Source organism: Mesoplodon densirostris, chromosome 19 (assembly GCF_025265405.1).
Source record: "Mesoplodon densirostris isolate mMesDen1 chromosome 19, mMesDen1 primary haplotype, whole genome shotgun sequence".
Taxonomy (NCBI): domain Eukaryota; kingdom Metazoa; phylum Chordata; class Mammalia; order Artiodactyla; family Ziphiidae; genus Mesoplodon; species Mesoplodon densirostris.
Genome location: NC_082679.1, coordinates 4,269,974 through 4,410,501, shown reverse-complemented (window position 1 = coordinate 4,410,501; position 140,528 = coordinate 4,269,974). Strand labels below are relative to the sequence as shown.

General features: G+C 49.2%; 5 protein-coding genes, 1 non-coding gene and 1 pseudogene across 11 annotated transcripts; 6 read left to right on the top strand and 1 right to left on the bottom strand.

Annotated features, from left to right (window-relative positions):
- Positions 1-4,305: 4,305 nt before the first annotated feature.
- LOC132480856 (large ribosomal subunit protein uL18-like) lies at positions 4,306-5,214 on the bottom strand (annotated as a pseudogene).
- Positions 5,215-19,633: 14,419 nt separating this feature from the next.
- Positions 19,634-19,705, top strand: TRNAE-UUC (transfer RNA glutamic acid (anticodon UUC)). Its single transcript has one exon. It is a non-coding gene; the product is annotated as a tRNA-Glu (tRNA).
- Positions 19,706-36,143: 16,438 nt separating this feature from the next.
- On the top strand, positions 36,144-43,375 carry MYADM (myeloid associated differentiation marker). 3 transcript variants are annotated; one of them, XM_060085326.1, is made up of 3 exons: positions 36,144-36,250; positions 39,295-39,370; positions 41,042-43,375. In XM_060085326.1, the coding sequence occupies exon 3, from the start codon at positions 41,044-41,046 to the stop codon at positions 42,007-42,009; it is 966 nt and encodes a 321-aa protein (XP_059941309.1). In that variant the 5' UTR covers positions 36,144-36,250; positions 39,295-39,370; positions 41,042-41,043; the 3' UTR covers positions 42,010-43,375. The 3 variants fall into 3 exon arrangements, with proteins under 3 accessions (XP_059941309.1, XP_059941307.1, XP_059941308.1); XM_060085324.1 differs by lacking the exon at positions 36,144-36,250 and adding an exon at positions 37,483-37,590; XM_060085325.1 differs by lacking the exon at positions 36,144-36,250 and having other exon boundaries at positions 39,071-39,370.
- A 3,422-nt stretch (positions 43,376-46,797) lies between these two features.
- Positions 46,798-65,710, top strand: PRKCG (protein kinase C gamma). The gene is made up of 18 exons (XM_060085373.1): positions 46,798-46,967; positions 47,379-47,410; positions 48,453-48,535; positions 52,953-53,064; positions 53,214-53,345; positions 53,932-54,088; positions 54,751-54,885; positions 55,174-55,261; positions 55,534-55,563; positions 57,531-57,683; positions 58,018-58,206; positions 59,537-59,628; positions 59,720-59,782; positions 59,887-60,025; positions 61,716-61,796; positions 63,180-63,287; positions 64,571-64,711; positions 64,811-65,710. Exons 1-18 carry the CDS (start codon positions 46,798-46,800, stop codon positions 64,997-64,999), a joined length of 2,094 nt encoding a protein of 697 aa, XP_059941356.1. The 3' UTR covers positions 65,000-65,710.
- Positions 65,711-69,860: 4,150 nt separating this feature from the next.
- On the top strand, positions 69,861-85,526 carry CACNG7 (calcium voltage-gated channel auxiliary subunit gamma 7). The gene is made up of 5 exons (XM_060085339.1): positions 69,861-70,056; positions 70,746-70,832; positions 71,221-71,361; positions 84,766-84,911; positions 85,269-85,526. The coding sequence occupies exons 1-5, from the start codon at positions 69,861-69,863 to the stop codon at positions 85,524-85,526; spliced, it is 828 nt and encodes a 275-aa protein (XP_059941322.1).
- A 14,314-nt stretch (positions 85,527-99,840) lies between these two features.
- On the top strand, positions 99,841-115,258 carry CACNG8 (calcium voltage-gated channel auxiliary subunit gamma 8). Of its 2 annotated transcripts, XM_060085286.1 has the most exons (6): positions 101,935-102,202; positions 111,679-111,762; positions 112,886-113,026; positions 114,507-114,970; positions 115,049-115,131; positions 115,231-115,258. In XM_060085286.1, exons 1-6 carry the CDS (start codon positions 102,025-102,027, stop codon positions 115,256-115,258), a joined length of 978 nt encoding a protein of 325 aa, XP_059941269.1. In that variant the 5' UTR covers positions 101,935-102,024. The 2 variants fall into 2 exon arrangements, with proteins under 2 accessions (XP_059941267.1, XP_059941269.1); XM_060085284.1 differs by adding an exon at positions 99,841-99,890 and having other exon boundaries at positions 101,739-102,202; positions 114,507-115,258.
- Positions 115,259-120,412: 5,154 nt separating this feature from the next.
- CACNG6 (calcium voltage-gated channel auxiliary subunit gamma 6) lies at positions 120,413-137,407 on the top strand. Of its 3 annotated transcripts, XM_060085340.1 has the most exons (5): positions 120,413-120,435; positions 122,434-122,801; positions 127,447-127,521; positions 129,259-129,396; positions 137,169-137,407. In XM_060085340.1, the coding sequence occupies exons 1-5, from the start codon at positions 120,413-120,415 to the stop codon at positions 137,405-137,407; spliced, it is 843 nt and encodes a 280-aa protein (XP_059941323.1). The 3 variants fall into 3 exon arrangements, with proteins under 3 accessions (XP_059941323.1, XP_059941324.1, XP_059941325.1); XM_060085341.1 differs by lacking the exons at positions 120,413-120,435; positions 129,259-129,396 and having other exon boundaries at positions 122,492-122,801; XM_060085342.1 differs by lacking the exons at positions 120,413-120,435; positions 127,447-127,521; positions 129,259-129,396 and having other exon boundaries at positions 122,492-122,801.
- Positions 137,408-140,528: the final 3,121 nt, after the last annotated feature.

Genomic DNA, 140,528 nt, shown 5'->3' with positions numbered 1-140,528 from the left:
AATGTAATATCTGAAAACAAAAAGTTCATGTACAAGAACTTCCCATGCAGTTAGTTTTAGAAGAAATTGTACTCTTTAGAGTGAGTGCTTAGGACCCTTCGGACCAGTGCCAGCCCTCCTGGTAACGCTCTAATTCCCCACATGTGAATGTAGTCAAGAGAGTTGATGAAAACGCGAGGGAATGTAGGAGTCAGCTTTTCCATAGGAGCAGATGGAGGCTGAAGTTGCCTAGTTAATAGAACCTGCAAATCAGAAAGAATTTTACATAATTGCCCAGCAATCGATTAGGGCAAGAGAAATTTTTTTTAGTTTGGAGCTTCCTCGGATGGTGGTAATCCAATTTTGAATTATTTTCCAAGGGGACTGTGAAAAGTGGCCCTAGTTTGAGCTTTATAGACGGACCTCTGACCTCTGTGTCAGAGCTCCAGCCCAGGACTGGCCCCAGGCAGCAGGGGATTACTGTTACCACGAGAGGGCGCTCCAACACCACAGGAGCTGACACAGTCAGCTTTGCACCATGAGGAAGGGAAACTAACCAAGTGTTTCCCGTAATATTTGTTTTTTAATTGAAGTGTAGTTGATTTACAACATTATATTAGTTTCTGGTATACAGCAAAGTGATTCAACTATGTACATTCTTTTCTATTACAGGGTGTTACAAGATAGTAAACATTTCCCTGGGCTGTACAGTAAATCCTTGCTCTTTATCTATTTTATATATGAGTGGTTATCTACCAATCCCAAATTACTCATTTATCCCTCCCTCCTTCCCCTTTGTACCATAAATTTATGTTTTATGTGTGGGAGGCTGATTCTCTTTTGTATATACATTCGTTTGTACTGTTTTTTTTAGCTTCCACAAGCAGGTGATATCATATATTATTTGTCTTTTTCTGTCTGTCTTTATGTAGTATGATAATGTCTTGGTCCATCCATGTTGCTGCAAATGGCAATGTTTCATTCTTTTTTATGACTGAGGAATATTCCATTGTACATATATACCACACCTCCTTTATCCATTCATTCATCTACGCAGACATTTCAGTTGCTTCCCTGCCTTTATGGCCACTCCTTCTTCAACCCCAGTACTAATATACCTTCAGTAACAAGATGCATCCCAATTTTAGAAATGCTGACGTGTGAGGAAAATGTGCGTGTAGAATAACTCTCCCATCCAGTTAGTTTTAGGAGAAATTCTGCTGGGCAAAGTTCGTACTTACTCTTGGGGCCAGTGCTAGCTGTCCTGATAACTCTAATGACCCACACGTGAATGTAGTCGAGAGAGTTGATGAAAACGCGAGGGAATCTAGGCATCAGCTTTTCCATGTGAGCAGATGGAGGCTGAAGTTGCCTAGATAACAGATCAGAAATTTTGGAAATGATAAAGTTGAAAAAAATTTGTGCATGTAGAAAAGTTTTCCATCCAGTTAATTTTAGGAGAAACTCTGCTGGTCAAAGTGAGTACTTAAGATTCTTCGGACCAGTGCCAGCCCTCCTGGTAACTCTCTAATTCCCCACACGTGAATGTAGTCAAGAGAGTTGATGAAAACGCGAGGGAATGTAGGAGTCAGCTTTTCCATGTGAGCAGATGGAGGCTGAAGTTGCCTAGTTAAAAGAACCTGCAAATCAGAAAGAATTTTATCTTAATTGCCCAGCAGTCGATTAGGGCAAGAGAAATTTTTTTTTTTTAATTTGGAGCTTCCTCGGATGGTGGTAATCCAATTTTGAATCATTTTCCAAGGGGACTGTGAAAAGTGGCCCTATTTTGAGCTTTACCGAGGGACCTCTGACCTCGTCTCAGGGCACCAAACCAGGACTGACCCGAGACTGCAGGGGATTCGTATCACCACGAGAGGGCGCTCCAACACCACAGGAGCAGGCACAACCAGCCTTGCAGCAGGAGGAGGGGAACCTAACCAAGGGTTGCCCCATGTTCTTTCTTTGTTAAATGAAGTGTAGTTGCTATACAATATGGTGATAGTTACAGGTGTCAGCAGATTACTTCACTTTTACATGCGTATATATACGCCTCTATATTATTTCATTTTTGATTCCTTTTCATTATAAGGTTATCACAAGATATTGAAGCACAGGCACCTGTGCTCTACAGTAAATCCTTCTTGTTTATCTATTTTATATATGATAATAACGTGCATCTGTGAAACCCAAACTCCTAATTTGTCCCTCCCTCCCTTTCCCCTTTGGTAACCATATGTTGCATGTTTGTGACTGTTTTGGTTTTCTGCATAGATTCATTTGCATTTGTTTTAGACCACACCTTTATGTGATATCATATAATATTTGACTTTCCCTGTCTGCTTACTTCACATACTATAAAAAAATCTAGGTCCATCCATGTTGCTGCAAATGGCAATATTTTATTCTTTCTTATGACTGAGGAATATCCCATTGTACATATGTACCACACCTGTACCTATTCATCTATGAAGGACGTTTTAGTTGCTTCCATGCCTTTATGGCCACCCCTTCTTGAACCCCAGTAGTAATAAGCCTTCACTGACAACATGCATCCTAATTTTGGAAATGCTAAATTTGAAAAAAATTGTGCATGTAGAAAAGTTTTTCATCCAGTTAGTTTTAGGAGAAATTCTGCTGGTCAAAGTGAGTACTTAAGACTGCAGTGCCGGCCCTCCTGGTAACTCTCTAAATCCTCACATGTGAATGTAGTCAAGAGAGTTGATGAAAACGCGAGGGAATGTAGGAGTCAGCTTTTCCATAGGAGCAGATGGAGGCTGAAGTTGCCTAGTTAATAGAACGTGCAAATCAGAAAGTATTTTACATAATTGCCCAGCAATCGATTAGGGAAAGAGAAAATTTTTTTTTAATTTGGAGGTTCTTCGGATGGTGGTAATCCAATTGTGAATTATTTTCAAGGGGACTGTGAAAAGTGGCCTTACTCTGAGCTTTATCGAGGGACCTCTGACCTCTGTGTCAGAGCTCCAGGCCAGGACTGGCCCCAGCCTGCAGGGGATTAGTGATACCACGAGAGGGCGCTCCGACACCACAGGAGCTGACACAGTCAGCTTTGCACCATGAGGAAGGGAAATTAACCAAGTGTTTCCCGTAATATTTGTTTTTTAATTGAAGTGTAGTTGATTTACAACATTATGTTAGTTTCTGGTATACAGCAAAGTGATTCAACTATCTACATTCTTTTCTATTACAGGGTGTTACAAGATAGTAAACATTTCCCTGGGCTGTACAGTAAATCCTTGCTCTTTATTTTATATATGAGTGGTTATCTACCAATCCCAAATTACTCATTTATCCCTCCCTCCTTCCGCTTTTGTACCATAAATTTATGTTCTATGTGTAGGAGGCTGATTCTCTTTTGTACATACATTCGTTTGTACTGTTTTTTTAGCTTCCACAAGCAGGTGATATCATATATTATTTGTCTTTTTCTGTCTGTCTGTCTTTATGTAGTATGATAATGTCTTGGTCCATCCATGTTGCTGCAAATGGCAATGTTTCATTCTTTTTTATGACTGAGGAATATTCCATTGTACATATATACCACACCTCCTTTATCCATTCATTCATCTATGCAGACATTTCAGTTGCTTCCCTGCCTTTATGGCCACTCCTTCTTCAACCCCAGTACTAATATACCTTCAGTAACAAGATGCATCCCAATTTTAGAAATGCTGACGTGTGAGGAAAATGTGCATGTAGAATAACTCTCCCATCCAGTTAGTTTTAGGAGAAATTCTGCTGGGCAAAGTTCATACTTACTCTTGGGGCCAGTGCTAGCTGTCCTGATAACTCTGTAATGACCCACACGTGAATGCACTCAAGAGAGTTGATGAAAACATGAGGAATCTAGGCATCAGCTTTTCCATGTGAGCAGATGGAGGCTGAGGTTACCTAGTTAACAGAACCTGCAAATCAGAAATAATTTTATCTTAATTGCCCAGCAGTGGATTAAGGCAAGAGAATTTTCTTTTATTTTGGAGCTTCCTTGGATGGTGGTAATCCAATTTTGAATTATTTTCCAAGGGCACTGTGAAAAGTGGCCCTATTTTGAGTTTTAGAGAGGGACCTGTGACCTCGTTTCAGGGCGCCAAACCAGGACTGGCCCGAGACTGCAGGCGATTATTGTCACCACGAGAGGGCGCTCCAATACCACAGGAGCGACATAGCCAGTCGTGCTCCAGGTTGAAGGGAAACTGATTTAGTGTTGCCTGTAATGTTTTATTCATTTATTTATTTTTTCCTACTTGGTCAACAAGTTTATTATTGTCTTTATCTGAAAAATCTTCACAGAAGTTGTGGTTTGGTTTATTAACTCTCAGCAGCCCTTTCCTGAACTCTAAGGAAGCCTGCCGCCTTCTGAGCCACCCTATCTTTCTTCTGGGCAAGTGACATTTCTGGACGGTTCCACCTCTTCTCTTTAACTTCTTTCTCAGGCTTCTTCTCATTCACTGGATTCTCTCGTCTTGCAGCATGAGCTTTCTTATCCATCTCCTCCATCATGTCTGGAGTTATGCTGTTCTTTATGTATTGAGAGAATTGTTTTTTGCAAGCGTCTTCATCTCCTTCCATCAGTTAACACGTATCATCTGCAACTTTCTGCCCCACGATGTGCTCTTGGTGTACCTCAGCAGTGAATTCTTTGCTTTCTGAATCATAACCAGGGAACCCTTTGGTACTGTGAGGGTTAGACCAGCCTCCATTTACAGCTCCCTTCAGGGCCGCCAAAACTTTATCCCCAATAGTAGTCCTGGGAAGCCCTGCATCCAAGTCACAGGTGAAGACACCAGGTTGACCATCAATGCTTTCCACATTGTACTCATCTCCAGCCACCTCGACTTGGCCTTCATAAAGTTTGTCCATACCAAACCTATTAAGAAGGCTGCGGGCCAACAGCAGGCCAGTACAACATGGTGCAGCATAAGTTGTCCGGCCAACCTTCACGCCATACTTTGGGAGCTCGCGAGCATAAGCTGCACAGACTATCAGATCTCCTTCTATACGGGCACAAGCAATCTGACAACTGATATCTCTATTGGCTACACGTACTATCGTTCTGTATTTGGGTGTGTTGTACTTATTTTTATCTTGGATTACCAATCGTTTCCAAGCATAGTAGTCAGTTTTGCCCTCTCGCCGTCTTCTAAATTCCACTTGCTATCTCTTGAAGTAGGCCTTGTTCTTGACAACTTTAACAGACCCCATCCTGTGGAACAGAGGCCCTAGGCGCCACGGAGCCGCAGAAGCAGCACGGCCTGGGTTGGGGGAGGGGAGAGCGCCTGTCATCTTTTAAATGACTCACCCCTGAGTAAAGCTGAGTAATTGAGAGCCAATCGAAATAATCTCAACAAACCATGGCATTACTCGCCACCCAGCAGAGTAGAAAAGTTCGGATATCTTAGTAAAGCTCTGAGAAATACAAGCTTTAAGGGCTGCAATGTTCCGTTAGAGGGCAAACAAACAAACAAACAAACAAAAACCCTTCTTAATTGTTAAAACCCAGTGATTACCAGCAGAGCAAAGCAAGTTCACAGGGTCAGGTGGCAGTTTGGAAATCAAGGTGGTCACATGTTTAAGATCTTCAGCAGGGCTTCAATACCTCTTCAGCCAGCTTTTTGTGTACTTGATTCTGGTAAGTGGTTCAGCGCTTTACTAAGGGGACAGATGGTTTCAATGCTACTGGATAGAATGTATCTTTAAAGGCAGGGCGAGCATTTAACGTCTTAGTTTGGAAGGAGGCAGGGGGAGGAAGAAAACCCCAGCTAAGGAAGTGTCCTCTCTTCCCTCCCCTGGTTCATAGCTGTATCACATTGTGCATTGTGGTACCTTGAGAGTAACCCCACAGGTCTGCGTCTGGGGCAGAGAAAGGAATAGGTTTATGCTCCCTGCATGGTTTTCCTCAGACAATCCCAACTGGAGTCAGGAAGAAAGTCACAGGAAACAAAGTGGAATGTGGGGTACAACTGTCAACCTGAGCACAGGACCATCTTCTATTCCGGCTCACTGTGTTATCGCTTGTACCTAAAAGAATGCCTGAAAACTGTAGGCATGCAAAGAATATTTGGCAAATGAATGTGCTGAGTCACTTAAAACTGAATTCCTTTCACCTGTTGGCTGTGTGATACCCAGAACAATCTCAGGGCAGGTGAGTGAGATCTCATTAGATTTTCACACAGTGGAAAACATGTTCTTTGTGGTAAACAGCAGTGAAAATAGTGGGCCTTCTTGTCCCTGATTGAAATTTAGACACTAGTGTCTTTTGTATTACAGCCTCTAATATTTGCTCATTGAGATCCTGAATTTTGGGCTATCTATCAATGTTTTAAAGAACTATCACTTCATATTTAATTGCATGTTAAAGTGAATAGTTATTCAATTTTGTCAAATGTCCTTTTAGCATATTGGGGATGATCATGTGATTTTTTTCTTCTTAGCTCTGTTAAGATGATAAATTTTATTAATGATTTCCTAATTTTGACCATCTTTGCATTGCTAGAATAAACCCCACTTGATCAAGTTTTTTTTTTTTTGAATATGCTGCTAAGTATCATACAATTGTTAAACCACTCTCTCCTAGAACATCAAAAAATCTGTTGCTAATCTGCTTTTCTTTCCCTTCTAAGTTAATGTGATCTATTGCTCAGATGTGCAAATAATTATTTTCCCCTTAAAAAAAACCCAATAAACTAGCAGTTCTCCTAGAGTGTGTCTTACGGATGACTCTTTTTGGCCAATTTCCTAGTTATATTCTTGGCCCTTCAATTTCAAATTCTTTCTTTCAGGAAAGTTTATTAGATTATGATTTTTATGACTTGTTTTGTTCCATTGTTTTTGTTTTCTTCTTCAGCTATTTCTTTTTTTTTTTGGCTGTGTCTTCATCGCTCTGTGTGGGCTTTCTCTAGTTGTGGAAAGCAGGGGCTACTCTTTGCTGCGGTGTGAAGGTTTCTCATAGCAGTGGTTTCTCTTGCTGCAGAGCACAGGCTCTAGGCGTGCCGCTTCAGTAGTTGTGGCATGTGGGCTCAGTAGTTGTGACTCACAGGCTGTAGAGTGCAGGCTCAGTAGTTGTGGCACATGGGCTTAGTTGCTCGGTGGCATGTGGGATCTTCCTGGACCAGGGCTCGAACCTGTGTCCCGTGCACTGGCAGGCGGATTCTTAACCACTGTACCACCAGGGAAGTCCCTTCAGCTATTTCTATTACGGTATTTTGGGATATTCTTTGTCTCTCCCTTATTTCTATCACTTTCCCTTGAATAGTTTTAATCTCTTCATTCATATTGGATTGTTCTTTCTGACATCAGTTTCACTTACCCTATTTTCTGTGCGTCTGTTCATTCTCGTGCTTCCTATAATTTACCTGGCATTTTGTAAAATGTCTTTTTTAAAGTTTCTAGTCCTTTTCTGACCCTTGTCATCTCCTGTTTATGTCATTCCCCCCCCCACCCATCTCCTTTCTGAGATTTCTTAATTTTACGTATTTGTTTGCTCATAACTGCTATTATTTTATTTGTGATTTAGAATAAGAAATATGTATTTGGTTGAGCCCATCTGCTTGTATTCTAGGGTTCACTGGGGTTCACCTAGTTTTACCAAAAATGTTGTCTGTAGGTCTTTTTACTTGCTGTGTTTGCTGGGTTTTTTTTTTTAAGGGGGGTGGTGGTTTGTTTTTTTTTTAATTTTTTAACATCTTTATTGGAGTATAATTGCTTTACAATGGTGTGTTAGTTTCTGCTTTATAACAAAGTGAATCAACTATACATATACATATGTCCCCATATCTCTTCCCACTTGCATCTCCCTCCCTTGGTGTTTGGTTTTTAATGAAAGAATTAGGAAGATTCAAAAACAAGTCACCCTTATTTTTCAAAATATTTTTAATTGTTAAAATGTATTTTATTGAAGTATAGTTGATTTACAATGTTGTATTAATTTATGCTGTATAGCAAAGTGATTGAGTTATACATTCTTTTTCATATTCTTTTCCATTATGGTTTCTCACAGGATATTGAATATAGTTCCCTGTGCTATCCAGTAGGACCCTGTGGTTTCTCCATCCTATGTATGATAATTTGCATCTGCTAATCCCAACCTCCAAGTCCATCCTTCCCCAACCCCTCCTGCCTTGGCAACCACAAGTCTTTTCTCTGTGTCTGTGAGTCTGTTTCTGTTTCGTAGATAAGTTCACTTGTGTCATATTTTAGATTCCACATATACATGATATCATATGCTATTTGTCTTTCTCTGTCTGACTTACTTCACTTAGTATGATCATCTCTAGGTCCATCCATGTTGCTGCAAATGGCATTAAAAAACAAGTCACTCTTACCTCTCTTTAAATGTATTCATAATTCCTCGAAAATATATTCATGATTTCCATTCATTCATTCAATTGTTTATTCATCAAATACTCATGCACCTACCAGATGCACAGTCATTCATACAGGCATATATGATTTGATCGACAAATGTGTATGGAATGCTCACAAGATCTGGGCAGGGGCTTGGAACATATAGCAGATGCCGCCTATGTGTTGCAGAGCAAAACAATTACTCATGTTTTCTCATCAAATCAAAGACCCAGGAAGAGGAATATAAACAGTTGGCATCTGGAACCCTCACTCCATTCCGCTCTTTCTAGAGCTTTTCTCACAGTGCATTTTGAACATCTGGGTCTTGAGTCAGCCAGTTATATCAGACCAAATGGCCCCCCCCATCCATCCAGTTTGCATCTGCCCCCGTGTTCCGTTGCAAGGTCTGGAACAAGAAAAGTCTACTGAATCAGGAAACTATTTAATTAATCAACTGTTAATTGGGGAAATAAGGCTTTGCATTTTGCTCTGAACCAGGATTTCTCAACCTCAGCACAATTGACGTTTGGGGCTCGCTCATCCGCAGATGGGGGAGGGAGGCTGTCCTGGGCATTGTGGGATGTTGACCAACATCCCGGGTTTCCACCCACTAGACACCAATAGCACCCCTCGCCCCTACTCTAAATGTCTCATGACATTGAACTTGCCTCCTGGTCGGGGGAGGATGTGTATTAATTCTCTCTGTTTTTTCTGTGATTTTGATGCTTTGACATGTTGGGGACTTGCTGACCCTGGAGGGACTGCCCATGTCAGGACTAGCTAATTCCTAGAGATAGCAAACAACCTGCCTTTGTGCATGTCTTTTGTATGCAAACCATCCAATCCAGAGCCCAAACCCTCAACCACCTCCTTTATTAGGCTATTATACCCTGGGCCACTATTTCCCTGTCCTAGTCACCCCAGGGCCAGGTACCAGACAGCTAAGGGCTGTCCCTATGCCATAGAGTCTGCTGCAGTTATTCAAACTAGACAATCCTAAATCTATTTACCCTGACTCACCTGTTCCTTCCCATGGAAACCACAGTAAGGGCACTTGCCCTGTCTTCCCCTTGCTCTCCTCTGCCTCCTGGCTGCCCCTGGGGCTGCCCCAGGGCATGGCGGGCCCCCTCCTCTTGGGATCTGTGACTATAACCCTACATTTTTTTTTTTATAAATTTATTTATTTATCTTGCTTGCATTGGGTTTTCGTCGCTGTGCACAGGCTCTCTCTAGTTGTGGCAAGATGGGCATACTCTTCCTTGTGGTGAGCGGGCTTCTCGTTGTGGTGGCTTCTCTTGTTGCAGAGCATGCGCTCTAGGTGTGTGGGCTTCAGTAGTTGTGGCTCGCAGGCTCAGTAGTTGTGGCACACGAGCTCAGTAGTTGTGGCGCACGGGCTTAGTTGCTCCACAGCATGTGGGAATCTTCCTGGACCAGGGTTTGAACCCCTGTCCCCTGCATTGCTAGGCGGATTCTTAAGCACTGCACCACCAGGGAAGTCCCCAAAAAGGCATTCTTATGACTCTGGAGGGTCCAGGGTTTTATGAGCTGTCTTGGACAAAGACCAAATATTAAAACAAATGATGCACCTCTCACCCCCATCACTCAGGAAATTACAAGGGTTTCAGAAGCTATGTGTCAGGAACTGGGGACAAACATCAAATACATATTTCTTACTGTATCACCATAACAAACTGTGTTTTCAGTGGCAGTGGTACCTGATCTGTTGGCCTCACCATACCTGGATAATAACAAAGCCTATATTTTTAAAACAGGGAGCAAAATTATCCCCAGTTGAGAACCATTGTTCTAAACTTACCTGTCAGTCATTTATTTATTCTACGCACAGAATAACTTTGCAAGGAAGAATGACTTTATATTTGTTCCAAATTCTAAGATAATCTATGCAGTCTTTTTTTTTTTTTGCGATACGTGGGCCTCTCACTGTTGTGGCCTCTCCCGTTGCGGAGCACAGGCTCCGGACGCACAGGCTCAGCAGCCATGGCTCACGGGCCCAGCCGCTCCGTGGCATGTGGGATCCTCCCGGGCCGGGGCACGAACCCGTGTCCTCTGCATCGGCAGGCGGACTCTCAACCACTGCGCCACCAGGGAAGCCCTATGCAGTCTTTTATACCAGTTAAGATACTTAAAACTACATCAGCAATGTTCTAGAATGACAGCAGGCAGTGGTGCGTTGTCACAAGTTTGTTTAGCAAACTTACCTTCGTTTCACAGGCATGGTTCACAGCCTTTCATCAGCAGAATATTTCACAACAAACATCTTAACATATTTCATTACTAAAAGTCATAGTTTCAAGGTTTCAAGTTTATAATCCTTGGGACTGTTAAAAAATCTATGCATGTTGTAAAAGTATTATCTTTTGTGATGGCAGCTATGGAAGAAATGTGTTTTGGACTCTAATTTTAAGACATTGGGTATATAAATATCTGCGAACATTTTTCTTTGCTATCTACATAAAGACGAATGACTAACCCAGTGTTCACTTGGCTCAGTGGTTTCTGTACTTAGAGATTGTCTGCTAGATGGGAAAAGAATCGGAAAAAGAATGGATGTATGTGTATGTATAACTGAATCACTTTGCTGTACACCTGAAACTAACACAACATTGTAAATCAACTATAATCCAATATAGGGCTTCCCTGGTGGCGCAGTGGTTGAGAGTCTGCCTGCCGATGCAGGGGACACGGGTTCATGCCCTGGTCCGGGAATATCCCACATGCTGCGGACCGGCTGGGCCCGTGAGCCATGGCCGCTGAGCTTGCGTGTCCGGAGCCTGTGCTCCGCAATGGGAGAGGCCACAACAGTGAGAGGCCCGCGTACCGCAAAAAATAAATAAATAAATAAATAAATAAAAACTATAATCCAATATAAAATAAAAATTAAATTTAAAAAAAGATTGAAGATTTTCTTACTAACTGCAAGTTGAAACCTTTGGCATCTGGTTTCAATGATTATTTTGATAAATGATAGGGCTGATCATCCTTACTTCTTTTTTTTTTTACTTTATTTATTTTTGGCTGCATTGGGTCTTTGTTGCTGTGCACAGGCTTTCTCTAGTTGCGGAGAGCAGGGGCTACTCTTCGTTGAGGTGTGCAGGCTTCTCATTGGCTCTACTCAAAATATTGGCTCTACTGAGCCTGTGCTCTAGAGCCCACAAGCCACAACTACTGAGCTCATGTGCCACAACTACAGAGCCTGCATGCCACAACTACTGAAGCCGGCACACCTAGAGCCCGTGCTCTGCAACAGGAGAAGCCACTGCAATGAAAAGCCCATGCCCCGCAACAAAGAGTTGCCTCCACTCGCCGCAACTTAGAGAAAGCCCATGTGCAGCAAGGAAGACCCAATGCAACCAAAAATAAAATTAATTAATTAGTTAATTAATTTTAAAAAAAAGAAAACAGAAGTCACAAAGCTTCTCAAGGCTGGGAAGTCACACAGTGTCACTCCACCATATTCTACTGGCCCAAACAAGTCATTCAAGGGGAGGTGAACAAACTCCATTACTTTTCTTTTTATTTATTTATTTTATTTATTTATTTTTTTTTTTGCGGTATGTGGACCTCTCACTGCCGCGGCCCCTCCCGCTGTGGAGCACAGGCTCCGGACGTGCAAGCTCAGCGGCCATTGCCCACGGGCCCAGCCACCCCGCGGCATGCGGGATCCTCCCGGACTGGGGCACGAACCCGTGTCCCCCGCATCAGCAGGCGGACCCTCAACCACTGTGCCACCAGGGAAGCCCAACTTTTCTTTTTAAATTATAGTATAGTTGATTTACAGTATTGTGTTAGGGACTTCCCTGGTGGTCCAGTGGTTAAGACTAGGCACTTTCACTGCTGTGGGCTCAGGTTTGATCCCTGGTTGGGGAACTAAGATCTCACAAGCCGCACGGCCAAAAAAAAAAAAAAGACAAAAACACAATATTGTGTTAGTTTCAGCTGTACAGCAAGGTGATTCAGATATATAGATATAGATAGATATAGATATATCAGATTATTTTCCATTATAGGTTATTACAAGATATTGAATATAGTTCCCTGTGCTGTACAGTAGATCCTTATTGCTTATCTATTTTATGTCGAGTACAAACTCCACTTCTTGATGGAAGAAGCAACAGGATTACCCAGATCTGGGAGGAGCTGTCTGCAGCCATCTTTGCAGAAAACATATAACAGGCATTTCACTGGTAAGTGGTGGAGACAGGGTTTGAACCTAGGCTGTCTCCACTGGTGCCCTTGCTCCTAACCATGAGGCTATTCAGCCTGTCCCTGCACACTTCCAAAGACATGTATCAAGGGAAGTTCAGAAGCAGAGCTCGGTCCTCTGAAGCTCAGAATAAAGGTTGAGTGTGATGGTTAATCCAATGTGTCAACTTGGCTAGACCACGAGGTGCCCAGACATTACTCTGGATGTGTCTGTGAAGGTGTTTCTGGGGGAGATTAACATTTGAATCAGTAGACTGACTAAAGCAGATTGCCCTCTGTAATAGGGGTGGGCCTCGTCCAGTCAGGTGAAGGACTGAATAGAAGAAGCCTGAGTGAGAAAGAACTCCTTCTGCCTGACTGCCTTTTTTTTTTTAATTTTTATTTATTTATTTATTTATTTATGGCTGTGTTGGGTCTTCATGTCTGTGCGAGGGCTTTCTCTGTTTGCAGCAAGCGGGGGCCACTCTTCATCACGGTGCGCGGGCCTCTCACTATCGCGGCCTCTCTTGTTGTGGAGCACAGGCTCCAGACGCGCAGGCTCAGTAGTTATGGCTCACGGGCCTAGTTGCTCTGCGGCGTGTGGGATCATCCCAGACCAGGGCTTGAACCCGTGTCCCCTGCACTGGCAGGCAGATTCTCAACAACTGTGCCACCAGGGAAGGCCTGCCTGACTGCCTTTGAGCTGGGATACTGTTTTTTGTTTTTTTTTTCCTGCCTTTGGACTCAGACTAAAATATGGGCTCTTCCTGGGTCTTGAGCCTGCCAACCTTTGAACTAGAACTACACCATCAGCTCTCCTGGGTCTCCAGCTTGCTAAAGGCAGACCTTGGGACTTGTCAGTCTCCATAATTGCACGAGCCAATTCCTTAAAATAAAATCAATCTCTATTTAGATATAGATATAAACACAAATAACCATGCTTACCATCATCCTATTAGCTATGACCACTGGACGAGCAACTTTTCTGAGTGTAAGAGGACAAACTCCCAAGTGAATTCATCTGCTTCCCAGACTACCTTGGCCCAAATCCCTGGCTATGTTCATTTACTTCCCAGAAGATCCTCAGATGAGCCCTTCGTCCTTTTAATGTATGCATCTGCACGCCTTAATAACAATGCTAAGGAGAACAGTGCCTTTCTTTTAACCTTTTTACTATGTTCCAGGCATTCTTCCAAATCTTTCAGGGACTGATCTTTTAACTCTGAATGGGAGCTATGACTCTGTCACTCACAGTCTGGAATGTAGAGTGTCTGAGCACACACCCACTGGGGAACCTCTCAGAGATCTTAGCAATCCATTTCTCAAGGGCCTATTTACAGGGTCCAGGATTTTACAGTGGTACAAACAAATAAGTTATCTTGTTCCTGTTTCATGGATGCCAGCGGAAGACACGAGACTCCTGGGTCAGAGACAAAAGATGTATTGCTCACGGCACAGCAGGCAGCATGAGCACCATGTTTATGTCAGTTCTTCTAGTCCTCAAATCCCACCCGGGCAACACAGAGGGGCCCAGCTGGCTTCCACACTTGCAATCCTTTGTGTCGTAGCTGAAGGACACTAAGCTTGGGAGAATCCGCCTCTTTGCTAGGAGCACTGTTCTTTGTTCCAAAAGGAGACATTCCCTCATCCATCAAGGTCACTTGTGGCAAATGCCACCCTAAGAAATGGCCAGGTAAAGAGTGGCAAGTCCGGGCTCCCCTGGTGGCGCAGTGGTTAAGAATCCACCTGCCAATGCAGGGGACACAGGTTCGAGCCTTGGTCCAGGAAGATCCCACATGCCGCGGAACAACTAAGCCTGTGCACCACAACTACTGAGCCTGCGTGCCACAACTACTGAAGCCCGTGCGCCTAGAGCCCAAGCTCTGCAACAAGAGAAGCCACCGCAATAAGCCCGCGCACCTCAACGAAGAGTAGCCCCCCGCTCGCTGCAACTAGAGGAAGCCCACAACCAGCAACAAAGACCCAACACAGCCAAAAATTAAAAAACAAAAAAAGAGTGGCGAGTCCTTGTGTTCCTGACATACTGAAAAACAACATGCAGGGATGTTCAGGTCCATAGAAGATTTCTCTCCTGACAATATTGCCTTCCTTATACACCTGACTGAGTAACTATGCAATCTTATTTTGAATAGATGTCTCTAAACTATCAGAAGACTGAGTCAGCATTACCTGGGACTATGGGCTTCTCAGATGATCTCAGCCCATAATCCCTGGATGGATTTATTCTTGACAAAATGAGTCTATAACCCCCCTAAAGTTAGTCTCCTCTAATAAGACTATCTGTCCATGTGTGCACACACGCACATATATGTATTTAAGCTCATATTCCTCCAAAACGCCTTATGAACTAGGATTGCCAGAGAGAGGGGACTTCACTCCTGACAACGTGAGTGACCGCTGTCAACTAACTTGAGTTGTTCACGGGGTAGCTCCGTTGGGACCCAGAGCTGAGTCCTCTCGTATCTATTGGATTGGCCAAAAAATTCGTTCGGGTTTTGCTATATAACATCTTACAGGTTACGGAAAAACCCGAACGAACTTTTTGGCCAACCCAATGTTTTGCAAATGTATCTCCCTTATTTTGCACATGTATCTCCCTCTAAATCTGGCAAGGACTACCTTAGCCAGGTGATTAAAGTCAGCATCATCAGTAGTAAGTCATGTTGATAGCACGCATCCTGGACATGATCTGATGAGAATGGCACTTCAGCTGTGATCTGCCTTCCAGAAACCCATAACCACAATCTAATCATGAGAAAAACATCAGATAAACCCCAGTCAAGGGGTAGTCTACAAAATTTTTGACCAGTACTCCTCAAAACATTCAAGGTCATCAAAAACAAGGAAAGTCCGAGAAACTGTCACAGCTAAGAGGGACCTATGGAAATATGAGAACTAAATGTAATGTAGTTTCCTGGAAGGAACCTGGCACAGAAAAAGGACGTTGAGGAAATCTGAAAAAGTATAGATTTTAGTGAATAATAATGTACAAATATTGGTTCATTAATTGTGACAAATATGCCACACAAATGCAAGATGTGAATAGTGGAAATTGGGTGTGAGGTATATGGGAATTATGTACTATGTCACATTTTTTCTGTAACTCTAAAACAATTCTAAAATAAAATATGTATTTAAAAATGAAAATAAAAATGTATCTCCCTCCAACTGTGCCAGCTCTCAGACCTCATTTTTTTTTAATATATTATTATTTTTATTAGTATAGTATTTTTAATAAATTTATTTATTAAATTTATTTATTTAATTAATTTATTTTTGCCTGCGTTGGGTCTTCATTGCTGCGCAAGGGCTTTTCCTAGTTGCAGCGAGCAGGGGCTATTCTTTGATGCAGTGCGTGGGCTTCTCTTTGTGGTGGTTTCTCTTGTTGTGGAGCATGGGCTCTAGGCACACGGGCTTCAGTAGATGTGGTCTGTGGGCTCAGTAGTTGTGGCACGTGGGCTCAGTAGTTGTGGCACGTGGGCTTCAGCAGTTGTGGCTTGGGAGCTCTAGAGCGCAGGCTCAGCAGTTGTGGCACACAGGCTTAGTTGCTCTGCAGCATGTGGGATCTTCCCAGACCAGTGCTTGAACCCGTGTCCCCTGCATTGGCAGGCGGATTCTTAACCACTGTGCCACCTGGGAAGCCCCAGACCTCATTTTTTTTATTCCTTTTGCCCTTTTTTACTTTCCTCCAACCACACTGTCCATTTCACTCTTTTTAGAACAAGCCAATCCCACTCCCACCTCTACACATCTGAACTTCCTAGTCCCTCTCCCAGGAATTCTCTTCCTCAAGTCATTCAGGCCCCAGGTCAAGCATCATGTCTAAAAAGGCCTTTTCTGATCACCTGGCCTACAACTGCTGGTGACTTGGAATCCTAAGCCCCTCCTACTCTCCTAGGCTGCTTTATCTTTCTTCATTGCCTGTGTCACTGTCTGATGTCATGGGCTATGCCTACGTGCTTGTGTGGTTAATTATCAGCCTCCCCAGGACTTCCCTGGTGGTCCAGTGGTTAAGACTCTGCGCTCCCAACGCCAGGGGCCCAGGTTCGATCCCTGGTCAGGGAACTAGATCCCACATGCCGCAACTAAGACCCAGCACAGCTAGCTAGCTACCTAAATGAATGAATGAATGAATAAAAAATATATATATATCAGCCTCCCCTTGTAGAAGAGGAACCCCCAGGAGGACAGGGACTTTGTTCCCTTCATGGCTTTATCTGCAGTGCCCTTAACAGGGCACAATGGACTCTATAAATATTGGCCGAGTGAAAGAATCTTCCGTTACCTCTCTGTCCCCTGCAATCACCCACTGTAGATCACCGACATCTTTCCCTTAAGACCCCAAAGACATTCCCAAGGTCTGCTCTGGCCTCCTCACCTGGCTTTCTGGCTTCACTGTCACCACTTTGCTGTCTTTTCTCCACCCAGCAAGACTTTCTCAAGCACAGAAATCAGATTATGTCATTTCCAGTTTAAAAAGCATCTAATCGCTTCCCCTTCCTCTCTGAACAAAAGCCAGAGTCTTTATCATGTTCTAAAAACTCCTTCGGTAATCTGGCTCCTGCTAACTGGGGCTGCTTCATTTCCTACATCCTGGCCCATTGTCTCTCTCCAGTGGCCCCGCTACAATAGCCTTGGGGCTGTTTTTCATCCACTTAGGTCGAATCCTTTTTATGTAAGGTCTTTATGCTAATTCTTCCCTGTGTCCAGACTCCCTTAGGATCTTTAGGGGACTGGTTCCTTCTTATCCTTCAGTTCTCAGCTCAGATTTACCTTCTCAGATGTGGCCAGTGCCTGCCAGGTCAGTCTAAAGTAGGATCCCCTCCCTTCCAGGACCCCCAAACATACTTACATTTATTGCACTTTTCACATTTGAAAGCATTTTATTCCTGTCTTTGTATTGTCTGTCTCCTTAGAATGTGGCCTTTGATGGACCGTATGGACTTTGTTTGTTTTTTGTTTTGGGGGGGGTTTGTTTGTTTTTTGTTTGGGGTTTTTTGGGGGTTTGGGGTTTTGTTTGTTTGCTTGGCCATGCTGCGGGTTTGTGGGACCTTAGTTCCCTGACCAGGGATTGAACCCGTGTCCTCAGCGGTGAAAGTGTGGAGTCCTAACCACTGGATCACTGGGGGATTCCCCTGTGTCTGTCTTTTTAAAAAATTTCCTTCTAGTTTTATTGAGATATAATTACCACATGGCACAGTATAAGTTTAAGGTGTGCAGCCTCATGATTTGGTTTACAAACATCATGAAGAGATGATTACAATAAATTTAGTGAACATCTATCATCTCCTATAGATAGAAAATTAAGGAAATAGAAAAAAAAACTTTTTCTTGTGATGAAAACTCTTAGGATTTACCTAACAATTTTCATATATAATGTACAGCAGGGTTAATTATATTTACCATGTTGTACATGACACCCTAGTACTTATTTATCTTATAAATGGAAGTTTGTACCTTTTGACCCCCTTCATCCGGTTCCCCCCACTCCCCCCCCACTCCCCCACTAATAACCTCAAACCTGATCTCTTTTTCTATGAGTCTGTTTATTTGTTTGTTTCTGAAGTATAATTGACCCACAACACAATGTTAGTTCCTGTTACTCAACATAGTGATTCGATATTTCTATACATTTCAAAATGATCAGAAGTCTCGTCACAATATGTCACCATACAAAGATATTATATAGTTACTAACTATATTCCCCACATTTCACATTTCATACCCGTGACTCTTTTATTTGCAACTGGAAGGTATTTTGTACTTTTTTTTTTTTTACAGTATTTGTCTTTCTCTTAGGACAGTACCCTCTAGGTCTATCCATGTTGTCACAACTGACAAGATTTCATTCTTTTTTATGGCTGAGTAATATTCCATTGTATATAGGACTGTGTCTGTCTGATCCCCTGCCATATCCCCGTGCCTATGACCATTATACACAGTCAACAAATAATTGATGGAGGAAAGAATTATTACATCTTTATCAATGTCTGGGATAAATGCATTTTTCCATCACAGCCCCCTAGAGGGAGATCTCAGCATACAAGAGCCCTCACGGGACGCAGATTTGTATGTAAAACTTTGCCTTTCGGGATTTCCCTGGTGGCGCAGTGGTTGAGACTTCACGCTCCCAATGCAGGGGGCCCTGGTCAGGGAACTAGATCCCACATGCCGCAACTAAGAGTTTGCATGCCACAACTAAGGAGCCCAAGAGCTACAACTAAGGAGCCCACCTGCAGCAACTAAGACCCAGCGCAACCAAATAAATAAATAAATATTTAAAAAACAAACAACAACAACAAAAAACCTTGCCTTTCTTTCCTGTAAGTTTCTTTCCTGAAAGAGCCTGCCCCAGACTCCTGCCCAGGAATATACAGAGAGTGACCACAGAGGTGAGAGACCCCAGGGCCAGCCGTGTCTCTCACTCTCCAGGCCTAAGTTTATCTGGGAAATGACACATCATTCTGGAAACCTCCTAGGATCGCCATTCCAGGAGAGGAACTGGGTGTGGTGCCAGCCCTGAAGCAGCTCCCAGTCTGCTGGGGTGGACGCAGTCTGGCCCACAGAAACCAGTTCCCAGTGATAGGTGCTAGGAGAGAGCCCAGATCTGGAGATGTGGACCCTTGGGTTCAAACTCTGGCCTTCCTTCCAGCTCTTCCTTTGCCACGTCAGCAATCACTTTGCTATCACTATTTCTATCTTTGCAGTGAAGCTCGTGTTTTCTCCCCAGGGGTAAGCTCGCTAGGTCTCCTTCCAGACTCTGGGTGACAGAGAGGCATCTGCCTTCACTCCCAATCTCAAGGCTCCCTGCTGGCCAGATGAAATTATGTACCCAGCTTCTGACTTGGTAATAATTTACATGGTAAAGGACAAAGGACAAGACGGTGGACAAATAAGAAAAAAGGTTACAAATTGGTACAAACTTCCAGTTATAAGTTAAATAAGTCCTGGGGGTGTAATATACAGCATGGTAACAATAGTTAATGATACTGTAGTGTATATTTGAAAGTTGCTAAGAGAGCAGATCTTAAAAGTTCTCATTACAGGAAAGAAAAAAATTATAGGGAATTCCCTGGTGGTCCAGTGGTTAGGACTCAGCACTTTCACTGCTGTGGCCCAGGTTCAATCCCTGGTCAGAGAAACTAAGATGCTGCAAGCCGCCTGGTGGGGCCAAAAAAAAAAAAAAAAATTTTAAAATAATAAATTTAGGGGTTTCCCTAGTGGCGCAGTGGTTAAGAATCCGCCTGCTAATGCAGGAGACATGGGTTCAAGCCCTGGTCGGGGAAGATCCCACATGCTGCGGGGCAACTAAGCCTGTGCACCACAACTACTGAGCTTGTGCTCTAGAGCCTTCGAGCCATAGCTACTGAAGCCTGCGTGCCTAGAGCCCATGCTCTGCAACAAGAGAAGCCACTGCAATGAGAAGCCCATGGACAGCAACGAAGACCCAACGCAGCCAAAAATAAATAAATAAATAAATAAATAATTTTAAATAATAATAATAAATTTAAAAACATTGTAACCATGCAGTGATGGATGTTAACTAGATGTTGTAGTGATCATTTTGCAATATATACAAATATCAAATCATTACATTGTAACCTGAAACTAACATAATGTAAGAGGTCAGTGATTCCTCAATAAAAAAAAAGAAAAAGAAAAAAGATTGTGACAACAGAGAGCGACCTTGTGGGTATTATGCTAAGTAAGATAAATCAGACAGAGAAAGACAAATACTATAGGATATCACTTATATATGGAATCTAAAAAAGCTGGAAGTGATAAAAACAGAGTAGAATGGTGGTTACCAGGGCAGAGGGGTGGGGGAATTGGGGAGATGATGTTTAAGGGTACAAACTGGGTACCAGTAGATAAATAAGTGCTGGAGATCTAATGCACAGCACAGTGATTATAGTCAACAATACTGTACTGTAAACTTCAAAGTTGCTAAGAGACTAGATCTTAATTTTTCCCACCAGGAAGAAGAAATGGTAATTATGCGACCTGAGAGAGGTGTTTGCTAACACTGCAGTGCAATGTAATGATTTTGCAATAGATAAATGTATCAAATCAATACATATGCTATGGTGGCAATTTTATGGCAATATATCAATGTATCAATCAACACATTGTATACATTCAACTTACACAATGTTATATGCCAATTACATCTCAAAAAAAGTTTTAAGTCAAATAAGTCCACCCCCCACCATCCCAGTTTTCCAGTTTCTCAATCCCCATCCCTTTTTACCACCTTCCTCTATCTTTTTTCCAGAAATTCACTACATATACAAAAAATGGATTTAATAGTTAACAGGTAGCAAGATGTCACAATTTTGAGGCACTGTTCTAAATGCTTTACTTGATCTGAGTCTCCTAATTAATATAGAACTGCTAAATGGGTAACACATCTAGGGGTTTAAGAAATCCCAAGAATATGAAAAGGTATACTTTTTAAAAGATCTCATCCCTGCTGCTACACCTAAATACTTGGTCTCCCTTTCTTCCTCAGATGCCACCATTTAATGGGTTTCTTATGCATTCTTCCAGTGTTTACACAAAACCCAGGAAATAGGAAAATGTATTCCTATTTTTCAACTCTTCCTCACACACATGATGGCACAATCCTAAGCCACTCTGCATCTCGTTGATTTTACTGGACAACAGATCCTGGATATTTTCCTACACTCTGGTCACACCTTTGTAAGTAAAGTTAAACTCTCCTCCAGTTACCCATTCAAGTCTGCTCTGTTTCCTGACTCAAAGGGTCCTGGGACGTTGAGACATCTGAAAACCACACAACCTGTGTGGGATATACATAACCTGGAAGCCAGACCCATGTAGCCAAAACATATGTTCCCCCGGGAATGATAAGGCCAAGAAAATCTGTGGAGAGGATTTGGACATGAGAGGTCACTTTTTTTTTTTTTTTTTTTTTTTTTTTGGTTGCGTTGGGTCTTCACTGCACAGGCTTTCTCTAGTTGCGGTGAGCGGGCTTCTCATTGTGGTGGCTTCTCTTGTTGCAGAGCATGGGCTCTAGGCATGCGGGCTTCAGTAGTTGTGGCTCACGGGCTTAGTTACTCTGGGGCATGTGGGATCTTCCCGGACCAGGGCTTGAATCCAAGTCCCCTGCTTTGGCAGGTGGATTCTTAACAACTGCGTCACCAGGGAAGCCCAAGAGGTGATTTTTAACTCACAGTTGCCTCTCCCACATTCCTCTCAACAATACCCTCAATCTCTACATTTCTCTGAAGCCTTCCAGATGCCCAGTGTCACTGTAACAGACTCTCCGCATCTTCTCCTATTGGGAGAGACTCAGTTTCCTCACTGTCACAGCACTCGGGGGTAAATCCCAATTCATGAGGAGGGTCCAGAGACAAAGTGGCTTCTTCTCTCCTTTTATAGCTTCTCACTTCTTCAGCAGTTCCTTTGTGCCACAGTGATCTCCTGGCCCTCATCAAAAGTGACTTTTGGGGCTTCCGTGGTGGCGCAGTGGTTGAGAGTCCGCCTGCCGATGCAGGGGACGCAGGTTCGTGCCCAGGTCCGGGAAGATCCCACATGCCGCGGAGTGGCTGGGCCCGTGAGCCATGGCTGCTGAGCCTGCACGTCTGGAGCCCGAGCTCTGCAACGGGAGAGACCACAACAGTGAGAGGCCCACGTACCGCAAAAAAAAAAAAAGTGACTTTTGGTGAAGAGATATCTCAGTCCATTCCGGCTGCTATAATAGAATACCACAGACCAGGCAACTTATAAACAAGACATTTATTTCTCACGGTTCTGGAGGCTGGAAGTCCAAGATCAAGGCACCAGCAGATTTGCTGACTGGTGAGGGCCTGCTTCCTGGTTCATAGACGGTTTTTTTTCCCTGTGTCCTCACATAGCATAGGGTCCAGGGGGCGCTCTGAGGGGGTCCTTTTTTTATTTTCAATTTTTATTGGCGTATAGTTGCTTTACAATGTTGTGTTAGTTTCTGCTGTACAGCAAAGTGAATCAGTTATACATATACATATATCCACTCTTTTTTAGATTCTTTTCCCTTATAGGCCATTACAGAGTATTGAGTAGTTCCCTGGCCCTTATCTATTTTATACATAGTAGTGTGAGGGAGTCTTTTATTTTTTATTATTATTTTTTAAATAGATTTATTTATTTGTTTATTTCTTTATCTATCTATTTATTTATTTATTTTTGGCTGTGTCGGGTCTTCGTTGCTCCCTGCTGGCTTTCCCTAGTCGCAGTGAGCAGGGGCTGTCTTTCATCTGTGGTGCGCGGGCTTCTCATTGCAGTGGCCTCTCTTGTTGCGGAGCACGGGCTCTAGGCGCACGGGCTTCAGTAGTTGTGGTGCGTGGGCTCAGTAGTTGTGGCGCATGGGCTCTAGAGCACAGGCTCAGTAGTTGCGGCGCATGGGCTTAGTTGCTCCGTGGGATCTTCCCGGACCAGGGCTCGAACCCGTGTGCCCTGCATTGGCAGGCGGATTCTTAACTGTGCCACCAGGGAAGCCCAGAGGGAGTCTTTTATAATGGCATCCATTCCATTCATAAGGGCTCCACCTTCATGATCTAATCACCTCCCAAAGCCCCCCACCTCTAAATACCATCATACTGGGGGTTAGGATTTCAACATATGAATGGGTTGGGGGAGACATAAACATTCAATCTATAGCAATAGAAGTTCTAGTTCAATTTACCACTTTTCATTTGTCCATGATGCTTCCACGTCCTAGTTAAGAAATCGTTGCCAATCTCAATATCCCAAAAATGTCTGATTCTTGAATATGCGCTGTTTTATCTTTCTCAGTTAGATCTAAAAACCATCTGGAAATGTATTTGGGGATATGGTGTGGGGTAGGCGTCACTGGCTCAGCAGAACCCCCCCCCAAAAAAAAACCAGAAAAAACAAGTTCATCCTTTCTCCACTGCAATGCTGCATGCGTTTGTCCATAGATCAGGTGGCTTTCTATGTGCGTATGTGTTTCTGAAATCTGTATTCTGTTTCATTAGTTGGTGTATCTGTCTTTGTGACAATACCGCCTCATCTGCCGCATCTCCCACCACAGTTCTGCTGTTACTCTGGATTCATCCACATTGGCCTTCCTGCTGTTTCATAAACACACGGGTGGTGGTGGTGGGAGGGGTCCATCTCCCTCAAGGCATTTGCTCTTTCCTTTTGTCTGGAATGTTCAGCCTTCCTTGGACTCTGGTTTCTCCTCATCCTTGAGCTCTCAGCTCAAATGTCACACCCTCCGAAGGCACTTCCACTCAGCCTGAAAGAGACCCCTCCATATCCTCCATATCCTTTTATTTCCCTACGCAAAAAAAAAAAAAAAAATTGTGTGGGTGTTTGCTTACTCAGTGTCTCCTTGAATGTGTGCGCAGAGCAGCGAGCATCTTGTAGGTCTTGTCCACTTGCTCTACCACTGCGTGGAAAGGAAGACAAACGCCCCTGTTCCACTTCCAGGCTGAATTGCTTTATCCTCACCGTCCGCTAGAGGGAGACCTAACACGGATGCGCTCCGCACCCCCCACCCCCACCCCACCCCCGCCCCTCAACCCCGGCAGGGCCCAGCTCTGCAGACCGTCTTGAGTTGTTTATGTGTGTTTGGCTGGCCAACGCCTTTTAACTACAGATTTAGAAAGAGAGACCGTAAGTGGTGAAAACTTGGGTTCAGCCCTAGATGACCTGAAACGACGTATTTTTATGGAAGCCTCCTGTGTTCTGAGGTCCCACAGGGCCTGCAGAGGTTACCTGGGCCAGGTGGCCGTCCTGGAGGTGACCCCAGGAACTCTGTGGTTCACAGAACTCTGACACCCCACGATAGGTATGGGATAAATCCCATGCCTGAGGGTCATGGACACGGGGTTAAATCAATCTTGGCCTTCAAGCCTTTAAACTGTGGATGTTTGAGCCCCACTATTTTTATCTATGAAAGCGAACTGTGACATTTGTGGTGGGCTTCCTCCAGTCTCCTCGAAGCTCAGTAGAAAAAGGCATCTGTATTCATTTGTCATCATAAGGCTCCTTGCCTGACAGATTATAAATAGCTCGTTAAAATGCATTCATCGTTATGTGGTTTGACTTGGTAATACATTTACCATGGTAGAGGATTCAGAAAATACACTGAAAAGGGTAGACAGTGTTCCAGGTGCCCAGCCCTCCGTTCCCTCTGGTCTGAACCCATTTCTTTTGTATCTTTCCAGAACCTCCCATGGCATGTTTTATATCATATTAATATGTATTATATATTTATAATAATTACCATGTACTGACATGGAGCCATTGTTCTAAGTATTTTCCATGCCTCATATAATCTATATATAGATATAATTTTAAGTAAGTAATATGTTAATGTGTTTAAAATCTATACACATACCGGAAAAAGTTTCAGTTCCACACCTACACCCTACATCTCGGGTGGTTTTGTTTGTGCAAACACAATAAAATAGGAATACCTATTCTTATTTTTATATTTTCTCACACAGAAGGTTAAATCCTCATACATGGTTCTGTATCTTTGCCTTTTTCACTTAAGACTGTATCCTGGGAAATTCTCCATTTAAGTAACTAGAGCTTCCTAATTCTTTTTTTTTTTTTTTTTTTTTTTTTTTAGATACTCATATTGTCACATTATCTGGAGGTACGTAGTTTATTTATCCAGTCCTTTATAGATGGAGACTTGATTTATCTCCATCTGATAAGTACATTTAGCAGGGGAGTTTTACAAATCAGATAGATTTCCTTCCTTCCTCATCCCCCCTCCCTCCCACCAAATGCAGCCCACGTCTTCAAAACAGAAGACTTCAGTCTATTTTGCTTAAGATATCACGATGAAAGTCACCATCTGTTAATCCAATCTGCATCAGGAGGAGAAAGAAAATCGTCTCATGGGCGTGAAACCTCCTCTCAGGCCGCAGGGAGGGGAATTCCTGAGGGTCTCCTGCAGTGGTTCTGGTTTGCAAATGACAGGCCTTGCTTCCGGATCTAAGAAGCCAAGGAGGAATTGAACGGAAGGCCACTGAACTAAGAAAATCACAGAGTGCCTGGGAAGGCTGGAAATTTTAAGTTGGCAGGAAGCCAGGAATAGACAGCAGAGAGAATGTTCTTAAGTCCCACCCAGCCCACTGGTCACCCCTCCACTCAACACTGAACCAGTGATTCCTGCGCCCCTTCAGTTGTGTTCGTAATTTCCAGCGTCCTTGCCTCTTTCCTCCCTAATTCAAAGCCCCAGGAGGAAGCATTTGGTTGCCTACTCCATACCTTCCAGAGAGTGGGAAGTGCTCCCTTAGTTTTCCTAATAAATCAGACCATAGTGGGACTTCCCTGGAGGTCCAGTGGTTAGGACTCCGCTCTTCTGAGGCAGGGGGTGCAGGATCGATCCCTGGTCTTGGAACTAAGATCCCACATGCCCCGCAGCCAAAAAAAAAAAAAAAAATCAGACAATAACCCCCACCAGTGTGCTTACAGTGGGGAATTACCCCCTGCAAATAAGCTGAGGGTTTAAATGCTGGAAAGTCCCCAAAACACCAGACCTGGACTATAGTGTTTACATATACTGTAGTCTGCAGAGGGCACATTCTGACAAGTAGCAGCTATCAACAGCCACCCTGAGTCCAAAGACCAGAGAAATCCCTTCACAGAGCAGGAGTCCTGGAGAGCCACAGATGTCTAACAGTTTTAGGAACTCTAACTTCCTGTTTATTCCAAAAAAAAATTTTTTTTTTTCGGTATGTGGGCCTCTCACTGTTGTGGCCTCTCCCGTTGCGGAGCACAGGCTCTGGACACACAGGCTCAGCAGCCATGGCTCACGGGCCCAGCCGCTCTGCAGCATGTGGGATCTTCCCGGACCGGGGCATGAACCCGTGTCCCCTGCATCGGCAGGCGGACTCTCAACCACTGCGCCACCAGGGAAGTCCCAAAAATTTTTTTTAAATTAAATTTTGTCAAATACTCTTCTAGCACATATGGGATAGTCACATGATTTTTTTTTCTACTTGGCTCTGTTCATAGCATAAATCTCATTAAAGGTGTCCGAATATTAGCCATCCTCCCATTCCTAAAATAAACCCCACTTAGTCACAAAGTATTATTTTTTAAAATACTGCTGGAATCTGTATGCTAGTACAGGCTGGCACACTCTGAAAAACTGAGAGTTCCATTCTGAGCAAAAGGAATTAACACATTTTAATCCAATATGATGGCCTCCTTGAGTGCTTGAAATGTGGCCAGTGGGACTAAGGAACTGAATTTTATTTATTTATTTTTAAAATAAATTTATTTATTTTTATTTATTTATTTTTGGCTGCGTTGGGTCTCCGTTGCTGCGCGCAGGCTTTTTCTAGTTGCAGCGAGCGGGGGCTACTGTTTGTTGTGGTGCGCAGGCTTCTCAGTGCAGTGGCTTCCCTTGTTGCGGAGCACGGGCTCTAGGTGCGCGGGTTTCAGTAGTTGCGGCACGTGGGCTCAATAGTTGTGGCTCGTGGGTTCTAGAGCGCAGGCTCAGTAGTTGTGGCGCACAGGCTTGGCTGTTCGCAGGATGTGGGATCTTCCCGGACAAGGGCGCGAACCCATGTCCCCTGAATTGGCAGGTGGATTCTTACCACTGTGCCACCAGGGACATCCTGGAACTGAATTTTAAATTTTATTTAAGTTTAACTAATTTGTCTAAAAGCGGATACTCGGTTTAGTTAGTACCTTTTAAGTATGTTTGGACAACTTGGCCATGTGAATTAACCTTTTCAACTGTCCATTTTATGAATTTTACCAACAGATGCCGCATTTCCCTTGAAACCTTAGCATCCGAATTGGGATGTACTCTAAGTACAAAATACCAGGACTTCCCTGGTGGTCCAGTGGTTGAGATTCCGAGCTTCCACTGCAGGGTCACAGGAAACTAATATCTCACATGCTACTTGGTGCGGCCAAAAAAAAAGCGCAAAATACCCACTGAATTTTAAAGAGAGTACAGGCTACCGCCATCATCATGGCCAACAAGTAGGTCTCATCGAGAAATTTTTTCCAAAAAAATCATGTAACACATATCAATAATTTGGGTTAAATATAATATGTGATTAAAGTTTACTTCGCCTGTCTCTTTATATTTTTAAATGTGGCTACTAGAAATGTGGACAGCGCTGCCCTAAGGGACACAGAAATCCATTCATCCTTTTGGTGCTTGGTGGTCTAAGAACCAGAGACGCCCAATCAGAGGAAGAGGGTTGCTTAGATACGGAAGATTCTAGAGATGTGCTTCTGAGGATGGGTTTTTTGAGGCACAGAGAACATAAGGAACTGAATCACTCTGAGGATTCCTTTTGTTCAGTCCAGCAAGTGTGGACCTGGCAAAAGTCCATCCCAGTGATATTTGGATAATTCCATTTACCATTCTCAAACATTCTAAAAAAAAATTTAAAAAGAGGTTCAGGCTATTAACAATCTTCTGTTTTCCTCTCTCCTTCCATTCTGATCTTTCCAGTCTGTTCCAAGGCTCTATCTGTCTAGCGTTGTGCCAATACCAAGTCATTCAATTACTTGGCTTCATAAATAAGTCTTTTGGGGGGGGGGCTGCATTGGGTCTTCATTGCTGCTCGCGGGCTTTCTCTAGTTGCAGCGAGTGGGTCCTATTCTTCCTTGTGGTGCGTGGGCTTATTGCAGTGGTTTCTCTTGCTGCGGAGCATGGGCTCTAGGTATGGGGGCTTCAGTAGTTGTGGCATGGGGGCTCAGTAGTTGTGGCATGGGCGCTCAGTAGTTGTGGCTTGCGGGCTCTAGAGCGCGGCTCAGTAGTTGTGGCGCAGGGGTTTAGTTGTTCTGCGGCATGTGGGATCTTCCCAGACCAGGGCTCGAACCCGTGTCCTCTGCATGGCAGACAAATTCTCAACCACTGCGCCACCAAGGAAGCCCCCATGAGTAAGTCTTGAAACCAAGTAGCATAAGTCTTTCAGCTTCCTTATTCTTCTTTGAGATTGGCCAGGCTCCTCTTTCTTTTAACTTTTGTGTTAAAATACACATAACATAAAATTTACCATTTTAACCATTTTTGAGCATACAATTCAGTGGCATTAAGTACATTCGCATGGTGGTGCAACTATCCCCACTATACACGTCCAGAACTTTTTCATCGTCACAGACTAAAACTCTGGGTCTCTTAAATACTAACTCCCATTCCCCCTGCCCCCAGCCCTGTGTAAATACTATTCTACTTTCTGTCTCTATGAATTTGACTACTCTAGGTAGCTCATGTAAGTGGAATCCTACAGTATTTATCCTTTTGTGTCTGGCTTATTTTACTAAGCATAATGTCTTCAAGGTTCATCCATGCTGCAGCATGTATCAGAATTTCATTCCTTTGGGGAAATGTATTACCCAGCAACATGTGACTAAAAAGAGATGTATAGAAGTTGATGAATTTGAAAGAAAATATAGGGGACTTCCCCGGTGGTCCAGTGGTTAAGCCTCTGCGCTTGCAATGCAGGGGGTGGGGGTTCGATCCCTGGTTGGGGAACTAAGATTCCACATGCCATGTAGCATGGCCAAAAAAAAAAAAAAGAGAGAGAGAGAATATAGGAGGTGATGGGACTTGGTGATAGATTGGATGTGGGAGGGTATGAGAAATGACAATATCAATGACAAGTCTTAGAATTCTGGCTTATGCAACAGGATGGCAGGTAGTGACATTTACTGGTGATACACATAATGCACTGGAGGAAAGATCCCCTGTTAATTTTGGATGTATGGAGTTTGGACCTTTGTGACATCCAAGTGGAGACTCAGTAAGCACCGGGATATGCATGTCTGTAGCTCAGAGGAGTAATCTGAGTTGCTGTATATTCGTGTGAGTCATAGCAGAGGTTACAGAGGTTACCAGTAGTTTCCCCTAGTTTCTTCCCTCTGTAATAGAAGATTTTTCTGGGTATCTGTTTCCCCAACTGAAGACTGTATTTCCTTTTTTCTTTTTTTTTTAATTTTTAATTTTATATTGGAGTATAGCTGATTAAAAATGCTATGTTAGTTTCAGGTGTACAACAGAGTGATTCAGTTATACATATACATGTATCTATTCTTTTTCAAATCCTTTCCCATTTAGGTTGTTACAGAATATTTAGCAAAGTTCCCTGTGCTATACAGTAGGTCCTTGTTGGTTATTCATTTTAAATATAGCAGTGTTAAAAAAAAAAAAAAAAAAAGACTGTATATCCCAGTCTCCCTTACAGCTCTACGTGGCCATGCAACTAAGTTCAGAACAGTAAGATACACAAGGAATATGTGTAGCTTCAGGATCACACACTTAAAAGGAAAGAAGCAGGCCAGCCCCTTCCCCTGTCCTCTTCCTGTGGCTGCAACGAGAATATAGTGGTTTGATCTGGGTCATATGCTGGAGCCCAAATGGAAGCCCTTGTCAAAGGTAGGTGACGGCACAACAACAGAGAGTGGCTCCTTGAGACCATGGAGGCATCATATCAACCTTGGATTGCCAACTCTTTGATTGCTACAAGAAAGAAAAACAGACCATTACCTTTTCTAGACCTGCATTGTCCAATATGGTAGCCATGAGCCATGTGTGGCCATTGAGCATTTGAAATGCGGCTGGTATCACACACTGAAATGATAATATTTTGATATATTGGATTAAAATAAGGTACGGTGTTAAAACTAACTCAATTGTTTTACTTCTTTTTTTTTTTTTTAAATTATTTATTTATTATTTATTTTTGGCTGTGTTCGGTCTTTGTTTCTGTGCGAGGGCTTTCTCTAGTTGGCGGCGAGCGGGGGCCACTCTTCATCACGATGCGCGGGCCTCTCACTATCGCGCCCTCTCGTTGCGGAGCGCAGGCTCAGTAGTTGTGGCTCACGGGCCTAGTCGCTCCGCGGCATGTGGGATCTTCCCAGACCAGGGCTTGAACCCGTGTCCCCTGCATTGGCAGGCAGACTCCCAACCACTGCGCCACCAGGGAAGCCCTGTTTTACTTCTTTTTAATGTGGCTACTAGAAAATTCTAAAGTGCTCATGTGGCTCACATTATTTTTCTATTGGTCAGCGCTGGTTTAGACCGTTGATATTTTGCCTTTGTTAAAGCAGCTGAATGAGCATCTTCTCTAGTACATGGGTCATTTACTCATCAGGGCTTCCTGAAGCCAGGGGTGTATGGAATCCCCTAGCGAGAGTATGTCGTGAGAAGTGTAGAAGTCTGGGAAAGAGCCTTGAGGAGCTCTAGTATTTAAAGGAACATGAGCTTGGGGGCTTCCCTGGTGGCGCGGTGGTTGGGAGTCCGCCTGCCGATGCAGGGGACACGGGTTCGTGCCCCGGTCCGGGAAGATCCCACACACCGTGGAGCGGCTGGGCTCGTGAGCCGTGGCCGCTGAGCCTGCGCGTCCGGAGCCTGTGCTCCGCAACGGGAGAGGCCGCAACAGTGAGAGGCCCGCGTGCCGCAAAAAAATAAAAAAAATTTTAAAAAAATAACATGAGCTTGTAAAGGAAGCCCAAAGAAGCAAAAGGAAAGCCAGGAGGATGACATGCCATACAATCCTCGAGGACAGTTTCAAGTTAGAAGGGGGCACTGACAGCATCAGTGACGTGCAAGGTCACAAGGTTCAGAACTAAAGAAGAGGGACTTCCCCGGTGGTCCAGGGGTTAAGAATCTTCCTTCCAAAATATATAGTTTATATATATAAGGTGCACACATACACACACACACAATGGAATACTACTCAGCCTACAAAAGAAGGAAATTGCTTTTTTTTTTTTTTTGCGGTACGCGGGCCTCTCACTGCTGTGGCCTCTCCCGTTGCGGAGCACAGGCTCCGGACGCGCAGGCTCAGCGGCCGTGGCTCACGGGCCCAGCCGCTCCGAGGCATGTGGGATCTTCCCAGACCGGGGCACGAACCCGTGTCCCCTGCATCGGCAGGTGGACTCCCAACCACTGCGCCACCAGGGAAGCCCGAATTTTTTCTTTTTAAAACATTTTTATTTTATATTGGAGTATAGTTGATTTACAATGTTGTGTTAGTTTCAGGTGTACAGCAAAGTGATTTAGTTATATATATACATATATCTATTCTTTTTTCAGATTCTTTTCCCATATAGGTTATTACAGAATATTGAGTAGAGTTCCCTGTGCTGTACAGTAGGTCCTTGTTGATGATCTATTTTATATATAGTAGTGTGTATATATCAATCCCAAACTCCTAATTTATCCCTACCCCCTTTCCCATATGGTAACCGTACGTTTGTTTGTTTGTTTGTTTTCGGTACGCGGGCCTCTCACTGCTGTGGCCTCTCCCGTTGCGGAGCACAGGCTCCAGACGCGCAGGCTCAGCGGCCATGGCTCACGAGCCCAGCCGCTCCGAGGCACGTGGGATCTTCCCAGACCGGGGCACGAACCCGTGTTCCCTGCATCGGCAGGCGGATTCTCAACCCCTGTGCCACCAGGGAAGCCCCATACGTTTTTGAAGTCTGTCAGTCTGTTTCTGTTTTGTAAATAAGTTAATTTGTTACCATTTTTAGACTCCACATATAAGTGATATCATGTGATATTTGTCTCTGTCTGCCTTACTTCATTAGTTCATCTCTAGGTCCATCCATGTTGCTGTAAATGGCATTATTTCATTCTTTTTTATGGCTAACAGTCCATTGTACATATGTACCACATCTTCTTTACCCATTTATCTGTCGATTGGACATTTAGGTTGTTTCCACTTCTTGGCTATTGTGAATAATGCTGCAATGAACATTCCAATGCATGTATCTTTTCAAATTATGGTTTTCTCCGGATGAACGCCCAGGAGTGGGATTGCTGGATCATATGGTAGTTCTATTTAGTTTTTTAAGGAACCTCCACACTGTTCTCCGTAGTGGCTGTACAAATTTACATTCCAAACAACAGTGTAGGAAGGTTCCCTTTTCTCCACACCCGCTCCAGCATTTATTGTTTGTAGACATTTTTATGATGGCCATACTGACCTGTGTGAGGTGATACCTCATCGTACTTTTGATTTGTATTTCTCTAATAATTAGCTATGTTGAGGAACTTTTCACATGCTTTTTGGCCATCTGTATGTCTTCTTTGGAGAAATGTCTATTTAGATCATCTATAGATGGGCTTTTTCTTTTTTTCTTTTCAAAGACTGGAGTGATACAAAGACAGAAGGGCAAAGGAGTGTTAGATATCCTAACATGAAAAGAGGGTCATTGAAATGATGGACCGTGGAATCATATCTGAAGAAAGAGGAAAGCAAAGCAAAGAGAGGGCTGATGGACTGGGGGTTCCTATCAAGTTAAGAAAAGGTCATAAGTGGCCATTGCTGTGAAAGTAAGATGGAAGGAGAAATGGTTGATGTCTGAGAGGTGTGGAGAACTGAGTGGATAGGTGACTGCTATGGTGTGGAGGGTAATGTTCACGTGGCAGGTCTTCTAAGTCAGCTCTTCCCAACATTTTCACATCGTGGGGCAAATAAAAACATGATAATATTTTTTGTAGCTCATGGAGATGAACAGATGAGCCTGGCAACAGCCGGAGGCAACCAGGCCACTCTGAGGGCTGGGGAAAACAATATGACCTGTTCATGGCATATCTGGTGGGATGCTCTCTATAGAATTTCAGGAAACCATGATCTTTTCCCAGGCTAGAGATATGCTGTATGATACGGTTCCAGAATCACCAAATTCTCCTATAAAAGCAACTTGTGCTTTCAGTACCCCATACATTCCGTTCTGGTCAATTGCACGGATGACATCATACTGATAAGACCCTGAAAGCAGGAAAGAGCAGATAGATACACTGTATGGATTAATAAAACACACACACACGTGCCAGAACATGGGAGATAAACGCCATAAAAATTGGGAAGCCTATCACTCAGGGACATTCCTGAGAATCCAGTAGTCTGAGGACAGTGGGAATATCCCCTCAAAATAAAGGAGTTATTACCTGTTGAACCCTTTGCCACTACCAAATGAGATAAAATCTCCATTACAGCAGATATTCCTTAGCCTGTTTTGTTCTCACATAGGAGACACTCATAAATATATTTGTTGATAAATGAATGAAATTTTCCAGTGGACCCAGAGTAAGGAAGGGTCTGTGTGTTACAATGATATGCGATCTGTATATTTGGTTTTTGTCCTCAGTCTCCTGCACCAAGTTCCTAAAACCCTTGTAATTTCCTGAGTGATGGGGGGGGAGGGTTGTCTTTTGTTATTCATAATAAGCCCCCTTCAACCCTACCTGAGTTTATACTAATGAGATGACTCTTGATAGGCCCCTAGTTAGCTCTGGATCGGGGTTGGTTGCACAAAGAACCAACCACGTGATCAGAGGATTGGAAATTTCAGCTCCACTCCCTGACCTCCAGAGAGGCTTCCATAATGGAAATTCCATAAACATCCTGAACAATGGGATTCAGAGGGCTTCCAGCTTGGTAAATGCATCACGGTGCTGGGAGGTGGTGAGCCCAGAGAGGGCATGGGAGCTTTGCATCCCTCCCCCACACCTTGCTCTGTGTATCTCTTCTGTTTGGCTGTTCCCGAGTTGCATCCTTTATAATAAGTCAGTAGTACTAAGTAAAGGGCCTTCTTGAGTTCTGCGAGCCATTCTAGCAAATTATGGAACCCAAGGAGGGAGTCCTGGGAACCCCAGTTTTCTAGCCAGTTGAAAATGAAAATTTCATTCATGTATGAACAAATCTATTTATGAATTTTTCCTATGTGAGAACAAAACAGGCTAAGGAATATCTGCTCTAACGGAGATTTTATCTCATTTGGTAGTGGCAAAGGGCTCAACATGTAATAACTCCTTTATTTTGAGGGGATATTCCCACTGTCCTCAGAAGTATGGGAGGCCTGGGACTTGTGGCTGGAGTTTGAAGTGGCGGTGGCCTTGTGGGACTGAGCCCTTAACCTGTGGGGTCTGATGATAACTCCAAGTGGTTAGTATACCCAGATTCAGAATTGAACTGAGGACTTCCCTGGTGGCGTAGTGGTTAAGAATCCACCTGCCGATGCAGGGGACACAGGTTTGAGCTCTGGTCCGGGAAGATCCCACATGCCGCGGAGCAACTAAGCTCGTGCGCCACAACTACCCAGCGCACGCCTAGAGCCTGTGCTCCGCAACGAGTAGCCCCCGCTCAGCAACAAACACTCAACGCAGCCAAAAATAAATAAATAAATTTATTTTTAAAAAAAGAATTGAACTGAATCATTGGATGCTCATTTCGTATCCAGAGTTAGAGCAAAAAACCAGTTCATAATCTGTACCCAGGTAAACTCTTCCCCCAAACCCTCCATTACAGAGAGTGCTATTAAGACTTCAGTAGATCAGATGACTTCTGTGGCTCTCGTCAGCTTCTTCCCCCAGTCTCCCCAGTACCTGCTTAATGGGCTTTTGAACAAAGCAGCCATGGTGGGCTATGTATGGATTTGCTTCATCAAAGCTATGGAACTTTGTCACTGACGGAGGCCCACCTTGCTGGCAGCAGCAAGCAGTGCTGGGCCCCCAATGTGCTATGGTTTCCTAGGGAGACCAGCCAAATACCTGGTCACCCGAGGAGCACATTGGACCCTTTCCATCATGGATCGGGCAATGACTTTTTCCTGCCTGGGTTGTGATTAATTCTGGGTTGTATTTGCTTTCCTTGCCTTCCTCACTCCTGCCGGTGGCAGCATGTGTGTACACGTTCAATGATCCTATTCACCGTCATGTTAACACACACAGTATTGCTTCTGATCAAGGAACCCAGTTTATTTGGAAGTTAGGGGGCGGGGCCGTGTACTTGATCACCTGAAAGCAGCTGCTCACAGAGAGCAGAGGCACGTCCTGTTTGCGACGGGGTTTCAGTGCCAGGTTGGAGGCAGCATCTTTGGGGTTGGGTCGCTGCCCTGCAGGACGGGTAAAGCACTCTATACCAGGGGCACATACGTGGTGCCAGATTACACGAGACCTGGGAACCCTACGGGGTCACACCTGATGACTCACCCTTTAAATATTTGCTGCGTGTTCCTGCTACCCTGAACTCTGCTGCTTTGAAGTTTCAATGCCTTAAAGGGGGAACACTTCCACCGGAGAGCACAACTGCAGTAAATTGTGAGTGGTGATGGCCCCTGGACTATTTGGGGTATCTCAGGAGGGCCACTTCAGGGTCAAGCAAAGAGAGTGATTGATTTGGGCAAGAAGCGGGTAGGAGATGCTTCTACCCCGGGGGGTCAAGGAGGTGCGTGAATAGAACCTGGGGTCGTCCCTGGAGAACCTCCAACGGATACCGTGTCCTGACTCCTTCTACATCCTGATGCGGGGCTCATAGAGAACCCCCCCTCCCCTAGGCAGGGCACATAATGACAGAGAGGGTCTGTGTCTACCGCCTTTGCAGGGCACAAAAGTGGGCATTACAGGCTCCCCACCCCAACCATACCCCCCCAAATTCTGCAGAGCACACAGCGTCCAGGTGCCCCCCCCAGCCCCTCCCACCTCCGTAGGGCACGCAGCCGGGGACACAGAGCTCCCGCATCCCTTCGGACCCCTCCCTTCGCGACGCGAGAGTCTTCCATCCTGGGACTCGGCCTCAAAGCCTTCTCAGTAGTCGGCCTGGAAGACACCCAGCAGTAGCAACGCGGGCAGCTGCCGGTCGCCGAGCCTCCACAGCCGCCACGAGGCCCCGCCCAGCGGCAGCCTAGAGCAAGGCCGCGCCGGGGACGACTGCAGAGCGCGGTGAGTGAGCCCGGACAGCAGGGAGGGACCCGGGCGTCCCGGTCCCCGCCCCACCCCAGCCCCCGGCAGTGCATCCCGACCTTCAGCTCCCGTTTGCTTCTTGGCTCTGTCAATCCGTCTCAGGGCTCCAGAGCCGCCCCTAAAAAAGGACCCCCGTGCCCTGGGGCCCGGGGAGACCAGCCCCTTGGGCCCTCCCCTCTTGCAGGAACCAGGAATCTGGCACCCCCAGCCCCCAGTCTCGTCCTCATTAAGCTTCTGAGCCCCTCCCTCTTTCCAGGAGCCAGGATTGCAAGCCAAAAATATCTCTCCCTTACAGACCCAAGAGGCTTGGCTAGCAACCACATCTGCTCCGAAAACCCAGGAGCCTGAGCCGCAATTGCTCTTTTGAGCCAAGATTCTGGGCCCGCGGCCTGGGAGTCCAAGCCCCCAACTCCTATGACCTCGATCTCAGAAGTCCTGCTACCAACACCCCCCCTCCCCTGCCCCCATCGACAGGGACATATGGGACCTAGGGGTCTGGCCCATCAGTCCCTTACACCGCGAATCCCAGTGTAAATGAGGATTAGGAGACCCATTTTGCTCTTCCCTCAAATTCCTTACTTACAGGAATCCAACCACTGTTCTTTTGGGGACCCAGGAGTCGGGGACCTCAGCCCAGAAACCCCCTAAAGCCTAGGGATCGGCACACCCTCAACTCTTTCCTATTTCAGGGACTCAGGAGACACAGACCCTAGCAAACAGACCCCATTAAATTGAAAGGCCCAGTCCCCCAACCCACCGCGACCTAGATGTCCCAAATTTCGTCCATCCTGGAAGAGCAGGGCCGGACCAGAGGAGGAGGGAGGGGCCAGGAAGGGAGAGAGAGAACGGATTGAGGTGAGACTGGGGTGGGGACCTGAGCTGGGGGGCTCTGTCCTAAACAAAGTCTAAACAGACGGGTTGCCGTGGCAACGGCCTTTCCCGGGCCTGCTCTGGAGACTTCTCCAGTGCTGTGTCGAGGAGGGCACCCCCAGGAGCATCCACTCCGCCAGCTGTTGTGTCTTCCTGTTTTGTCACCACGGAAACAGTGACCTCAGCCCTCCACCCCTACCGCTCGGGGCGGGAGAGCTGCTGTGTATTTATCTCTGGGGATGTGGTCTTATCTTGGCCCCGCCCTCGGGGCGGGACTGGGATAGCCCTGGCAGGGGGTGTCCGTTACTCGGCTCCAGCCCAGAGCTCCGGCCCCGCCCCCAGCCCTGCCCGCGCTCACTCCTCGGCCCTCCAACCGCACCCAGACCGCAGACCCTTCTAGTCTGCAGCTGTCGCTGCTGCTCCAGTCGCAGCCGCCACAGGCCCGTAAGGTGAGGCTGCGGGAACCCCCGAGAGAGGGAGCAGCGTTCAGGATTCTTGGGTGCAGAGGGATTCCAAATGTCTTCAGTCCCTAGAAAGATGGGCTGGGTCAGGACTCGGGTTCTGGAGAGGAGAGGGCTGGGGACCTGAACTCATACGGGTCATTCATCTGAAAAAGGAGGGGGGTTGGGGCCTGGACCCCTGGGTCTGAGGGAGGAGGGGGCTGGGGGTCTGGACTCCTTGGTCTGAGGGGGGGGGAGGGGCCGGGGGTCTGGATCCTGGGTCTGAGGGAGGAGGGGCCGGGGGTCTGGACTCCTGGGTCTGAGGGAGGAGGGGCTGGGGGCCTGGACCCCTGGGTCTGAGGGAGGAGGGGCTGGGGGCCTGGAGAAGCTTAGAATTGGGAGTCCTGGGTTTGAGAAAGGGAGTGGCTGGGGTTCAGAATTACTGACCTCCTCCCCATCCAGGGGGCAGAATCCGAACTTTAGACTCAAAAGGCCACAGACAGGGTTTCAGCACCCGTGGTCCCAAAGTGAAGATGGAGCTGGGCCCCTTGGTGCTGAGAGCACAGGCTGGGGCTCAGGGCGCGCTTCTGAGTTTGCGGAGTGATGGGGTGTGGTGTTTGGCGTGGAGGTGGGGAGAGCACTGGGCGTGGCTAGCGAAGTCCTCAGCTTCTCCAGGAAGCCAAAGGGTGTTTTCCTCTCCCTCCTCGGGTCTCTGGCAGTTCTTTCCTGAGCTCTGACCTCAGGCGACGGCTGGGGTCTCCGAGAGTGGAGACGGACCCCCCCCCCTCCGGGTGGCCCGTGCGCTAACTTACCTTCCAGGGGAGACTTAACTGACTGTGGCCCGCCCTCTGCCTCCTGGGCCTGTCCCAACTTCCTCCTAACGGGTCGGGGGAAGCGGGAGGTGGCCCGGGAGGTCCAGCTGTAACCGGGAGACCAACCTTACGGGAGGTGCTGGGAGGTGTGGCCACTCTCTGGACTGGGTTCCAACACTGTGCACAGTTTCCCGCCGCGGGGCGGGAGGCGTCCGCAAGGCGAACCCAGGGGTCCGGGTACACAGCCACTCCTCTCTTAGAGACCCTCTTGGGGGGGGTCCAGGCTCCCGGCCCACCTTATGGGGACCCAGAACTCACATTTTGAAGGACCCAGAAATTCGAACGTGCAGGCTTCTCTTCCTGGGACCTGGCGTCCGGGCTCGGTCCCGCCCTCCCCCGCCGGAATCCGCGAGCAGGGCGGGGGTCCCAGCACCGCCTCCCGGTCCCCGCCACATTCCAAATGGCTGGGCTGACTTGAATCCCTTATAAGGACGGAGACGCGGCGCCGCCCGGGCCGCCCGCCCCCTCAGCCACCGCCCAGGGCCCTCCGGCCGCCGGCCCCGCGGCTTTCCTGGCGGGGGCAGGGTTACGATCATACACGCTCACGCCGGCCCGCGGGGCGTGCACTTTGGCTAGGTTCCCTCCACTCCCGTCCTCGCAGTTTGCGGAAAGAGGAGGAAAGAAGGGGCGGGGCTTCCCCGGGGTCACCATCCCCGACCTCTTAGGGGCTCCGGGCCAAATCCCCGCCCTGGCTAGGAGGCGCGCCCAGGGTCAGCGGAGCCTCACCGTGCGTTCTGGGCGAGCCCCGGGCAGTAGGCCGGCTGGTTGCCTGGGTCCCGGGAGGGTGGAGGCGGGTCTGAGCGGACGCTGACGTTGTTTCTCCCTCCTGTGCTCTGACTAGCTGTTTCCAGGTGTCTGACTTAATCCGCCTCCAGAGCCGGATCTTTCTCTGGTGGGGTCCTCAGCAAAGACCGCTGGTGAGTGGGCTGGGGGCTCTGACTCTTGGGTCTGAGAGGGGAGAGGTTCTGAGGTCTGGACTCCTGGGTCTGGGGGAGAGGGACCTGAGGCCTGAGCTGCTCTGTCAGAGGACGGAGCGGGCTGAGGGCCCTGAACTATGGGGTCTGAGATAAGAGTTGGGGAGTGCAGTGCTCCTGGGTCTGAAGGAGGAGGGGCTGGGGACTGGGACTCCTGGATCCTGAGACCTGGGACCCTGGGTTCCAAAGGGAGGGGCCCAGACACCTGTGTATATGAGGAAGAAGTATGTTCAGCAGCTGTGGCCTCCTGTGTCCCCAGGAAGCTACTGTACAGGGACAGCTGGCTAAAGGCTGTGACACTGCTCTCTTGACGCTGGAAGGAGGATGTTGCATTGCCTTGGGGCTGAGAGAGGCCTTCTGAGCGTTTTAGAGGTGGCAACCAAGAGATGAGCTGTTTTAGGGCCTGAGGGAGGACCTGGACACCTGGTCAGGAATTGAGGCCAGGCCTTCATTCCTGAGGGTCTTTAGGACAAGGACATAAAAGTCAAAGGTTCTAAAGGGATAGAAGAAAGAAGTTGATTTCCCTGAGTCTGGTGTGCTCACGGCTGAGGGCCCAGAGCCCTGGGGTCTGAAGCTGTATTTCTGAATGAGGGAGGACTAGAGATTTCAGTGGCACTGAGCCAGCTGAGAGAATCTGGGGAGCTGAGTTTCCCAGAAGTTGGGGAACTAGTGGGCTGGACCTCATGTTGGGGAAGGGGGAGAGGCTTCCTTTGGGTTGAAGTACTCCAGACCTAAATCCATGTGGCCATAGCAGGAGTGTTGCCAAGATTGATAAGACCCGGTTCCAGAAGGGAGAGGGGGCTCTTGTCTTCCAGGAGCTGGGGCCAGCCTCCTGCTCAGTGAGAGGAGACAGGCTGGAAGGATGGAAGCTCTGATCAGATGTGGGTCCCTGAGAAGGTTTCCATGTAGAGGCTGGACTCCTGAATGTCTGGAGGCTGGAAATGTTTAGGACGGTTAGGTGAAAGAGAGGCTGGGCTGCAGCGTCCTGGGTACCCAAAGGGAGGAAGTGCAGAGATGGAGTTTCTAAGAGGTCACAGAAGACAGGGCCTTTTCTTCTGCTGCTGCTACTTCTTCTTTTTTTTTTTTTTTAATATTTATTTATTTATTTGGCTGCACTGGATTTTAGTTGCGTCATGCGGGCTCTAGTTCCCTGAGCAGGGATCACACCTGGGCCCCCTGCATTGGAAACTCAGAGTCTTAACCACTGGACTGCCAGGGAAGTCCCTAGAGCAGAATCTTGAGTGGCTGGGTTGCTGAGTCCCTGAGGGAAGGAAGGCAGCTTTGTGTGTTTGGAGTGGGAAGAAAGATACGTGGTTTTACAGGAGTTGGCTTTTGGGGAGAGGAGAGGGGGGCTCTGGGAAGAAAAGAGATAGGGGACTACACTCCTGAGCTCTGCCGTGAGGCTGGAGGGAGGAGGAGGCTAGCACCGGGTGACCACCTCATCCCTGGAGGGCTGGGACTGGCCCAGTTTGAAAACTCGCATCCTGGGTACTCCTCAGCTAGAGTCCAGATTATGTTGTCCACACGCCCCCTCACTCCAGGGAGGCAAGTGCTGGGGGCCTGGATCCTCCAGTTTGGAACCTTCTTAGGACACCTTCTTTCCCCTCCCCCCAGCCATGCCGGTGACGGTGACCCGCACCACCATCACGACCACGTCGTCGTCCTCGGGCCTGGGCTTCCCAACCACCGTGGGGTCCGCTCGGGCACTGACCCAGCCCCTGGGCCTCCTCCGCCTGCTGCAGCTGATCTCCACCTGCGTGGCCTTCTCGCTGGTGGCCAGCGTGGGCGCTTGGACAGGCAACATGGGTAACTGGTCCATGTTTACCTGGTGCTTCTGCTTCGCTGTGACCCTCGTCATCCTCATCGTCGAGTTAGGCGGGCTGCAGGCCCGCTTCCCCCTGTCCTGGCGCAACTTTCCCATCACCTACGCCTGCTACGCCGCCCTCTTCTGCCTCTCGGCCTCCATCATCTACCCTGCCACCTACGTCCAGTTCTTGTCTCACGGCCGCTCCCGGGACCACGCCATCGCTGCCACCGCCTTCTCCTGCATCGCTTGCCTGGCTTACGCCACCGAAGTGGCCTGGACCCGGGCCCGGCCCGGCGAGATCACTGGCTACATGGCCACCGTGCCAGGGCTGCTCAAGGTGCTGGAGACCTTCGTGGCCTGCATCATCTTTGCCTTCATCAGCGAGCCCTACCTGTACCAGCACCAGCCGGCCCTAGAGTGGTGCGTGGCCGTGTACTCCATCTGCTTCATCCTGGCGGCCGTGGCCATCCTGCTGAACCTGGGCGACTGCACCAACATGCTGCCCGTCCCCTTCCCCAGCTTCCTGTCCGCGCTGGCCCTGCTCTCCGTCCTCTTCTACGCCACGGCTCTGGTCATCTGGCCGCTCTACCAGTTCGACGAGAAGTACGGCGGCCAGCCCCGGCGGTCCATGGATGTGAGCTGCGGCAACAGGCACACCTACTACGTGTGCTCCTGGGACCGCCGACTAGCTGTGGCCATCTTGACAGCCATCAACCTGCTGGCTTACGTGGCCGACCTGGTGTACTCAGCCCGCCTGGTTTTCGTCAGGGTCTGAGGCTCTGCCCTGGAGGGGCGACCGATTCCCTCTCCTCAGCGGAGGTTCTTTACCAAGTTCTGAGGCCCTCTGAGGTCCTCTTCCCGGCTCCCCTCTCCCCTGCGTTTCTCATACCCTTCCCAACTCCTCCTCCTCTCTTTTCTGTTTCTTTCCCTCCTTCTTCTGCTCTCCCTTCCCGTTCTGTTTGGTTACCACATCCTGTTTGGCTTCCTTCTCTTTCTGCTCTCTTCTTTTCTACACGTTCTGCTTTGGGGCTCTTTTCTGGTCGTCCTGTTTGTTTTCTCAACTGCCCGTTGCCTGACCGCCTCTTCCCAGTTTCCTTCTGATCGATCAGGAGCCCTGAGACTTCTTCCTTCTCTGCCCCACAGCCCACTCCCACCTCCAAAGGTGCTGAGCCCCACATCACACACCCCTTTTGCAGCTGTTCATACCCTGGGCCTCCAGAGGGGCCCCATTGCCAAAGCATGCCTGCCCACCCTGGCTGTGCCTTAGTCTGTGTGTATGTGTGTGTTTCTGGGGGGGTGGGGGTGGGTAGCTAGGGATTGGGCCCCCTTTCTCCCAGTGGAGGCGGGCTGTACAGTGTACCTCCCCTTTAAGTTAAAAAACAAAAAACAAAAACTCTGGAGGTCAATAATTTCCAGTGGGTGGGAGGCTTAAAGCATAGACCCTCAGTCCCTAGACCCCGCCTGGTGCTCAGCCTCGCCTGAGATCGGCTCCAGAATTTTTGCCAGGCTTACTAAAAACCCACTGCCTAGAGGCCATCTTAAAGGAAGCAAGGGGTGTATGACTGCCATCCCAACTACTCCCTGGGGTATCAAAACACTGGCAAAAAACTGCATGGTCTTGAAGACAACTGTCTGAAGCATTTGTAAAGGCCAGTGATGTGGCCCTCCAGCCTCAGTGTCAAAAATTGCATCTCCTGCCTTTGCAGGGAGGAGAGGAAAATGGCCACTGCCAGCCTTAAAGGTGATGTTAGCCTGTTTTTTTTTTTTTTCTTGTCACGAGGGCAACAATCACTGGGTGGCTCTTTTCTTAAAAGGGAAGTTGCTTTTCAAAAAAATTTGGGGGGGTTGGGGGGAATTGCTACTGTGCCGTAGTCAAAGGAATTGCATTGCTTGAGTGTGTGGTGTACACACGTGTGTTTCTGCGTGCTAGTTGCTTTCTGCTGCTGCTTCCTGCTTCTCTAGGACTCACATACGTAACATGATCTATATAAATGTATAAATATATATTTTATTTTTTTTTAATTCCCTGGAGCTTCTGGTTCCCATCAGCCCCTGCTGTCAATCATAGAGAGAAGCCTTGTCCCTTGTCCCACATCCGTAATGTTCTTTTTTTTTAAACCCCAATATAAAGATAAAAGAAAGACTTGTGCTTGCTTTATTAATGGGGAGGGCTCCAAGAGAGAGGGCAAGGCCCAGGTTGATGGGTCTGGTAGGAGAAAGGGGCTGGGGTCAAGACAACTTTGGCCCCATCAGAAAAAAAACTGAGTCTGGATCTTACACATTACTCTCTCTCAAATGAGGAGAGCTAGTTAGGATAGAAATGAACAAGGTTTTTCGCTCCTTGGAGTCCCACGAGCACCTCAGAAATACCGTGTCCCATTCTGAGTGCAGCATCTTGCCTCCAAAATGAATGCTTTCAGGTTCCCATTTCTCACGGCGAGAACCCAGTCACCACTTCTTACCATCTGCCCTCTCAGTCATCAAAAACTGTATTTTTCCTCCTAAATCCTATTTATATCTCTCCCCTCCTCCAGGTTCCTTTCGTTTCACCTGAGCTATTGTCCCAGCCTCGTCCTTGGAGCATCCTACCTCCAGCCCACCCTGGCCCCAGAGGGATGCTTTCCAACATTCAGATCTGATCCTGGCCCCCTCTGCTCAAATCCTTCCGTATCCCGCTCCACATTGCCTATAGGTAATACCAAAGCCCCTCAGTCAAGGCCTTTGGGATCTGACCCTGCCTATATTCCCACTCTCAGCTCCATTTTACCCTTAGTTCTAAGCTCCCTGACACACGTGGTCAATAAAACACTTCGATGAAGATCAAATGAATTACTCCTGCCATGAATCTCTGTCCCACAGGTCATCTTATCGGTTTCTCCAAGACAATGACAACTACATAAACACATGACTCTGGGAAAAATCAAGGATCATGCAACCCACTTTCTGCATCTACACCCGCAAAAGCAATTGGCAAGATATATTGCAAGGGAGGTAAGGGTCCCGCTGGAAGAGGGGAAAGGGTTAACTAGAGCAGGCGCACATCTTTTTAGTGAGGAAAATCTTCCTTTCGGTGTCTGCAGTGTCCATCCCAGAATTCTGACCTACACCAATCCCTACCTTGTCGAAGGGCGTCTCGCACCCCCACCCCTCCCCCATCCCACGCTTAGACCCCTTCTAGAAGGCACCAGACAGAACAGCTATAGAACCTTGGGGTGATATGCTGGTGATGCGGGAAAGAACCCAAGCTGAACTAGAATAGAGCGCCGTGGGATTCCTAGGTCAGTTTTCGGGGCCACTCCCGCCCCCTATCCTCTCTCCTGGGGTACGGCGGACGCCTGGAGGTGGCTGGAAAGCCAGTGGACCCCATGTTTTGGGGTTTAGGAAAGTACTCGGATTCTCTTATCTCCCCTTCGGCTTCCAGAAGCTGGACCCCGACCCCCAAAAGTCGCAGAGAGGATGTGGCGGCCGGCCCGAGTCCCCAGGCTCCGCCTCAGCGGGCCATCCCGCTTCGCGGGGCATGCCGGGAGAGAAAGTTCTCGGTCGCGCTGCGAGAACAGCTGATCCGCAGGCCCAGACTACAAGTCCCAGAACGCATTGCACCCCGCAGCCCCGGGCGGGCCGTGGTTGTCCTTGGCAACAGAGCCGGTCTACCTGTGGAGCCGGGACTAGGAAGCGCTCGGGAGCTGGGGGAGGGACGGAGCGCGACCTGAGAGAGGCAGAGACTCAGGTGGGGCGACGGAGGGGAGAGACAGGAGGAGACCTGACCGGGCCAACGTTCGGAGAGACCCTCCCATCTCTGTGCAACAGAGATGCACAGAGTATTCCAGAGCCAGCGGGGGAAAGAGATTGAATCACTGAGAAACGTGGAGGGAGAGAGAGAACCCCAGAGACGAGAGGGATTCACAGAGCCAGAGAGATAAATAGAGTGGGTGAGGAAGGGACAAAGATAGAGTTGGGGAGGGGAGAAGGAGAGGGAGAGGGAGCAACTTAAACATTCCGAGAGAGACCCCCCAGCGATAGAGAGATTGACAGAGCCAGAGAGTGGGTCAGAGAGAGCGACAGGCACAGAGAGATACAGAAGGAGGAAGAGGCACGCACGAACGGAGAGCGAGATTCGTAGAGACACAGGAAGGGAGAAAGACAGAGACAAAAGCATCTGCAAAGACACGGACACGGGGAGGAGGGGAGAGAAATCGAGAGAAATAGAAGAGGACATGGAAATGAGACAGGGAGAGAGACAGAGATTGACTCTCAGAGAGAAAGAGACGGAGGGAGGGAGAGACAGAGATCCACAGAACCAGAGAGACAAAGAGACAGGGAGAGGAAGAGATTCAGGGAGACAGAAATGCAAGAATTTATGAGATGGGGAGAGACACAGGGAGACCGATTCACAGTGAGACAGACATGGAGTGAGAGAGAGACACACACCAGGACCCAGAGGGGGTCACCGGATGAGTGACAGACATAAATGGAGATACACAGCGAAGAAAACAGGAAAATAAAAACAGAAATTCTCGGGCTTCCCTGGTGGCGCAGTGGTTGAGAGTCCGCCTGCCGATGCAGGGGACACAGGTTCGTGCCCCGGTCCGGGAGGATCCCACATGCCGCAGAGCAGCTGGGCCCCTGAACCATGGCCGCTGAGCCTGCGCGTCCGGAGCCTGTGCTCCGCAACGGGAGAGGCCACAACAGGGAGAGGTCTTCGTACCGCAAAAACAAAACAAAACAAAACAAATTCTCAGAGATAAGGAAAGGAACCCAGACCCACCCAGAGAGACAGAGAGAGCGCCAGGACTAGGGAAAGGAACAGAGACCCCGGGAAATGGACACTCCCAGAGGGAGACCTAGAAGTACAAATTCACAGAAGCCTAGAGAGAGAAATCAAGACTCGGGTGGCATCAGAAAAAGTGAGACACCAAGCCTCCCTGCTCACCATTGGACCCCAGCACTAATACAAAGTTTGTGCAATGAAACAGTGACACAATCAGACACAGAGATCGGAGAGGAGCTGCAGTGGCCTAACAGGACTCACCGAGGCACCCTAGTCGGGGAGGAAGACGGAGCCGGGCAACAGATTGGAGAGGGGGCAGGGCACGGCTCGGAGGATGCCCCCTCCCTTCAGCCAGCCCCCGGCGTGGGTGTGCGCACGTGTGTGTGTGTTGGAGGGGAGGGCATTTGTCCCAGGTCTCAAGGAGGGGGACGCCTTTAAGCCGAAACCCCGCCTCTCGGTCGTCATGGCAACGCCTCCCCCCACCCGGGGCTCCCACATTTCAGCAGGTGCCTGAGCTGGAGCTCCCACCACCGCCGCCGCCCGTGCCTCCGGCTCCTCCGCGCCCTTGCCCTCGGCTCTCCGCCCCACTCGCCCGCTCCCCCTGGCGGAGCCGGCGCGCCCCGGGGTGCCGCTCCCTGTCCTGCGCGCTCCGCTCCCGGAGGTGCCTCGCCCCTCTCCTTCCCACCTCGGAAATCTCCCGCCGGCTCTTTTGCTCTTCCGAGCCTTCGGCTCCTTGCCTTTCCACCTGTTTCCCGAGAAAGGCAGGATCCTGGTCCCTGCTACGTTCCTGGGGCCATGGCAGGCCTGGGCCCCGGCGGAGGCGATTCAGAGGGGGGACCCCGGCCCCTGTTTTGCAGAAAGGGGGCTCTGAGGCAGAAGGTGGTCCACGAAGTCAAGAGCCACAAGTTCACCGCTCGCTTCTTCAAGCAGCCAACCTTCTGCAGCCACTGCACTGACTTCATATGGTGAGGGAAGGGGGCTGGGGCCCTGAGGGATAAGGAGACTAGGGCTAAAGACCCCTGACGCACCAGACCCCACAGTGATAAGGAAAGAGGGGGCTGCAGCCCTGGCTCCTGGCCCTAGGGTAGGAGGGGTCTAGGGGCCTGGGCCTGGATTCCTGGGTCAGAGAGAGGAGGGGCTGGGGCCCTGGACTTCTGGATCTGAAGGAAGGGGCTGGGGGCCTGGGCTCCTGGGTCTGAGAGAAGAGAGTCTGGGGAGCCAGAATTTCTAGGTTCTGGAAAGGAGAGGCAGGTGGGGCTCAGACTCCTGGGTCCTGCAGGAGGAGGATGGGAGGACTCAGGCCTCCTATGACTGGCAGAGGTGAGAGGTCTGGACCTCTCTTTTCTGCACTGACCTCAGAGCCTTGACTCTTACAGGGGGATTGGAAAACAGGGCCTGCAGTGTCAAGGTAAGAGCTGGGGACCTGGACTACCAGGACCCTCAGGAGGGTGGAGGCTGGGGCCCCACAGCCTAGGCTGCTTGACACACGTGTTCTCTGGTCCCCAGAGAGGCGCGGGGGAGCCCGGGGCGGGGGGGTGTGGCAGAGACACAACCTGCAGTGGGGAGGGTGCTCTGACGGCGGGGCCAACGCGGAGGTGGTGCTGGGGGCCCCTCCCTCGGCCGGCTCCAGGTGGGGACAGATATTTGGAGAATCTGTTGCCATGGGAACAGTGAGATTTGGAAAAGGGGAGCTGAAGGGAGGGGGGGCTGGAGATGCAAAGTCAGAGCCCCCCCCAGGCTGCCGTTGCCATGACAACACCACCGTCCTAGGCAGGGGCCGGCCGGGTGGGGTCACCGATGGGCGGATGGGGGCCGGGTGGGGCCGGCAGTTATGGGGGCCGGGAGAGGGAGCCGAGTCCTAAAGCACCAGCTGCTACTGCTGAGATCCGAGTGAGTCAGGGAGGGGGGCGGGCCGGCAGCGGCGCCCCCAGACTCACTTCTGCCCAAGTTGATGCTCTCTGTTCTGTTGGAGGACCTCTCCCTGTGTTTCCTCTCTTCTAGTTGGCCTGCCTCTCTCCTGGCTTTCTTATCGCTGTCTGTGGGTCTGTGTCAATGGGATCCTGTTTTCTCTCTCTGTCTCCATCTCTTTCTGTCTTTCTCTGTCTTCCTCTCTCGTTGTCTCTCTGTCTTTGTCTCTCTCTCTGTCTCTCTATCTCTGTGTCTCTGTCTCCCTTTGGCTGTGGGTATGCATTGGGCTCTCTGTGCTTTCTCTGTTTCTGTGATTCTCTGCATCTCTGTTTCTTTCTTTGGGTCCACGTTTTGAATTTCTGTCTCCCAGTGTCTCTGTCTCTGTCTCTCTGCATGTCAAGGTCTCTTTGATTTTCTCTGTATTGAACTCTATGGGGATCATCCTCTCCTGGTTTTCTTTCTGTCTGGGTCTCCTCTGTTTCTGATTTTCTGTCCACTGGGGTCTCTCTCTGTCTCTGTGTCTCTATGATTCTCACCTTCAGTCTGCAGCTTTGTGGTTCATCGACGATGCCACGAATTTGTGACCTTCGAGTGTCCAGGCGCTGGGAAGGGCCCCCAGACAGACGTGAGTGCCCAGACACCTGGTTCTTCCTCCTCGGGCTGTGCCCCCGCCCTCACCCCCTCGGCGTCCGTCCCAATTTCTCCTGCTATTTTTGAGGCTGGGAGGGGAGGGGGGCTGGAGAGATAGGGAGAGCTAGTCTGGCCCAGATTCCCTGCCCTTGGCCTGGAAAGGGGGAATGAGAGGGGACCAAGACAGGCTGGGGACCCAGGCGGGGGACAAAGAGGAGGCGGGGTGAGGGGAACTCAGCATGGATGTGGGCTGTGATCCAGGAGTCAAGAGATTTAAAAAATAGAGAGCTGAGGGACAGAGAGAGAGACAGAGAGACAGAGAGAGAAATCGATGCAAGCACCGAGATCCTGAGATGAGACAGAGAGAGAACCCAGAGGTGCAGAAAAAAACAGAGACCCAGACAGAGAGATTGGGGCAGAGAGAGTGAGAGCAATGGAACGGAGACAGTGACACAGGACGAAGGAAAAGGGGACCCAGAAAGACTGGGAGAGACAGAGACAGAGAAACTCAGAGAGACAGGGCGGTAGATACCCAGAACGGGAAACTAGAATAGAAAATGGTAGATAAGGATAACTGCTTAGGAGGTGCTGAGAGAGGGAAGCCCAGAGAGATCCTGTCATACACATGCACATACATGTGCATTTTCAGACACCCTGCCCGTGTGCACGCACACACACACACACATACATATGCATATACAGACCCCTGTGTACACACACACACACACATATATATGCATATTAGACCCCCGTGTATGCACACACACGTGCATGTACAGATCCCCCAGGTGCGCTCACACAGATACACACAACCGTTCTCTCCCTCCCCCAACCCCCCAACATCAGGGGCTTACAAGAACTGTCCACCTTGCCTGCCTACCCCTGATCCCTCCTTCACTTTCTTTCTGGCTGTGGGGCTCTTCTCTCTGAGCCTCAGTTTCCCCCTCTGTATAATGAGGCTCACCGTCCACTGTTGACCAATAGAACTTTCTGCAATGATGGAAGCGTTCTGTATCTTCGCCGTCCAGCTGCCAGCCACCACAGCTAACTGCTGAGGGACAGAAATTTAAATCCCATTTAATTTGAATTGATTTCAATTTATTTTTTTATTGAAGTATAGTCGATTTACAATGTTATGCCAATCTCTTGCTGTACAGCAAAGTAACTCAGTTATACACATATATACATTCTTTTTTTTTTTTTTTTTTTTTTTTTTTTTGCGGTACGCGGGCCTCTCACTGCTGTGGCCTCTCCCGTTGAGGAGCACAGGCTCCGGATGTGCGGGCTCAGCGGCCATGGCTCACGGGCCCAGCCGCCCTGCGGCATGTGGGATCCTCCCGGACCGGGGTACGAACCCGCGTCCCCTGCATCGGCAGGCGGACTCTCAACCACTGCGCCACCAGGGAAGCCCTATACATTCTTTTTTAATATTCTTTTCCGTTATGGTTTATCACAGGATATTGAATATAGTTCCCTTTGCTATACATTAGGAACTTGTTTATCCACTGATTTCCAGTTAAATAGCCACCTGTGGTTAGGGCTACCATGTAGGACAGCACGAGTCTAGATGCCCCCAGTCTTGTTTATTTTTAATTTATTTAATCAATTTATTTATGTTTGGCTGCATTGGGTCTTCACTGCGTGCAGCCTTTCTCTAGTTGCGGCGAGCGGGGGCTACTCTTCGTTGCAGTGCAAGTGCTTCTCATTACGGTGGCTTCTCTTCTTGTGGAGCACGGGCTCTAGGCCTGCGGGCTTCAGTAGTTGTGGCACGTGGGCTCAGTAGCTGTGGCTCGCGGGCTCTAGAGCACAGGCTCAGTAGTCGTGGCCCACAGACTTAGTTGCTCCGCGGCATGTGGGATCTTCCCGGACCAGGGCTCGAACCCGTGTCCCCTGCACTGGCAGGTGGATTCTTAACCACTGTGCCACCAGGGAAGCCCGGGAAGTCCCCCACCCCCCCACCCCCACCGCGCCCAGGCTTGTTTTCAGGGAAGTCAGGCAGGATAAGAGCCCGGGGTCTGACACAGGGCTGGAAATGGTTTTATGGTTAGCAGATGGAGAAAGAGGCAGAATGAGAGAGAGGGAGAGAGAGCACCACGGAAGTCCATGAGGCATTTTGCCAGCTTGTCAGGTCAAGAAAACTGAAGTTTACATAGGGGATGTGACTTTTGAGAACACATATCGAGCACCACTGTCTACCAGCCCCTATATATGTTATGATTGGCTGCCTCGCCTGCCTGCCTCCACCACCAACAAACACTACATCTGATTCATCCAGGGCTCATTGCGTGCACTCATCAGGTATCTTGTATATAGTATAGGACTGAGTCTGCTTAACAGCTTATAAGGTTAGGTGTTGTTCCTGTCCTCATCTGACCGAGGCTCCTGGGCCAGGACACCTGGGCTTGAATCCCACCTCCACCGCGTATTGGTTCTGTGACCTTCCAAAAGTTTATTTACCTCTCTGCACCTCTGGAGTTCCTTGTCTATAAAATGGGGATGGTAACCATGCCCTCATCTTATAGGACTGTTTTAAGGACTAAATGAGTCAAATACTTGGGACAGCACCGGGTACGTAGCCAGACACAAAGTATTAATTATTATCATTGTAAAATGATTGCTATTACTGATGAGGAAACAGAGGACAAGGTCTTTCCTCTATATCGCTCTGGCTTTCTTTTTCTTTGTGACGCACTAAGCTTTTAATCTTGTTGTCAGCGACACAGATCAAAGGCTTAAGGAATGCTCAGGGCTTGACAAGCATGATTTCATTCAATCTTCACAAGAACCCTTTCAGGGAGGGCTCACGGCCCCATTTTATGGGGAGGAAACCTGAGTCTCTAAAAAGGGTGGTGTGGCGGGAGGCCACACAGCTGGGTGGTCGGCAGAGTCAAAAATCTGGACCCTAATCTTTCGAACTGGAGCCCCAGTACTGTCTCCTTTTTTTTTTTTTTTTTTTTTTTGCGGTATGCGGGCCTCTCACTGCCGTGGCCTCCCCCGCCGCGGAGCACAGGCTCCGGACGCGCAGGCTCCGGACGCGCAGGCTCCGGACGCGCAGGCTCAGCGGCCATGGCTCACGGGCCCAGCCGCTCCCCGGCACACGGGATCCTCCCAGACCGGGGCACGAACCCGCATCCCCTGCATCGGCAGGCGGACTCCCAACCACTGCGCCACCAGGGAGGCCCCTGTCTCCTTTTTAATAGCTACTTTCACCTTGAGAATAATTGCAACAGCTTCTATGTCAGGTGCCCTGCTGGGAATTTTCACCCACAGCATCTCATTTCATGCGGCAGGAACACTTTGAGCTAGGGTCAGCTGAAGATCTTTAGAGGTCCAGCACATGCAACTGCCAACACCCTCCCTCCGTCCAAGTATAATCCAAAATAGAATCCCCACTAAACTGCAAAATAAGTAAAAGCCCAAGAATGTCCTGAATTTTCACCCTAGGGATAACTCTTGCAATGCATTCTTAGAAAAAGGCAAATATCAGATTACTTAACACTCAGACATTGCTGAGGGTGGAAGGAGGAATGCTTTTACTGGTGTCTTAAATGCGTGCTTAATTGGACTCGACATTTAGCATCTCTTCAAGATATACATTGTTTATTTCCACTGGGCAGAGGAGGGCGCTGAGGCTCAAAATTGGGCACTTGTCTGAAATCACGCAGCTGGGAAGTGGCCCAGCTCTTGATTAAACCCAAGGGTATGTGGGGGCTGCGATAAAATCACTAATAATAACCATGGCAGTAATGAAAGCGGTAACACTACGGAGCACATCTAACATGCCAGACACTGCTCTGTTGATTACACTTAATGTTTCATTTAGGACGCCTGGGTCCCTAAAACTGAGAGGTCATATTCTCCATCCCACACGGGGCTCAGAGTAGGCAGATCATCAGCTGGTAGACATTGACAGAGGCTGACAGTGAATGATCTGAGGTTCATGGTGGCCCACAAGTCCTTGGAGAACAGCTTGTGGAAGGTTGGGGATTAGGGACTATGGGACTTTGGAAGCCTACACTTCCTTCAGGTTCTTCCCAAATGCCACCTTGTTAGTGAAACCTTCGCTGATCACTCTATTTCACAATCCCCTTCCCTACTTCATTTTTGTCCAGAGCACCTATTACCATCTGTAATACTATATATTTTACATATCGTGTTTATTTTCTCTCTCCCTCCATTAGAAAGTAAAGTCCACGTGGACAGGAGTTTTCCTTTGTTTTGCTCAGGGCTGGGTCCCGGCACCAGGAACCGTGCCTGGCACACAGGATGTGCTCAATAAATATTGTAGAGTGAATGAGTGAGGTGGAGCCGCAGGAAGACTGGGAGAGCAGGGCGGAAGAGAAAGAGTCCGGGGGGCTGTTCTTTTAGGACGCCCTGCAGACCCCCTCTGACCGGCTCCTCCCTGCCCCCAGGATCCCCGGAACAAGCACAAGTTCCGTCTGCACAGCTACAGCAGCCCCACCTTCTGCGACCACTGTGGCTCCCTCCTTTACGGGCTGGTGCACCAGGGCATGAAGTGCTCCTGTGAGTCTACGCTTGCTGCGCCCGCCAGAACTTGGCGCTTCCGGGGCCCCTGCAAAAGTGCAGTGTCTGGGTTTCCGGTAAATGCTGGGGAATGGAGTCAGGGGTTAAGGGTGGGACCTGAAGTGCTACCCTCAGTTCTGTCCCCCCAGGCTGCGAGATGAACGTGCACCGGCGCTGTGTGCGCAGCGTGCCCTCTCTGTGCGGTGTGGACCACACGGAGCGCCGCGGCCGCCTGCAGCTGGAAATCAGGGCTCCCACTTCGGATGAGATCCACGTCACGGGTGAGACCCCGCCCCCTCGCCTGGCCCTGCCCCTTTACGGGAGCGTGAGGCACCGATTGAATTCCCCTGAGCTGCCCACCCCGCCCCTCCCCCTGACTCAGAAAGGCCACGCCCCTCGCGAAGGTCGCACCCACACTCCTGACCCCGCCTGCAAAAGCTGAACACCACTCGGCCGCGCCCCTTCTAGCTCGAGGCCCCTTCTCCAGCCAAGCCTCTGGCGACTTTCAGCGCCTCTTAATGGCTGTTCTGGGCATCAAGGTCCTGGGGGTGGAGGGGTGGGGGGTGGGGAATGAGAGAAGAGCTGGTTCCGAAGGAGGTTCGGGTTTACTAGTGGTGATATGGCCAGGGTCCCGACTCCTGGGTCCTGATGGAGCCAGGGGCTTTGGGTTTGATTTCTGGGTAACTGGCTGGGGAAAGGGCTTCATGCCCTGTCTTCTGGGCACTGGAGAAGTGAAAGATCAAAAACACCTGGGTCTTGAGAGAGGCTGCTGAGAGATTGGAATTCTTGATTGCTGGCTGGGGGAAGGCTCGGGGGCTTCTTCCTGGATCTCTAACCCCATCTACCCTCCTTCCCCTCCCGGCTCAGTTGGCGAGGCCCGTAACCTCATCCCAATGGACCCCAATGGTCTGTCTGATCCCTATGTGAAACTGAAGCTCATCCCAGATCCTCGGAATTTGACAAAACAGAAGACCCGGACGGTGAAAGCCACGCTAAACCCTGTGTGGAACGAGACCTTTGTGTTGTGAGCCTCGGGTGCAGGGGAGGCTGTAATGACTGATAGAGAATGATCTGAGGGTCCTGGTGGCCCAGAACACCCCGGAGAGCAGGTGTTAGGATTGGGGGAATCCCAAAAAGGGCAGAAGAAGGTGGTGGGGGAAGAAAATGACGTGGTTGAGGGAGAGGGACGGAGACACAGAAGGCAAGAGACAGACATCGGTGTGTTTCATCTCCATCAAAGCTCACCACTTTAGAATGAGACAGGGATCCGAGAGAGAGGTGGACAGACCCTGCGACTCAGAAGAAGAGACATAAACCCAAAGAGAGACACAGAAGGAATGGCGATGGGTGGGTGGCAGGGAGGGAAAGAGAAGGCAAGTGACAGAAAGACAGACGGACAGATCTAGAGGGAGGAGAGGGGCCCCGCGAAAGGGAGAGGCCTGGAGAGAAAGGCCAGGAGACAGAGACGGGGAAGAGCCAGGGAGGGAGGGAGACTGAGAGCGCTGTCTAGGTTTACTTAGGGCCCAGACAGGGAGAGAGACGCTCTTCCGCAGGACCTGGGGGGTGCAAAACACTTCACGGAGCAGGAAACAGGCCCCAGCTCACCGGGTTTGCCTGCTCTTCCCCAGGGCGGAAAGGTGGGCAGCCAAGAGCTGGGCCCCTCACCCTGCCACTCCCTTCCCGCAGCAACCTGAAGCCGGGGGACGTGGAGCGCCGGCTCAGCGTGGAGGTGTGGGACTGGGACCGGACTTCCCGCAACGACTTCATGGGTGCCATGTCCTTTGGCGTCTCGGAGCTGCTCAAGGTTCCCGTGGACGGCTGGTGAGGGCGGGGGCGGGGGCGGGGGCGGGCGGGGCTGGGGGCGGGGCCCCGGCATCTGCGTCGACTTCCGTGGGTGGTCTCTCTCCTCTAGGGCACTATCTTTTCTACCTCCCTGTGCTTCTTTCTCTCTTTCCCCCGCCCCTCTCTCCTTATCTCACTCTTTCTCTCTCCTTCTCTGTCTCTCTGTCCCTTCCCCCCTTCTGATGTCTCTGCCTCTCCCGCGGGTGCCCCCCGTCCCCGTCCGTCTCCCCTACTCCTGCCCCGCTCTGGTCTCCGTCTGTATGTCAGGTACAAGTTACTGAACCAGGAGGAGGGCGAATATTACAATGTGCCCGTGGCTGATGCTGACAACTGCAGCCTCCTCCAGAAGTTCGAGGTACCCAGACCCCGGCTTCCCCGCCAGGAGCCCAGCCCAGTCACCCACAGTTCAGAGCTGGCCTTTCCCAAACTCCATCGCTCGTTGCCCACTGGCCCTGGGACTAAAATTCCCAGAAAACCCTGGAGTTCTTTCTGCTCTTCTAGGGCACTGCTGGGAATTAGAGTTCCTGTCCATCCCCCTGGCTTGGGGGTCTGGGGACCCCCATCCCCTGCTTTAGGGCAAACTCCTACCTCTCTGGGGGCTCTGACTCTGGCTTTCTTCTCCCCCAGGCCTGTAACTACCCCCTGGAACTGTATGAGGTGAGCAGAGCTGGAGGCCTGGAATGGAGACAGTTTCCTTTCCTGGTGGTCTGTATCTGTTCCCCCACCTCTCTCTCCTCCAATATCTGTCTTCATTTCCACACACATGGATTGAGCACATACTTGGTGGCAGGTCTTGTGCTTGCTGAGTAATCCTAGCTCTCCAGAGCCGAATCTGACCCTCAGGCAACTCCTCAAGGTAGGGACACAGTCACAAATACTCAGATTTCAGCATGATGTGCTAAATTAGAGGTAGCCCAGGGAACAAAGAAGCATAGAGGAGGCACTAACCCCAGCCTGGGGCCAGGGGGTTGGGGTGGAGGTGGTTAGGGAGGACTTCCCTAAGGAGGTGACACCTGAATTGCTCCTTGAGTTTTTCTGCCGATTTATCACTGTGCCTTTCTCTCCTCCATTGGTTTTTTGACTTGCTGAACACCTATTTCCTGAGGTTTTATGTAAACCAAGCCCTATTCTGGGAGTAGAATCAGGCCATTCCCTGGGGAGCTCCTCTTTCAATATAGGAGAAAGTTACAGATAGGGAAGGAATGTGTTTGATCATGGAGATGGCCTCAGGCACTAGGGAGTCCTAAGCCTCTGTCAGGACCTGGGGGAGTCAGAGAAAAGTTCGTAGACAGGAAGTGCAGGATTCCCCAGGCAAAGGACAGGAAGACGAGATTTCCAAGCCAAGGAAGGAATAATGCGCTCGTTCTCTCTCTCTCTCCCATTTATTCTTTCAAAAAACATTTTGTTGAGCCCTCTGTGTGCAAGGCATGGTTCTAATCACTGGGGATAGAGCAGAAAACGAGAGAGAGAGAGAGAGAGAGAGAGAGAGAGAGAGAGAGAGAGAGAGAGAAAGAGAGAGAGAGAGACAACCTCCTGCCCTCATGGGGCTTACACTTGGAGGAAGGCATTCAACAAAATAAAGGAGTGAATGATCCTATGTCAGAAGGTGGTGTGTGATTATGGAGAAAAATAAATGCTAAAGAGGATAGGGAGTGCTGTTTTTTGAGATTTTAATAGCAGTAAGCAGAGAAGCCTTCACTGAGAAAGTGACCTTTGGGCAAAGACATAAAGGAGATGAAATAGCGAGCCATGAGGATAGTGGAGAGCCTTCCAGGCGGAGGGAAGATCACGTGCAAAGGCCCTGAGGTAGGCCCAGACCAGCAGTGAGGCTGGAGCAGAGGGAGGGATGAGGGATGAGGGTGGGAAGAAGTAGGAGATGGAGTCAGAGAGAGAAGGGGTGGGGGTAGCCTCGTCATTTATTGGACGGATTTTGGCTTTTAAACCAGGTGAGATGGGAGGGCATTGGAGGTGGCCTGAGATGATTTCTATTTGGACAAGATAACTGCCTCTGTGTCAAGAACAGATGGTGGAAGGAGGTAGAAGGCTATTGTGAAGGCCCAGAGGGGAGTTGCCAGTGGCTTCGCCCGGGGGGACAATGATGGTAAAGGTGTTCAGATTCTGGGTGTGCTCTGAACATAGAACAACAGGATGTGCATTCAGCACTCATCTCCTGAGACCTTCATCCACTCAACACACTCCTGCTGAGACCCAAGTCATGTGCTGGGTGACGGTAGAAAAACAGAAAGGAGGGCGACACAGTCTCTGACTTTAATGGACTTTGATTTCTGGCTCTGTTTTTTACCTGCTGTGTGACTTCGGGCAAGTTACTTAATGTCTCTGTGCCATCTTCTCGAAAATGGGGGGTGGGGTGGGTGACAAGGGTCTCCTGGAGGATCCATGGCATATAGTAAGCTATCTGAGTGCTAGCTGAATCATAAACCCTCCAGGCTACGGGAAGTCCGAGAAAGTTCTTAAGCCAAAGAGGGGGGTGGAGACAACTCTTTCTCTCTCCATCTTTCCATCTCTCCCCGTCCCTTTCGTTCTTGGGTGCTGTGTCTCTGAAGGGCACCTCCTTATCCCCTTCTGGGGCCTGACTAGCTTCGGATCTCTCCCCTTTCTTACAGAGGGTGCGGATGGGTCCTTCTTCCTCTCCCATCCCCTCCCCATCTCCTAGTCCCACCGACTCCAAGCGCTGTTTCTTCGGGGCAAGCCCTGGACGTCTGCACATCTCAGACTTCAGCTTCCTCATGGTTCTAGGAAAAGGCAGTTTTGGGAAGGTTGGATTCCTGGGGCTCTGGGAGAAGGGGGAGAATGTCTGGGGGTGGGGCTCAGGTTTCTGGTTCTTAGAGAGGAAGTGCAGGGGGGAGGGAGCTAGGCTATTGAGTCCCCAAAGAGAGTTTGCTGGGGCCTCTTGAGTTCCTGGAGGGGAGAGGCATAAAGATGTGGATACTTTCTCTGAGGGAGTAGTTGGCAAAGTCAGGGCACCTGGTCCCCTGAGAGGGAGAGGGAGGACCTGGGACTCCGTTTGTTTGTGTCCTTGAAAGGGAGGGGTAGGGACCTGCACCTCTGGGTTCCCAAGATGGACTGGGCCTTTCCCGCCTCTGCCCCTAGGTGATGCTGGCCGAGCGCAGGGGCTCCGATGAGCTCTATGCCATCAAGATCCTGAAGAAAGACGTGATTGTCCAGGATGACGACGTGGACTGCACCCTGGTGGAGAAACGCGTGTTAGCCCTGGGGGGTCGAGGCCCCGGAGGCCGGCCCCACTTTCTCACCCAGCTTCACTCCACTTTCCAGACCCCGGTAAGAAAGGAGGTGGCAGAGGCCGGCTCAGGAGCCGTGCCTCATCCCCGCTGGAGGGATCAAGCATTTGCTTTGAGACTCTGAGTTTTTGGCAAGGCGGGAGAACCCTGTGAACTCTGATTGGGTGTGGCCAGCTCCTCAGTGGGCGTGGCCAGAATGCAGGTGCCCTGGAGGGCGTGGCCACGAGGCTAGGATCCTGCGTGGGAGTGGCCTGAATCCCCTAGGTCTTGAGTGGGTGTCTTTTGAGCAAGGGCTTCTGGAGTAAAAGAATTCGTGGAGAATGTCTTCTAAGTGAGCATGCCTACAAGTGGGCTCTGAGGGATGAGGTTGTCGCTCTTGGATTCTGAGTTAAGGACTTGTCAGAAACAGGGTGTTTCCCGAAGTATGTGGAATGGGACAACGAGTCAGAACTGTCAGGGGTTAGAGAGAGCGTGACTCTACTTCCAAGAGCTCTGAGTGGGCGTAGCCAGCTTCCTGGAGGTTTTGTTTTGTTTTGTTTAAATTTTTATTCATTTATTTATTTATTTTTGGCTGCATTGGGTCTTCATTGCTGCACATGGGCTTTCTCTAGTTGCCGCGAGCGGGGGCTACTCTTCGTTGCGGTGCGCGGGCTTCTCATCGCGGTGGCTTCTTTTGTTGTGGAGCACGGGCTCTAGGTGCGCGGGCTTCAGCAGTTGTGGCACACAGGTTTAGTTGCTCCACGGCCTGTGGGATCTTCCCGGACCAGGGCTCGAACCCGTGTCCCCTGCATTGGCAGGCTGATTCTTAACCACTGTGCCACCAGGGAAGTCCCCTTCCTGGAGTTTTTTAAAAATTAGTACTGTATCGGGAATTCCCTGGCAGTCCAGTGGTTAGGACTCCATGCTTCCACTGCAGGGGGCGCAGGTTCAATCCCTGGTCGGGGAGCCAAGATCCTGCAAGTGGCACGGCATGGCCAAAAAAATAAAAAGTAAATTAAAAATTACTATCATTTGCTAGTGAGGCCCGAACAACTTTGGTTCCTAACAGGTGGCCATGATTGCATATGCATGTGAGTGGGTATGGAAAGAGGTTTCAGTATCCCAGGGATTTCAAGCAAATGGTGGGCCTCAGTCTTAAATTCCGAGAATGGAGGACTGGAACACCTGACAGTTTGGAGTAACAGGGGATGGGAGGGTGTGGAGATTCTGCAGTGGCTGAGAATCTTCCGGGCCTCCCTGTGGGCACAGACAGTTGCTCTGGATTTCTGATTGGGTGGATCCAGAGCCTTTGTCTCAAGTGGGCAGGGACGGACGTTTCCAACCCCTGGTGGGCGTGTCCTTGCCTCTAAGTCCCGTCCACTCCTCCCCAGGATCGCCTGTATTTTGTGATGGAATATGTCACTGGGGGCGACTTGATGTACCACATTCAGCAGCTGGGCAAGTTTAAGGAGCCCCACGCAGCGTGAGTCTTGGCCAAGAGAGGAGGGTAGAGGGAAGGTGGAAGGGAGTGGGCTCCAGTCTCGGTCCTTCTGACTCCCCACCTCCACCTCCAGGTTCTATGCAGCAGAAATCGCCATCGGCCTCTTCTTCCTTCACAATCAGGGCATCATCTATCGGTGAGCGGTCCCAGGCCTTTCAGGGGAGGGAATCAGACCCCCAGAAGAGAAGGAATTTGAACTTAAGGCTCCAGCCCGTTGAACTGTACCCTTCCCATCCCCAGGGACCTGAAACTGGACAACGTGATGCTGGATGCTGAAGGACACATCAAAATCACTGACTTTGGCATGTGTAAGGAGAACGTCTTCCCCGGGACCACGACTCGCACCTTCTGTGGGACCCCAGACTACATAGCCCCCGAGGTAATCCTACCTCCGCCGCTTGGGTTGCGCTCCAAATTCACTGAGTAGGTGCGGCTGGTCGTCTGGTATTCAGGGTATGGGGACTTGACCCTGGGGTCTTTACCTGAGTCGTGGGTGTTCCGACAGCAAGCAGCGCAGAGAGGCTCGTGCGGAGCGTTGTAAGTGGGCGGAGCTGAGTCTCTAAATAGGCAAAGTGGGGGGACCTGTGGGTGAATGTTCGAGAAGAGCAGGACCATCTCTAGGGCTTCTAGGAGGACAGGGCCTGTTACTGGACTGTTCTAAGGAGGTGGAGATGATTTCCGGTGTACTCTGACTGGGTGGGCCCCATCCCCCTAGAACATTAGGCACATGCAGGGTGTCCCCTGAATATTTCAAGTGGGCACAGTATGCTCTGATTTTGTTAGGGGGGGTGAAGCTAATGATCTGACTGTATATAAGTAGACTGAGAGCACGTCCTGACTTCTCACTTGATGGAGGAGGTGGGGTTGCTGGTGCCCTCCTTGATCTTGCCTGGCGATCCTATGATAGTGCCCAAGTAACCAATGCCAGTGGTTTCAAAACATAGCTGGTAATCAGAATCACCTGGGGAGATTTTGAAAAATACACACATCTCCCTGCCTCTGACTCTGGCCTATCGTGGCTGGAATTCTTCAGGGCTGGGGACATCTCTCTTTAAACAGTCCCCTAGGGCTTCCCTGGTGGCGCAGTGGTTAAGAGTCTGCCTGCTGATGCAGGGACAAGGGTTCAGGCCCTGGTCCGGGAAGATCCCACATGCCACGGAGCAACTAAGCCCGTGTGCCACAACTACTGAGACTGCGCTCTAGAGCCCGTGTGCCACAACTACTGAAGCCCACATGCCTTAGAGCCCGTGCTCTGCAACGGGAGAGGCCACCGCAGTGAGAAGCCTGCGTACTGAAAGGAAGAGTAGTCCCCACTCGCCGCAACTAGAGAAAGCTCGTGCGCAACAACGAAGACCCGACACAGCCAAAAAAAAAAAGAATCCGCCTGCCAATGCAGGGGACACGGGTTTGAGCCCTGGTCCGGGAAGATCCCTCATGCCGCGGAGCAACTAAGCCCATGCACCACAATTACTGAGCCTGCGCTCTAGAGCCCGTGAGCCACAACTACTGAGCCCACTTGCCACAGCTACTGAAGCCCGTGCACCTAGAGCCCGTGCTGCACAGCGAGAGAAGCCACCACAATGAGAAGCCCGCGCACCGCAACGAAGAGGAGCTCCCACTCGTCACAACTAGAGAAAGCCCACGTGCAGCAACGAAGACCCAACGCAGCCAAAATTAATTAATTAATTTTATTTTTTTAAAAAACCCAAAAAACAGTCCCCTAGAAGAATCTGATATGTGTCCAGATTTAAGACTCTCTGGTCTCTGAAATTCTGCCCTATGCACCTGATATTGTAAGGAGAGAGTCCAGTTACCTAGATTTTCTGGATGGGTGGAACTTGCGACTTGGTCTTTAGATAGTCTTTATATTTGGGACCAAAGAAATGTTCCAAGTAGGTAGAGTTTGTTTCCCAAATTTTCCAGAGGATGGAGCCAAAGTGTTCTGAATGGGAAAAGTTTGTGCTGAAAACATTTAAAGTGGGTAGGGTTCCCAGGTGGTGAAGCCAGAGGGGCCCTAGGTTTCTTGAATCACAAATCATAATCCCTTGCCTTCCTTCCTCCCCTGCTAGATCATTGCCTACCAGCCCTATGGGAAGTCTGTCGACTGGTGGTCCTTTGGGGTCCTGCTGTATGAGATGTTGGCGGGGCAGGTAAGGGAAGTCGGGGGGAGGCTGGTCTGACTAAAGGCAACACGGATGGGGTGCCACCTGTTACATGGCCATTATCTCAGGAGGAGCAGGTCAGGAAGGGATGTCCGTCTATAGGCTAATAAGGCGTGCTAAGCTGTGGGGAAGGTCAGCCAGATGGGCGAGCGCTCTCCGTGGTTCTGAAGCATTGTCTTCCCACTGGCTAGGGGTTCCTCACCTTTCTTGTGTCACGGACCCCCTTCTCAGAACAATGTTTTTAAACACATGAAGTAAGATAATAGCATTACAAAAGAAGCCAATCATATTGAAATATGGTTATCAAAATGTTAAAGGTTTAGTTGAGTAATTTAACCAACTAAATAAATTTAACTTAAATGTGTACGGTTGTCTAAACATACTAGAATATGGACCTATATGTGATATCCTACTAATGAATTAAATGGTAATATCTCACAGGAACAGGAAGTAAATAGGAAGGTCTACCAGTAATTTTGAAGTAGAGATGACTGATTTTTTGAGATATTTGCAACTCTTACGTGCTAAGAAAATATCTGTGATTTCCATTGGTGATGAAGTCACAGTTACGACTATTTGGGTTTGTTTCCTATAATTGCCATGAATGCTGAATTTCAGTTTTAGATTTTAAAGAATAAAGATGCATGTTTTTTCCCATCCAAATTCATGGCCCCCCACAATGGTATAAACAGACTCCCTAGACCTCACATTAAGAACCTTTGCCTGGGGGCTTCCCTGGTGGCGCAGTGGTTGAGAGGGCTTCCCTGGTGGCGCAGTGGTTGAGAGGGCTTCCCTGGTGGCGCAGTGGTTGAGAGTCCACCTGCCGATGCAGGGGACGCGGGTTCGTGCCCCGGTCCGGGAAGACCCCACATGCCGCGGAGCGGCTGGGCCCGTGAGCCATGGCCCCTGGGCCTGCGCGTCCGGAGCCTGTGCTCTGCAACGGGAGAGGCCACAACAGTGAGAGGCCCGTGTAACGCAAAAAAAAGAAAAAGAATCTTTGCCTGGGTACTGCTTTTGCTAATCCCAGAAGACTGGAGGCCACTCATCCAACCTGGAGAATGCTTTTACAGCTTTTCCTGCAGTTTTTTCTCTCTTCTTTTTAAATGACACATTGCCTAATTAATACCCTGCCAATTTACATAGCAGAGAAAGAGAGACAGAACAGCAAAGAGGTGCAGAGAGCTGAAGCATCTGAGATAGAAAACAACAGAGTCTGAAAGTGAGAAACATACAGCTTTTGCGGTTTGGTCAAATTTTTCCCTAGGAATTTGGGGGCCCAGGCGCGGGCTGTGTTCATGGTGGGCAGTGAGGGTGTGGAAGGTGCGGCCAGGTAGTTTGCCAAGTCTCTGACTATCCTCTCTACTTCCTTAGCCCCCCTTTGATGGGGAGGACGAGGAGGAACTGTTCCAGGCCATCATGGAACAAACTGTCACCTACCCCAAGTCGCTTTCCCGGGAAGCTGTGGCCATCTGCAAGGGGGTGAGAGACCTAACTCCTAGATTCTCCAGACCCATAAGCCACATGCCCCACTGCTGCTGTCCAGGGCTGCCCACACATTGTCTATGTGCACCTTAGGAAAAGGCTCCCGTTCCTCAAGTTGCTTTACTCCCGTCTGCTGAAAAAATTTATATAATACAGAGATTTTGTTAGAACAATAACATAGTGCCTTGCTGCCACCTGTAGTCCAAGGATGGCCTCTATCCTGTCCTCCTGTGCTAGCCCCTGTCCCCAGCTCATGGCAGGAAGTGCTGGAAGGCCAAGGCCTGCCTCTCCAGAACTGGCTGGGTCAGGTGAACCTAACTCCTGCCACTTTTCTTCCTTTGGGATCTCGGTTGGGCAAGTCACCAAAACTCTGGGAGCCTCCGTCTCCTCCTCTGGGGTTGTGGAGTTAAGGCAGGAGGAAGAGACTAGCCTACAGCAGCTGTTCAACAGATGTTAGGACACTTCTGCTTCTAGCTCCCGTCTCCATGTCTCTCTGACTATCTCTCTCTGGGCTTCTGTCTCACCCCTCTGCCTCCATCTACATATCATGGGGCTTTCTGTGTTGCTACCTTTTTTTCTGCGTCCTTCGGGAATCTCTGTCCACCGTCTGCATCTTTGTTCTCCTCTCTCTGGGTCTCTGTCTCCCCTTTCTCTGAGTCTCCGCCCTCATATGGGGTCTTCCTCCCTCTCTCTGGGCATTTGTCTCCTGGGTCTCCATCCTCTTCTCCTTCCGGACCTCTGTGTCCCCCACCCCTGCCCCTGCTCGTCTCTTACCTTCTCTGGGTATCTGTCCTCCCTCTGAGTCTCCTCCTCTCTCTGGATCTCTATGCCCGCTTTTCTCTGGGTCTTCAATCTCCTCTCTCTCCCCCCTTCTCCCTCTCTGACACTCTCCCTCTCTCCCTCTCTCCCTCCGTCCCCCATCTGGGATTCTTTCCATTTCCCTTCCTCTCTTTCTGGGTTTCTCCGCCCCTCATACCCTCACACCCTAACTTGGCTTCTTTCTTTGTCTCTCCCTGGGTCTCTGGATCCGGGTTCCATCTCCCCCATCTCATTCATTCCCCCTCTTCCTCTTTCTCTCTCCCTTTCTTCTTTCCACTCCCTCCCCCCATCTCTGTCCCATCTACCCCCCCCTGCCACCCCACCCCCCATTCTGCTCTTTCTGGATCTCTATGCTTGTCTCCCTGTTCCTCCTTCCTTGTCTTCCTCTCTCTCTGTCGTTCTCTGGGCCTCCCTGTCCGGGACTCTGTCTGTCTGTCCGTCTCTCTCTGTGTTTCCTGCAGTTCCTAACCAAGCACCCAGCAAAGCGCCTGGGCTCGGGGCCAGATGGAGAACCCACCATCCGAGCTCATGGCTTTTTCCGCTGGATCGACTGGGAACGGCTGGAACGATTAGAGATCGCGCCTCCTTTCAGACCCCGCCCGGTCAGTCACCTTCTGGGAACAGAATCTTGGCCCCTAGAGGGTGGAATATCCATCCATGAGCTCCAGTACTTCATGTTTCCCTCGCGGTGTTTCCCACAGTGTGGCCGCAGCGGCGAGAACTTCGACAAGTTCTTCACGCGGGCGGCGCCAGCGTTGACTCCCCCAGACCGCCTAGTTCTGGCCAGCATCGACCAAACCGAATTCCAAGGCTTCACCTATGTCAACCCGGATTTCGTGCACCCGGATGCCCGCAGCCCCATCAGCCCAGCACCTGTGCCAGTCATGTAATCTCACCTGCCGCCACTAGGTGTCCCCATGGCTCCCTCCGCCGCGCCAGCCTTACCCCTACCCCACGGGCCCCCCACTTCACCACCCCCTCTCCAATTCTAGATCTTGCTGCCCAACGTTCTGGCCTCTGCCCTCCCCCTCCCTGCACCGGGTTCCAGATGCCCCTCCCAAGCGTTCCTGGCATTCTAAACTGCATACAATCTCTGGAGTCTTACCGTGTTCTAGATTCTGCTGGGCTGAGCCCTAGATTCTGACCTGCCTCAGTGTTCTGGATTGCGCTCCACCGAGTTACAGCGCCACCAACACCATCCCAACTCCAAGGAGTTCTAGACTCCATCTTGGTAGAATCTATGCCTCTTCTTCTTCTTTCTTATTTCTGGGAAATAGCGTCACGGGGCGGGCTGTTTCAGACTGGGATTTCAGAACAACCCCCCCACCTCGAGGCCCCACCCACCTCCACTCCATTCTGGAGTAAGTGGGAAGCTGTGCCTCTGTGCTCCAGTGCCCCTCTTCTACACTCTGGGGATTCCTGGGATGTATGGAAGATTCTCTCCCCAGCTGTTCTCAGTCAGCTTTTGTCCTAGACTCCCCATCCTAAACCCACCACTGCATGGCTTCTCCAGTCCTGCTCGGAACCCAACCCCTACCCCAGTGCCTGCCACTCTCGGGGACTCTCCCCACCCCCAATCCTCTGCCTCTCCCACCCTGCCACAGCTGCTGGAGAATAAATGTGGGATGCTGATGCTGAAGTGTTTGGATGTTTTCTTCTAAGCTTGGAGAATGAAGGGGGTGTGCACGTGGGACAACGACTGTACATAGAAACAAACAGAGACAGAGGCTGAGGAGGGGTCAGCAGAGAGAGGGAAAACGCAGAGACCCATAAAGTGAGAGATGATACCCACAGCATGAGAGTAAAGAACAGAGACCTGGAGAAAGCACACACAGAGAGAGAGAGAGAGGGCGAGCGCGAGCGAGCTACACACAGAGTGCCATAGAGAGGACCAAAGTGGACACGTGCAGGAAGAGGCAGCGGTGTACTCATAGACCACTGAGCGTGTCAGGTAGAGATCCCGGGCACAAAGACAAGCACGCACATATTCGCCCAGAGCAATAAAGCTCACACACTGGCACACTGAGACCCAGCGACTGGGAAATCCCAAGAGGGAGGATGAAAAGCAAGCCTGCTATTGAAAGACCCCCCCAAGACAGAGACACCCGTGAGCTTAAGAACCAGAGACTGAGGCAGAGGGCAGGCAGACGCGCCCTCCGGGCCTCTTTCCCTTGACCCACTTGCGAGTGAGGGGCGTGGAGAGGGCAGTCCAAATAGACTACAATTCCCAGCAGACACTGCGGCGGACCCTTCCCCCAAGTGCGGCCCCCGCCGCCAGGGCTGGTGGGAAGTGTAGTCCCTGCACAGGGACAGGCCAATGGAATGGTGTGCCTCCGTCTGTGTATTTGGAGGTGACTGAGCTTCAAAGCTTCGCAGGCTCCCTCGGGGAACCCCGGCGTCTCTTCGTCCCTGCTGGCTCTTGGGTTCCCGGGGCTCGGTCCAGTTGGATGCTGGGGCTTCTCCTCTCTTTCCCAGCACCGCCGCGGTACCCCCATCCGGTGCCCGCGGCCCCCAACCCCTGCTCCGACCCTCGGCGGGCGGCCTGCCCCTTTAAGAGTGGCCCCGCTGACATCACGGCGGGGGGGTGGGTGCTGGCCCGGCTCCCGGCTCCGCGGCGGCTGCAGGACCCGGCTCCGCTCTGCGCCCGCCTGCTGCTCAGGGGACCCCGGCCCGGGACGCCCCCTCCAGCTTCTTCCAGCCGCCCAGACCCCAGGCTCCGCCCCACGCCTGGGCAGAGCCCCAGTCTTCATCAGGGTACCCCAGGATTGCCCCTGCTGTCTCTTCTTCTCAGGGTCTCTTCCCTCTCTCTCTCTCTCTCTTTCTCTCTCTTTCTCCCTATCTCAAGGTCTCTGGGTCTCAGCATCTCTCAGCCCAAAGGTCTTTGACGGTCTACCTGTCTCTCTCTGTCTGTGACCTCTCCACTTCCAGGACCCCAGAATCTCTGAGCCTGGAGGAAGAGGAGGGATCCTAGATCAGATCTCTGCCTCTCCATTTCTCTCTCTGTCTCTTTTAGGCCATCTTTGTGTCTTCTCCAGTCTCCAGACCTGCGAGTCTCAGAATTTCACAGCCTCGAGGTCTCGGTGTGACTCTGGATTCTCTGCTCTGTCTCTCTGCCGCTCTGTGTGCCCCTGCCCCTCTCGGGCTCTCTACCTCTGTTCCTATTCTCTCTCGCTCCCTGCCTCCCCCATTCTCGAGGCCCGTCTCCCTCCCTCCCCGCATCCTTTGCCCCCTCCTTCCCTGCCCCTCCCCTCCTCCGCAGTAGCCAATGAGCGGCCGCCGGTCCCAGCTCCCGGCGTCGAACGCCGAGTGAGGCCGCGGGCGCGGGGGGTGGGGGGTGGGAGGCCGGGAGGGGGCCGGGACGCCGGGCTCCGGGGCGGGGGCGGGGGGCGCGGGCACCGGCGACCCCGGTGGCGGCGGCGGCAGCGGCGGCGGCCGGGGGAAGCCGCGGGGCCGGTCATGCGGCTGCGGGGCCCGCGGCCCGGAGCGTCCGCCCAACCCTGAGCGAGGTGAGCGTGAGGGGAGGGTCCTGGAAGGAGGTGGGCGCGGGGGGTTCCTCTGGAGGTGGCTGGGAGACGGAGCTTGGGGCTAAAAGGGGCCTGAGTGGCTCCGGGGGCTGAGATTCTGGCGGTCGGACGCCCGAGTTCGGGGGCAGTGGGGGATGGAGGGACATTTGGGCCTAAGGAATCCGGGAGGACGGGGTCCGAGGGTCCCAGAGTGGGGCAACTGTACTCTTAATGTCCGAGTCTTGGAGACCATGGGCACCGGGGAGGGTGCAGGCCAGGTCCTTGAGGGAGGCGGTCCTGGCTGAGGGGGGAGGGCCCGGGCCCGGTAAAGGCAGGCTGTGAGTCTGAGAAGGGGTCCCCAAAAAGAGGGAGCTCGTCTCCCAAGGTATTGAAGGGAGGTGGAGTTTGGACTTGGGGCTTGGAGAATGGGACCCCAGGGATCCAGAAGCCTATATCCAGGAAAGGCTGGGATAAAGAAGGATAAGAAGGAGGCTCCGGGCCTTGGGGGGAGGGGGGGTCCCAAAGGAGGAAGGGCTGGAGGCTGGAGGAGAATGAGGAGATCTGGGCGGGCCATTTAGAGTGAGGAGGAATCAAGCAAGGAAGGAGGGAACCGCCAGAGGGGAAGTGAGAAGGGTGACGTTGGCAAGGTCCCAGCTGGGAGTCTGAGAAGACAATGGGGGGAGCTGAGGTCAGCTACCTGGGACTAAGACAGTCAGGGTGACAGGGTTTTTGATGCTGGTTTCTGAGGTGAGTGGACTGGAAGAGGAGCAGACAGCTGGCAGTCAAGCCCTGGAGCCATGGGACGGGGGATGGGAGGGAAAGCTGGTCGGAGCCCTGCCAGTCTCGGATTCCTGAATCCTCCAGGAGGCTGGGGGCATGGCGGGTGGGCTGGGGGCACCAGATGCTGCAGTGGGGGGGGGGCAGGCGGGATGAAGATTGTCTCAAACTCCAGGGTTCTTACAGGGGTGGTGTCAAGTTTCAAGGCTACAAGAATTCTGGTTAAGGAGAGTGGGGTCTCAAGTCTTGGCTGCATTGTAGTGGGGGTGTTGATTAGGGGTCTTAACCTTCATAGTTAAAACGGTGATGGAGGTTGTGGTATTCATGTAGGTTGAGGTCTCTGGTTGAGATAGGATGGGGATCCCAGTTTGAGCCCCCAAATCATGAGACTGTGTGGTTTAGGGAAATGTTCTTGATAAAGGGTGAGTGTGGTGGGTAAGGGATTAAGAGCTCCCTAGTTGGAATCTCCAGATTTCTGACTGGAATTTTGGAGGCCACAGCCTTGAACTGAGGATCTCTTTTTTGAGGGTCCAGTGTTAGGGAGATCTGGGTTCCAGGTTGGATGTTGTAGAGGGTCTGTATTTGGAAGTCCTAGTATGGGAAGTTGGAGTCCAGAGCCTCTGGTAGGGAATCTGGGGATCTTGTAATGGGGATGGGGGGAATGGGGACCCTGGGCTTCCTGATTCGGGTTTTAGAGTTCAGAGCACTGATCCCTAGTTTGAAGGAAGGTCACTTGTTTGACTGGAGTGCTCTGATTAGGATGCTGAGATGGGGGACTCCCAGATCATGGTTTTGACATTCTGGAGTCTCTAGCCAAAATCCTGGCTCCAGGTCTCTGGGCCCCAGTATTCTGGGATCCAGCAACATGGGGTGGAGTTCTAGCATTCCAGGTTCAGGGGCCTGTGGGGACTTGGGATGGGTGGAGGGGGGAATTAAGGTTCTGGAATCTTGGATCTGGGTCGTCGTCCATGATCTCAGACTGGGATACCAAATTGAGGTCAAGACACCATATCAGAGTTAGAAGGTCAAGGTCTTGGTATTAGAATTGGATGTTAAGGGTCAAGATACGAGTCCAAGGGTTTAAACTTAGATGGGGGGGTCTGAGGTCAAGGCTAGCAGGGTATGGGGTTAGGGTCCTTGGCTAGCGACCCACTTGGGGGATTTCTAGTTGCTATTCAGAGACAGAGTCCAAAAGAAAGGGGTCAGGGTGTCAGGTCTGGGCATGGAGTCAGGATTGGTGGCCTAGGTTAGGGTTTCTAGACAAGTTACTGGTTCAAATCCAGGGATGGAGTCGTAGGTCAGGACACAGAGGTCAGATCTGAGAGGGTTCAGTTTGGGGATTGTTGTTTCTGGCCTGGGTCCGATGTCCCACGTGGCTGCATGGGGTTTGGGGACTCTAGTGGTCCCATCAGTGCCCTCCACTGCAGCTTCCCGTCCCTCAGGCCCCGCAGGGCGCCCCCCGCCGCTGAGAATGAGTCACTGCAGTAGCCGCGCCCTGACCCTGCTGAGCAGCGTGTTTGGTGCGTGTGGCCTGCTGCTTGTGGGCATCGCGGTCAGCACGGACTACTGGCTGTACATGGAAGAGGGAACGGTGTTGCCACAGAACCAGACCACGGAGGTCAAGATGGCGCTGCATGCCGGCCTGTGGCGCGTCTGCTTCTTCGCAGGTACAGACCTCACCTGCCCACCAGTCAACTGTCCCTGCCTTGCTTGGGATCCGAGAGTCTTTATCCATAGTTCCATCCCATGGGTTTCAGAAATCCAGAAATCAGTCCTGTTTCTCTCCTGGAGAGTCAAATTTCTACCTGGAGGTTCAATTTCTAGCCCTTTATTCCCTGGATCTAAGAACCCTAATGCTCACACAATCTCCAGATCCCTAATCCCCGTAACCTCCTGGAGCCCCTGGCCCCTTAGAAGCAGTAGTTAAGTTCAGAACTTGTCTCCTGGACAGTTCCAGAGCTGAATGGGAAGAATAAAAAAAAAATTAAAAAAAACCCACTGTGCTTCCCAGCTACCACAGAGACCGCTCCTTCTAGGAATCCTGTCCCACCTCACCCCCCAGACCTTACCTCTTTAGGGATCCAGGAGTCCTGGCCCATAGCCCCTCCTCACTTGGGACTCAGTCTTGCAGCCCTGACCTCCTCCATCCAAGGGACTCTAAGGCAGCTTGCAATAGGAGCTCTCGGACTCCTGCCCACCCCCATCTGCGACCCCCTAAGAGTAGTACAGACCATGACCCTTGGATTAAACCTCACATTCCCATCCTGGGGTCTCTCTACTGTGCGTCCTGCCCCTGACTGCCTCTCCAAAGCTCAGGAGCCTCTCATCCAGCCCTGCCTTCTTATCTTCCCCTCAGGCCGGGAGAAGGGTCGCTGCGTGGCCTCAGAATATTTCCTTGAACCGGAGATCAACTTGGTGACGGAAAACACAGAGAATATTCTGAGTGAGGGGAAGCAGGGGGTGGGGAGGGCTAGGCAACAAGGGGGCAGGGTGACAGGGCGGGTCCTGGGAGAAAGGGTAGGACCAGAGAAGGCGTGTGGTGGGAGGGAAGGAGTGGAGGCTTGAAAGCAGGCAGAGTGGTTGGGTAAGGAGGTGGGGCCTGGGAAGTGGGTGGAGTCAATAGGTAAGGGGTGGGGTCAAACCAAAGGAGGGGTGGCCTGTGTGAAGGGGTGGGGCCAGCAGTGGTAGTTTCAGAAAGGGGAGGAGCCACATAAAAGAGCTGGGTCAGGGCGGGGAGGTGGGGGGTGGAAGTGGAGAGGTCAGGAGAATGGGGAGGTGTCCTCCTGGAGAGTCCCCCCTCACCCCCGTCTTTCTTCTTACCCCTCCCCCAGAGACAGTGCGCACAGCCACCCCCTTCCCCATGGTCAGTCTCTTCCTCGTGTTCACCGCCTTCGTCATCAGCAACATCGGCCACATCCGCCCACAGAGGACCATTCTGGCCTTCGTTTCTGGCATCTTCTTCATCCTATCGGGTAAGCCCAAGGAAAAGACTTACAGGCAGCGGGACTATTTTAGGTTCCAGGAACCTGTGGTTCCTCTTCCAATAGGAAAGCCACTTCCTTGCTGTGTAATCCTGGAGGAGTTGCAGCACCTCTCTGAGCCCCACTTCCCTCCTCTGTGAAATGGAGCTAGCCGCCAAATCACAGCGAATGCCTGTTGGGTGCTAATTAGGTGTCAGGCTCAGTTCTGATACTCACAACAACCCTGTGAGGTAAATGCTATGAATAGCCCCATTTTACAGATATGGAAACAAACACTCAGAGAAATGAAGTCATTTGCTCAGGGCCATACAACCCGTGAGAGGCAGAGGTGGGATTCAAACTCACGCATTTCGCCTCCAGAGGCTGTATTTTTAACCACTCCTGATATTTTAGCAATTAACAGATTACAAGGCTCTTTATATTCTGTGCATCATTTTACTTGAACATTTTTCAACCAGAAGAGTTGAAAGAACCCTGTGCCCGCCTCTTACAGTCGACCATTACTGTACCACAAGATTTGCTTTATGCTGTATCTGTCCATCTGTCTTTCTACCCATCCATCAGTCTATCTTATTATCATTTTAAAATGCATTTCCAAGTGAGTTGCAGGCATCAGGACACTTTGCCCTAAATTCTTCACCATGCATGTCATTAGCTAGAGTTCGACATTTGTTTATAGTTCTTGTTTCTTTTGAGATTCAGGGTTCTTTTGCATGAGTGATCTCATAACCTCATGACATCTCTGCCCGGGAGTTATTATTAGCACTCATTTGATAAAATGGGGATACCGAGGCCTGAAACTGTGCAGGGAGTTGCCTAAGATACCAACGTAATGCTGGCTCCCCAGGGACCCAAGTGTCCTGAGCTCCAGAGTAGGGCTGTTTCTGAAGCGTTACCCGCCTCCAAATTTCAGCTCAGTCCAGTCCAATTTGGTCCCACTCAGCTCAGGTCAGCCCAGATCACCTCAGCTCTGACACACTTAACTCCGTGAATCTGGCCCAACTAATCCCAGTCTATTCTGACTCATTTCTTCAGTTCAATTCGAATTAATTCAACATGATTTAATTAAACTCCATTCGGGCCCTTTTAATTCGGTTGATACTTTATGAACAAACCCTGCTGTTTGTCTCGTTTCCATTCTGTCCCTTTGGGCCCGCATTCGGCTGCCTCTTTTGAGTTGGCTCTGCAAACAATTGAAGATAGATCTTCAAATATCCTCTCCTCCAGTCTCCTCCCTTTTCCTCACCCAGCTTTCTCCAGGCTAAACCTCCCCCGTGTTTCCAACCTAACCTGACGAGACCTTTTCCCAGGGAAACCAGGGTGCAACCTCTGTGCAAATTTGAATCACAGCATGTAGAGCCAGACACAGAGCTAAAATAAGGCACGTAGAATATCTACATCCCAGAGTGTCAGATGGAAAAATAGTGGCCTAGAGAGACAGAAAGTGGGGCAAGGGTAAGGAGTATGGGAACATTTATTCAACCCACCTGAAACATTAGAAGAAGGAAAATCCCGTTGTTCGTGGTTCACAGAAGTTGAAACAAAAGAGGTGACGTAGCTGGTAAATGGCAGCGCTGGCATTAGGAGCGAGGACATTCTCTCCCCAGAAGCCGTGCGTCAGGACCCGCCTTCCCAAGGTCAAGCTGAGGGTCAGTGGTGCCGTCAGGGCTGGAAGTCAGGCCTCCGATGTAATAATAGAGTAATGGGGGGGTTGAACCCCACTTCCTGAGCTTCATTTCATAGACTAGGACCTATGCACCCCACCCAAAGTATGCAGTTGTGTGCTTTTTTTTTTTTTTTTGCGGTACGTGGGCCTCTCACTGCTGTGGCCTCTCCCGTTGCGGAGCACAGGCTCCGGACGCACAGGCTCAGTGGCCGTGGCTCACGGGCCCAGCTGCTCCGTGGCATGTGGGATCTTCCCGGACCGGGGCACGAACCCATGTCCCCTGCATCGGCAGACAGACTCTCAACCACTGCGCCACCAGGGAAGCCCCATTTGTGTGCTTTAAATGTTGTAGGGTGTAGTGGCTGAAGGCACGTGCTCCTGCAAACCTAGAAAGACCTGGGTTAACATTCTACCACTTACTCAGTGTGTGAGTTACAGCCTTCCTTTCTGGAGCTGTTGAGAGGACCAATCTTGTTCAGGGCTCAGCAAACTTTTTGCTTAGGGCAAAACAGTAAATATTTCAGGCTTTGTGAGCCATAGGGTTGGAGTGCCAAAGCAACCAGAGGGGAAGCAATGGGCCTGGCTCTGCTCCAATCATCCTATTTATGGACCCTGAAATTTGAATTCAGTGTAATTTTCATGGGTTATGAAATATTATTCTTCTTTTGTGTTTTTTCCCCACCATTAAAAAAATGTAAAAACCACACTCAGCTCGCAAACCATACAAAGACAGGCAGCAGGACAAATAGTAGTTTTCTGACCCCTGGTCTAGATCACGGATGTGAAGGGCCAACCCAGTGCCTGGTCTATAGCAGTAAGTATTCAACACGTGGTAATTTTAACTAAATACATACACACGTACATTCATAAATAGCAGTAGTAGCAACAACAACTGTTCTAATAAACACTTTATTGAGTGCCATGGTTTGGGGAAGTTCTAAGTGCTTTGTGCAAATTAAGTTATTTCTTTTTCTTCCCCTCATAAGGCAGATGTTATTATTATTCCCATTTTCCACTTGAGGAAACAGAAGCACTCAGAAGTTAAGCTGCTCTATAGTGGAAGAAGGATTCCAACCCAGACTTTCACCCTGGCACTCTGCTGCCTTATCACAGTTAAAAATCATAAAGACAAAGAAGATTAAAAGAGAGGAAAGGGGGACTTCCCTGGTGGTCAGTGGTTAAGACTCTGCACTTCCACTGCAGGGGGCACGGATTTGATCCCTGGTCTGGGAAGCAAGATCCTGCATGCTCCGTGATGGGGCCAAAAAAAAAAAGTGGGGGGGGGAGAATGGAAATAGTACCAACAATATCTTAGATCTTGGAATGGAATGATCTAGTCCAACCACCTCATGCTCCCAATGAGGAAACTGAGACTTAGAAAGAAACAAGAGTTGCCCGAGGTCGGGTAAATGGTGAAGTTGGCATTCAATTTTGGAGAAAGTGGTGAGAGGGCTGGGGCAGGAAAGGGATAGGGTCACACCTGGACGTTAAAGATCCCTCAGGGACTTGTGTTTGCAATGCACTAGAAAGAAAGAGACTGGAAATGGGCAAACAGAGGAGGAGGCTTATGCATTGGTCCAGGCAATAGCAGATAAGGTTTGAGCTGGGAGGGGGTGTGGAAGGATAAAGGTGACTGGATGGCTTTGAGAGAGAAGGATATTGACAGAAGAATCAATAGAGCCAGATGACTGACTGGATATGGTTGGTGAGAGAAGGGGAGGAGGCTGGAGTGACATTGATTTTCTTTTTCCAGGTCATAAGAGGCGTGCTTCCCGTGCACGGCTCATATCAACCCCTGATCCTCAATCACGCTTTATGCATCTGCTCATTCATTCATTCACCATCAAACATTTACAGAGACACCTTACATGCCACGCCCTGTGCTGGGCGCTGGTGACATACGGAATCTTTTTTTTTTAATGTGGTGACAGTCACATAATGTAAAACATACTATTTTAACCATACTTAACTGTCCAGTTCAGTGGCACTAAATACATTCACGTTGCTGTGCAGCTCTCACCGTCATCCACCTCCCACAGTTTTCACCTTCCTAAACTGAAACTGTGTCCCCATTCAACAAGAACTCTCCATCCCCCTCCCCAACCCCCGCCTGGCCCCTGGCATCAACCAGTGTACATTCTGACTCTACGCATTTGACTATTCTAGGTACCTCGTGTAAGTGGAATCACACAGCATTTGTCTGCACCTAATGTATATTGGAATGCATGGCAGTCTCCAGGCAGGCAGCCACAAAACAGCTCCCAGCTGCATGTGCGTCAGTGCTTGTCACACAACACTTAACTCCCTTTTATGGATTTCCATTGCACTTAGAATACATCCCACCTCCTCGTGCTGGCTTACACGGTCTTCCATGATTTGGCTACTGTTCAGACCTCTGGCCTCATTACCTAACTCACTAACACTGTCTCCATTGCTTGTAACTTCAGCTGCACTGGCCTCAGTCTATTCCTCAAAAGTGATATCTCAACCTCACTTTTACACTCACGAGCCCTCCCTGTTTGCAAGTCTCTTCCCCCTAATTCTCAAAGACTCCAACTTTCCCTCTTCAGAGTTTCTTTCTCTGACAATGGTACCCCATGTTGCTTTGCCCCCACTATACTATCCATCACATTCCCTATTTTATATTTGTTTCATAGCACTTATGGCTATTGTCATCTTATTCATTTTCTGTCTCCTCCTACTGGAATGTAAACTCCAAAAGGCAGGAACATGCTCTTGCTTGTATCTTCAGAGCCTAGATGAGTTGCTGGCACAAAGTCCACAATGAAATATTTGTAGAAGGGATGCATGGTAAAGACAGCTCAGGGCATTCTGGGAAAAGCGAAGATGCATTAAGCTGACACAAGAAGGTGGCGGGAAGGGTGGGAATGACCACAACTTCAAGAGCAGGTGACATCTAAATTGAAGATGCAGAAAGGGCGAGGGGAAGTTTTTCAAGTGAAGAGAGAAAAGTGCCATGTACGGATGGAATTCACAGCATGTGTTAAGACCCTAGAAAGCAGCTAAGACAGATGTAGCCAGCTGTGTAGCTCTCCGTGGTCCTGAAACTCTTTGCTCTAAAGCCAGGTTGTTCCTATTCAGCTTGGAATGTAGGTGATTCTTGCCTGCTGTGCTCTAAGTATTCTGAAGCAGATGTAGTGGAGGGGGGAGGGAGAGAGTTGGATTACAGAGCAGGGAAGGGGGAAGGGAGAGAGAAAAAGAGAGAAGGAGAAAAAAGGGAAAAGAACGTTATTTTTTAGAGAACCAGAGCCACTGTAAAATGACCAGGAAGGAGAAGGAATGACAAGAAGAACTTACCTTTTGACATTGTTTTTAGATAACTTTCAATGACTAAAAACAACAAGGGTGAAAAACAACAACAAAAAGCTCTTTCTCTTTGTTTCTTTTTTTTTTTTCTTATTTTTCTTCTCTTTGGAAAGATTTGTTTCCTTCTCATCAAACCTGCTCCTGACTCTCTGTATGGAGAATGCTTGTTATTTACAACTGAAATGTGAAACATAGGACTTGAGGTGAGGCAGGAGTGGTTAGCAGGTACGGGTTTTAGAAAGAACCAGCATCTAAAACAGGGGGATACAGATTTCTAGGCAGTGGGACAGGCATAGGGAATAAGCCTTAGCTGGGTCAGAGGACTTGGGGATGCAAAAAGGGGTTTAGATTTTGAGAGATTCAGGAAGTAAAATAGACATTACTTGATGGACCATCCGTCTTGGATGGGGGACTGGGAATCAAGAGGATTCCCCTGCATTTGACTAGGGTACTCTAGCCAGTGTGGTTTCTGGACTTATTTAGGTATTGTTTCTTTCCTTTTTTTTTTTTTTTTTTTTTTAAGGATCTTGTTTAGAGTCACGCATTGCCTTTATTTTATTTTATTTTATTTATTTTTGGCCATGCCGCATGGCTTGTGGGCTCTTAATTCCCAGACTAGGGATTGAGCCCGGGTCCCTGGCAGTGGAAGCACCTAGTCCTAACCATTGGACCGCTAGGGAATTCCCTAGGTATTCTTTTGCTATAAACCTGCTCATCTTTCAAGACCTATAGCAGATGCCTTCACCATGTAACACTTCATGGGCCCCCTCTTCTTGAACATCAAAATTATGGAATACCAGAAGTTGAAAGTGCTATGGAAGTTCAGCAAAGGCTAATTCTTAAAGGAGGCAGAGGAATGGGGACTTAGAGTGGATTTAAAAGGGAAAAGCAGCTAACGAGCTAGAAATTCCAATTGCATGGCAAGTATATTCATCCATTCAACTAGTATTTATTATCTGCTGGATCTCGCACCAGATGCTAGGAATGCAGTAGGAAACAAGGTAGACTAGTTTCAAGCATCCTAGAGGAAGTGGAGGAGAGTCATGACTAAAAAACTACAAATAGATAGAAAATATAATGTTAGGTAGTGATAAGTGCAACAAAGATAAATAAAACAGTTAAGGGGAAGGAGATTGATGGGAATGTCATTATTTAATCTTACCTCAATCACTCCACTTTTTTTTTTTTCGGTACGCGGGCCTCTCACTGTTGTGGCCTCTCCCGTTGCGGAGCACAGGCTCCGGACGCGCAGGCTCAGCGGCCATGGCTCACGGGCCCAGCCGCTCCGCGGCATGTGGGATCTTCCCGGACCGGGGCACGAACCCGTGTCCCCTGCATCGGCAGGCAGACCCTCAACCACTGCGCCACCAGGGAAGCCCAATCACTCCAAATTTTTAATGAAAACTTTGAAATCTATAGAATAGTACAGTGAACGCTGGTACTTCTTCCACCTAGATCCACATAGATACTTGCATTTTGCTAAAGTTTTGCCATATTCTGGCTCTCTCTTTACACACAGTTTGGTTTTTGTTTGTTTGTTTCTGGCTTTACCGTTTGAAAGTAAGTTGCAGGCATCATGATCGTTCATCTCTAAACATTTTAATATGCATCTCTTAAGAGCAATGACATTTTCTACACAACTACAACACCATTATCAAATCTAGAAATTTTACAATAATTCCGTAATATAATTCATTCCATTTTCAAACTGTGCCAGTTGTTCTAAGAATGCCATTTATAGCTTTCCTTCCAGAACCAGGATTCAGTCTGTTTATGCACAGCATTTAGTTAATTCTCTTTTAGTCTAGAATAGTTCCCATACTATACTTTTTTACAACACTGACTTTTAAAATATATTTCTTTATAAAAATATACAAAGGATAGTATAATTTGCCATGTACCCTTCACTCAGTTTCAACAATTATCAACATATGGTGAATCTTTTTTTAGTCGTATTGCCATACCTCCCTTCTGTACTTCACTACATGATTTTAAAGTTGGTCCCAAACATTAAATCGTTTTATCCACAAATACTGCAGTATATCTCTGAGAAATTAGTACTTTGTTATTTAACTAGCCACAGTGCCACTGTCATGCCCAAACAATTAAGAGTAGCTGCTTAATATAAATTAATATCTAGTTAGTGTTCAACTTCCCCACTTGTCTCGTAAATGCCTTTTTTTTTTTTTACCATTAGTTTCTTGCAGACCAGGATCCAAATTCCACTTGTGCATTTAGTTGATAGATCTCTGAAGCCTCTTTTAATCTGTAACAGTCCTTCTCCTTCTATTTTTTTCCTTGCCATTTATTTGTGAAGAAATTTAGTCATTTGTCTCATAGAATTCCCACACTCTAGATCTTTCTGATTGTGTTTTTGTGATTTAATATGCTCATGCATCCTGTGTTTTCCTGTAAAACTGTAGATCAGATCCAGGTTTGATTTTTTTTGGGGGGGGGTGATAAAATACTTCATAGATAGGTGGTGATATTATGTCCTACTGTATTGCATCAGGAGACCTAATACTATCTGGTTGTGTCTCTGTTTGAGATGTTAAGATCAGTCACTTAAGTATTACAGCTTGGCTCATACCATTGTCATTTTGAAATCTGCAGGACAGGGTGTCTTGTAGAACACCCCACATCCCACATTTATTTGATTGTTTCCTTGTGGCATCCTTTGATTTGTTCCTCTTTCTTTGTATTTTCTGTAGCCTGGAAGTTATGTCCAGGGTAGAGACTTGATTAGATTCTGGTTAAATATGTTTGGCAAGATTTAGAGGTGGTGCCATGTTCTTTGTAGCTCATGACTTCAGGTAGCAAGTAGTGTCAAGTTGTTCCTACCAGGAGTGGAACAAAGTTTGAACCCTTGGTACAGGGGGTGATCATTAGAGCTCTCCATTGAAAAGGTACATTTTTCTCTTTACAATGAATAAGTCATTTGCAGGGTAACATTTTGGCACCTTGGGGGAAAAATCCTGTTTGGAGATGTCCATTTTATTCAAAATGGGTTGCTTTGGAAAAATTTTAAACATACAGAAAAGTTGCAAGAGTTATACAAGGAACTCTCATATATTCTTCACTGGGACCAATTTATAACATTTTCCACATTTGTATTTCTGTTTCTTTGTATCTTACATGTATATATCTATATGTGTATATATTATATAATTTATATTATATATTATATTATATTACATTATATTATATATAACCACCTGAACATAAATTGCAAACACTTCACTCTTAAATACGTCAGCAATTATGTCCTAAGCACAAGTGCATTTTCTTTCCTAACCACAGTACAATCGTCAAATTCAGGAAGTTTAACACTTATACAGTATTACAGCTGATACGTAGTTCATATTCAGATCTCACCAACTGTCTCCACACTGCCTTTTATAGTCAGTTTTTCCCCTGATTCAGGATCCAGTTCTGTATTTCCTTGCTGTGTCTCTTTCGCCTCCTTTCATCTTTTATATAGTTCCTGTACCTTTAAAAAAAAATCTTTCATGTTGATGTTTTTTGAAGAATGCAGCCAGTGTTTTGTAGAACACCCCACAGTTTCCACAGGAGTGGATCCATGTTACAAATTACCAGCAGGGACACTACATAAACGAAGGAGTGTCACGATCACATCAGGAGGTCGGGGTGTCCGTTTGTCCCATTATTGGTGATGTTAGCTTCGGTTTCTTGGTTCAGATGGTATCTGTCAGATTCCTTTATGATAAAGGAAGTTTTCAAAAATCTCTTTGTAATTAATAGATATTCCATGGGGAGATTCTGTCATACAGTGATTTAATGTCCACTGTCGACGATGCTCGCCTAAATCCTAATATTACTACAAGGATTGCAAAATGGTGTTTTCTTAACTCTGTTGTTCTATCTACATGGATGTCACTGAAAAGAAGAATTTTTTTTGGGGGGGGGCACATGGCTTGTGGGATTCTAGCTCCCAGACCAGGGATTGAACCTGGCCCCTCAGCAGTGAAAGTGTGGAGTCTTAACCACTGGACTGCCAAGGAATTCCCAAATGTTCTCTTTTCTTTTATTATTTATTTCCTTAAAGAATATATCAGTATGGATTCACATTTTTAAAGAATTCAGTGTATTGTATGCCATTACTTTTAGTTTTCATTTTGATGTTCAGATTGTCCCCGGTTGGGCTATCAGGAACCTCCTTCAAATGAGTGAGTTCCTGGGTCCTTTTTTGACCTGTCCCCAACATTTTGTTTCTGAGTACTTCCTTATTTTGTGGTACCAGTACACTCTTACCGCCCCTGCCTCAGGCTTCATATGAGCTGTTTCTTCCTAGCTCCTGATGTAGTGGGGGTGATAGTAGAGACCAAAATCTGGGTGCTAGGTGTGCTCATTGCTGCTGGGGTGTCACTGCTCCTAGGATATTTCAGGATACGAGCTGGGAAATTACATATATTTGTAAAACAGGAGTTTATACTGACACCACAAGGGTCTTTCTTGACTTGCCCCATTCTGATTTGTATCTTCCTTCTTTCAGAATGAGATCTCCACCTCCCCAAAACATCCGTATATTTGCACATTTGCTCAACCCTACTATTCACACAGAATAACTTAAGTACTGCTACCCCTACACCACTCCCAATAAAAATCTACTAAATACGGTTCAAGATTTCCTCACAGACCTTTTTGTCTTTAAACTGAGATATATATTCAAAGTACTTGGCCCAAAAGTTACTTGGATTACTACTTTCCCCCCTCCTGTGGTTGTATTATTCATCTGATATAAATTAGCTTCACTTATTTTTGTTTGTATTCAATTTTAGTTGTTTTCCCCATCCTTGTTTTTTTTTTTTTAATAAATTTATTTATTTTATTCTTGGCTGTGTTGGGTCTTCGTTGCTGCGCGTAGGCTTTCTCTAGTTGCAGCAAGTGGGGGCTACTCTTTGTTGTGATGCACAGGCTTCTCGTTGTGATGGCTTCTCCTGTTGTGGAGCACGGGCTCTAGGCACGCGGGCTCAGTATTTGTGGCGCACGGGCTTAGTTGCTCTGCAGCATGTGGGATCTTCCCGGACCAGGGCTCGAACCCATGTCCCCTGCATTGGCAGGCAGATTCTCAACCACCGCACCACCAGGGAAGCCCCAGGTCCTTGTTGATTTTATCTTTTGAATATATAAAATATTAGCATAGTTCCAAAGGTCAAAATTATGCAAAAATATATACTCAGAGGAGTGCCACTTCCTTCCCATCTCTTCCTTCCTATCCTCACCTACCTAAAGTAATCAACTTCATGTTTGTTTCCCCTCCTATGTCTCTTTTTGTAAAAATAAGCAGATGCATATATGTACTTTATGTACCTTTTTTGGGCTCAAAAGCTAGCATTCTGTATACTCTTTTTAAAAAATTAGTGATATGGTCTGGAACTATCACTGAACTCCATATCTGTTCCTAGAAATCTTCCTCATTGTCCTTTCATAGTGGCACAGTACTCTGTTACGTGATGTTTTATAGTTTATTCCATTAATCTTCTATGTAAGGGCATCTAGGTCATTTTTAATATTTTGCAATTATGAATAATGCAGTGAATTAACTTGTACATATGTGCTTTCATATTGTTGGACAGGTATCTTCAGGGTCAATTTCTAGAAGCGGGATTGCTGGGTTAAAGGATAAATATATGTGTGGTACTGTTAGACATGGCCAAACTCCCCTCCATAGAGGCTGCACCATTCATTTTGCATCCCCACCAGCAATATATAAGAGCTTCCATTTCCCTGCCTCACAAAGAGTATGTTGTGAAGCTTTTTAACTTTTGACGATCTGATGGATGAAAAATGGTATGCCCTCATCGTCTTCACCTGCATTTCTCTAATTCTGAGTGAAGGGGCAATTTTTTAAAACAAGGAGATCATAGAAGTCCTTTGTAAAGAGGTGACAAGGAATAAGAGATCTAAATGAAGTTACAGATACCAGGGGTTAAGATGCCGTGCTTCCACTGCAGGGGGTGCAAGTTCTATCCCTAGTCGGGGAACTAAGATCCCACATGCCATGCGGCCAAAATAATAATAATAATAATAATAATAATAATGAAGTGACAGAGAGAGATGTGGAAATCTGGGGGAAGAGCATTCCAGTTCAAGGGAACAGGGAGAGCAAAGGCCCTGAGGCAGAAATGAAATTGTGTTCAAGCAAGAGTGGGATCTAAGTAGCAGGTGCAAGGAGAAATGGCTAGAGATGAGTTTGGCAGGTGACTTTGTAGGCATTGCAGTCCAGGGGTCAGGAACATGTTTCTGTAAAATGCCAGATAACAAATATTTTCAGCTTTACTGACCGTACAGTCTCTGCCGCAACTACTCAGTTTTGCCGGTACAGCCATAGGCTAAATGTAAACAAATGGGCATGTCTGTGTCCCAACAAAAGTTTATTTATGGACCCTGAAATTATAAATTCATATGCTTTTTAACCTGAGATATTATAATTCACATAACATAAAGTTCATATATTCAGCAGTTTTAGTGTATTCACAAGGTTGTGCAACCATCTCCATTACCTAATTTTACCACATTTTCATCACCCCAAAAAGAAACCTCACTCCCTTTAATAGCTAATCATAATCCCCCCTCCACCCCACCCCCTGGCAACCACTAATCCACTTTCTATCTCTATGGATTTGCCTATTTTGGACATCTCATATAAATGGAACCATACAATATGTGGTCTTATGCCTCTAGCTTCTTTCACTGAGCACATTTTCTAGGTTCATCCATGTGGTAGTATACATGCGTGCTTCATTCCTTTCTTTGGCTGAATAATATTCCTTTATGTGGCTATACCACATTTTGTTCATCCATTCCGTTGATAGACGTTTGGGTTGTTTCCACTTTTTGGCTATTATGAATAATGCTGCTGCAAACATTCCTGCACAAGTTTTTGTGTGAGCATATGTTTCCAGTTCTCTTGGGTAAATACCTAGGAGTGGAATCGCTGGGTCATATGGTAATTCTATCTTTAACACTTTGAGGAACTGCCAAATGAAATTCATATACTTTTTACGTGCCACAAAATATTCTTCTTTTGATTTTTTCAACCATTTAATTATATAAAAGCCATTCTTAGCTAGTAGGCCATACAAAACCAGGAGGTGGGCTGGATTTAGCCCTGGACGGTCATCGTTTGCTAACCTCTTTTGTAGGCAGTGGAAGGAATTTAGATTTATTCTGGGTACGATGGGCACACAAATGTTTATTTGTAGGATTCTAGGGGAAGATGCTGATGAGGATTACTTGGATTAATTGGGGGGGAGAGATTTTATAGCCTCTTTAAGCCACCCTATGTATGGCTATCGCTATGCATGGCTACTGTTTAAAAGAAAGTTCATCTTGAAGAAGTGATAGTTGCCTCTTAAAATTTTTCAAATCAGACCTCTCATCTCCACCTTCTCCATGTGCCTCTATTTCCTCAGCTGTAAATGGAGATAAAAATGGTACCAATTTGAAAGTGTCGTGAGGTTTGAATGAGTTAATGCATATATAACACTGAGAATGGTGCGTAGCTTAGAGCAAGACCTGTATAAGCAGTTGCTATTATTATTATTGTTATTGATGTTGTTGTTGTTGCTATTATGATCTATACAGCTTCAGCTCAGCTTCATCCTCCTCCCCTTGGAATATCACAATATCCAGTTTCTCCCTTCCAATCTCTTCCCAGAACCAATCAGCCCCAAAAGGATCTTCTAACACTTCGATCTGACCTTGTCCTTCCTCTGCTTCAGACCATCCATGGCTCCCTAGTGCCCTTGGCATTGATGCCAAGCTCCTCAGCCTGGCATTCGAGCCTCATCATGGCAATGCCCCTGCCCCCTTCTCTGGCCTCATTTCTTGTGGCTGTGGTCCATGTTTTAGCTACGTGGATGGATCAGTTCATTGTTCCCCCTCCAACTCTTTGCCCATGCTGTTCCCTCTGCCCCGCCTGGACTGGTATAATGGTAAACCCTAATTCTTCCCTGGGCCTCATCCTTTAGGACTTGGACAAAGTCATGCTTCCAGGAAGCTTTCCTTGACTCCCTCCACCCTTGCCCCAGGTGGGTTTGGTGCCTCTTCTGGACCCACAGAGCTCTGTGCTACTGTTTTCTTTACAGTACATGTCACCATGGATGTGACTGTTGATCAGTGTTCATGTTTGCCTGCCCCAATTGCATTGTGAGCTCCTGGATAGCAGATTAGGGATGGGGGTGGGAGGGAGGAGGCTGTTGATTTATCTCTGGGCTCCCTGCACCCAGCCGAGGCCAAGCACACAAGGAACTTCAAAGGATGGAATTTAGTCCAGGGTAGAGCAGGGAGGAGAGGGGAGAGGATGGCAGTGAGATGCAGGGGGCTGGGGAAAGGGGTCCACTGCTAACGGACCAAGGGCACCTCTCTGCTCCCCACAGGCCTCTCCTTGGTGGTGGGCTTGGTTCTTTACATTTCCAGCATCAACGACGAGGTCATGAACAGGCCCAGCAGCTCTGAGCAGTATTTCCACTATCGCTACGGGTGGTCTTTTGCCTTCGCAGCTTCCTCCTTCCTCCTCAAAGAGGTGATGTCTGTGGGGCCCAGACTCTAGAGTTTTGAATGGGGGGGGGTTGGGGGGGAGGGCATGATTCCTGGGTCCAGGAGGAAGAGGAGGCTGTGGGTGTAGACTCTGAATTAAAAGGAGGTGGTGGCTGAGGTCCTAACCCCTGGGTCCTGGAGGAGGAGGGTCTGGGAGCTCCATCCAACTCCTGGGATCCTGGGGAGGAGGTGACTGGGGCTCTAATTCCTGGGTTCTGGGAAAGGAGGAAGCTGGAGGCCTGGAATCTTGGGTCCTGGGAGAGGAGGGACTGGGGGTCTTGAGTTTTGGGATCAGAGGGAGCCCGGGGCCAGCCTCTGCAACTCTGACCCTGCCTTGCCACAGGGAGCTGGGGTGATGTCCGTGTACCTGTTCACCAAGCGCTACGCGGAGGAGGAGATGTACCGTCCGCACCCGGCCTTCTACCGCCCGCGTCTCAGCGACTGCTCCGACTACTCGGGCCAGTTTCTGCAGCCCGAGGCGTGGCGCCGCGGCCGCAGCCCCTCCGACATCTCTAGCGACGTATCCATCCAGATGACGCAGAACTACCCTCCAGCCATCAAGTACCCGGACCACCTGCACATCTCCACCTCGCCCTGCTGAGGCCCCGCCCCCGGGGAGCCCCTCTTCCTCCTCTTCTTCCTCCTCCTCCTCTTCCTCCTACTCCTCACGGGTCTCCCCACAACGCAGCTCCCCCTCAAGTCCTCGGGACTCCTCGTCCCACCCGGAGGACGCTGCGCACGCGTTAGCCCCGCCCTCTTCCCAGTGGCCCCGCCCCGTCACCATAACCCCTCCCTCTTTCCTGACCGCTCCACTTCATTGGTCCCTTCCACTTCCAGATGACGCCTCCTTCTAGATGACCCGCCCCTTTTCCTTAGGCCACTCCCCTCGCGGCCTAGTACCGCCTCCCAGGTTCCTCTGCTCTTGGGCAGAGCGGCCGAGCGCGCCCACCTCCGCGAGCCGCCCCCAGCCTTCCGCCTCGCTGCAGGGGCTCTGGTCAGGAGAGTAGGTTCCAGCTGACGCCAGAAATGCCAAACATCCTCTTCTGCTCTCTGCCCCGACTTCTCTCCTTCCCGGCCCAATCTCACCTCCGGACTTTCGTGGTCCTCGGGTGTAGTGCGGCCGGGGTGGGGCTGGAGGCCGCAGGTATGGTGTCCCCTCCCCCACTTCCCCACCCACGGGAGACCCCATTCTTTCTCACCTGCTGGACGCTTCTCGGCCTTTTGAAGGTTACCTGCCTTTTCGAGGGCCCTCTCTAACGGCTTTTCTTGCTCTCTCAGCTGACCTTGGCTTCTTTTCCTTCCTCTGTCTCCCGGCCTCCTCTTCACCCGCTCATCCAAAGCCCGTCGGTGCATCCAGCCCCACATACCACGCGACAAGAATGGAGACCCTAGGGTGGAGGGAATTCCTCCACGCCATTTCCACGCCTGTGCCCGCCTCTTCCCCCTCGAGGCCCCGTCGGGGGAGGGAGAGGCAGTAGCGGGGGTCGACACCCCCCAAACCTCGAAGTCTTCCATTTTCTGGCCCTCCCCCTCATTGAAGTCCCCCTTCCCATCTCAGACCCCCAACTCTGGCCTCTTTCAAGGGTCCGTCCGCCCCCTTGGACAGATGGGGGGGTCACCAGAAACTCACCCACCCCCTTATTAGGGGAGGAGGGCCGAGGTAGCACAGTGTTGTACACGGAACTAGAAAGGCCCCCTGGGTGGGGGGAGGGAGGCAGGGGAGGGACGGGGGCTTTTAGTTTGCATCTTAGGTGGGAGGGGGGAGGGGGGACCGCAGCAGTTAACCTGTCTTTACGCAGCAATTTTTAACGAGGCTGGGGGGAGGGGGACTTTGGGGATGGGGAAGGGATGGGGTGGGGGGCCTGGCTCTGTTATTTACCGTGTATCATATGTAAATACCGACAGAAACTTCAATAAACTTTATTTCAAACACGTCTCTGCCTGCCCAGGGGGAGGGCATTGGATACCGAGGGCGGGTCCAGGTCTCTACCCTGGCGGGGTGGGGGAGAGGCGGTGGCCCGAGTGCTACAAAATAAGGTTAGATGGTTGTTTGTTAAATTGCTTAATCATTGTAATTAACAGCCTCACTTTATATTTCAGGCCATGTAAAGCGTGTAGGACAGCAAATGACACAGGTCCGGATCCATAAAAATTAACTCTTGCTATCACTATGACCACTTAGAGAACAGTTACTGTTACTCACCTTCCTTGCTTCATTTATTTATTTTAAAAAATTTTGTTTTTTCTTGGCTACGCTGCGCAGGCATGCAGGATCTTAGTTCCCCAACCAGGGATCGAACCTGTGTCCCCTGAAGTGGAAGGGTGGAGTCCTAACCACTGGACCGCCAGGGAAGTACCTGCTTCACTTAATTTTCTCCCCAAGCCTGCATGTTGAATTTATTGGACTCATTTTGCAGCTAGGTCCATAGAGGTGAAATGACTCACCCAGGGTCACACAGGTGGACCTTGGCAGAGCTGTGAGTTGGGACTAGGTTCAGCTGGTTCCAAACCTTGAGCTTCCTTCCTTTTGTACCGGGGAGCAGCGGCTTCTCCTAATGCCTGGTCACTCTGTGAAGAGATAACTGCTACTATTTATTGCACCTGCTATGAGTCACACACTTTCCTCCCATCCATGATCTCAGGAGATGTTCCCAGCAGCCCTGTAGGTAGGAATTATCACACACACCGAGCGAGTGCGCGCATACACACGTTTTACAGGTGAGGGATGGAGGTTCAAAGTGGTCTCTAAGATCTGTGATTTCACCTACCACACTGAGGGATTGAAAACGGCCTGAATGTTTGATAAGCTTATTTTTTTAAATTTATTTTTATTTTATTTTATTGATTTTTTGATTGCATCGGGTCTTAGTTGCGGCAGGCGAGATCTTCATTGAGGCATGCGGTATATTTCCTTGCGGCGAGAGGGCTTCTCTCTAGTTGTGGTGGTGGGTTTTCTCTCTCTAGTTGCGGCGTGCGAGCTCCAAAGAGAATGGGCTCTGTAGTTTGCGGCAGGCGGGCTTTCTAGTTGAGGTGCCCGAGCTCAGTAGTTGTGGCCCGCGCGGGCTTAGTTGCCCGGTGGCATGTGAGATGTTAGTTCTCTGACCAAGGATCGAACCCGCCTCCCTTTCATTGGAAGGCAGATCCTTTACCGCTGGACGAGCAGGGAAGTCCCAGATAAGCTTATTCTTGAAATAAAAAGGAAACACAGTGCTAGCCCTTGGATTCTTCACCTCTTCTAGATTTAGTCTCTTGGGGACAATCAGAACAATGTCTGCAACCACTACCGCATCCTGTAATGGCCACAGACACATTGATCAAGCTGTTGTGAGGTGTCAGAGACTGTGCTGAGCCCTTTTCATTTATCAGCTCATTGGATTCTCCCAAACATCCTCTGAGCTAGGCATTCCAAAGAGCCCCATTTTGTAGATGAGGAAACAGACTTTGGGAGGTAAGATCACCCAGTTTGAAAGATGCAAAGAATTCACACCCATTCCTTTCTAATCCCAGAGTCTCCTCTCTCCTGCTGCTATATCTGACTTCGAATTTGATGCAAACTCATTCTGTGACCTTGAGCAAGTCTTTTAATCTCTGGAGCTTCAGTTTCTTTTTCTGTAAAAAAGGAGGGGGATGGGCTAGCAGGACTCCAAATCCCTCTGGAACAGGAAGAGTGGTGGGGATAGGTTAGCAGAAGAGAACTAAGAGTCAGCAGGACCAGACTCCCTGAGGGAAATACTCTGAGTCATTTTCAATGATTTCAGGACTTTCTGGAGGTCATGCTCGAGAACTGGGATGGCAAATGTGTTTCAGCTTCTTTGTCAAGACTAACTGATTCCTAGTGGCTTCTTGGAGCACAGTGTTGAGAAGGATTTGAACATCTGCTCAGTGGGAAAGGATGTCCCCATCGACTGGTGCTGTCTGCCATTCTGATCATTTGGTGCTGTCTGTCTTGTGTGCAGGATGAGCAGTTGTGGTGCAAGTGCTGAGGTATTTGCTGATTTTGCCTGGAACTTAACAACTCAAAATCCTAAAGTCTGTGTTCTTTAAAAAAAAAAGTTAGTGTTTTGGTGGTTGTTTTGTTTTTTACATTTTGAAAATACAATGGGATTCCATAGTTAAAGATTTATCTTTTTTTTTGAAGGAATGCTGTGAAAAGTCTGTCCTACTTCTGACCTCCTGACATCCAGAAATACCCTTCGCCCTAAGGTATTATTATCTTTTAATGTATAATTTCAAGAATACTATATGCATATCTAAGCATATATGTATGTGTTTAAATCCACACACAGGTGAATCTGTAGCACATACATGTTTATTTGACACAGCATTTATCATAGTATGCACATAGTTCTGTACCCTCCAATTTCACATATGGATATCATTTAGCATCAGTTATATAACTCTACCTTTTGTTTTGTTTTTTAAATTTATTTACTTATGTCTGCGTTGGGTCTTCATTGCTGCAGGCGGGCTTTCTCTAGTTAGGGCGAGGGGGGGCTACTCTTCTTTGCGGTGCGTGGGCTTCTCATTGCAGTGGCTTCTCTTGTTGCTGAGCACGGGCTCCAGGCGTGGGCTTCAGTAGTTGTGGCTCGTGGGCTCTAGAGCGCAGGCTCAGTAGTTGTGGCACACGGGCTTAGTTGCTCTGCGGCATGTGGAATCTTCCAGGACCAGGGCTCGAACCCCTGTCCCCTGCATTGGCAGGCAGATTCTTAACCACTGCGCCACCAGAGAAGTCCCTACCTTATGTTTTGTAAAGCTACTTAATAATAATAGTTTGCATAAATTAAGTGCATAGTGTACTGTTTTCTGTGTGCCAGACACGTTGCATTCAAGTCTTGAGCACTTCACATTGAATAACCCAGGGAGGTCAGTGCTTTTATTATATTATCATCCCCATTTTACAAATGAGATCCTGAGGCACAGAGAGGTTAATTAACTTTCTCCTGGTCATACAGGTAGTAAGTGGTCAAGCTAAGATTTGAATCCTGGGAATCTCCTGAGCCTACTGATACTTAACCCTAAGCGTATACCTCCGTGTATATTGAAGCCACGCAATCTCATCTTTTTATCTATCATCGTGTTTACAAAGTATTTTGTACTCATTTCATTTACAGAATAGTACTATGCATCAGTGGTTCTCAAAGTGTGGCCACCACAAGGTCAAAACCATTTTTATAATAATACTTAGATATTATTTGCCTTTTTCACTCTTAGTCTCTCATGAGTACATGGAGTCCAGAGGCTTTTGGAGGCTTCACAATGGCTGATAACACAATAGATTGAATGCAGAAGCAGATATGAGAACCTGACTTTCTTCTATTAGGCCAAACATTGAATAGATTTTCTTCTTTCTCCCCACTCCCCCACCTCGGCGCTGCGAGGCTTGAGGGGTCTTAGTTCCCTAACAGGGATCGAACCCGGGCCCTCCGCAGTGGAAGCACGTAGTCCTAACCACTGGACCGCCAAGGAATTCCCTGAATAGATTTTCAAAAACATAAAGCATACACCTGAAACTAACACAACAATGTTAATCAACTATACTCCAATATAACATATTAAAAAGTTAAAAAAATAAACCGATACCACTATATTTTTTTGGGAAATAGTTATTTTTCACTAAAATAAGTTTGTTTATACAAACATGCAATGAATTTATTATTTTACTTAAGTAATACATATTTTAAAATCTCAGCTTTAATTTTGAATATGTTAAATATTGACAGACACAACACACATCAACAAAAGCTCTTTGGGGTCTGCTACAATTTTTAAGTGTATAGAGGGGTCTTGAGGGCAAAAGTTTGAATCATTGCTGCTGCATGCCATGCAGGTAATGTATCAGATGTAGAGATTTGCCTGATTTTTTCAATGGCTGTGTAGTGGTCCCTTGAATGGAGGTAATTTATTTTAACAATAAACTCATTTTTATTATAAATGTAACACAGTCATGATTTTCAAATTTAAACAGCAGAGAAGTGTAGAAAGAAAAAAATAACTTTCTTTTCATTTTTCTCAATGCCAGGTTTGTTCCTCGAAGGGAAAAATTATTATCAGTTTCTTCTTCTAGATGAGCGGTTCCCTGCTCAGGGTGATTTTGCCCCAAGGGGACATCGGGCAATGTCTGGGGACATTTTTGGATGTCACAACTGGGGAGGGGGTGCTGTTGGCATCTAGTGGGACCAGGGATGCTGTTAAACACCCTACAGTGCACAGGGCGGCCCTCCACCGCAAAGAATGATCTGGTCCAAGATGTGACTCATGCTGGGGTTGAGAAAAACCTGCTTTAGATATTACCTATGCATTTATATGTTCTCCCTTGCTTTTTTTTTTTTTTTTTTCTTTTTTTCTTTTTGGCCTTTATTTTTATTAACACAAATGAGATTTTGCTAAATCCATTTATAAGAAGTAACTCTTAACTTGTAGGGGATTAGGGATCCCTTTGTGAATCAGATAAAAGCTATGAACCCCCAGAAAACAACACCCATATTCACAAAATTTTGTACATAATTTCAGGGGCTTCACAGGCACCAAAAGAGCCCTGCCAGAATTCCTTGGAAGCGTAGTTTCTGAATCACAGTCCTAGAGCATCCCATCCAGAGGGAGATCACTAACTGCACCCCTCCATCCCTTTTTAGACAAGAGGATGGAGGGTCATAGAGAACAATGCTTTGGTTCTGGGTCCTTTAGGGAGGCAAGGCAAAGCAAAGATTGGAACTCAGGCCACCTGACTCCCCAGAGCTGGAATATTTCCACTTCACCCTAAATGAGGACGTTTTAGAAACGCTGATCTTCCCTTCCTGGTACAGCGGGAAAACATGCCACCAGCACTCTGTTCCTCTTGAGAAGACACAAAGGCCCCAGCTGTTGTTGATGAGAAACACTCAAGCACCTGGGAAAAAGCACATTCAGGATGTGAGGCGGGGAGAGTGGTTGGGCAGGGACTGCTAGGGGGTAAGGACCCTGGAATATGTACCCACTCATTCCCTTCACCCATCCATCCATCCATTCATTCAGCACCTGTAAACTGAAGCTTCCTGTCTACCAGGGCTGGGCTCTGGGGGACACCAAAGTGAACCAGACACATGCCCGTCCTGAACAGCTCCTACTCTCCTGGGGGAGACCGACCGATGTGCTGATTGCAATACAGGGTGACTGTGCTCTAATGGGAGCCCTATAGGGCGTGGTGGAAGCACAGCTGTAATCCTTGATGCAGCCTTGGGGGGTCAGGGAAGACTTCCTGGAGGAAGAAGCATGTAAGCTGACTGTTCAAGAGCGGGTAGCGTGTTTGTCATATGGCTGGGAGATGGAAGAGTCCAGAAAGGGGAGCCACACTCAGAAACCTCAAAAGCCTGAAGGAGCTGGGCATAGAAGGGAAAAATAACTCCAGTTTGCAGGAGGCTGCAGTGCAGATGGCGTAAGAGGAGACTGATGACCTTGACAGAAGGACACAGGTGAGGAGCTTAGATTTTTCTCCTGAGGGCAATAGGGAGCCATAGGAGAATCTTGAGCAGAGGAAGGAAAAGGTCAGTTCGGAATGTTACAGAGGAACCAAGTGAAAATTGGACAGTGGTGTGGGCTGGTGGCACAGTCCAAACAAGAGCAGGACAGAGAGGAGGAAATAGATATGAACGTGATCCAGGAGGGAGAGGGGTCCACATATGGAGCCTGGCTGGTTGTCAGGAATGGGGGAGAGGAAGGCATTGAGGCATTATCACAGTATAGCCTGAGTGGCCCCTGTGTGAACTTCAAGGTGCTGTGTGATTTACAGGGAGTATTAGCTATCTACTGCTGCTTTAAAAATTCCCACAAACACAGGGGCTTAAAACAACACGTATTTACTATCTCACAATTTATCGTGGATCAGGAATCCAGTACAGTGCAAGGGGGTCTTACAAGTCTGAAACCAAGATATCGGCTGGCTGGGTCCTCACCTGGAGGTTCAGCTACGGAGAGATTCACTTCCATGCTCCCTCAGGTTGAGTAGAATTCATTTCCTGTGGTTGTATGACTGAAGATCCTGTGGGGATTGTTTGCTTTTTGTTTTTTTGGCTGTGCCATGCGGCAGGCAGGATCTTAGTTCCCAAACAGGGATTGAACCCGTGCCTCAGATTGAACCCGTCCCCCCTGTAGTGGAAGCACGGAGTCTTAACCACTGGACCGCCAGGCAAGTCCCAGAAGTCCCTGAGTTTTGCTAGCAGTTCCCACCCTTAGGTCTTGACCACGTGGGCCTCTTTACAATGGGGCAGTTGGCTCCTTCAGGATAGCAGGAGAATCTCTTGCTATGCTTCAGAAGTCCCTCTGACTTCTTGACCCTCTTTTTAAAAATTGAAGTATAGGACTTCCCTGGTGGCACAGTGGTGAAGAATCTGCCTGCCAATGCAGGGGACACGGGTTCGAGCCCCGGTCCGGGAAGATCCCACATGCTGCGGAGCCACTAAGCCCCACTGCCCGTGCGCCACAACTACTGAGCCCGTGAGCCACAATCACTGAGCCCGCGTGCCACAACTACTGAAGCCCGCGTGCCTAGAGCCTGTGCTCCGCAACAAGTGAAGCCACTGCAATGAGAAGCTCTTGCACCGCAACGAAGAGTAGCCCCCGCTTGCTACAACTAGAGAAAGCTTGCACGCACAGCAACGAAGACCCGTCACAGCCAAAAATAAATAAATTAATTAATTTTTTAAAAATCGAAGTATAGGGCCTCCCTGGTGGCGCAAGTGGTTGAGAGTCCGCCTGCCGATGCAGGGGATACGGGTTCGTGCCCCAGTCTGGGAGGATCCCATATGCCGCGGAGCGGCTGGGCCCGTGAGCCATGGCCGCTGAGCCTGCGCGTCCGGAGCCTGCGCATCCGGAGCCTGTGCTCCGCAACGGGGGAGGCCACAACAGTGAGAGGCCCGCATACCGCAAAAAAAAAAAAAAAAAAAAAAAAAAAAAAATCGAAGTATAGTTGATTTACAATGTTGTGTTAGTTTCTAGTGTACAGCAAAGTGATTCAGATATATATATATACACACACATATACACACATGTATATGTATTACATATATATATGTATACAATACATATATTTTTTCTTTTTCAGATTCTTTTCTATTATAGGTTATTACAAGACATTGAATATAGTTCCCTGTGCTACAGTAGGACCTTGTTGTTTATCTATTTCATATATAGTAGTGTGTACCTGTTAATCCCAAACTCCTAATTTATCCCTCCCCCCATCTTTCCCCTTTGTTAACCATAAGTTTGTTTTCTATGTCCATGAGTCTATTTCTGTTTTATGAATAAATTCATTTGTATCATTTTTTAAGGTTCCACATATAAGTGATATCATATGATATTTGTGTTTCTCTGTCCGAATTACTTCACTTGGTACGATAATCTCTAGGTCCATCCATGTTGCTGTAAATGGCGTTATTTTATTCTTTTTTATGGCTGAGTAATATTCCATTGACTATATGTATACCACATCTTCTTTATCCATTCATTTGTCAATGGACACTTAGGTTGCTTCCATGCCTTGACTATTGTAAATAGTGCTGCTATGAACATTGGGGTGGATGTATCTTTTTGACTTAGCATTTTCTCCAGATATATGCCCAGGAGTGGGATTGCTGGATCATACAGTAGCTTTATTTTTAGTTTTTTAAGGAACCTCCATATTGGTCTCCATAATAGTTGTACCAGTTTACATTCCCACCAACAGTGTAGGAGGGTTCCCTTTTCTCCACATCCTCTCCAGCATTTATTATTTGTAGACTTTCCATTCTGACTGGTGTGAGGTGATTCTTGACCCTTTTAAAAGAAATCACCTGATTAGGTCAGGCCCACCCAGGATAATCTTTCTTTTGACTAACTTCAAGTCAACTTATTAGGGACCTTAATTACACAAGCAAAATTCCTTCACCTTGCATATAATGTAACCTAATCATGGGGGTGGCACCCCATCCTATTCTCAAGTCTTGCCCACATTCAAGGGGAGGGGATTGCACAAGGGGGTGGGAATATTGGGGGTCATTTTGGAGTTCTGCCTACCACATGGGGTCAGGGGAAGTGAGGGTGGAGGACCTTCTCAAGGTTAGGGGTTTAGCAGACTTGTCTCTGAGTCTACAGCCTCTAGGTCTCCAGGTTAACGCCATGGGAGACCTCGGCTAATGTGAGATGAATTCATGAGCAAATTTAGACATGAGAGCTGAAAGCGTCCGTAACCTGCGTCTTCTGGGACACCCCTTCTGAAGAGTCCGTCCATGAGCTGAAGAGTTGTTCAGTGGGTCTAATATTTCCCAGAATGAAGTCCACAGATGCCACCTCATTTCTCAAAAGGATAAACATGTGATCCAGACATTCCACTCCGAGGTATACATCCAACAGATGTGAAAACATACCTTCCCACAAAAATGTGTACACAAATGTTCACGGCAGCAGTACTCATAGTAACCAAATCTGGAAATAACCCAAATATCCAATAGTTAAAGGTGGTATATCCATACAATGGGATATTATCCTTCAATAAGAGGAGATGAAGTATTGATTCATGCTACAACATGAATGAACCTTGAAAACATTATGCTAAGCAAAAGAAGCCCATCACAAATGAACATACATTGTATGATTCCATTTATATGAAATGTCTAGAATTGGCAACTCTATACAGACAGAAAGTAGATTAGTGATTACCTAGCGCTGGGTGGGGAGATTGGGGGTGTGGGGAGATTGGGGGTGACTGGCTGAGGGGTGTGTGATATCTCCTTGGGCTAATGAGAATGTTCTAAAATGGATCTAAGGTGGATGCCTGCACTATTTTATGATTATAGTTAAAGCCATTGAATTATACACTTTAAGTGAGTGAATTGCATGGTATGTGGGTTCTATCTCAATAAAGCTGCTTAAAAAGGGAGAGAAAAGATATGCCCTCTGAAAGAAGAAATCATGATATAAGTCTATTAGTTAATGCCACAAAATTAACCAATAGAAGAATTAAAAATACTTATAGGGAGGAAAAAAGAGGTCTCCATGAGTTAAATCCTTATCTGTCAGAAGAATCTACAATGTATATTGCTGACACATCTACAAGATAATTATTATTTAGGGATGCAAAGGCAAGTAAGAGAAGAAACAGGTGAAAATGTTAAAAGACTTCCAGTATGGAGCAGGATTTGAGGTGGAACAGACTGAATTCTTTTTATTATAATCCCTTGCTACTGGCATCTAGTGAGCAGAGTCCCTGGATGCTGCCGGACATCCTACAATGCACAGGACAGCGCCCTCCCCACGCCCCGCCCTGCAAATTATCCAGCCCGAATGTCAATGGTTCCGAGATTTAGAAACCTCAGCTTATTTTATCAGCTTCATGCTGTTTTCACGCTTTCAAAGTATTTGTTTTTGTGTTTGTTTATTTATAGTTCCCACATTTAGGATATAAACACCCCCCTCCCCCCACCAAAGAACAGAGAAGCAGTGAAAATAGCACAGGTTCTGGAATCTGAAGACTTGACTCTGATTTCCATTGTGACCGCTTCCTATCTGCAGGATGTGCTTACCTCTCTCAGCCTCGCATCTTTAAAATGGGGGCTAATGAGAGAACCTGGAACACCTAGTCCGTGCAGGCAAATCACTTAGAGTCTGTAACATTCAGCACTCAGTTTATATCAATTACCATTATTGTCCCCAGCTGTATCCTTCTCCCTGGCAAAAGAACGGGGGCGGGGGGGGGATGCTGAACAAATGTTTCTCAGACGAATGAATTCCAGGCCCCTTCCCTCGAGGCTGGTATTTCTTTGCTTCTAAACCAAGGGTGTCACAGTGCTTCTCTAAACTCCTTTCCCCTGAAGAAAGTCCAGTGGAAATCTGAGATGCTCCTTCAGGGGAGGTGATCGAATGTGAGGGGAACTCAGATTTTTTCTGTCTTCTGTCAGCCCCCAAAAGGGAGGAGCTGACACAGGAATGGTTCAGTGGCTCTGAAGTTCACCTGTTGCTGACTGTTCCTGGCAACTCCCCGCAAAGAGGCTGCTTCATCTCCAGTGCTGACTTTGTATTTCCTGGGTAATCGTGGGCAAATCACTGCACATCTCCAAGCCTCAGTTTGTTCACCTATAATATGGGAATATCAGTGCCCACATTACAAGGATTCTGCAAGAATTCCGTGAGACAGTATGCAAACTCCCTAGCCCAAGTCTGTGGTTATGGCTAGCTTAATTTTTGATCACGTTCCTGTGAAGACACAGTCTTGAAATAACTGCTTGTCTAGAGCAGCATGCAAAGACCTTTTCTCACCAATGTTCCCGTTTAATTGCAGGCAGGTTTTTTTTTTTTTCAGGCAGTTTTTGCACCCATTATGACTGAGTCTAGAAGAGAGGAAATGTTTTGCCCAAGGTCACACAGTGGCTACAGGCATCTCTGAGATTTGAACCCAAGACCAAACTTTCTGACTCTCATCTGAGATTTTCTCCCTGGAGTTGTCCCACCTTCTACCCACTGGCTAGTTCTAGAACTTGCAAATCCAGTCTTCTCAAAACTGTTGCATAGCCCTCTGACCCAACCCCAGACAGACTACTTTAAAACTTATTTCCACTCAAGCTTTGCACATCCTACTTTTCTCCTTACTCCCATCCCCATCTTGGGGGAATCTTAACTCTTTGAGCTAGGGGTGGGTAGCCGGTAAGAAGAAAAAAAAATTCTTGGTGAAACTCAAAAGGCTTTCTATCCTTGTAAATTTAGTATAATTTTATTTTCAGTGGCTCTTTGCCCTTGCCACTTGGTGGGGGGGAATGGTGGGAAGACTCGGGGAGGTGGAGCTTTCCCTTGGATTTTGGGAAAGGGGAGAGCTCCTGGGGTCCTTTTTAAAAGGCCCTCCCCTCATTTCCGGCCGCTGCTGCCAGCCTTGGCTGGGCGCCTGGATCCTGTTGCTATGACGACAGGAAGAGGCGGTGGCGGCGGCAAGCGATGCTGTGGAGAGATGGAGGCTAGTGGGGGTGGGGGGTGGCTTTGAAATGGGGATGGGGGTAGGGAGCAGGGGCTGGGGATGCGGGTGGGGGAGGAGGCAGGGCTATCCTTTATCTCCGACCTCCTTCATTCATCTGAGACTGGCCCCTCTCCTATTTTTCTCCGGCTTCCTTTTGATGCCTCCCCAGTTTCTACCTCTGTCTCGTTCCCTGGGTCTCTCTCCCCCCCAGTGTCAGTCTCTCCCCATCTCTCTCTCTCTCTTTGGGTCCCTCTCTTTCCTTCTGCATCTGCCTTTCTGTCTCCAGGCACCTTCTGCCACTCAGACCCCTCTCCCCTAAATTTTTAAAATTTTCTCTCTCTTCTCTCTCTCTAGCATTCTTCTCTCTGTTAAGACCTTTGCCCCATCCCCAATTTCTCTCCCCACTTTCTTTCTTCCTCTCCCTCTCTCTCTCTCCATCCTCGCAGTCTCTCTCTGTCTTTCTCTCCCCATCTGTCTCTCCTCCCCCTCTCTGGATGACTCTCTCTCTGTCCCTTCTTTCCTTCTGTTACCCAGATCCTGACCCCCCCATCCTCTCCCTCGCCCCAATCTTTCCCCATCCCCCATTTCTTCCCCAGTCTCTGCGTTTCTCTGTTTGTATCTCTGCCTCTGTCCCCTTCTCTCTCTGGATATTTCTCTGTGTGTGTGTGTGTCTCCCTCTCCAACTTCCTTCTGCTACCAGCCGCTGCCTCCCCCAAATTTCTCCCTCCCCCATTTCTGTTTCTCCGACTCTGGGTCTCTCTCTTTCCGCTTCTCCTGGCTCTGTCTCTCTCCCTCCCTCTCTGGGTCTCTCTCTTTTTCCCCAGCTTCTTTCTGCCACCCAGACCCTGCCCCCCATCACTTCCCTCCCCCCATCCATCTCCTCTCCGTGGCTCCCCCATCCTCAGCGGCTCCCCTCCCCCTCCCTCCCTCCTCCTTCCCTCTCCCGTCCTCCAGCTCCGCACTTTACCCAGCGACACGGGAACCAAATTGTCTCCTCACCTTCTTTTCCCCCATCCCGACCCCCTCTCCCTTGGGGCCCGAGCTCAGAGCTGCCCCTCAGCCTCCCCTCCCACCTCAACACCCCCATTCCCCGGACGCCTCCTCATCTCCACCCCCCAACCAGGTCGGACGCCTGGGTCCCTCGCTGCTGGGGGAGGGGGAGCAGTGAGAATTGGGAGCCACAAGGGTTTTCCTGGGGGGGTTGCCGACAGGGGGGCTCAACGTCCCCTCCCCCGTGCATCGGAGAGTTGACCTATCGTTAACAGAGGTGAGAGAGATCTTTTTATTAATCGGAGGTGGGTGGATGTAAAATGAAGGCTCTGTGACCCCCCCTAATTCTGGAGGAAGGAGCTGGTCCCCTCCAGAGGGAGAGGGGATGATGACCCCTCTCACATCCCGGAGCTTTCGAATTGGGGGGGTCCCCTGCTCCCTCCTTTGCTGCCGCTGACGGACTAAAGGAAGAACCCCTAAAACCAAGCAGAGTGCCCCCCAAATCGACAAAATGAAAAGATCTTCGAATCTTTATATGATGGAGAATTTCCATCATTCGCCTCCCCTCTCCATCCCCTCCTTATCCCGGGTCCTAGGGGCCCAGCAGGGGAAGGGGTACATCCTGCGGTCACAGGCTCACCCTCCCACCCCCCCTTGGAGACAGTTATCTGCTAGGACAGTGGAGGTGGTGGTGCTGGTGGTGAGGGGGCACAGAAGCCGGGAGAAGAGGCCGAGAGATGGAGTGGAGAGGAAAGACAGGAAGGGGCCAGAAGGGAGGCCAGGGAGGCCAGGATGTCAGCGTCCAGGGCACTGTTGAATGGGGCCAGGGCAGGGGCCGTGCGTGGGCAGGCAGGAGGGAGGTGAGGACAGAGCACACGTGTGGGGCACTAGGTCCAGTTGCCATGGAGACACCCCCCCCATAGACAACCTTTCCAGCACCCCTCCTTGGAGCAGACCCAGTGAGGGCCAGCTGATGGGGGCGGAAGAGGCCAAGGTCACCCTGGTACTGGGACCCAGAATCAGGTTTGTTTGTTTGTTTGTTTTGTTTCCTCCTCTAAGGCTTCCAGGCTCTTAACTAGAATAGGGGGTTTGGGGGAAGAAATCTAGGATAGATAGAGTGAGTGGTGGAAGCTGCTAAGGGATGCATGCCTGGAAGGAGGGTTGGGGTAAGGTGGAAAAGGCAGGGCAGGGGGCGTGGTGATGGGGTGCTGTGGGAGAGGAAAATGAATGGACCCTTGGTGGCTGCAGAGTGGGAAATTATTCCCAACTGAAAGAGAGTTGTGGTCTTGTGGATCAAATTTTTCTAAGGGGCACTGTCTATGGAGGGGATCTTTTGAAATCTGGAAGAAAACTGAGTGTATGGTGTACGTTCCTGCACAGGTGAAATAGAAGGGGGAGTTCTGGGGGTGTTCCCAAGAAGGGAAGTCTGAGGGAGAGTTGAAGGGGATTCTCCTAAGCAGAAGCGATGCTGGGAGCTGGAGTAGGTGGAGGAGGGTGGCAAGAGTGAAGGGGATTTTTTGTGATGTCAGAGAAGTCAGGGTGTGGGGGGGCGAGGTCCTTATAAGTTCAAGAGACAGCGGGAGGTCGAAGTGAGCTGGGGAGATCTGGAGTTGGGTTCATCCCCGTAACAAGGGCTACAGAGAGGAGATTTGGAGGTCGTGAGAGATGGTGGAAGGGCAGAGGAAGGGGGTGGGGGGATGCTGGGTAGAGTGGGGGGACTTCCTTCCACAACAGTGAATATGCAGGTCAGAGCTTGGGAGATTTCTGAATGGAGAGGAGTTTGGGGTCTGGAGAAAGGGATTCCTGTGAGTAGAAAATGCCTTGCAACTCACGGAAGAAATTTTTCTTAATGGAGGAGAAAGTGATGGCTAGGATGAGTTTGTCTAAGTTGTAGAGATACTGAGGACCAGATTTGGAAGACTCCTATAAGCAAACGAAAGAGTGGGGTATTTTCCTTGAGTCAAAGACATAGTAGGGGATGGGAGAGTGGTCCAAGGAAGACAAGTGGGGCGGTTAGAGGGAATGTGATGGAGATGGGGGGCATCCTTCTAAGCCAGGGGGTCCAACGGTGTTGGAGTCTTTAAAAGAATCCCCCAGGGAAGTTTTAAAAACCTAGATGCTCAGGGCCACACCCCAGACCAGTGAAATCGGAATTTCTCAAGTATCAGTATCCTCTGGTGGTTTCAAGGTGCCACCAAGGTTGAGAACCCTGGTCCAGAGACATAGGGTTCTCAGTGGGGTAGGGGTTCCCATGCAGAGGAGACTGTGGAGGTGGGGTGGTAGTGATGACGACGGTGTGGTTTTCTGAGTTGTGCAAACTGTGGGGACGAGTTTGGAAGATCTGGGTTTTGTTGTGTTTGTTGTTTTTGTTTTTGTTTTTTTCAGCTGAGGAGAGATTGAGAGATTTATTTTTCCTAAGTAGAGGCCATAGTAGGGGAAGAGGTGGGCCTCGCAGGGGAAGGTAGGGAGTGGGTAGGACTTTATGAGAACATTTTATAAGAAATGAGGAACAGGACAGGGGCTCCTGGGGAGGAAGAGGCGCCGGGGGCTGGAGTGAGGGCTGCTTTCCCTGTGGGGAGGACGGTGAGACGGGGGTGGGGGGGGCGGAGCTGGAGGGGCCTGGAGGCGTGTCCTACGACACTCAGGGATGTGAGGCGGGGGGGATGCCTCAGAGTGGGATTAGTGGGAGGAATTTCTTGGACACAGGGAGATTGTTTTTCAGAGAAGTGGCAGTGGCAGGCAGAGTGGAAGGAGTTTCTTCAGCCGAGGAAAGAGGAGGGTTTCTTTGGGGGCTGGGGTGCAGGGAAAGGGGTATCCAGGGAGGTGCACCTTCCTGTCTAATCCTTTATCTCGCTCCCTGCCCTCCACCAGCTGGCGACCATGGCTGCCTTCTGACCCCGTCCCCGGCCTCAGCCTCCTCCTCGCCGCCCCCTCCCCAGCCCCTGGCCCCGGGCCCCCCACTTCTGCCTGCGCTGTGACCCCCCCAGCCGCCGGCACGGCCCCGCCCCCGCTGCCCCGGTGGTGGCCCACGGCCCCCCGGCTGCCCGTGGTCAAACTGGAGTCGCTGAAGCGCTGGAACGAAGAGAGGGGCCTGTGGTGCGAGAAGGGGGTGCAGGTGGTGCTGACCACGGTGGGCGCCTTCGCAGCCTTCGGCCTCATGACCATCGCCATCAGCACGGACTACTGGCTCTACACGCGCGCCTTCATCTGCAACACCACCAACCTCACGGCTGGCGACGACGGGCCCCACCACCGCGGGGGCAGCGGCTCCTCGGAGAAGAAGGACCCCGGCGGACTCACCCACTCGGGCCTCTGGAGGATCTGCTGCCTGGAAGGTAGGGTGGAGGGGGCCCCGGCCTCGCGCCCCTCCATTTGCGGCCCTGCCCCTCGTCCCGTCCGCGGCCGGCTGGGCTTCCTCCCTGGGAAATCTCCCGGTTTCCTGTGGTCCCCGCTGCGGCCTCCCGTCTCCTCCTGGGGCTCCTTGCCACTCCTGCCCACACACCTTCCCCGCCACGCCCCTCCCGTCCTGACCCTCTTCTGAATCCCGCCCCCCTCGCCTCGACCCTCCCCATTCACGCCTCTCTGTCACTCGGCACATCCTGCGCCCCCTCTGCTCGGGATGCCCCTAATCTTATCTTTCCTTCATCCGTGGGGAAAGCCCCCTCTCCTCCCTCCCTCTCACCCCTGTGGGTGCCTGGCCTCCCCGCGTGAGGGGCTCCCTCTGCCTGGATTCCAGCACTGGCACGCTCTGCTTTTCCTCCCCGCTTCCCGCTCACTCTTGAGCTTGACCCCGCTCCTGCCTTCGCCCTTTGCATCTTCTCTCCCCCACGTCCTACCTCTGCCCTCTGAGCGCCCCTACCTCTTATGGACCCAGTCACGGCGTCTTCCCCATCTCCTCCGTCCCTTTGGCCTCGCTTTGGCTGTTTCTCTCCTAACACATCCTGCCCTACCTGCCCATAACTCATGGCCCTCTCCTCTCTCCTCTTTGTGGCTTGTCCTCCGGTGGATCTTGTCCTGCTCGCCTCTCCCCGTCAGGCCTCCCAGCCTCCCCTGCCAGTCCTTGTCCTCCTTGGCCTTTAGATGCTTCTGCCTCATCTCCCCTCCGTTCATCCTCCCTTTGACCTCCTCCTTCCAGACCCTGTTCCTGACGCTGAGGCCACCGCCTCTTCTCATCTCCATCTTTGCTCTTTGCTTGGTCCTACTCTCCTTCTTGCAGGCTCCCTCCCAGCTAGCTCCCTCGGCCTCCCATCTCCCCACGCCAGGCCTCTTCCTCTTAGCAACTCCTCTGTTCTGCTCTCAGCTTTGCCATTTCTTTCCACATAGCGTGGAAGTGATGGGCTGGGAAGCAGGACACCTGGGTTCCAGTCCTCCTGTGCATCTATCCCCCTGCGTGATCGCTATCTTGTCACCTCCCCAAGCCTCAAGGCCCTGGTCTGCAACATGAAGGCATGGGACCAGCCAACCCCCAATTTCCCCCTCCAGGGCCCAAAAGATCAAAATCCCTTCACTTCTCTTTTTATCCCTCTCTTTTCCCCATCTTTTCCTCCTCCATTTTGCTGGGCACTCTTTTTTTTTTTAATTTTTGGCTGCGTTGGGTCTTCATTGCTACGCGCGGGCTTTCTCTAGTTGTGGAGAGCGGGGGCTACTCTTGGTTGCGGTGGGCGGGCTTCTCATTGAGGTGGCTTCTCTTGTTGCAGAGCACGGGCTCTAGGTGCGCGGGCTTCCGTAGTTGTGGCACGAGGGCTCAGTAATTGTGGCTCACGGGCTCTAGAGTGCAGGCTCAATAGTTGTGGCGAAGGGACTTAGTTGCTCAGCGGCATGTGGGAATCCTCCCGGACCAGGGCTCGAACCCGCATCCCCTGCATTGGTTGGCAGGCGGACCCTTAACCGCTGCGCCACCAGGGAAGTCCCTTGCTGGGCACTCTTGATGAGCAAGGAATGTTATTATCTCATTTAATCCTACGGGGGGTGGGGGGCGGCAGGGCACCACCCTCCTGTTGAGGATGAGGAAACCGAGGCTCAGAGATGTTAAGCTACTTGCCCAAGGTAACCCAGCTGTGACTGGGGAAGAGCCAAGAGAACTCAGGTCTGATGGATGGGATTTGCAGATATGCTTTGTCTGGTGTGCGGAGTGTTTAAAACTGAAACCAAAATCTGAAACGGTTGCCAGCATTTAAAAATAAGGAGATTGCACTTTGAAAATCCAATTTCCAGCTTCTTTTGAACGAGTGGAAGATCTAACAACACGGGGCCGGTATCCCGCAGTGGCCACGGTTGGCTGGATCCGAGTAGCAGCTGCTTCCTCAGATCAGGCATGAGGGTCTCCCTTTCTCCCGTCACCTCTGGTCCCTGTTGCCTCACGCCCATCCAATTTTCTCATTATGTTATAATTTGACCCCCAGTTTCTCATTATACACTGCTGGACAGTGTACAGCAAATAGTCATCATTCCATGTATTCATTCCCTCCTCAACAACCACTATTTATTGAGTTTATACTATGAGCCAGGCACTGTTCTTGATTCTGGAGCTATAGAAGTGGAAGGAGAAAAAAACCCAACAGCAAAGAAACCTGTGTTTTTTTTTTTTTTAACTTTTTATTTTATATTGGAGTATAGCCAATTAACAACGCTGTGACAGTTTCAGGTGCAAGGCAAAGGGACTCAGCCATACATATACATGTATCCATTCTCCCCCAGACTCCCCTCCCATCCAGGCTGCCACACAGCATTGAGCAGAGTTCTCTGTGCTCTACAGTAGGTCCTTGTTGGTTACCCATTTTAAATATAGCAGTGTGTACATGAAAGACCCCTGTTTTTGTATGTCTTATATTCTAGGAGAGACAGATAATAAGGGAGATAAGTAAATACAACATCTAGGGTGTTAGAGCTGAGTGCAAAGGAGGAAAAAGAGCAAGGGAGGGGATGGGAAGTGTTAAGGGCAAGGGTGTGAAACTGCAGAAATTGGAGATAAAGGAGACTGAGCAGGTGACATCTGAGGGGTAGGCTAAATGAACGCAGAAATGGAGCCATGTGGCTTCTGGAGGGAAATGCTTCAGGCTGTAGAAACATCGCTCAGGCTCTGCAGTGGGAATGTGCCTTGTGTTTGACCATCAGGGGAGGCCCGCGTGGCCCAGGCAGAGGTGGTGAGGAGGAACGTGGTAGGAGGTGCAGTCAAGGCGATAACACGAACTTCCAGGTCCTGGAATGTAATTTGCTTTCCACATCGGAGGTTCATGAGTGGAGGAGTGACAGGAGCTGGCTTAAAGGTTAAGGGCATCGCTGTTGCTGCTGTGTTGAGTATTTAGGAGGAAAGGAAAAGGGAGAATGGGAGGTGGCTTATCTGGGGTGGGAGCCGTAGAGTTTGGGTTTGAACTGCGAGTATATTCTGCCGCTACAGCGGGCAGGAATTGCTGATGGGGCAGTTGTAGGATATGAGAGAGAAGTGTTGGGGTGTCTTGAAAGTGGGGTTTCCCAACCTCAGCGCTGTTGACATTTGGGGATGAATAATTCCGTGTTGCGGCTGTGGGACTGGATTTGGGGGGTGCGTCCTGCGTGTTGTAGGATATGTAGCAGCATCCCTGGGCTCTACGTTTTAAAACACCAGCAGCATCCACCGGTGTGGACACCAAAATTGTCAACTGTCTCCAGACTAGGAATAAAATCGCCCCTAATTGAGAGTCACTGCTGTAAGGCTGTGGCCTGAGCACCGGAGGATGTGGTGGGGTAGGGGTGGGGGAGATTCATCTGCTGGAACAGCTGGTATTTTATTGTATTTGTTTTATTTTCTCTTACCCAATTTATTACAAGGAGGGCTATCATGAGCTCAGTTTTGGACATGTTAAATTGAGGTGACTTTACCCCCCAAAATTACAAAAATAAGTTGAGGGTGCCTATTTGAGATACTGTGTAGGACAGGAGTCAGTATAGGAAAGGACCCACAAAGTGCCGTACAGTCAGTTTCTTAGGCTTTGTGGGGCGTGTGATCGCTGTTACTGCTACTCCTTAAAATAGCCAGAGATGATGCGTGAGTGGATAAGTGTGGCTGGGTTCCAATTAAACTTCCTTTACAGGCACTGACATTTGAATTTTATATCATTTTCACGTACCACGAGATAGTCTTCTCTGACAGTTTTTCAATCATTAAAAAAAAATAAATAAAACCCACTCTTCGCTGGATTTGGCAGGCTGGGTTCAGCCTTTGGGTCATAGCTTGCTGACCCCCTGATCTAGGATGTTAGCGATATGGTACATGAGGTCAGAGTTCAGGGGAGAGTCTGGGCTGGTGGGCGGGACATGGCATGTGGATGGATGAGCAGAGACAGAAACAAACCAAAAAATTAGTTGAAGGGCTGAAGCCTGAGCTAGTCCAGTATTCAAAGACAAGCAGAGAGATGAGAAGAGCCAGCAAAGGGAGCTGAGAAAGGAGTGACCACAGAGGTTTGGGGAAAATGAGGTAACTGGGTCCTGGGAGCCAAAGGAATTGTGTTAAGCAGGGGGTAAATGAAGGTAGACTTTATTGTTATTATAGTCGTCATTCATGTGTCATTGGATGCTCACAATAACCCTGTGCACTATGTACTACTATTACCACCGTCTCCTAGAACTGAAAGCTTAAGGCTCAGAGAAGGGAAGCACCTTTCCCAAGGTCACACAGCTAATATGCAGTAGAGTCTGGATCTGAATCCAGGTCTCTTTTGTTTCCCAGGAGTCAAAGCAATATAACCACTAGTCTCCATCCTATCGGGGATCCAGGAGTGTAGAAACTGGCCCCCTCCAGGCCATGGCCCCCTGAAGACACTCTGTCCCCAGGAATTCTTAGGTCCCATCCTCATCTCCCTCCAAGTCTTTCTGAGAAGTGCGGTAGAAAGTAGTGATTGGGACATAGGCTCTAGAACAAGACTGATGGGGTTACTTCCTGTCTGCCATGCACAGAAAGATGACATTGAGCCATATATTCTACTTCTCTGTGCTTTATTTCCATCATCGGTGAAATGGGGATTATAAGAGCCCCTAACCCACAGGGCTGTGGAGCGAATTCAATGAGTTATTACATGTAAAGCATTCAAAAGGCCAGCAGGCACGGGGTAAAGGCTAGACTATGTCGTTTATATTCTGTTCTTCTTTTTTTTTTTTGGCGGTACGGGGGCCTCTCACTGTTGTGGCCTCTCCCGTTGCGGAGCACAGGCTGCGGACGCGCAGGCTCAGCAGCCATGGCTCACGGGCCCAGCCGCTCCGCGGCATGTGGGATCTTCCCGGACCGGGGCACGAACCCGTGTCCCCTGCATCGGCAGGCGGACTCTCAACCACTGCGCCACCAGGGAAGCCCTGTTCTTCTTCTTATTATTATTATGAATTCAGATGACCAACCCCTGAGTTTCCCCTCCTTGATAACCCAGAAGTCCCAGTCTCCCAACCAGCACTGCCCAATAGAAACTCACACAAGCTGTCTATATAACTTAAATGTTTCTAGCAGTGGCATTAAAACAAGTACAAAGGGGAAGGTTCAATGAATCTGATTTAATAGATACAATTTATACAATATAATACATTAATATAAAGGTTAGTAATACATTTTATCTAACCAAGCGTAGCCAAAATATTATTTTAACATGTTAGCAATATAACGATTATTAACGAAATAGTATGCATTTTTCTTCATACCAAATCTGAAATCTGGTGCCTATTTTACACTCACACTCCGTCTCAATTGCCACATTTCAAGTGCCCCAGAACCAACCCCAGGGCTGGGGGATCCGTATGGGTCTAGCTCCCTTCTCAGGAATTTCAGCCTCCACAATCTGGACCCACGGCCCAATTTATTCGAGTGGACTCTATAAAGCCCCTGTTCTCAGCACTTTGCGTGCCTTATTATCTCATGGAATCCTCCCAGCTGCTCCAGGGGGAAGGTATTATTATCACCCGAGTTTGTCAGAGCAGGAAGCTGAAGGCCAGAAAGGGGAAGTGAGTCAGCCACATGGCCACCCAGCATACGAGGGGCAGAGCCCTAGTCCTCACCTCAGTACACACCGCTGCATACCGCCCCCCATCCCGCTTCCCCACTCCCCCCCGCTGCTGCCTGCTCGGGTCTGTGTTAGGCGGGCCCTGGGGAGACTCAGAGACGCATCACCACCACCCCTGCACCTAGGGAGCTCCCAGCCCAGCTGGTCGGATAACACGCCGAGGCGTGCCGCATAACCCCCATGCATTCTGTGCTTGACTCTGTCATTCGTGTGTCACTGAATGCTCACAAACTGATGTGGTCGTTGTCACCATCCTCATTTTCCAAACGAGGAAGCCGAGGCTCAGGGGTGTTCAAATCCCCAAAGCCACACAGCTGGGAAGTAGCAGCCCTGGCATGTGAGTCCAGAGGATGTGATTCCAAAGCCCGTGCTCATTGACGGTATAACCACTACACGCTACTACCATAAATATGCTCACCTCGGGGACTTCCCTGGCGGTCCAGTGGTTAGAGCTCTGCGCTTCCACTGCAGGGGGGTTGATACCTGGTTGGGGAACTAAGACCCACGCGAGCCGCGTGGCTTGGCCAGAAAAAAAAGAAAAAGAAAAAAAAATGCTCACCTTAAAAAAAAAAAAAGCTCACCTTTGAGGCCCAGAGTCTCCTCCCCATGATTTACCATCTATAGAACTGAGCAATTTCTTCAACTCTATGCCTCAGTTTCCTCACCTGTCAAGCAGGGATACTATCACTGCCTAGTATTTCTAAGGGTTGGTCACGCATACTGTGTTAATACCTACCTGTCAAATGCTTGGAGCCGTGCCTGGTGTGTGGTTAGCCCTCAGTAAGTACTAGTTATCATTACCGCCAGCATGACTAGTCTGTGGAGAGCCTGCATGCCGTGTAGTCTCCATGCTCAATCTCATTGAATTATCACTCACGTTTTGAGAGAAGTACTATAATCCCACTCAAGAAAGAAGAGAACTTGACCCCCCCCTACCACACCATACTGGATGTGCTGATGGGTAAACATCTGCACTCAGAATGTGTATCTTCATTCATTCATTCAATGGCTTTTTTTTTTCAAGTAAAATGCACAGAATGTGAAATGTACCATCTTAACCATTTTTAAAAGCACAGTTCAGTAATGTTAAGTAGATTCACATTGGGTACCCAAGCTCCAAAACTTTTCATCTTTCAAAACTGAAACTTTGTACCTATTCTTCCCTGCTCCCAGCCCCTGGCAACCATCATTCTACTTTCTGTCTCTGTGAATTTGATGACTTGAGATATCTCACATGAGTGGAATCATACAGTATTTGTATTTTTGTGACTGACTTATTTCACTTTGCATAATATCTTCAAGGTTCATCCAGGTTGTAGCATGTGTCAGAATTCCCTTACTTTTAAAGGCTGAATAACATTCCATTCTACGTATGTGCCACACTTTGTTTATCCGTTCATGCATTGATGGACACTTAGGTTGCTTTTGGCTGTTGTGAATAATGCTGCCACGAAAATGGATGTACAAATATTTCTTAGAGACCTTGCTTTCAGTTCTTTTGAGTATATACCCAGAAGTGGACTTGCTGGATCATATAGTAATTTTAATTTTTTGAGGAACCTCCATACTATTTTCCATAGCGACTGCACCATTTTATATTCCCACCAACAGTGCACATGGGTTCCAATTTCTCCACATCCTCACCAACACTTATTTTCTGTTTTATTTTGTTTGTTTGCTTGTTTATAGTAGCCATCCTAATGGGATGGTATCTCATATCTATGAGAGGGTATTTCCCTTTTGTTTTGATTTGCATTTCCCTAATGATTAGTGATATGGAGGATCTTTTCATGTGCTTGTTGCCCATTCAATCATTCATACATAAAAATATTTATTGGGCTTCCCTGGTGACGCAGTGGTTGGGAGCCCACCTGCCGATGCAGGGGATGCGGGTTCGTGCCCCGGTCCGGGAGGATCCCACATGCCGCGGAGCAGCTGGGCCCGTGAGCCATGGCCGCTGGGCCTGCGCGTCTGGAGCCTTGTGCTCTGCAGCGGGAGAGGCCACAGCAGTGAGAGGCCCGCGTACCGAGAAAAAAAGAAAAAAAAATTTATTAAGCACTTACTATGTGTTAGGCATTGCTCTAGATGTTGAAGAGTGGTGAACAGCCTATAAGCTTACATTCCAGTGGGGGCAAACTGCTGTGTGTGTGAATTCTGCTTCCACCACCCATCAGCTGTGAACTGACAAACCCTTGTTAGGCCTCTGCTTCCTCATCTGGACAATGGGTATACAGCGTGGTATCAGCTGAACACTTAATTGTGTTCCAGGCAAAGTGCTAAATCTCTATACCTGGATTCAACCCTCATAACAACCCAGTGAGGTAGGTCCTAGTGGCCCCTTGTTATAGGAAAAGGGATTGAAGCAAATTGGCCCAAGTAAAGCCAACAGGTCACAGAATAAGGACAGGATGGATTTGGGCTTCATTATCAAGCAGTGCGACTCCAATTCTCAATGTTCGGTCACTGCACGACACCAATAACATCATCTATTTCGTGGATCCCCTGTGAGCTCCGGATGAGTTAGTCCACCTGGGAAGCACTTAACAAATGGCAGCTCTTAGTGGAACTATTCACTGCCTTATAGTCCTTCTTTCCAATCTTTCCCTTTACCCCCATTTCTTTCCGTGTCATCTTTTGCCTCGAATCTCCCCTCTGTCATCCTTATGTTCATTCATAATTTAATTCTTTCAACACTCATTTCTTGAGGCCTCCTTTGTGCCAGGCAATGCTAGGGACACACGGAGGAATCAGACCCCATGCCCTCCCCCTGCAGGAACTCCTAGCGTGCTGAGGAAGAAGATCATAAATCAAACCAATGTATGCTAAAAAGATGGTAGTGCAGGGAGTTGCTACACCCCAGAATGGGTGGGAGGTGTGTGTGTGTGTGTGTGTGTGTGTGTGTGTGTGAGCGAAAGCTTCCTCAAGCCGGTGTCCCGTGCACTGCTCGCTTGCAAGGGTAAGTTTTTGGCCAATGAAGAATGTGAGCAGAATGCCCTGCAGCATTGGGCAGTGGCCTGGAGGTTGGAAGGAGCCTGGAGAATTGAGGAAACAAAATGTATTTAAATTTATACTTATCTATACATCGGTCTGCAGCTGTGTAAGCATGTGGGTTCTTGGGGGGAGGAAGGGGCTGAGACTGCAGGACCACTGGAGGCATCCTGCACCCCTAGCGTGCCTCTGCTAGCTCTGACCTCTGCACCTCCTCCCAGAGGACCCCAGGTGCAGTGCGCAGAGAGCCGGGGAATCCCTCTCCCGTATGGAGGATTGAAGAGACTACAACCCCGGTGACCCACTGGGGCTTCTCTCTCCTCGCAATTGGACTCGAAGACTTCATAGGGCCTCATGGGAAGTGTAGTCCTCCTCGCCCTCTGCCGCCTCTTCGTTTTCCCACGCATTTTCAACCGATTTTGAGTTGAAGGGTGACGACATGGCTGAAACCAACGCCTTCTTTCTTACAGAGGTGGAAATAGAGGCCAGAGAGAGACTGTCCCCGTACAGGTTACAGGGCAAAAGTTCTTGTGGCCTTTTAGTGTGTGTTGGATGATTTCCTTCCTTCCTTCCTTCCTCCCTTCCTTCCTCCCTCCCTCCCTCCCTTCCTTTTCCTTTTTTCTTTTTTTAACTGGTAGGGAAACTGAGGCCCGGGAGGTTGAAAGTTTGTCCCAGGTGCACAGACAGGCTCAGGAGCCAGCACTTCCTGTCTCCCAATCAGAAGGGGTTTGAGGAGGGTCTTTTCTCACCCGGGGTTTCCCCACTCTTAAGTGCCCACGACTATCACCTCCATTCCCTTCCAGGGTTGAAAAGAGGCGTCTGCGTGAAGATCAACCATTTCCCGGAGGACACGGACTACGACCATGACAGCGCAGAGTATCTGCTCCGTACGTGGGAGTCGGGGACAGAGTCGGGGAACTGCCGGGCTTCGGCAAGTGCGAGGGCTCGAGAGGGGGCTGTGCTTCGGCACTTAGAACCACACGCTGAGATGAACTTGTCAGCCAATCCAAGCCCAGATACTGAGATCCTCTGGTCACCGATTGGCTCAGTGGTCTCTCTCCCGCCCCCTCCTCTCACCTTGGGGCGGGCTGAGAAGGGATCCCGGGAGCCGATTGGCCGTCGTGACTCTCTGGGTTGGGATTGGCCACTGCGCCCTGGGGCCGTGAGGCAACCTGAGGCGCGGACGGCGCGAACGGGCCATTCTAGGGAGCTGACTGGGGAAGCCTGTGGTGAGTTTGGTAGCTAGCCCAAGAACGCGGCAAATCCAGAGTTATGATTGGCTGCGGCCTCAACCGGGCTCAGAAATCGCAGAATCTGGTTGCCTAGGGTATGGGAGACAGTGGAAAGGGCTGCAGAGAGAGGGGGAGAGAGAGAAGGGAGAAAGTAAGAGAAGAGAAACCCAGAGCTACAGATGAAGCCAGGCAGAAAGGGGTGGGGGGAGGGACAGAGAGGAGGAAGGGAAAAAGAGAGCGGGAGAGGGAGAGAGGGAGGGGGCAGGGGAAGAGAGAAGAGACACCCAGAGAGATAGGTGAAGCCTGGCAGAAGGGGGGTGGGTGGGAGGGAGAGAGGTATTTAGAGATTTGATTCAGAAAGCTCTGGAGGAAGGAAAAAATGCGCAGAAGAGAGGAAGGGAAAGAGCGTGCGAGAAGGAAAAAGAGGGAGAGGGTCCACAGAGAAATAGAGAAGTTCCGAGGGGAAAAAAAAGAGAGGGGGAGAGTGATTTGAGAAATAAAAGGGAAGAAAAATATGCCAGGAGAGAGAAAAATAGAGGAAGAAAGAAAAAGACACAGAAAAAGAGGCAATCAGATCGAGAAAGAGAGAAATTTTAAAGAGGAGAGAAAGTGAGACAATAACAGAAAATAACCAGGCAGAGAAAGAATTGGAGAACCAGCGAGAGAGGAGCGGAGACGGAGGCAGCAGGAGGGGCGGGGCGCCGGGGGGTGGGGCAGGCGGCCGTGTCTGACGCCCTGGTTCCCACCCCGCCGTCTCCCCATACTCTCCTTTCTCCAGGAGTCGTCCGGGCCTCCAGCATCTTCCCCATCCTCAGCGCCATCCTGCTGCTGCTCGGGGGCGTGTGCGTGGCGGCCTCCCGAGTCTACAAGTCCAAGAGGAACATCATTCTGGGAGCAGGGATCCTGTTCGTGGCAGCAGGTGAGAGGCAGAGGGAGGGGGCGGCCCACCTGCGAGCGCGCACGTGTGTGTGCGCGCGCGCGCGCCTGCAAAGCTACCCTGCCCGGGCGCTCCCTGGGGCCCGGAGCCTTCCTAGGTTCTTCCCAAGTTCCATCGCCACCCGCTGGGCGAGGTAGGTGTCGCCTTCCGGTAGTCTTCTGGGCGAGTGAACCCAGCACAGACAGGTGTCTGTCTACCGCGTAATCCGGGATGCCAGGAGTTTAGAATCCAAAGCTCGCGGTCCAGGAGACGGAAGGGGAGCAGCTTGGGAGAGGGGGTGGGCCCTTGAGGCTGAATTGCGGTCTTGAAGACAGAGACGGCAGACCTGAGAGGGAGAAAGTGATTTGGATTCAGATGGGGAGGAGCCTGCTCTAGGGGGCGGGGCCTCGTGGGCTCCGGTGTACCCCAAAAGGGTCTGGTCCTGCGAAAGCATCCAGACCAACTCGGTAGTGAGGCAGGGCATTAAGGGGCACGACCCCCTTTCTACTCGAAGTGAGTAGTAGTGGGAAATTCGAGGAGTCAGAGCCTTTCTGAAGGGATGGAATCCAGAGGAGAGGGGGAGGATTTAGCATAAACAGCAGGGGATGCTTTGGAGATGGATCAAGATCTGCAGGGGGTGGGGCTTGGAGGATTTGAAAGACCGGGCTAACTACACCTGGGACGGGGGAGGAGCCTGGCCGCGATCCTCAGGGGGCAGGGTTTAGCAAGCTGGAGGCGGGGCTTAGAGTAGACGGGAGACCTGCTTTAGTAAGAGTAGTATGGGGGAGACCTAGAATAGAGGATAATCATGAAAGAGTTCAGATCAGCCAGAGTCAGGGCCTAGAGAGTCAGAGCGGGACTACCTCATTAACCAAACGAGCAGAGGGTGAGGCCTAGGGAACACGAAGATTTATAAAGTTAAGAGTGGAGTTAGACCAATCAGGGTAGGGCCCGGAAACCCCAGCCGGGGTCATCTTATCAAGGGCAGAGTTTAGGCCAGTGAGGGAAGGGCCTGGACCATCTGGGGAGGAGTTTAGACCATCTGGGGCAGGGCTTGGGCCATCCCGGAGGGATCTGGACCATTAAGGGTGATCCTAAACCTTCTGGGGTGGGCCCTGGACCAACTGGGGCGGGGTTTAGACCAACCAGGGTGGGCTTTCGACCAACAGAGTAGGACCTGAATTAGCTGGGGATGGTGGACCATCCGAAGCAGGATTTGGGGCCCTTCGGGGCGGGGCTTGGGCCACCTGGGAAGAAATTTAGACCATCTGGGAAGGGGCTTGGACCATCTGAGGGTGGAGCTTAGGCCAACATGGGGCGGGGCCTGGGCTGGCCAGTGGGCGGGGCGGTCTGGACCATCGTGGGTGGGGGATGCTCAGACCAGAGCGGGGCGGGGCCTGGGCCGGCGGGGACGGGCCCGGGGCGGGGGCGGGGGCGGGGCCAGGGGTGGCCTCGAGGCTCCCGTCTGACCGTCCCCGCCCAGGCCTGAGCAACATCATCGGCGTGATCGTGTACATCTCGGCCAACGCGGGCGAGCCGGGCCCGAAGCGGGACGAGGAGAAGAAGAACCATTACTCGTACGGCTGGTCCTTCTACTTCGGCGGGCTGTCGTTCATCCTGGCCGAGGTGATCGGCGTGCTGGCCGTCAACATCTACATCGAGCGCAGCCGCGAGGCGCACTGCCAGTCTCGCTCGGACCTGCTCAAGGCCGGCGGGGGCGCGGGCGGCAGTGGCGGGAGCGGCCCCTCGGCCATCCTCCGTCTGCCCAGTTACCGCTTCCGCTACCGCCGCCGCTCCCGCTCTAGCTCCCGCTCCAGCGAGCCGTCGCCGTCGCGGGACGCGTCTCCCGGCGGCGCCGGGGGCCCGGGCTTCGCCTCCACGGACATCTCCATGTACACGCTCAGCCGCGACCCGTCCAAGGGCAGCGTGGCCGCGGGGCTGGCTAGCGCCGGTGCCGGCGGCGGGGCGTACGGCGGCGCGGCGGGGGGCGCGGGGGGCGGCGGCGGCGGCGGGGCGGGCGCCGAGCGGGACCGCGGGGGGGCGTCCGGCTTCCTCACGCTGCACAACGCCTTCCCCAAGGAGGCGGGCGGCGGCGTCACGGTCACGGTCACCGGGCCGCCCGCCGCGCCTGCGCCCGCCGCGCCCGCGCCCGCCGCGCCAGCCCCCGGGACCCTGGCCAAGGAGGCCGCCGCCTCCAACGGCAACACGCTCAACAGGAAAACCACGCCCGTGTAGGGGCGCTACGGGGGGCGCCGAGGGGGGCGTGTCCGGGGCGCGTGCGCGGGCGCGCGTGCAACGAGGCTGCCGGGGGTCGGGGGCGGCCCCCTCCTTCCCCGTGAGCGCGCTGGAGACTGCTTGGTGCTCCCCCGCGCCCCCTCCCCACCTCTCGGGCGTGGGGAGCGCCGCCACCCTCCGAATCAGGGACCCTGAGGGAGGGGGAAGGGAAGGGAGGGGGCCGTTGCGAGGGAGCGTCGTGTTTTATTTATTTTTTTTGTGGGGGGAGGGGGGAGGGCTGTGGTGTTTTCTGCAGTTTTGAGATGTTTTCTTTTTAATGTTTTGCTGTGTGCATGTGGAGGTGGGGCACGGGGGAGGGACTCCCAGCCTAGCCCAACTCCTGGAGAGGGACCCATAACACACGACTATATAGTTATACTTGCAGACTAATATATATGCTCTATGTAAAGAGACAGAAAGATAAAAGAAGGGATGCAGAAAGGCAAAGTGACAAGGGACAGACGTGGGCATTCGTTCACTTCTTCATTCATCCTTCCACAAGGGTTTTAAAAGCACCTGCTATGTACCAGGATGGCGCTGGGGAGGGAATGTAAACAGTCCCAGAGACAGACTTGATCATTCATTACCAGCAATTTATTTGTGTACTTAAGTGCCAGGCATTGTGCCAAATGCTGAGCCTACAGGAGGAGGGAAGTCAGATAGGGTCCCCAACATCCTCACAGAGTTTACATCTTGTGCATGAGACAGACATTAATCCAAGAAATGCGTACACCACAGTAAGTTACAGTTAGGGCAAAGGAGAAATCCAAAATGCTCCTTCAGGGAGGCTTAGCTCAGTTTAAAAGGAAGGGGTATTTTAGCTAACACGAAAGGATGACAAGAAGCCAGCCAGGTGAAGCTGGAGGGAAGTGTCTTAGCCAGAGAACAGCATATGCAAAGGCCCTGGGGCAGAAAGAGCTTCCAGAGAAGGCTGACATGTAGTAGTGAGCCACATGCAGATGGAACAAGATGAGGCTGGAGATGAAGGCAGGGCCAGACTGCCCAGGGACTTGTAGGTCAGGTCAAGAGTTTAGATTTAATTTGAGGGCAGTGGGGAGACATGGAATGGCTTTAAACAGGATCATAACATGAATGGTACAGAAGGGGAGGAAGGAACTCAGAGATGAGAGTGAGAGGCAGAGACATGCTGAAATACAGCATCAAACACAGGCACTGGCCCTTCAAACTCACTCGTGGGAGGGAGCAGATCATCACACAAATACTGAAGCACAGGCATGGTGTCTGGTGTGCAGGAGAAACACTAGGACTTAGAGATTCATGTTTCACTCATCCATAAATTCAGCCATTCACTCCTTGACGTTTTTCAGCATCTGCTAATGTACCAGGCAGTGTATGAGTATCAGGATCCCCACTGGTGCTCTCAAGGAAGAGTCAAAAACCGAACTCCAGGCAGGGCGATCAGTGCTGTAACAGGGACCAGGATGGGCAGCTTGACCAGAGAAGAAGAGACAGAGTGACCAGCTGACAAGAGTGGGTAGTACTTGGGGAAACTTCCTGGAGAACATTAGACCCAGGCTGGGTTTCAAAAGGATGAGTGATGAACGGGGTGAGGAAAGCCTTCATGGGAAAAAAACAACTCGAGTCGGCTTGGGGGGGTGGGGATATAAGAATATGATGTATTGGGGACAGGGCTCATCCTTTGGGGATGCAGAAGGTCAGCGTAGGGGTGGGAGATAAGACCAGAGAAGCAGCTAGAAGCCAGAGTCTAAGGATGCTAGAGTTCCAGGCTGAGGAGGTTGGACTTTATTCTAAGGGTAGCAGGAGACACGGGAGAGCTTGGAGCAGGTGAAGAGCAGGATCAGACGTGGGTGTCAGAAGGAGACACCTGGGACGTGGGAAAGGGCTAGACAGGAGGCCAGTGTTGTGGGATAGATGAGAGAGGATGGCAGTTGAGCTGGGAAAGGGCTCTGGGGGTAGAGGGACGGGGGGAATGGATTTGAAGGTCACTGAGGACACAAGGGACAGTGCTTAGTGGGTTTCCCTTCATTTGCTCAGCAAAGATTTCCCAAGGCCCCCCATCTGCCAGGTCTTGTGATGGACTAGAAGACTGGAGGGCAGGGGACCAGGGAGGGATTCCATGGGGGCAATGTTGGAAAGAGATGCTGGGCAACAGAGGGAAAGGAATACAAGTAGCGGGACAGAGGGGAACTTAGTGTAGGGCTGATAATGGAGGGAAGGACAGGGAGAGACAAATGTGGTGGGAGACGGGGCAGCGCGGGCTACGGGGTAGAGGGTTCTAGAGTCCAAAGGCCAAACACAAGGCAAGAAAGAGGTGGAGGGTGGGCAGAAGGGGGAGCGGTGGGAAGGAGGGAAGGTGGAGGAACGATGAGGGCAACCGAGACCAAAACTCGGTGAGTCCCAGGGACAAAAGGAAAGGTCAAAGGCGCAGGAAGGTGATCCAGGAAGGAAAGGAAAACGGACAGGAGAGAGACTGCCACCAAGATACACAAGTCAAAACAGAGAAGTCGGGCTTCCCTGGTGGCGCAGTGGTTGAGTCCGCCTGCCGATGCAGGGGACGCGGGTTCGTGCCCCGGTCTGGGAGGATCCCATATGCCGCAGAGCGGCTGGGCCCGTGAGCCATGGCCGCTGGGCCTGCGCGTCCGGAGCCTGTGCTCCGCAGCGGGAGAGGCCACAACAGTGAGAGGCCCGCATACCGCAAAAAAAACACAAAAAAAACCCCCAGAAAAGTCTCAGAGATGCAAATATATATATACACAGAAATGGAGGGGTAAAGCTGCAGAGAAAAATGCAGAGATGTGCCCAGAAAGAAATGTGGAGACTCAGAAGCACGCACAGGGTATAGGATCCATCTGTTTCTTTTGTTTGTTTTCAGTATTCAAGAAAATTATCGAGCCCCAACCTGTTCTAGACCAGTCTAGGTGCAAGGAATGTGGTAGAACAGATAGCCAAGGCTTTGCTCTCCTGGAACTCACAGGAGAGACAAACAATAAACAATAAGAATTTCAGTTGCAGAGAAGTGTTTTTCAAATGAAGCAGGAAAGAGAGTTCCCTGGTAGCCTAGTGGTTAGGATTCCAGGCTTTCACTGCCATGGCCAGGTTCAATCCCTGGTGGGGGGAACTGAGATCCCGCAAGCCACACAGCACAGGTGGGGATGGGGTGGGGGAATAGCAAAGCAGAATGTGGCAACCTTAGGGGAGGAGGCTCAGGAAGAACCCACTGCAGCAGTAACAGCAGTGGGTTGTGAGAAGTAAAGGCACTCGACAAGCATTCTGGCCAAGCAGAGAGAGCACAAAAGCCCTGAGGAGTCGCCGATTTTTGAGGAGGCCCCATGGCGAGCAGATGAACAGGATGAGAAAATTGGGGGTGAGGTCAGAAGCGTGCGCTGGGGGCCTGTCATGTGGGGGCTTGTAGCCCTGGGAAGAAATTGGAATTTTATTCTAGACTCTGTGGGATGGGCATAGGAATGACATGCTCCTGTTTTTATTTATAAAAACAAAACAACATAGCAGAACCGCGTTGCTGTGCTGAGAATAGATTTCGGAGTGAAGGTGGAAGTAAGGAGTTAAGAGGCTGTCGTCCTTGGCTAGTTGAGGCCTGGACCAATGTGGAACTGGTGAGGGTGGAGAAAAATGGAAGAACAGGAAATGGGATTTTGGAGGCAAAGCCCGTGGTGGTGGCGAACTGGATGTAACAGAGGAGGGAAAGAAAAACCAAAGAGAGAGAAGAGGAAAACTCTTTTAACTGTGTGAAGTTGGGTGGTGCTATGTGTTGCCTGGAAAGGGGTCACTGGAGGAAGGGATCAGGTGGGAGGGGTCAAGCATCCTCTTTGGGCCATGACAAGTTAGAGAGGCCTGTGAGAAATCCAAGCTGGGGTATCAGGTAGCCAGTTGGATATGTGAGACTGGAGCTTGGGGGAGAGGTCGTGGTTGGAAATACAAGTTTTGGAAATGCCCGCATATAGGAGACGGCATAGTTAAAGCCTCAGGACTGGATGAGGTGACCTAGGAGATGAGTGTGGTTGACAGAACCCGGCCAGAGCCTCAGGGACATCTGCATGGTAGGGGGCGGGGAGGAAGATGTCGTTAAGGGGACAAGGAGTGACCACGAAGTAGGCAGAGACCAGTGCTGAGAACCAGAAAAGGATCCGTGGAGCAAAGTAGCCACGGGTTAGATAACACGACCCTGACTCGAGGTCATCGCCGTGCAGCGGTAGGGATTGGAGTTTTGCCTGAGTGAGTGGAAGGAAGAGATTGTGGGAGGGGAGGTGGAGGGAAAGGGAGGCCAAGCCATCCTTTTGGTATGAAAGTGACAAGAACTTTCCCACCAAAGAAAGTTCATACCCTTTCTGTGAAAGGAGAGAAAGGAAGGCTGGCAGACAGGGAGATGGAAGAAAGAAAAAGAACCCCCGAAAGGAGAGAGCCGTTACAGCAGGCAAGACTGAGAAAGATGGGGAGGCCCAGGGCCGGGAGGGGAAGATGGATTCAGGAGGCAGGGCAGAGGTACTGCAGCAGGAAGGTGTCTGATTTCTCAGATTGGAGACGCTGGTGGATGTCACCCAGCCCAACTCCCTTCTCCCGTTGCTGCCAGCACCAGGCACTTTCTCAGATTCCCCTCTGAGTCCTGCCAAGGCCTGGGAATACCCGGTGAGGTGAAGGAGAGAACAGGTTTCACTCATTCATTTAAGAAATCGTCCCTGAGGCCTTCCAGCCCCAGGCCTTGCAATCTCAGAGCTGGGAACTGAGATCTGAAGACAGGCAGTGCGGCCAATCGGAATGCAGGGGGAGGTGTGCTCTGAAGGGGGGCCCTTCCCTCTCTTGGGAGGGGATGCCTGTGTGTCACCATCTCCCTTCATCCATCCATCCATTTGCTCATTCATTCATTCATTCATGCAGATCACCTACGCACACTTCCTAAGGCCTCCTGTGTACGCATTTTGGGCTGGGTGGTGCTGAGGACAATGAGATGGGGTTCTCTTGCACCCGAGCCCTGCCAGAGGCTGATGGGAGAGCCAGACACAGATGTACACAATCACAATCACATCCCAGGGCAATGCATGCTCCAACGGAAGCAGCACAGGGCGGCCGGTGGACAGAGAGGGTTAGGATGCACCGGGCCGGCTGGAGCAGTCAACCATGGGCAAAGGAGTTGGTGAAAGGTGGGTCCCCCCCGGGCCATCGCAGAGGGGCTAAGGGAGGGAGTGAAGGGGTAAAGATCAGGCCCTGCTGCCATTCCATACGGCTGTCCCCGTCCCTGTCCCTGGGGGAGCTGAAACTGCATGGAAGGTCCCCCGGGGGTGCCCCGTCTAATAAACTCGATGAAGAGGACTGTGGCTCTGGTTCCCACGCCCAGCTGACACCAGCTTCTCCCTGAGGCCTGCCCTTTCTACCTCCTGGGGAGCTGAGGACCCCAGCCCGGGACTCTCTTTCCATCCTTCAAGATGCAAGGGATTTGGGCCCCAGTCTTCTCCTCAGACGAGGGGTCCAGGCCCCCAGCCCCTCCTCCCTCAGACCCAGGGGTCCAGGCCTCCAGCCCCCTCCCTCCAGTCTCACGAGTTAAAGTCCCCAGTTTCTTCTCTTTCAGGGACCCAAGACCCCCGGGCCCAGCTTTCTCCTCCCTCATACCCAGGAGTCCTGCCTCCCTGCCCCTCTTCCCCTGGACCGAGCAGTTCGGGTTCCCAGCCAGGCCTGCTCCGGACCAACACTCCTGGTTCCCCGCCCTGCCCCCTCTCCCGCCAGCTGGGAGATGGGACCCTCCGCTCCCGCCCTCGCCCCTTAAGGAAGTAAAAGTCCTCTCGGTCTCCAGCGGGTCAGGACCTGGCCCCCAGCCCCTCCTCCCCGGGCAGCCGTCCTTCTCCCCGCCCCTCGTTCCCTTAAAATACCCGGGATCCTATGGCAACAGGCGGCGGCAACAGGTGTGGGTGTTATTTACGGGTCGAGCCCGAAATAGCCGGCGATGGTGAAGGGGGTGGGCGGAAAGGGGCGAGGCTGGGAGTGAGCGGAGCTGCCGGGCCGGCGGGCGGAGCGGGCTGTGGCGTGCAGAACCGACGGCTCGGAGGCATCGCGGAGCTGGGGTCGGTGCCGCGCAGAGGCAGGAGAGCGAGAGGGGTCCCTACCCAGGAGACGGGGGTGGGAGGCCTGAGGGAGGCGCCTGGCCTGGAGCTGAGCCTGGAGCCGTCCCGACCCGGCCGGCCCTGGGAGCCCGGGGGAGGGGGAGCCGAGTGATCCCAAAGGGACACCGAGTCCCTTCCGGGTCCCAGTTGTCCTTTGAACCGCGTGAGGGGACTTGGTCCCCATTTTCTGAGCCGCAGTGAGGACCACAGCCCCTTCATCTGAGCCCCAGCAGGGACCCCACGTCCCCCTCCTGAGCCTTGGGGGTGTCCCCCAGCCCCTTTCTCTCAGCCCCTAGGGCAGACCTTGTCTGGTCTCTTCTCTGAATGTCCAGGGAGACCACCCCCTCCCCTCTTCCTGAATTCCAGCAGGTGCCCAGCTTCCTGTCTCTGAACCCCAGCCAGGACTCTGCTTGTCCCCCCTGTGAAAGTTGGGGGAACCCTACTGCCTCTCTGAGACTCCGAAGTCATTCTGACCCCCTTCTGAACTCCCTGCACCCCAAGTTTTCCTCTTCTGAGCCCCAGGGGGACCCAACTTCTTCTCCAGACTCTGAGCCCCAAAGAAGCCAGGAAGCATCTCCTCTCAAACACAGAGAGGACCTCAGCTCCCCATCCTGTGTACCCCAAACTTTGAGCCCTAGTGGGAAGCTCGGATTCCCTCCCCCCAAGGAAACACAGCTTCCCTTTGGTGATTCCCTCCAGAGGGGACCCCAGAGCAGCCCCTCAGAGCTTCAGCTGACACTCAGTTCTCCTGCTTCTGGAGCTCTCAGGCCCCCCTCCTGGGTACCCAGGTTCTAGCCGTGAGGCTGGGGGAACCTAGCGTTATCTCTAGTCTCATCTTCTTTGCTGAGCTTCTGTGGGTACCCCAGGCTCTTCTCTGAACCTCAGAGGGTTCCCGGCAGAGGATCTAGGTCCCAGAAGTGACCTCGATTTCCTCATTTGAGCTTCCAGGGAGGATTCAGATCTTCCCATTTCACAGACCAGTGGAAACAGCCCCTCCCCTGCTTCAAGACCCCAGGCGCTCCCCTCCCCACCCCCACCCCTCAGGAGCCCGCCTCAGCTCTTCCTCCTCCGCACCTGGGCCCTGTCGCCTGCGACGAGGACGATGATGTGGTCCAACTTCTTCATGCACGAGGAGGGCCGCCGGCGAGCTCGCGGGGCGCGCCAGGCCGGGATGGCCCCTGAGCACGAGGGGAAGATCAAGCTGGCGCTGCTCCTGACCTCCGTGGGTGCCACGCTGGCCGTGCTGGCCGTGGGCACCGAGTTCTGGGTGGAACTCAACACCTACAGGGACAACGGCAGTGCCGTCTGTGATGCTGCCCACCTGGGGCTCTGGAAGATGTGCACCAAGCGACTGTGGCAGGTGGACGTGCCCGCGGGCAGAGACACCTGCGGCCCAGCGGAGCTGCCCGGAGGTGAGAGGCCGCCGCCCCCGCGCAGGGCTTGTATCCCGTGTCTGAGAAACCCGTGCCTGAGCCCCGAGGGGAGAGAGCTTGCACCCTCAGAATGCACCCCTACCCACATCCACCTGTGCTCCGGGGACAGCCTCTGCCCCAGGCACAAACTGTGCAGAGAGGGAGTCTGTACCCCAAACTAGCCTGCACCTCCAGGCCAGTCTGTACCTCTAGACCAGCCTCTGCCCCCAGAGCAGCCTGTTCCCCCAAACCCGTCTGTGCTCCTAGACCAGCCTGTACCTCCAGACCAGCCGGTGCCCTCAAACTGTCCTATGACCTCCAGAGCTCCTATGCTCCCAGCACAGCGTGTGATCCCAGACATTTCTGTGTCCCCAGACCAGCCTGTACCCCCAGCAAGCCCATGTTCCTAGAGAAACCTTGTGCCTCTGCACACAGCCTGTGCCCCCGGACCCAGCCGATGACTCCGGACACAGCTGGTGCCCTCAGACAGCCTTTGTCTCCCAGAAACGTTCGCGCCCCTGAGACAGCCTGCACCCTTAGAGAAGGACTCTGGGTTCCTGGTGTCAGCTTGCTCTTCCCACACTGGAGACAGCCTGCACCCCCATCCTGTGGGCCCTGGGGAGAAAGATCACCTAGATGCCCACCCCAAAGTGCCATCTATGCTCTTCCCTCCTGCCGATTCCACCACACAGCTCTCACCATACACCTCCCAACATCCCAGGGCAGACCTTGTGCTTCCTGGAAAATCTTCATTTCCTACCCATTTCACCTCAAATTCCCCGACTGGACACTCCAGTCCTTCTCATTTTCTCTTCCAGGCACCCCGACACCCCTCACTTCCCTACAGAGTGGCTGTTTCACCCCTACCCATGCCAGAGAGCTATCCTGTACCTCTCACTCTCCCAGGCAGGCCACACCATGCCCTAAACTTATACCAGAGAGACATCCTATACCCCTAGGGAACGGGAATGGGATCTCACTCCGCCTCTACTGACCCCAGGAAACTATCTGACACCCCTCAGAGCCCATTTAGGATGTTGCATGCTTGATCACCCGTATGGCATCTGCAACACTCTTTCCTCTCCAAAGGATGTCCTATAATCTCAGTACCCCTCAAAGAAGCTCTCCTATCCCTCTGGGCTCCAGATGGGATTTCCCTCCTCCTTCACTTTTCCAGATGTGATCTCTTACATCCCTAGGGTCCAAATAAGGATGTTCCAAGCCCTTGATAGCAAAGTGGGATGCCAAGCACCCTTGTTATCTGAGGTACCACCCACTCAGCTTGCAGACCGGCTAATTCTTACCCCTCAGAGCCTCAAGCAGGAAGTTCCCAAATTTTTGAGAAATGGGATGGTCTGGCAATAAGAAATATTAGATGCTAATGTAGTGCCCGGCTCTGTTCTAAGTATTTCACTTGCATGAACTCGTCAATCCTCATAGCAACCCTATGAGTAGTTATTATCATCCCCAAAATTAGGAGCAAGAAATATAAATGTCAGAGTCTATGCACCCAGTCTAGTCATATGGGGTTTGAACCCTGGTCATCTCCGTTCTTTCTTTCTTTTTTTTTCTTTTTTAATTAAAAAAAATGTTTTTAAGTGTATTGGAGTATAGTTGATTTACAATGTTGTGTTAGTTTCAGGTGTACAGCAAAGTGAATCAGTTATACATATACATATATCCACTCTTTTTTTAGATTCTTTTCCCATATAGGCCATTACAGAGTATTGAGTAGAGTTCCCTGTGCTGTACAGTAGGTTCTTATTAGTTATTTATCTTATATATAGTAGTGTGTATATCCCAGTTTATCCCTACCCCCCTTATCCCCTGGTTACCATAAGGTTGTTTTCTACATCTGTGACTCTACTTCTGTTTTGTAAATAAGTTCATTTGTACCCTTTTTTTAGATTCCACGTATAAGCTATATCATATGATATTTGTCTTTCTGTGTTTGACTTATTTCATTCAGTATGACAGTCTCTAGGTCCATCCATGTTGCTGCAAATGGCATTATTTTGTTCTTTTTTATGGCTGAGTAATATTCCATTGTCTATATGTACCACATCTTCTTTATCCATTCCTCTGTTGACAGACATTTAGGTTGCTTCCACGTCCTGACGATTGTAAACAGTGCTGCGACGAACATTGGGGTGCATGTATCTTTTTGAATTATGGTTTTCTCTGGATATATGCCCAGGAGTGGGATTACTGGGTCATGTGGGGGCTCTATTTTTAGTTTTCTAAGGAACCTCCATACTGTTCTCTGTAGTGGCTGTACCAATTCACATTCCCACCAACAGTGTAGGAGGGTTGCTGGTCATCTCTGTTCTTAACAGCGACACTATATTGCATCTCGCTAGTCCATAAATATGTCCCAAAGGTCCTCACTGCACTGGGGGGGCTGTCCCGCCCCACCTAACTGCATAATATGGGGTCCCTCACATCCCTTGATGTCTCCCTAATGGTCAGAAAGAGCTTCAGTCTCCTTAAAGGACCATCACCATCATCCCACAATCCTGACCCTTCAGAGGACATCTCACAAATTTCAAGATTTTAGAAATATCCCACACATCCCATGGCCCATCAAAGGGCATCCCAAAGCGGGGTGACCCATATCCTACTCTTTTCCAAATGGGATATGCCATATCCTCTGGGGTCAGAGACAAGATGGCCTAAATCATTAGTAGCCAAAATGGGATGCCAGACACCCCATACTCTCTCAGAAAGATGTACCACACCTTCTTATTCTCTAGTTGAGACTTCCCATTTCCCTTGTAGAGGAAGACCGCTTTCCCCCCACCGACTTGTGGCAGATAGCATCCTCACCGTTTGTTCTGCTGCATGAAGCACCCTTTATTTTTTGCTGCTGCAGGGTCAGGATTCACATTTCCCACAGCTCCTGCAAGGACAACTCATGCCCTTTTCTTTCCTTGAGAGTACCAGGTGGAGTGTCCCACACCACCTCACCTGACTCGGGTTTATCTCTTGTCCCTCAGCAGCCCCCTTCAATTCGGAAAGTTCCTTTCCACTTCCCCAGACCACCTGACCTGTCTCCTATTTCTTATACCCCTCTTATTCTCGACCTCTCTCCTCCCTTTCCCTCTGTTCTCTCCTCAGTTTCCCCGTCTGTGGAATGAGAAAGTTGGAATAGGTGAATTCTGTGGAAGTTCTGGCCTTAAAATGCAATTTAGAAAACGCCTTTTTTTTTTTTTTTTTTTTAGTGTGGGGTTTCTTGAACTTCAAGTACACAAATTTGGATGAATCATACTTTTCAGTTTATGCCACAAAATCATTACCAGCCTTTGCCAGCTCCTTCTTGTGCTTTATTTTACTTCTTATTCTTTTTTTCCATTCTTTCCTAACTCATCTCTTTAATGCATTTGATATGCATCCATGGATATGTATTTTAACTTAGAAAAATAGTGTTTTTATATATGTATGTATTTTAATTTCCATAAATGACATCGTGCTGTAGATTTTTTCCTACTTTTGATTTTTTTGCTCAATGCTGTTTCTCAAATCTCTCCGTGCTGCTTTCTGTTAGTCTAGTTTGTGGCTACTGTGTGCTGCAGAGACTTGCCCAGGAAGCATCCATCACATTTACTTGTCTATTCCAATAGAGAGGGGCACCTAGGTTGATTCCAACTCCCTGTTTATCTATTTATTTATTTTTGGCTGTGCCATGTGGCATTCGGGATCTTAGTTCCCGGACCAGGGATCGAACCTGTGCCCCCTGCAGTGGAAGCACAGAGTCCTAACCACTGGACCACCAGGGAAGTCCCCCCAACTCCTTATATTATTATAAATAGTGTTGCAATGAACATTATGCCACCCATATATGTTCCTGCACGTGGTTTTTTTCTGAACGTATACCTAGAAGTGAAACTGTTGGGTTATAGGCATAAACATACTTCACTTCATAAAGTATGTCAGAGTGCTTTCCAAAAAGACTAGTACCCATTTACACGCCCAGCTGTTTCCTCTTATCTTTCCAATGCTTGATATTATCCTTTTAATATTTGCCAATCTAACTGATCTAAAGTGCCATCTCCCTGCTGATTTAAGCTGCATTTCTGTGATCCCTGGTGAGGTGGAGCATCTCTTCACGTACTTATGAGTAATCCACGCCTCCTCTTCTATGAATTGACTATTCATATCCTTTGCCCATTTTTCAATTGGGTTATCTCTCTTTTCTTGCTGATCTGCAAGAGTTCTTTGTGTAGTCTGGACATGAATCCTTTCTGAGATAAGAATCTCTTCTGAGTCTGTTAGCCTTCTGCCTGGATCTTGGGGTGATTATAATAAAGTGATTATCCATTTCTAATCTCACTGGACCCTACACAAACTCATATGACAGAGCCAGGAAAGAGACTGTTAACTCACTTTATACAGGAAGAATTGGAAGCTCAGAGAGGTCAATAGCCCACTCAAGGCCGCAGATCTGGACCTCAAAGCTCTGGATTGGAATCCCAGCTCCTGTGATAGCAGGTGGTTTTACTTCTCTGAGCATGATTTCTCTCTGTCTATCAGGGATGCTAATTTCATATTTCTAGGTTATTGTGAGCTATGTTAAATGTCCAGCCCTGAGCTTACACTAGGGGCCTCCATGTCATTACCTCTCTTTTTCTCTCTCCTGCTGCCACAGAAGCAAACTGCACTTATTTTAAATTCTTCACCACGGGAGAGGATGCTCACATCTTCCAGAGAACCACAAAGAAAGGTAAGAACTTTTCGCCTGGTGGAGGGGATATGCTGACCACACTAAAGGATTTCTTTTCTTTCTTTTTCTTTTTTGTAAATTGAAGTATAGTTATTTCCAATATTGTGTTAGTTTCAGGTATACAGCAAAGTGATTCAGTTATTTTTTTCAGATTATATTCCATTATAGTTTATTAAAAGGTATTGATTATAATTCCCTGTGCTCTACAGTAAGTCCTTGCTGCTTATCTATTTTATGTATAGTAGTTCGTATCCATGAATCCCAGAGGGGTTCTTGATAGCACTGTCCTCTTCTCTGCTTTGCCGCAGGATGGGCACAAGCTCCTAAATCCTGGGGAGGTCTCCTCTTTGGAGAGAGGTGGTTCTCCAGAGCCCTGTGTCCAGCATTCCTGCCTCAGCTCTGCTTCATGCCGTGTTACTTTGGGCAAGTCCCAGCCCCTCTCTGTGGATAGTACGTTAACATCTCACAAGTGTGCATCTCCCACATGCTAAACGCAGCGCTGGGTGTTTCATTTATAAGAGTTCCAGTCCTTACCATGACCCTGCAGGGCAGGAGCTTTATCTTAATCTTCCAGATGAGAAAACACAAGTCCATAAATGGTTTAATTTATTTCCCCAGGAAGTGACAGAGGCAGAGGCAGGTTTCGAACCCAAATCATTCCAACTCTAAAGTAGTGCTCTTCAATAAAATATTCCATGAGAATGGGAATGTTCTGTATCTGCACTGACCGATATGGTAGCCACTGGCCACGTGTGGCCGGTGTGCCTAAGACACTGAGTTTTAAATTTTGTTCAATTTAAATCCAGTTAAAATGAAAAGACCCTCCGTGGCTAGTGTCTACCATACTGGACAATAAAACTTTTAAGACTTTACCCTTTCTACTCTAACCACAGTCTCTCCATCACCCCAGTATGTCAGTATCCCCACCAGTAAAGGAATTGCGGTCAGTATGTCAATATCCCCACTAGTAAAAGAACTGTGGTATGTCATGAACCTTATCTGGTCTTTGTAAGGATTTAATGAAACGATGCAGCTAAAACATACAGTGTGGTGCCTGGCACATAGTAGGTCCTCCATAAACAGTGGAGGACTCGTTATGGAGGACCTACTTACCCTCTCCACACCTTTCTTTCTTATCTTGGTGCTAAGTGAGCTTGGGCAGGTCGCTGTGCTCCCCTAGGATAGCAAAATAATCACAGGGCACACATATGGAACAAGTGCTGTGTGCCAGGTGGTGCACTGGGTACATTACATATGTGATTTCTAATCCTCACAGCAGTCACGTAGAGATTTTGATCTTGATTTTCCAGAGGAGGAAACTGAGGTTCAGAGAGGTTCAGTGACTTTACCAGAATCTTCCAGCTAGAAAGTAGCTGGGGAGAGTTCTGACTTGGGTCATTCCGCTGTAATGTACCACCTTCTCTGTTGTCTCCCACACACCCCACTGCCTCAGTTTCCTCACCGGTAAACAAATGGTGACCAGATCATAAGTACTACTTGGTAGTTCCCATCCCCTTCTAATCCTGGCTGTGTCCTTTCTTTGCTCTGTGACCTTAAGCAATTAACTGACCCTTTCTGAGTCTTAGTTCTTCCTTCAACAGTATAAATAAAACATTGAACTGGATGATCTTCTCCTTGAAACTTCTTCTCTAGTCCTGGATCTTCTGGGTCCCTATATGGGAATTCTCTCTACTTCCTACATCCTCTGTTCTCTACTTCCCCTTCCCCTCCTCACAGAGGTAAATCTGGCAGCTGCGGTGATAGCAGTGCTAGGCCTGGCAGTCATGGCCCTGGGGTGCCTCTGTGTCATCATGGTGCTCAGCAAAGGTGCAGAGTTCCTGCTCCGGGTGGGAGCCATCTGCTTTGGCCTCTCAGGTGAGGGTTGAGAGCCTGCAGACTGAGGACATTGCATGCTGGGAGGTCGGGTCTCCAAACACCATTGCATGTTGGGAGGTCAGGTCTCCAAGCACTGTTGCATGCTGGGAAGTTGGGTTTCCAAGCACTGTTGCATGCTGGGAGGTCGAGGGAAGTCTCCAAGCCCCGTTGTAGGCTGAGAGGTTGGGTCTCCAAGCACTGTTGTTCGCTGGGAATTGGCGGAAGCTCAAAGGCTATAGAAGTCTCAAAGATGGGAGAGTTCTAAGTTCTGTTGCTGACTGGGAACTGGGGAGTCTCCAAAGACTTCTTTAGATTGGAATCTAGGGTCCCCAAGCACTGTTGCAAGCTGGACGTTGAGGGAGGTCCCCATGCGCTGTTGTATGCTGTCAGGTTGAGGAAGGTCTCTAAGTACCATTGCATGCTGGGAAGCACAAGGCCTATAGTAGGCTCAAATAGGAGGATGGTCCAAGCGCTGTTGTTGGCTGGGAATTGAAGGTTCTCCAAACACTCTTTTAGATTTGGACCTGGAGTCTGCAAGAACTGTTGCATTTTTGGAGTTGGGGGTCCAAAAAAATTCTGCATCTTGTGAAATGTAGCCCTCATTGGATCAAATGTTTTCTAAGGTGGATAGATAAGTCATTAACTATATAAGCTTCATTTATTTATCTTTCGTGTATCTACTGAGCACCTACTATGTTCCAGGCACTGAGCCAAGGGCTGGAGATATAAGATTAATAAGACAGACACTGTGTCTGCCCTCATAGAGCCTAGATTCTGACAGAGATAAACAGTAACCAACAGTTACACATATAATCCAACTATAATTGTGATGAGAGTTATGATAAAGCATATAAGGGGTACACACTGGGGTTGGGTTGCTTGTCAGAGAAACTTCCTGAGAAAGTGATACTTAAGCTGATATCGAAGGAGGAGCAGAAATTATCCAGTCAGAATATGGAGTTGACGGTAGTGGTGGCCATGTTGGTGATGCGTGTTGTCCTGGTGGTGATGGTGGTGATGGTGGTGATGGTGGTGATGGTGGTGATGGTGGTGATGATGGTGATGGTGGTGATGGTGGTGATGGTGGTGATGATGGTGATGGTGGTGATGGTGGTGATGGTGGTGATGGTGGTGATGGTGGTGATGGTGGTGATGATGGTGATGGTGGTGATGGTGGTGATGGTGGTGATGGTGGTGATGGTGGTGATGGTGGTGATGATGGTGATGGTGGTGATGATGGTGATGGTGGTGATGGTGGTGATGGTGGTGATGGTGGTGATGATGGTGATGGTGGTGATGGTGGTGATGGTGGTGATGATGGTGATGGTGGTGATGGTGGTGATGGTGGTGATGGTGGTGATGGTGGTGATGATGGTGATGGTGGTGATGCCCTTGATATGGTAATAGTGGTGATGGAATAGCATATATGTAGTCTGTAAAAGACTTGGCAAGTTTAAAAGAAGATGAACGAACAGAATGAAGATCAGAGCATAGAGCAAAGTTTGCGCAAATGTACGTGGTAACCTTAGTTAACAAGTGAAGTAGAGGCTTGGTGCAAGGTGAGTCAAGGGAGGTCCCTGGCGGTCCAATGGTTAGGACTCTGTGCTTTCACTGCAGAGGGCATGGGTTCAATGCAGAGGGCATGGGTTCAATCCCTGGCTGGGGAACTAAGATCCTACGAGCTCCGCACGGCCAAAACAAAACCAAAAATAAAGGAGACAGGGAGATACGAATGGTCAAGGGCACGCTCGAGTCGAAATTATTAGTAATCACATTCTTGTTATTGTTTTGTGCCTTAGAGAGCTTCCTAAATAAAGGGAGAAATTCAGTCATTCCCTGTCTTTCATTTATTCATTAGAAAGGTGTCCGCCCTTCGTGAGATTATCATCTGGTTAAGGACAGAGAAATGAAACAGGTCATCCCACAATTACAAACTGCAGTAAGTGCTATGAAGTAAAAGTAGAGTTCTGTGAGAATGCATAATGAGGGCACTTCGTTTAAAGCAGAGTTAGAGAAAGCCTCTCTGAGGAGATGATACTTAAAACATCAGAGCATGGGTAACCAAGCTAGAAAGAGTTCGATGAATTTCGAGTCCTGAAAGAAAGCCAGTGAGGCTGGAGCATGGAGAGTAAGGAGGATACTGGTTTAAAAGACAGACCAGGGGCTTCCCTGGTGGCGCAGTGGTTGAGAGTCCGCTTGCCGATGCAGGGGACACGGGTTCGTGCCCCGGTCCGGGAAGATCCCACATGCCGCGGAGCGGCTGGGCCCGTGAGCCATGGCCGCGGAGCCTGCGCGTCCGGAGCCTGTGCTCTGCAACGGGAGAGGCCGCAACAGGGAGAGGCCCGCGTACCACCAAAAAAAAAAAGACAAACCAGGAAATCAACAGGGAATCAAAAGATCTGGGTTGGAGTCCCAAATTCCAACCCAGGGAGGAGATAGAAATTAGGCAAATAAATAATACTCATATAAATTAATATATGTTAACAATTACCAATTGTGGTAAATGCTATAAATGAAAAGTAAAGAGTCTAATGAAAATGTATTACAGGGAGACCCAACAGAGACTTGACTGGTGGTGGTCAGGGAAGCCTTCTCAGAAGAAGTGTAATTCAAGTAAGGAATTCTGTAGAGAATGAGGATGTGTAAGGTGGGCTCAGGGAGGGTAAGCAGTCAGTTATTCCAAGCAGCACAGAGGTCTCCAGGCTTGAACAAATTTGGTGCATTTAAAGTCCTGAATGGGACTTCCCTGGCGCTCCAGTGGTTAGGCCGCCGTGCTTTCACTGCAGGAGGCTCAGGTTCAATCCCTGGTCCGGGGGACTGAGATCCCACATGCCACGTGGTGCAGCCAAAAAATAAAAATAAAATAAAACAAAAATAAAGTCCTGAAAGAAGTCCTACTCCACACTGCTGTAGGATGGGAAGGGCACCTTGAGAGGAGGCTGAAGAAACAGGCAGGGGCCAGGTCACGTGGGCCCTTCTAGTTCATTCGAGGGAAGTCAGGTTCGATCAGGGAGAAGGTAAAGTGACGTGCCTAAGAGAAGAGTCTTGGAGTAGACCTGTCTGGGCTCGAACCCACATGGCTCTTTTCTAGGCTTCAATTTTCCCATCTGTAAAGTGGGGCTAATAATAATACCTATTCATAAGGTCTAGTGGAAGAGGTGAGGTGTGGGAGCATTTGGTTAGATTCTTGTTGCAAAGCTAGTGTGTCAAGGCCAGAGCTCCACAAACTACAGCCCATGGTCAAATCCTACCTGCCTCTTGTTTTGGAGTTAGTGACTTTTTTTTTTTTTTTTTTTTTTTTTTTTTTTGCGGTACGCGGGCCTCTCACTGCTGTGGCCTCTCCCGTTGCGGAGCACAGGCTCCGGACGCGCAGGCTCAGCGGCCATGGCTCACGGGCCCAGCCGCTCCGCGGCATGTGGGATCTTCCCGGACCGGGACACGAACCTGCGTCCCCTGCATTGGCAGGCGGACTCTCAACCACTGCGCCACCAGGGAAGCCCTGGAATTAGTGACATTTTAAAACCATAAATCATAGTGTGGTTCCTACCTAGGTCAAAAGCCATGGATGAATTTCTACCACTAGAATAACGTGGCTCCGAGGTCTTATGTGGTGTGGCTCCTGGCTACGTCAGACTTCACCTCTTACCATTTGTTATCTCTGTTCTGTCCATATTAACCTCTTTGCTGTTCTCAGACCCTCCAAGTTCATTCCCTCCACAGAGCATTTTGCACTGCTGTCCCCTCAGCCTGGAATGCTCTTCCGCCAGCTCTTCCCATGTCTCATTTCTGCAGATCATTTCAGTCGCTGATCATATGTCACCTCCTCAGAAAGACCATTGTTGGCCACCTTGTCTAAAGTAGACCTCTTCCCTGCTGTGTCCCTACCTTGCCTTATTTTTCTTCGTAGAATTGATCACTGCCTGAACTTATGCATTTATGTATGCCTTTGTTTGCTAGGGCTGCCAGAACAAAGTACCACAGACTGGGTGCCTTACACACCAGAAATGTATTTTCTCACAGTTCTGGAGGCTGGAAGTCCGAGATCAACATGTCAGCAGGTTCGGTTCCTTCTGAGGCCAATCTCCTTGGCATGTAGATGGCTGTCTTCTCCCAGTGTCCTCACATGGTCCTTCCCCATGCTTGTCTGTGTCCCAATCTCCTCTTCTTATAAGGGCACCAGACATACTGGATAATGACCTCATTGTAAGTGAATTACCCCTTAAAAGACCCTAACTCCGAATATAGTCATATTCCAAGGCACTGGGGAGCAGGACCCCAGTGTGTGAACTTTGGGGGGTATGCAGCTCAACCCACATCAATACATTTACCTGATTTTTGTCCATCTCCCCTTTTGGGGTGAACTTCCAGGAGGACAGCCCCTTCGTTATTTTTTTTTTTTTTTCTGGGCCGCGCTGTGTGACATGAAGGATCTTAGTTCCCCGATCAGGGATCGAACCCGTGCCCCCTGCATTGGGAGCACGGAGTCTTAACCACTGGACCGCCAGGGAAGTCCCTAGTTTTGTTCTTGTATTTTATATGTAATTTATAATGAGAGTTCAGTTAAGATCTATTGACTGAATGAGAGAATGCATGAATTAGCAGTGGAATGAAGGAGACTGGATGGTGTCTCTCCCTCGTCCAGATGCTTTTCCACCTCCAGTGCCCTGATGCTGACCTGCATGAGGTCAAGAAGGGATCACAAAGGGACCATTGAGCCATGTTATGCAGACTCCAGGCTGTATTCTCCAGGCCCCTGACGTAAAACCATGGGGGAGGGCTTCCCCGGTGGCACAGTGGTTAAGAATCCGCCTGCCAATGCAGGGGACACAGGTTCAATCCCTGGTCCGGGAAGATCCCACATGCCTCAGAGCAACTAAGCCTGTGCGCCACAACTACTGAGCCTGCAAGCCACAACTACTGAAGCCCGCACGCCTAGAGCCCGTGCTCCGCAATGAGAAGCCACCACAATGAGAAGCCCGCGCACTGCAACGAAGACCCAACGCAGCCAAAAATTAAAAATAAATAAAATAAAATAAATTAATTTTTTAAAAAAAGTTAAAAAACAAAGCCATGGGGGAACTGGGAGTGTAGGGAGGAAGGTCAGAGATCAAGGTTGAAGTCAGACTCTGGAGTCTGAGAGGGGAGGCAGTCAGGATGCATGAGCCATGTGTGACCATTGGAGGGTCCTATGTGGTCTTACTCTGCCCACCTCTGTACTTCCACTGCCCACCACCCTCCCCTCCCCCATCCTCTTTGCTCTGCTGCCCTGACTTTTCTTTTTTTCCCTCTAACACACTCTACTCCACCCTACTGCAAAGCCTTTGCACCAGCCATTCCTACTGCCCAGAATAGCCATTGCTGTTTTGTGCATGGCTGGCTTCTTTTCGTCCATTTGGGTCTCAGCTCCAATGGCTTTTCTTATGACACCATGTAAAGTCCCAGCCCCACCCCTGGATGTCATGGCCCTTCCCATCACTCTGTTTTTATCTTCTTCCTAGCGTGCATCACTGTCTGAAATTATCCTGTCTTCTCATGTGTTTACTTTGGCAGTTACAACCTGGTCGCCCGCAGGCCAGCGACGGCCCATAAATGTGCTTTGTTTGGCAGGCAGTGTCTAAAGAGATCTCTGAGCCGATATTTAAAGATTGGGTGAATTCCCGTAAAAATCATGATCATTTAAAAAAATGCTAGCTGTTCTTGAAAAATCAGAAGATCTGGTCTACTAAGTCGCCGTTTCTGATGGGCTGCAGTTGGCTGAAGCCGGGTTTGGGCTACGCTTTGTCATTGTCCCCACCGCACCTGCCTGCTCACTTGTTTGTACTTTCTCACTGTCTCCTGGAGTCATATGAGCTTTGCAAGCCTTGGTTTATTTGTTTACCATTTGTCTCCTCCAAGTAGAACATAGGTCTGTCAGGTTAGGGTTCTTTGGTCTGTCTTGTTCCTTTTTTTTCTTTAATCAAATTGCATTACTTGACTGATTTTCTTTTCATTTTGTAATCCACCATCACTCCTTTTTCTTTTCAACTTTATTGGGATATGATTGACAAGTATAAATTGTGTGTGTATATATATATATATACACACACACACATATGTGTGTATATATATATATATATATATATATATATGTATACACAATTGTATATAAGGTATACAATTTGCAGGATCTCAGTTCCCTGAACAGGGATTGAACCTGGGCCATGGCAGTGAAAGTGCTGAGTCCGAATCACTAGACCGCTAGGGAAGTCCCCAACAACTTGATGTTTTGATATATTTTGATATACATCATGAGGTGATCAACACAATCAAACAAGTTAACACATTCATCACCTCACATAGTAACTTGTTTTTTGCAGTGAGAACGTTTAAGATCTACTCTCTTAGCAAATTTTATGTATACTGTATTATTAACTATAGTCACCATGCTGTACATTAGATCTCCAGAATTTATTCCTCTTCAAACTGGAAGTTTGTGCCCTTTGACCAGCATCTCCCCATTTTCCCCTCCGCTCAGTCCCTGGCAGCCACCATTCTCCTCTCTGCTTCTATGGTTTCAACTTAGATTCCATCATCCCTCTTTACTGAAGTCTCAATGGAGTCTTAATTTGACTTTTGTGATTCTTGATTCCTTGGTTTGCTTTGTTCTTTTTTTAAGTGGTGCAAGACACATTAACATAAAACTTACCATTTGAACCATTTGTAAGTGTCCACTTCTGTGGCGTTAAGTCCATTCACGCAGTTGTGCAGCCATCACCACCATCCATCTCCAGAACTTTTGCATCTTCACCAATTAAAACTCCACCCCCATTAAACACCAACTCCCCATTCCTCCTCCCCACCCCTGCACCCACCTTCTACTTTCTGTCTCTATGAATTTGTGTCTTGTTCTTTCTTTCTCTCCACCGTCTAAAATTGTGCCTGCTATAGAGTAGGTGCTTAATAAGCAGTTGTTGAGGGGGTGCTAGTGAAACTGCAGAAATGCATCTCGGGGGTCTCCAAAGAGCTCCGGTTCTTTATGTCTCAGCACAGAAAGAATTCAGCGAGAGGCCAAGTGATAGATAAGAAGTGATTTATTAGAATAAGATGCTTGTGCACCTTACAAGCGGGTGAGCTAGAGGGTGCCACGCCGAGAACTTAGTGGGCTACAGTTTTATAATCAAAGGAAAGTGGGGAGGGGGAGAAGACCACCTTCTTCCTCATTCTTGAGTAGACGTCAAGCTTCCATCATCAGCTCCTCCTCCAAGTCAGGCGGGAGAGTTTTCTTGTCCCAACGTGGTCAAACTGGGACTGTCATGGCACAATGGAAGTGAGCAGAAAGGCGGTAACATAGATGAATCATCTCGGCTTTCAGCATAATGTCAACTTTTCCTTATATTTTTGTTTTTAGTGTGCGCAGAGGAGTGTTACCTTAGGAATCATTAACTTCCTGAGCTCTCTGGGCAGGATGTGGGTCTTATTCCACCATTGTTTCATTGTCTGGGGGCATGTCTCAGGCTTCTGTTGCATGGTTGTGTTGCTAAGCGAACCTGCTTTCTTGAGTGATCATTAACTTACAGGGGTCTCCCATGCTTTTTTTTCTTTACTTACAGTCCCCTAGTGGGATTAACTATGTAATCACCTACTTTGTCCCTTTACTCTGTTCCTATCACTAGGGGGTCTCCCAGGTTTCTTGTCTGAGTAAGCATGTGATGGGGTATACTGGGGGAGAGGCTCAGACCTCCGTTGGGGACCCCAGGGGCCTGAGGGCCACATCTGTTCTCCTCTCCCCACAGGCCTGCTGCTTCTGGTCAGCCTGGAGGTGTTCCGCCATTCCGTGCAAGCCTTGCTGCAGAGAGTTAGCCCTGAGCCTCCCCCGTCCCCGGCCCTGACCTATGAATACTCCTGGTCTCTGGGCTGTGGCTTGGGGGCCGGCCTGGTCCTGATCCTGGGGAGTGGCTTCTTTCTCCTGCTCACCCTGCCTCCCTGGCCCTGGGGCTCCCTCTGTCCCAAGTGGGGACACAGGGCCACCTAGGGCCACCGTTGTGCTTTCTCTAAGCAACTCCCAAACCCTTCTCCTTTCTCCATTGTGCCCCTCAGAATCTTTTGCCGCATGTCCTAGAGAAACTGTGTTCTCCCTGCTCTGGGGGTCCATGCTGTTTGCACAGAACTGCCCCTCACGCTCTCATCTTTTTTCTCTGTAAATATGTTTTTCTCGGGGGCTGAATTTGGGTTGCTTAGAAGTGGGATGGGGAGAGGATTTTTGCAAACGAGGGTCCCCAGGGAAGGCTGGTGTGGACCTGATGGGGTAATTAGGGGGTGGGGGGGTGAGGTCAGGGTGTCTTGGGAGGGAGTTGGATCTATTTGTTCCACAGATTTGCATGTATTCGCTTGTGGGAGAGACTTCCTCCAGGGAAACAGGGGAATGGGGGAGGAGAGAATCTCTAGGTCTGACCTCACTGTGATCTGATTTGGGATTAAAGGTTTGGAAATTTAACAACTTTGATTTGGAGTCCGTTGTGATGTGATTTGTGCACTCCAGGGTAGAGAAAAGGGGTCACCTGTGCTCTCCAGAAGCCCACTGCATGCTACTTGTCAGCCCCAAAGTCACATGTCAATGAACCCATAGAGAGTGACAAAAAACTCAACAGTGTTATGGGTTGAAGGGGTCCCTCCTGAAAGTATATGTTGGGGTCCTAACCACCAGGACCTCATAATTGACTTCATTTGCAGATAGGGTCTTGGCAGATGTGACCAAGTGAAAATGAGGCCATTAGGGTGGGCCCTAATCCAGTAGGACTGGTGTCCTTATATGGAGAGATTAGGACACTGATACATGCAGAGGGAAGATGAGGTGAAGAGACGCAGGGAGAAGATGACCATCTACAAGCCAAGGAGAGGTGCCTAGAACAGATTCTCCCTTGCAGCCCCCAGAAGGAACCAGCCCTGCAGACACCGTGATCTTGGACTTCCAGCCTCCAGAACCGTGAGACAGTGCATTTCTGTTGTTTAAGTCCCCCAGTCTGTGGTACTTTGTTAGGGCAGCCCTAGCAAGCTGATACACCTGTTAGTCCCTGGAAGTGGGCTTCTGCTGTAACAAATACCTAAAAATGTAGAAGTGGCTTTGGAATTAGGGAATGGTTAGAAGCTGGAGGTGTTTTGAGGTGCATGCTAGAAACAGCCATGATTGCCTCGACAAGACTGTTGGTAGGAATATGCACGTGAAAGGAAATTCTGAGGAGGACTCAGGACTTGCCATAGAGGAAGTGTACATCATCTTAGAGGATATACGGATCATTATGAACAGAATATTGGTAGAAGCTGTTCAACCATAACTAACAGTGACCAGGCCATGCAGACCTGGTGTCAAGGGTTGAAATCCTTCAGCCCAAGGGCCCAGCCTCCTCTCATGAAGACCAGTGTATGTATTTCACCTCAAAAATCACAACTCGAATGAATTCTCCAATTAGATAGGAATTGCTGAAGCTGATCTCAAAGGCCAAAGTCTCTTAAACGTTTAAAAATATTTAAAATATGGAATATGTGCCATCTTATGAATGCAAATATTGTGAGTGTGATTCTCTTAAATGCTTCTGTATTTAATTATAAATTATATGTGTAATTATATATATCACATATATAATATATATAATACATATAATATATATAATTAATATATATATTAATTATATATATTATATATTATATATGTGTGATTATATATATTATATATTACATATATAATATATATAATTAATATATATTATATAAAATATATATAATTTTAAATATTTACTATAAATTAAATTAATATATGTAATATTGTAAAATTCATATATTTAATAAAATAGAAGATTTATATTATAAAATTCTAACAGAATATACTATATTTTAATATAAAATTCTATATAATATTATATATAATACATGATTACATCATAATAAACAGATTATTATATTGATATTATGGATATTATAATATATTAATATATTCACATGTTTCTCTAATTATAAATACAACTATATATTATATAATCATAACATATATTATAATCTTTATATAAAATATATTAGTATTCTGTCATATTATATAAATAGAGCATTCATAGGATTACACTGATGTAATATAATATTTATACAATATAACATATAAATAATATAATACATATATAACATGATATTTATATAACTTATTATATAAATATAATATATATGTAACATGATATTTATACAATATAACCTGTTATGTAAATATAATACTTATATATATAAAACATGATATTTATACAGCATATTATACTACATAAGTCTTATAACATTTATAACGTAATTATGACTTGTCCCAGGGTTGGAAGCAGCTTCCTCCACGAGGAGATCATTTGTCATCCAGGAGGTGTGGGGTAACCCTTTCTTGATTAGCTGAGGCTGCACCCCATCTTAGATTCAGTGGGGCACTCTGGCAGGACATTCTCTTTACTTCTTTATGCACTGAACTCAGCATCATGCTAAGGATACTGAGCGGAGAGCTGGGGATGTGCATTCGCTTCTGATTCAAGGGGCAGGAGAAGTGTCCGGCTGTGGTTGAGAATGTGGGCTCCGGACCCGGACTGTCTGGTATGAAACCCTGGCCCCCCCTTTTCACAGCTTGAACAACTTGCTTACCCTCTCTGTTTCCTCATGCTCATTGCAGCGCTTACCTCCTAGAGTCCCTGTGAGGAGTGAACGCTGCAATAATCCCTGCAAAGCCCCTGGAGGACTGTCTGGCACAGGGTCCTAACTCCATCAGTCTTGCTGGCACTATTATTTATTGAGTGGCACTTTGGGCTGGTTATACAGTAGAGTGTATAGGGACCCCTGCTGGGCTGACAGTCTGGTGATGGAAACAGATATTAATCACATAATCACACTAATGAATGTGTAATTATAAAGTGAGATAAGTGCTAGGAAAAGGGATCACGAACAATTTTTCTTTTCTACTTGACTTTGTGCCCAGTGGACTCAGGGAAGCCCCGAGATGTCTGCCTTGGGGTTGGGGTCCTCTGGTCTTGGGGGAATGACTCTTTGTCCAGTGGGGTCTTCACTCTGCACCCTCTTTCCCACTTGGGGTATTTGTGGATTTTCCAAAAGTGGGAGAAGGAAATAGAGACCCCTCTGAG

Coding starts and splice junctions, on each gene's coding strand:
- MYADM (XM_060085326.1), top strand. CDS start 41,044: ATGCCGGTGACGGTGACCCGCACCACCATCACGACCACGTCGTCGTCC.
- CACNG6 (XM_060085340.1), top strand. CDS start 120,413: ATGGGCAAAGGAGTTGGTGAAAG. Junction 122,802..127,446: donor CCCAGCGGAGCTGCCCGGAG/GTGAGAGGCCGC, acceptor CTGCTGCCACAG/AAGCAAACTGCACTTATTTT. Junction 127,522..129,258: donor CCAGAGAACCACAAAGAAAG/GTAAGAACTTTT, acceptor CCCTCCTCACAG/AGGTAAATCTGGCAGCTGCG.
- CACNG7 (XM_060085339.1), top strand. CDS start 69,861: ATGAGTCACTGCAGTAGCCGCGCCCTGACCCTGCTGAGCAGCGTGTTT. Junction 71,362..84,765: donor CATCTTCTTCATCCTATCGG/GTAAGCCCAAGG, acceptor TGCTCCCCACAG/GCCTCTCCTTGGTGGTGGGC. Junction 84,912..85,268: donor CCTCCTTCCTCCTCAAAGAG/GTGATGTCTGTG, acceptor GCCTTGCCACAG/GGAGCTGGGGTGATGTCCGT.
- CACNG8 (XM_060085284.1), top strand. CDS start 99,841: ATGGGGGCGGAAGAGGCCAAGGTCACCCTGGTACTGGGACCCAGAATC. Junction 102,203..111,678: donor GAGGATCTGCTGCCTGGAAG/GTAGGGTGGAGG, acceptor ATTCCCTTCCAG/GGTTGAAAAGAGGCGTCTGC. Junction 113,027..114,506: donor GATCCTGTTCGTGGCAGCAG/GTGAGAGGCAGA, acceptor GTCCCCGCCCAG/GCCTGAGCAACATCATCGGC.
- PRKCG (XM_060085373.1), top strand. CDS start 46,798: ATGGCAGGCCTGGGCCCCGGCGGAGGCGATTCAGAGGGGGGACCCCGG. Junction 48,536..52,952: donor GGAAGGGCCCCCAGACAGAC/GTGAGTGCCCAG, acceptor CCCTGCCCCCAG/GATCCCCGGAACAAGCACAA. Junction 53,346..53,931: donor GGATGAGATCCACGTCACGG/GTGAGACCCCGC, acceptor CTCCCGGCTCAG/TTGGCGAGGCCCGTAACCTC.